The sequence below is a fragment of the Brassica napus genome, chromosome A6, assembly GCF_020379485.1.
Source record: "Brassica napus cultivar Da-Ae chromosome A6, Da-Ae, whole genome shotgun sequence".
In the NCBI taxonomy this organism is placed as follows: domain Eukaryota; kingdom Viridiplantae; phylum Streptophyta; class Magnoliopsida; order Brassicales; family Brassicaceae; genus Brassica; species Brassica napus.
In genome coordinates this window covers 3,376,388-3,482,668 of record NC_063439.1, presented here as the reverse complement: position 1 = coordinate 3,482,668, position 106,281 = coordinate 3,376,388, and the positions used below count along the sequence as shown (strand labels likewise).

The 106,281-nt window shown below is 37.3% G+C and overlaps 23 protein-coding genes, 3 long non-coding RNA genes and 1 other non-coding gene across 36 annotated transcripts; 11 read left to right on the top strand and 16 right to left on the bottom strand.

The window, feature by feature from the left end:
* Positions 1-3,804: 3,804 nt before the first annotated feature.
* On the top strand, positions 3,805-8,416 carry LOC106346294 (mannosylglycoprotein endo-beta-mannosidase). Of its 2 annotated transcripts, XM_048782077.1 has the most exons (12): positions 3,805-3,929; positions 3,965-4,218; positions 4,385-4,523; positions 4,943-5,170; positions 5,274-5,332; positions 5,417-5,465; positions 5,552-5,782; positions 5,867-6,036; positions 6,124-6,328; positions 6,418-7,062; positions 7,179-7,406; positions 7,536-8,416. In XM_048782077.1, the coding sequence occupies exons 2-12, from the start codon at positions 4,070-4,072 to the stop codon at positions 8,268-8,270; spliced, it is 2,838 nt and encodes a 945-aa protein (XP_048638034.1). In that variant the 5' UTR covers positions 3,805-3,929; positions 3,965-4,069; the 3' UTR covers positions 8,271-8,416. The 2 variants fall into 2 exon arrangements, with proteins under 2 accessions (XP_048638034.1, XP_013641029.2); XM_013785575.3 differs by lacking the exon at positions 3,805-3,929 and having other exon boundaries at positions 3,946-4,218.
* Positions 8,417-8,578: 162 nt separating this feature from the next.
* On the bottom strand, positions 8,579-12,751 carry LOC106346295 (mitogen-activated protein kinase kinase kinase ANP1). The gene is made up of 17 exons (XM_013785577.3): positions 12,384-12,751; positions 12,157-12,198; positions 12,008-12,073; positions 11,803-11,913; positions 11,640-11,720; positions 11,477-11,554; positions 11,320-11,402; positions 11,097-11,178; positions 10,927-11,027; positions 10,777-10,816; positions 10,634-10,693; positions 10,503-10,552; positions 10,192-10,411; positions 9,898-10,068; positions 9,431-9,786; positions 9,061-9,131; positions 8,579-8,693 (listed from the first exon to the last, which is right to left on the bottom strand). Exons 1-17 carry the CDS (start codon positions 12,678-12,680, stop codon positions 8,599-8,601), a joined length of 2,004 nt encoding a protein of 667 aa, XP_013641031.2. The 5' UTR covers positions 12,681-12,751; the 3' UTR covers positions 8,579-8,598.
* A 539-nt stretch (positions 12,752-13,290) lies between these two features.
* LOC106346297 (nuclear transcription factor Y subunit C-9) lies at positions 13,291-15,033 on the bottom strand. Of its 2 annotated transcripts, none has more exons than XM_013785579.3 (3): positions 14,791-15,033; positions 13,667-14,381; positions 13,291-13,503 (listed from the first exon to the last, which is right to left on the bottom strand). In XM_013785579.3, the coding sequence occupies exon 2, from the start codon at positions 14,373-14,375 to the stop codon at positions 13,683-13,685; it is 693 nt and encodes a 230-aa protein (XP_013641033.2). In that variant the 5' UTR covers positions 14,376-14,381; positions 14,791-15,033; the 3' UTR covers positions 13,291-13,503; positions 13,667-13,682. The 2 variants fall into 2 exon arrangements, with proteins under 2 accessions (XP_013641033.2, XP_013641032.2); XM_013785578.3 differs by having other exon boundaries at positions 13,667-14,378; positions 14,791-15,020.
* A 238-nt stretch (positions 15,034-15,271) lies between these two features.
* On the top strand, positions 15,272-17,140 carry LOC125610154. Its single transcript, XR_007340163.1, has 6 exons — positions 15,272-15,677; positions 15,766-15,835; positions 16,053-16,165; positions 16,281-16,351; positions 16,450-16,634; positions 16,724-17,140. It is a non-coding gene; the product is annotated as an uncharacterized LOC125610154 (long non-coding RNA).
* A 3,865-nt stretch (positions 17,141-21,005) lies between these two features.
* LOC106349557 (phosphoglycerate mutase-like protein AT74H) lies at positions 21,006-23,068 on the bottom strand. Its single transcript, XM_013785583.3, has 2 exons — positions 22,603-23,068; positions 21,006-21,471 (listed from the first exon to the last, which is right to left on the bottom strand). The coding sequence occupies exons 1-2, from the start codon at positions 23,057-23,059 to the stop codon at positions 21,086-21,088; spliced, it is 843 nt and encodes a 280-aa protein (XP_013641037.1). The 5' UTR covers positions 23,060-23,068; the 3' UTR covers positions 21,006-21,085.
* A 563-nt stretch (positions 23,069-23,631) lies between these two features.
* Positions 23,632-27,706, bottom strand: LOC106346300 (sugar transporter ERD6-like). Its single transcript, XM_013785584.3, has 18 exons — positions 27,327-27,706; positions 27,145-27,207; positions 26,960-27,049; positions 26,773-26,832; positions 26,601-26,666; positions 26,446-26,511; positions 25,866-25,941; positions 25,719-25,783; positions 25,512-25,604; positions 25,351-25,431; positions 25,143-25,227; positions 24,992-25,035; positions 24,840-24,902; positions 24,694-24,753; positions 24,497-24,550; positions 24,281-24,340; positions 24,062-24,176; positions 23,632-23,947 (listed from the first exon to the last, which is right to left on the bottom strand). The coding sequence occupies exons 1-18, from the start codon at positions 27,558-27,560 to the stop codon at positions 23,823-23,825; spliced, it is 1,500 nt and encodes a 499-aa protein (XP_013641038.2). The 5' UTR covers positions 27,561-27,706; the 3' UTR covers positions 23,632-23,822.
* Positions 27,707-34,026: 6,320 nt separating this feature from the next.
* On the bottom strand, positions 34,027-37,516 carry LOC106351188 (sugar transporter ESL1-like). Its single transcript, XM_048782073.1, has 19 exons — positions 37,110-37,516; positions 36,914-36,976; positions 36,708-36,797; positions 36,489-36,614; positions 36,327-36,392; positions 36,158-36,233; positions 36,009-36,073; positions 35,822-35,914; positions 35,657-35,737; positions 35,480-35,564; positions 35,354-35,397; positions 35,200-35,262; positions 35,060-35,119; positions 34,912-34,965; positions 34,732-34,791; positions 34,532-34,646; positions 34,306-34,452; positions 34,215-34,239; positions 34,027-34,175 (listed from the first exon to the last, which is right to left on the bottom strand). Exons 1-17 carry the CDS (start codon positions 37,254-37,256, stop codon positions 34,328-34,330), a joined length of 1,413 nt encoding a protein of 470 aa, XP_048638030.1. The 5' UTR covers positions 37,257-37,516; the 3' UTR covers positions 34,027-34,175; positions 34,215-34,239; positions 34,306-34,327.
* Positions 37,517-37,561: 45 nt separating this feature from the next.
* Positions 37,562-39,891, top strand: LOC125610153. Of its 2 annotated transcripts, XR_007340162.1 has the most exons (3): positions 37,562-37,578; positions 38,461-38,531; positions 39,065-39,891. It is a non-coding gene; the product is annotated as an uncharacterized LOC125610153 (long non-coding RNA). The 2 variants fall into 2 exon arrangements; XR_007340161.1 differs by lacking the exon at positions 37,562-37,578 and having other exon boundaries at positions 37,588-38,531.
* Positions 39,892-41,841: 1,950 nt separating this feature from the next.
* Positions 41,842-47,988, bottom strand: LOC106346301 (E4 SUMO-protein ligase PIAL1). The gene is made up of 16 exons (XM_013785585.3): positions 47,080-47,988; positions 46,865-46,927; positions 46,708-46,780; positions 46,504-46,569; positions 46,370-46,435; positions 46,190-46,278; positions 46,047-46,098; positions 45,891-45,965; positions 45,739-45,806; positions 44,557-44,605; positions 44,400-44,484; positions 44,227-44,316; positions 44,100-44,154; positions 43,967-44,018; positions 43,758-43,874; positions 41,842-43,676 (listed from the first exon to the last, which is right to left on the bottom strand). The coding sequence occupies exons 1-16, from the start codon at positions 47,097-47,099 to the stop codon at positions 42,666-42,668; spliced, it is 2,031 nt and encodes a 676-aa protein (XP_013641039.2). The 5' UTR covers positions 47,100-47,988; the 3' UTR covers positions 41,842-42,665.
* Positions 47,989-48,236: 248 nt separating this feature from the next.
* On the bottom strand, positions 48,237-52,751 carry LOC125610152 (sugar transporter ERD6-like 2). Of its 2 annotated transcripts, XM_048782074.1 has the most exons (17): positions 52,500-52,751; positions 52,316-52,378; positions 52,131-52,220; positions 51,985-52,044; positions 51,816-51,881; positions 51,657-51,722; positions 51,491-51,566; positions 51,348-51,412; positions 49,997-50,170; positions 49,830-49,914; positions 49,709-49,752; positions 49,549-49,611; positions 49,399-49,458; positions 49,254-49,307; positions 49,106-49,165; positions 48,903-49,017; positions 48,237-48,463 (listed from the first exon to the last, which is right to left on the bottom strand). In XM_048782074.1, exons 1-17 carry the CDS (start codon positions 52,620-52,622, stop codon positions 48,342-48,344), a joined length of 1,386 nt encoding a protein of 461 aa, XP_048638031.1. In that variant the 5' UTR covers positions 52,623-52,751; the 3' UTR covers positions 48,237-48,341. The 2 variants fall into 2 exon arrangements, with proteins under 2 accessions (XP_048638031.1, XP_048638032.1); XM_048782075.1 differs by lacking the exon at positions 52,500-52,751 and having other exon boundaries at positions 52,303-52,378.
* Positions 52,752-53,156: 405 nt separating this feature from the next.
* On the top strand, positions 53,157-53,875 carry LOC106346303 (probable histone H2AXa). Its single transcript, XM_013785589.3, has 2 exons — positions 53,157-53,447; positions 53,523-53,875. The coding sequence occupies exons 1-2, from the start codon at positions 53,241-53,243 to the stop codon at positions 53,742-53,744; spliced, it is 429 nt and encodes a 142-aa protein (XP_013641043.1). The 5' UTR covers positions 53,157-53,240; the 3' UTR covers positions 53,745-53,875.
* Positions 53,876-54,035: 160 nt separating this feature from the next.
* Positions 54,036-54,108, top strand: TRNAA-UGC. Its single transcript has one exon. It is a non-coding gene; the product is annotated as a tRNA-Ala (tRNA).
* Positions 54,109-54,326: 218 nt separating this feature from the next.
* Positions 54,327-56,068, bottom strand: LOC106351189. 3 transcript variants are annotated; one of them, XM_013791005.3, is made up of 4 exons: positions 55,903-56,028; positions 55,422-55,657; positions 55,071-55,189; positions 54,327-54,893 (listed from the first exon to the last, which is right to left on the bottom strand). In XM_013791005.3, exons 2-4 carry the CDS (start codon positions 55,450-55,452, stop codon positions 54,441-54,443), a joined length of 603 nt encoding a protein of 200 aa, XP_013646459.2. In that variant the 5' UTR covers positions 55,453-55,657; positions 55,903-56,028; the 3' UTR covers positions 54,327-54,440. The 3 variants fall into 3 exon arrangements, with proteins under 3 accessions (XP_013646459.2, XP_048638033.1, XP_013646460.2); XM_048782076.1 differs by having other exon boundaries at positions 55,422-55,751; positions 55,903-56,025; XM_013791006.3 differs by lacking the exon at positions 55,422-55,657 and having other exon boundaries at positions 55,903-56,068.
* A 244-nt stretch (positions 56,069-56,312) lies between these two features.
* LOC106346305 (superoxide dismutase [Cu-Zn] 1) lies at positions 56,313-58,560 on the bottom strand. Its single transcript, XM_013785590.3, has 8 exons — positions 58,324-58,560; positions 57,751-57,846; positions 57,570-57,671; positions 57,269-57,364; positions 57,149-57,180; positions 56,988-57,063; positions 56,795-56,848; positions 56,313-56,520 (listed from the first exon to the last, which is right to left on the bottom strand). Exons 2-8 carry the CDS (start codon positions 57,824-57,826, stop codon positions 56,498-56,500), a joined length of 459 nt encoding a protein of 152 aa, XP_013641044.2. The 5' UTR covers positions 57,827-57,846; positions 58,324-58,560; the 3' UTR covers positions 56,313-56,497.
* Positions 58,561-59,470: 910 nt separating this feature from the next.
* LOC106346306 (vesicle-associated protein 2-2-like) lies at positions 59,471-62,988 on the top strand. Of its 2 annotated transcripts, XM_022720596.2 has the most exons (10): positions 59,504-59,776; positions 59,886-60,043; positions 60,309-60,374; positions 60,699-60,769; positions 60,859-60,940; positions 61,331-61,446; positions 61,533-61,715; positions 61,901-62,323; positions 62,417-62,494; positions 62,584-62,988. In XM_022720596.2, the coding sequence occupies exons 3-10, from the start codon at positions 60,326-60,328 to the stop codon at positions 62,695-62,697; spliced, it is 1,116 nt and encodes a 371-aa protein (XP_022576317.1). In that variant the 5' UTR covers positions 59,504-59,776; positions 59,886-60,043; positions 60,309-60,325; the 3' UTR covers positions 62,698-62,988. The 2 variants fall into 2 exon arrangements, with proteins under 2 accessions (XP_013641045.1, XP_022576317.1); XM_013785591.3 differs by lacking the exon at positions 59,886-60,043 and having other exon boundaries at positions 59,471-59,776.
* Positions 62,989-63,504: 516 nt separating this feature from the next.
* Positions 63,505-64,789, top strand: LOC106351190 (transcription factor MYB60-like). The gene is made up of 3 exons (XM_013791007.3): positions 63,505-63,696; positions 63,788-63,917; positions 64,032-64,789. Exons 1-3 carry the CDS (start codon positions 63,564-63,566, stop codon positions 64,615-64,617), a joined length of 849 nt encoding a protein of 282 aa, XP_013646461.1. The 5' UTR covers positions 63,505-63,563; the 3' UTR covers positions 64,618-64,789.
* Positions 64,790-66,145: 1,356 nt separating this feature from the next.
* On the top strand, positions 66,146-70,189 carry LOC106346307 (myosin-binding protein 1). Of its 2 annotated transcripts, XM_048782071.1 has the most exons (5): positions 66,146-66,401; positions 66,779-68,244; positions 68,284-68,584; positions 68,660-69,808; positions 69,886-70,189. In XM_048782071.1, exons 2-4 carry the CDS (start codon positions 66,844-66,846, stop codon positions 69,769-69,771), a joined length of 2,814 nt encoding a protein of 937 aa, XP_048638028.1. In that variant the 5' UTR covers positions 66,146-66,401; positions 66,779-66,843; the 3' UTR covers positions 69,772-69,808; positions 69,886-70,189. The 2 variants fall into 2 exon arrangements, with proteins under 2 accessions (XP_048638028.1, XP_013641047.2); XM_013785593.3 differs by having other exon boundaries at positions 66,779-68,584.
* A 179-nt stretch (positions 70,190-70,368) lies between these two features.
* BNAA06G05110D lies at positions 70,369-71,932 on the bottom strand. The gene has a single exon (XM_048782072.1). The coding sequence runs from the start codon at positions 71,437-71,439 to the stop codon at positions 70,888-70,890; it is 552 nt and encodes a 183-aa protein (XP_048638029.1). The 5' UTR covers positions 71,440-71,932; the 3' UTR covers positions 70,369-70,887.
* A 596-nt stretch (positions 71,933-72,528) lies between these two features.
* On the top strand, positions 72,529-73,804 carry LOC106349732 (probable prefoldin subunit 4). The gene is made up of 3 exons (XM_022720595.2): positions 72,529-72,677; positions 72,752-72,868; positions 73,405-73,804. Exons 1-3 carry the CDS (start codon positions 72,666-72,668, stop codon positions 73,663-73,665), a joined length of 390 nt encoding a protein of 129 aa, XP_022576316.2. The 5' UTR covers positions 72,529-72,665; the 3' UTR covers positions 73,666-73,804.
* LOC106346309 (PRA1 family protein E-like) lies at positions 73,785-74,663 on the bottom strand. Its single transcript, XM_013785596.3, has one exon. It carries the CDS (start codon positions 74,661-74,663, stop codon positions 74,016-74,018), a length of 648 nt encoding a protein of 215 aa, XP_013641050.2. The 3' UTR covers positions 73,785-74,015.
* A 5-nt stretch (positions 74,664-74,668) lies between these two features.
* On the bottom strand, positions 74,669-77,937 carry LOC106346308. Its single transcript, XM_022720594.2, has 5 exons — positions 77,736-77,937; positions 76,591-77,705; positions 76,198-76,497; positions 75,801-75,892; positions 74,669-75,656 (listed from the first exon to the last, which is right to left on the bottom strand). Exons 2-5 carry the CDS (start codon positions 77,503-77,505, stop codon positions 74,780-74,782), a joined length of 2,184 nt encoding a protein of 727 aa, XP_022576315.2. The 5' UTR covers positions 77,506-77,705; positions 77,736-77,937; the 3' UTR covers positions 74,669-74,779.
* A 503-nt stretch (positions 77,938-78,440) lies between these two features.
* Positions 78,441-81,587, bottom strand: LOC106346310 (putative GPI-anchor transamidase). The gene is made up of 10 exons (XM_013785597.3): positions 81,213-81,587; positions 81,074-81,115; positions 80,855-80,999; positions 80,513-80,742; positions 80,336-80,393; positions 80,006-80,083; positions 79,826-79,914; positions 79,563-79,644; positions 79,096-79,284; positions 78,441-78,897 (listed from the first exon to the last, which is right to left on the bottom strand). The coding sequence occupies exons 1-10, from the start codon at positions 81,326-81,328 to the stop codon at positions 78,760-78,762; spliced, it is 1,167 nt and encodes a 388-aa protein (XP_013641051.2). The 5' UTR covers positions 81,329-81,587; the 3' UTR covers positions 78,441-78,759.
* Positions 81,588-82,488: 901 nt separating this feature from the next.
* On the bottom strand, positions 82,489-90,824 carry LOC106346311 (myosin-9). Its single transcript, XM_013785598.3, has 37 exons — positions 90,336-90,824; positions 90,116-90,244; positions 89,886-90,029; positions 89,652-89,797; positions 89,426-89,582; positions 89,287-89,345; positions 89,052-89,211; positions 88,683-88,969; positions 88,461-88,607; positions 88,273-88,374; positions 88,141-88,198; positions 87,962-88,063; positions 87,842-87,879; positions 87,626-87,752; positions 87,379-87,549; positions 87,165-87,296; positions 86,961-87,070; positions 86,823-86,883; positions 86,580-86,757; positions 86,254-86,459; positions 86,046-86,165; positions 85,873-85,971; positions 85,561-85,782; positions 85,345-85,484; positions 85,135-85,246; positions 84,998-85,045; positions 84,658-84,912; positions 84,420-84,575; positions 84,139-84,345; positions 83,925-84,068; positions 83,754-83,824; positions 83,566-83,665; positions 83,436-83,492; positions 83,289-83,345; positions 83,135-83,215; positions 82,966-83,048; positions 82,489-82,888 (listed from the first exon to the last, which is right to left on the bottom strand). The coding sequence occupies exons 1-37, from the start codon at positions 90,336-90,338 to the stop codon at positions 82,765-82,767; spliced, it is 4,593 nt and encodes a 1,530-aa protein (XP_013641052.2). The 5' UTR covers positions 90,339-90,824; the 3' UTR covers positions 82,489-82,764.
* Positions 90,825-91,013: 189 nt separating this feature from the next.
* Positions 91,014-92,510, bottom strand: LOC106346312 (F-box protein SKIP24). 2 transcript variants are annotated; one of them, XM_013785600.3, is made up of 5 exons: positions 92,219-92,510; positions 91,974-92,147; positions 91,678-91,840; positions 91,452-91,593; positions 91,014-91,277 (listed from the first exon to the last, which is right to left on the bottom strand). In XM_013785600.3, the coding sequence occupies exons 1-5, from the start codon at positions 92,443-92,445 to the stop codon at positions 91,213-91,215; spliced, it is 771 nt and encodes a 256-aa protein (XP_013641054.2). In that variant the 5' UTR covers positions 92,446-92,510; the 3' UTR covers positions 91,014-91,212. The 2 variants fall into 2 exon arrangements, with proteins under 2 accessions (XP_013641054.2, XP_013641053.2); XM_013785599.3 differs by having other exon boundaries at positions 91,014-91,280; positions 92,219-92,498.
* A 2,467-nt stretch (positions 92,511-94,977) lies between these two features.
* Positions 94,978-96,875, top strand: LOC106346314 (presenilin-like protein At1g08700). Its single transcript, XM_013785603.3, has 2 exons — positions 94,978-95,372; positions 95,706-96,875. Exons 1-2 carry the CDS (start codon positions 95,048-95,050, stop codon positions 96,698-96,700), a joined length of 1,320 nt encoding a protein of 439 aa, XP_013641057.2. The 5' UTR covers positions 94,978-95,047; the 3' UTR covers positions 96,701-96,875.
* Positions 96,876-96,941: 66 nt separating this feature from the next.
* Positions 96,942-101,536, bottom strand: LOC106346313 (probable ADP-ribosylation factor GTPase-activating protein AGD14). The gene is made up of 13 exons (XM_013785601.3): positions 101,203-101,536; positions 100,879-100,940; positions 100,695-100,782; positions 100,535-100,596; positions 100,359-100,455; positions 99,797-100,192; positions 99,112-99,717; positions 98,838-98,960; positions 98,660-98,755; positions 98,488-98,574; positions 97,979-98,114; positions 97,390-97,435; positions 96,942-97,196 (listed from the first exon to the last, which is right to left on the bottom strand). Exons 1-13 carry the CDS (start codon positions 101,296-101,298, stop codon positions 97,142-97,144), a joined length of 1,950 nt encoding a protein of 649 aa, XP_013641055.2. The 5' UTR covers positions 101,299-101,536; the 3' UTR covers positions 96,942-97,141.
* Positions 101,537-103,719: 2,183 nt separating this feature from the next.
* LOC106349733 lies at positions 103,720-105,505 on the top strand. The gene is made up of 3 exons (XR_007340160.1): positions 103,720-104,825; positions 104,905-104,987; positions 105,329-105,505. It is a non-coding gene; the product is annotated as an uncharacterized LOC106349733 (long non-coding RNA).
* Positions 105,506-106,281: the final 776 nt, after the last annotated feature.

The window sequence follows — 106,281 nt, the reverse complement described above, 5'->3', positions numbered from 1 at the left end:
AAATCAAACGTATTCAGGAATCCGTCCAAAAAAACAACTTCCCAAATATAAGGCAGCTGCTAACATCCGACACACAATAACACTACGTTTCAAGCTATTAATAACGGGTCTCCACTGTTTGTTCAAATCTGTGTGGTCAATGGACCAAAATGTTTTTACAACTGCTGACCACATCCACAGATTAATTGCTTTTAGACCAACCTTTATCAAAAAAACCTTTCCATGAATCAGTTCAACAAAACTACTTCCCAAATAAAAGGAAGCACCTCCAATCCGACAAACTATCAAACCACAAACACTAGGTTTCAAGCACTTAATAAGAAGTTCCAAAATAAATTGGCTTGATCCAACAACATTACATATCCAAATGAATCCCTCCTGCGACAACCTTAGATAGGCACACAGCAGTTAGTCCTGTTGTGTCCTTCCTCCCTGCACCTACCACATTTGTTCTTTGTAACTTTCTTCTTAGGCGCCTGCAGTGCCAATCACAAGTCAGTTACCTACCTTAATAGAGTAAATTAACAATAACTCGCCTAATAAGTTCTTAACATCTCACCCTTATCTCTCCGGTTGATGGTATGCGTGTCTTGCGACGTCTACCAGGTTGTCTCTTCGTATTAGGAGGGTAAACAACCTGACTGCTGACTTCTTCAGGTATATCAACATCTCTAGCAGCACCGTGGGGGTTGATAACGCCTGCGTACGTCTCCCTCCACACAGTCGTTTTGTACCAATGCCCACACAATGTGTCGTAAGGCACACCTACCCCGTCAGCTGCAAGCATAGCATGGCCACACGGGATTTTGATATTATCAAAATACTTACAACTACATTTCCTCTCTGCTAGCATCACTTTGTCTGATCTTCCAAACTTCCCCAATATTTGGCTGCTCCAGCTATTCACGGCATTTATCTTGCTCCCCTTCATAGTTGCCATGTTCTTAGTCATCTGTTTGTCCACTTCAACGCTTACCAATCCCCTGTGTTTCTCAGCCTTTTTCCTTCTCGCACAAAACCATCGGGTCATCATCCTCTGAATAAAAGTCAGCAACTCTACTATAGCAGCTCCCCTTCCTTCCAACAAAGCCTTGTTCAGTTGTTCAGCAATATTGCTCGTCATAATGTTATATCTATCACCAGGGAAATTGGCTCTTGACCAACGAGCAACACCAATTTGTCCCAGATAAATGCCACACTCGCTGTTAGCCGCCCTAATCTTCCCGTAATAATCTCTGAACTCCCCCACACTATGTGCCATCGCAGCGGCAGTAACCATCTTTGCAAGGTTCTTACTAGAGAATCTTGAATTCACATTCCTAGCAAGATGAACAATGCAAGCCCCATGCTTCGCCTGAGGGTAAATCTTACTCACTGCATTAGATATGCTCACAGCCCTGTCTGAAATAATCGCAAGAGATGGTGAATCACATAGAATCCTCTCTACTTTCTGAAGAAACCATGTCCAAGCATCCTCATCCTCACTGTCCACAACTGCAAATGCAAGTGGGAATATTTGAAAATTTGCATCCTGCCCACTTGCGGTTAACAGCACTCCTTTGTACTTGCCACTGAGATGTGTACCGTCAATAACCAAAACATGCCTCAGCTTCCTAAACCCACTAATTGACGCACCAAATGCTAGAAACAAATACAGAAAACGTTCGTCCCCGTCATCATCCACATCATTTTCCAAATCAGCAATAGTGCCGGGATTTGCTAGCTTCAACATATACAAATACTCCGGCAACTTCAAGTAAGAGTCTTCATCAGAACCACGCAATCCCAAAACGCCCTTCTCCTTCGCCCTATAACATTTCATGTAGGAGGCGTCCACACGCAGATCCTCTAAAATAAGTTTTTGCAAGTCCCTAGCCACCGGAAGCTTACCCGAGTCTCCAAATTTCGCCTTGTAAACTGCAGCTATAACACGCGATGTCGCCTTGCTCTTGTAGCCATTACGGAACTCAATTGGACAGCTATGATCAAGTTGTGCCTTCCTTATCTCATAATACCCACACCCCCTGACTTCGTGTGCTGTTACTCGCCAATCACATCTACTGTCAGGACACTCAACAACGAACGAATCTATCTTCGTCCTCGTCTGCGTGAACTTGAACTGCTTCTTTATGGCATAGATAGCTAGAGCTATCTGACAATCCTCTTTGCTTCCAAATACCTTGCCAACTTCAATCTTCCCGTCATGCTCATCCACGTCCATATCTGGTATTTCAGCGGCATCAAACTCTGTATCATCAAACAGCGGTGGTATATCAAACTCTTCATCATCGATGTCTGCAAGCCTTCGTTTTGGCTCATTGTTCCTGTTAACGCCACCACCTCCACTCCAAGGATTTGCCACCTCTGGCATCTCTTCTTTCGCTTTATCTTCTCCCCCGCTACCACCACCCACCTCCACATAATGGTCAAAGCAACTCTTTGTGTCACAGAAATAAGTACGAGGCCCTTTCTTCTTCGTTAGACCCTCAACAATCTCTTCCTCATTGTAAACAACATTAACAGCAGCAGAACCACCATAATCTCCAGCTAGTAATGGTGACCAGAACTCCTTATCGTAACCTCTAGGCCTCACTGAAATCTCGTCCACTTCAAAGTTCCCTTCTTCATCTGTTGCAAAGCTAAAACCACTCTCATCCTCCCCTAAGCTAGTCCCTCCTTTACCACCCTCACTCATGATTGTCTCCTCTAATTTCTCCACTTCCCTAACCAGTTCATCCTCATCTGAAATGTCGATTACTCTGCTCTTCTTGTAAGGGGATGTCACGTTACGCTTCTTTGACGAACCACTACCAAGATCCCCCATGCCTCCTAAACTAGCCGCCTTTTCTGAGACAAAATCAAACCTTGTGTCCGAGCCTCTGTGGATTACTCTGTTTTTCGACGCAGCTGATGAGACATAACCCTTCTTCGAGGAAGCAGATCCAAAATCCCTCTTCTCCACAAAACGCGCCGCTTCTGGTGACACAAAAGCCATTCCTGAGTCGTCCACAACCTCAGTGTCCACGCTATCTGTTTTCAGTTCAAACTTTGCAAACAGATTCATCCCCCCTTTTACTTTCTGATGGTCGCAGAAATACTTCACCGCACCATGGTTAGTTATCATAACCGGTGGGGTCCTAATCCCGGTCGCAAGTTCGAAGCTTGTGGGTGGCCAGTAACTTAAAGTCACACCGTATCGCTCCTCATCGAGTTTAAACTCACGCAGAACATTCCCCGCAAGCTCCTTGCACCCAATCCCATCGTAAATCTCAACCATACGACCCATCCTGTTTTTCTCGATAACAAAATCCCACGTCCCAACATCGCTACAAACCCAATCACCACTTAAAACCATGCAGTTTTCCTCCATCGTCAAAACCCTTCACCAATGAACCAAGCTGGCGGCGGAAAACCTCAAAACACAAGACTCTCAATCACCTTTGTGAACAAACGTAGTGCATATGGGGCTGATTCCGTAGAGAAAAAGACAAGATAACAATTCATTTATTACCCAAGCTGCTTTCCCTAGCTCAGCTCTCCATCGCCGTTAGATTTTCCTTCATCCAACGGCTTTTACTGCTACCTTTTCCCCATAAACCAAACTAAAACGCAGGGCTGTACGGTCGCTTTCCAGCTGGGGAGAAATAATAAAAAAAAATACTGACTCAACCTTGGTCTCAGTTAAGGAAGCGAGGGGCACAATGGTCCGATCTCAGCTCAGAAACTAGACAAAGTGTCCCTCCAGCAAGTTGTGCCTCATTGTGTCAAAAAAGACAAAAAAGTGTCCCAAACCGTTATCAACTCTTATGATTATGGAGGTGTGTCACTGTCGTATTTTTCCATTTCATTTGTGTGACACGTTCTCGCTCTCGATCTTTACCACACTGATACTACACGCTTTAGCTTACCCAAAAAATACTCCATACGTTTTCGAATTTTCTTTTCCCTAAAAGCTCGACTTTGAAGCGAGTGTTGTTCTCTCTCTCTCTAGTCCAGTTAAGTTTCTTCAACTTTGTAACGAAGCGACGACACGTAGCACCATCCCAGTAACCTTTGATCAGAAACAACAATGGCGCAGATCGGAAAGACGCTACTCGATTCCGGCTGGCTAGCTGCCAGATCAACAGAAGTTAACGACGACGGCGAGAAGCTCACCACCACAAATCCGCCGTCTCTCGGTCCCAAATCTCCGTGGATGGAAGCCGCCGTACCCGGAACGTAATCTCCACTTCCTAATTCTAAATCAATCAAACAATTAATCGTAATGATCAATCCGATCTAGTGAACTCAGTGAAAGTCAACCAATTAAACAAAGTCAAACCTTATCATTATTCCCCCACTTGATTAGTTGATGATTTGTTTGAATTGACTCTACTGTTCACAGTGTTTTGGGCACCTTGTTGAAGAACAAATCAATTCCAGATCCTTTCTATGGATTAGAAAACGAGACTATCACTGACATTGCCGATTCCGGAAGGGACTACTACACTTTCTGGTTCTCCACACAGTTCCATTGTAAACGGGTGAGAGCGCACGCAGCTGTTGAATCAATGTGATAACCATCCCGCTCACTCGGAACCCGGCTCACAGTTCTTCAGGACACCGACTCTAACCCTTCACTGTGGGAGGTTATTGGTGCGCTTGGCAAGTTACTCGAACCAAGACCTCGGCTTTTAACAACACTCCTCCAAACGATGAGTTGTCACCAATTGACCTGCATGTAGAAAAGTTGTTAGAGGATGAGGTTTTGGGTTCAAGGAACGACAAGCGCACCAACAACCTAATTATAAAGTCAGCAAGGATTCATAAGTGAGGGGTTGGATCGATGCCCTGTAAAGCTGTGAGCCGGGTTCCGGGACAGATCGTCACACAATATGTACACAAAATTGTTATTTATGTATACTTTTTCTTGTTTGTTTGACGTTTTTTTTTTTAATGGCAGTTGTTGAATCAATACGTGCATTTGAATTTTCGTGCCATCAACTACTCTGCTGAGGTGTATTTAAACGGCCACGAGATTGTGCTTCCCAAAGGAATGTTTCGCAGACATACACTTGACGTTACTGATATTCTGCGTCCTGATAGCGACAATCTACTTGCTGTTATCGTTCACCCCCCTGATCATCCTGGGACTATACCTCCCCAGGGAGGCCAAGGTGGTGATCACGAGGTACAAACCTGAAACCTCTCTTTCTCTCTCTGAGAAGCTCATGTTTGTTTTTTTCTCTTTGCTAGCAAACTCTATACCTCATGTGGCTGAATATTTATGGCAGATTGGGAAAGATGTAGCTGCACAGTACGTGGAAGGTTGGGATTGGATTTGTCCAATAAGGTAAATGTTTTTTTTTTGCTAGAATATTGAGCTTATCAGATTGTTAATGGCATTCTCTCTGATGTCGTTTTTCTTTTCTTGTAGGGATCGGAACACTGGCATATGGGATGAAGTGTCAATATCTGTTACCGGGGTTAGTTTAGTTGGTTTACATATGTGTTTACAACTACCTTCTTACTAAATGTGCTATTAGGAACTGATTTTTTTTTTTGGTTCCAGCCTGTAAGAATAATTGATCCCCATTTGGTCTCAACCTTCTATGACGATTACGAAAGGGCCTACTTGCATGTGACTGCTGAACTTGAAAACAAAAGCACTTGGAATGCTGAATGTTCTGTGAATATTCAAGTAACAGCCGAACTCGAGAACGGTGTTTGTTTAGTAGAGCATCTTCATACAGAGAATGTTCTGATCCCTGCTCGAGGAAATATTCACCACACATTTAAACCGGTGAGTTGTACATTTTTTCTGCACTTACAAAATGGCTTCTTATAGTTGTTTATTTTATAAGCTAATGAGTTTGTGACTTACCAGCTCTATCTATATAAACCTGAACTGTGGTGGCCCAATGGGATGGGAAAGCAAAACCTCTATGACGTCTTGATCACTGTCGCTGTGAAAGAATTCGGAGAATCTGATTCGTGGATGCAGCCATTTGGATTCCGTAAGATTGAGAGTGATATTGATAGTGTCACTGGTGGAAGGTAAGCTAAAACGTATTTAAGTTTCAGTTGGAAATGTGTTAGAGTGATTCTTTGGAGGCTCTGCATATTGGTTTTTAAAATTTCCAGGCTGTTCAAGATCAATGGAGAGCCAATATTCATCCGCGGTGGTAATTGGATACTATCAGATGGGTTGTTACGCCTCTCCAAAGAACGTTACAGAACGGACATAAAGTTCCACGCAGATATGAACATGAACATGATCCGTTGCTGGGGTGGTGGGTTGGCTGAAAGGCCGGAGTTCTATCACTTTTGTGATGTCTACGGTTTGTTGGTATGATTCTAGATTCTAAGACTTATAGTTTGTCTATCATTCTTCATAACTTTTTGCCATTTTTGAAGTTCATCTTACTTAAATCTCAGGTCTGGCAAGAGTTTTGGATCACTGGAGATGTTGATGGAAGAGGTGATCCAGTATCAAATCCAAACGGACCACTAGACCATGACTTATTCCTTCTATGTGCTCGTGATACCATCAAACTTCTGAGAAACCATCCAAGCCTTGCTCTTTGGGTTGGTGGAAACGAACAAGTTCCACCAGAAGACATAAACGAGGCTCTGAAGCAAGACCTGAGGCTTCACCCTTATTTCACAACGCAACTGTTACCAGACGAGGATTCAGATCCTAGTGTTTATCTTGACGGTACCAGAGTTTATATTCAAGGATCCATGTGGGACGGCTTTGCAGATGGAAAAGGAAACTTCACTGACGGACCTTATAAGATTCAATACCCTGAAGATTTCTTTAAAGACACATATTATGAGTATGGGTTCAATCCAGAGGTCGGTTCGGTTGGAATGCCAGTTGCAGATACTATAAGAGCGACAATGCCTCCGGAAGGTTGGGAGATTCCTTTGTTTAAGAAAGTTTCAGACGGGTTTGTGGAAGAAGTGCCGAATAGAATGTGGGACTACCACAAGTACATTCCATATTCTGAACCTGGAAAAGTTCATGACCAGATTCTGATGTACGGTACTCCAGAGAACCTCGATGACTTCTGCTTGAAGGTACATTTGGGATCTTGACCCTTTCACAACCCCATATTCTAGCTTTGCTTAACTGAATGTGATCTCTAAGTTCGGCTGAATAAAGTTCATGAGTTGATTTGTTTTCTCCATAACAGGCTCAACTGGTGAACTACATTCAGTACAGAGCTTTATTCGAAGGGTGGAGTTCGCAAATGTGGACAAAGTACACGGGTGTCTTAATCTGGAAGAACCAAAATCCATGGACTGGTCTCAGAGGTCAGTTCTACGATCATCTTCTTGACCAAACAGCCAGTTTCTATGGCTGCCGTTCCGCTGCAGAGCCAGTCCATGTCCAGTTGAACCTGGCAAGTAACTTCGTTGAGGTCAGTTTGATTCCCTGTAACTCTTTCCATCACAATCTCTGTGAACCGAACCAAGAGTGAATAATATTAAATTATATGTTATGTAAATAATCCAAATATATCATGTACTCTAACCAGTAACCCCCACAGGTTGTGAACACGACTCCTAAAGAGCTAGCAGATGTGGAGATAGAGGCATCGGTATGGGACCTAGACGGTAACTGCCCGTACTCCGAAGTGTTTAACAAAGTCTATGCGCCGCCAAAAACAGCTGTGAAAATATCAGAGTTCAAGTACCCGAAATCAGAAAATGCAAAGCCTGTGTATTTCCTTCTTCTCAAACTGTACCGTGCCTCAGACAAAACGGTTATATCCCGGAACTTCTACTGGCTACATCTGCCTGGGAAAGATTACACGCTCTTGGAGCCATACAGAAGGAAGCAAATACCTCTCAAGATCACTTGCAATGCAGTTAACGTCGGTCCAGAGTACGAGCTGGAGATCAACGTCCACAATACATCTAGAGCTGACTTAGCCGAAAACGCTCTTCAGGACGATGGAAAACACGGTGTGGGTTTGCTCCAGAAGCTCTTTAGTAGATTTGGTGGTACTGAAGATAGCAACCGCGGATTGAAAGTGGTGGAAATGAAGGGATCTGATCCAGGAGTTGCTTTCTTTCTTCGTTTTTCAGTCCACAATGCAGAGGCAGAGAAACAAGACACGAGGATTCTGCCTGTACACTATTCAGACAACTACTTCTCACTAGTTCCGGGTGAATCAATGTCTTTTAAGATCTCATTTTCAGCTCCTACAGGCATGAAGAAGCCTCCTCGTGTTATGCTTCGGGGATGGAACTACCCTGACGGGTTTACTGTTTTTGGTTAAGGCAAATTACTTTTCGTGTGCAAAGTCAAAACACTTTCACTAAATGGAACTTTTAACACATATTGTATTGGCAGCTCTCTATAATATGCACCCAACACTCTTTAGATTACACAGATTTGGTACATTCAAAGAGCATTTCAGAATCATATATTCAGACCAAACGTCAAGTCTACTTCTTGTCACCACAAAACAAGAGTCACATACATATATATATACTAATTGAGCAATGAAAATTGAAAGCCGAGGATCAAGACCATCTGGACCTGTTTCTGGCCCCGTCTTGCCCGTAAAAATATAGCACTGACAGACATGGAGCTTTTTGTACATGTCATTTTCCTGGAGATGCAAACCTCGATTTCTCTCTGTGTCGGCTCAAGCCTCTGTCTCTTGGGGATGATCCCATCCCTGCCTGGCGCATGATCTCTGCAACAACACATGCTACAAGTCAACGAGTTGGTTTACCAAGCTTTTTTTCACACTGATATAGCTATGTCATGCTGCTCAAGGTCTATGATGTCTGGGAAAAACTTTTCGGGGTTTACTGGTGCCTAGGGTTTTTAACAATGTGCAGCTTTATTTTAACACTTGGTCTAACAGATAATGTGAGAATCTATAACTTTCTTGCTCCATTAACGAGTGTGAATGCCGAAAATAACAGAGCAAGCTACCTCGTAAAACAATCTTGTTTATTGATCTAGAGAAAAACGTAGAACGCGTTGTCATGCAAGAGAAAACACCACAGACCGTGCAGTGTGCAATCATGAACACTCACAAAAGGGACAGGACATACCTTGTCGCTTTCTTTCCAGTTCTTGATCAAGCTCTTCCTTCCACTTCTTCTCTATCTCCGACAAAGCAACACTGCAATGCCAAAACCAGTCAATTTTAGCAAATAAAAGAAATGAGTCAAGAACCCTAGGTTAAGTACAAAATTGACATCGTTGCTTGCTAGACAATTAGAAGAAAGCGCGGCAGATGTTTTAGAATTCCTAAACTTCTCATGTTTGGGACGCATTCGTGATTACTATTCTCATATGGTTCTTAAATCAGCACTTTGAAAACCCAAAATGCAACGTTATAGCTTATGACATGCATGAATGGGACATAGTTCTCGCTTCATTATTCCTACTGAGTGCCGAAGAGGATCAAAGGAAACTAACCTCTGGCTCTTTGATTCCTGTTCAGCATCAACAATAAGACCCCTCCAGTCACTGACTCGGGCTGGTACACCATCCTGCGAAGCTTCATCACCTCCATCGTTCATATTCACTTCACGACTACTTCCACTTCCTGGGCTCTTAGTACAAGTAACTGTGTCTGTTGCTCTCGAGGGTGAACCACCAAGAGGACCCCGACTTGGTGACCTACTTTTTGGAGGCAATTTCAGGAAACCACGAGCAGTGTCCTCTCTTTTACTGCTACTTCCGTTAATCTCCATGCCACTGGGAGAGCATGTGATCAAATTGTTGTAGTATTCTTCATATAGAGGCGTCTGTAACTTCTTCAGGTCTGCAGCCTAAGATTATTATATTCACTCCCACTTTAGTGACTAACAGAATGTGATTTACGTATTAATGACAGTAAGAGTAAGGAGCATGATAAGTGCAGTATCATGTGCGTGAAGTACCTTTTCATCTAAGAAAGCTTTAATTCTTGATTCCGTCAGCTCCTCGTCATCTTCTGAGTATGAAGGTTGGTCAACTTCCATGCTCATTTTCGTCTCTTTCTCTCCATTACATGGACTTTCGTCAAATTTGGAATTCAAAGCATTGGACATATCACTTATGGCATCACAGCTCTGTCAAAATGAGATTTTATAAATGATGCTTACAGAACAAATTGAAATTCAATTCAAACAAGTGTTGAGACTTAAATCGGTCATTAGAACTCTAGATGAGAAATATGAATCATGTATGGTTACCTTCTTCAAATCACTATTATTTTCAAGGATAGGTCCTGTCTCTCCATTAAATGTCAAAAAATTGTCATCATCAATCAAACACATATCGTCTTCCTCGTCTCCATTATCATTTTGTTGCCTGAAATTGTTGTTCTGGATTGATTTCAAAGGAGATGCAAGTGAATAGTTCAGACTGCCCAAGTTACACATGTCTCCTACATCGTTGCATGTAGAATGTGGACTGAAAAAAGGAAGCAGACAACAAACAGTCAGAATCTTTCATAATCCCAAAAAAAAATCATTTTAAGATTTTGGTTTCAGCCAGAACTTACGAGCACTTAGTGTTAGTTAACTCTGACAATGTAGGAGTACCACCATTGTTCTGGAAAAAAAAAATGATCATATCAAGATGACTTCAAGAACAACGTATATGATATTCATAAGGTGGTCGATATGCACCCACCATGACAGAACCAAGATCAGTTGAAGCAGATTGCTTGTGTTCTCCCGTAACAAAAGGATGCTGCACACAGAACAAAATCAAGAACACGTATACTAAAAGAAATCAATTTCGATGGTGCAAAACTTAAACTGTTTATAGTTCACCTTTAGTAGCTCAGATGCTGTTGGCCGCATTTTTGGTTCCCTGCCAAGACAAATCAATGGTTCAGCAATATCCCAAAGACAAGACGCATTAGTAGTGACGAGATCTACTTTACAATCCTAATTTATTGTTTCCGAAGCGAAGTAGCTTACTCCTGTAGACACTTGAGCAGAAAGTCTTTTGCATCAGAGGAGAGAGTATCAGGTATTGGAGGATGGGATTTTGTTGTTCCAATGAAGAAGATAGCAGCAACCTGAAAACAAAGCATGTTCACCTGTAATGACGCAAAATTCTTTACAACCAGGAATAGAATATAAAATACCTCTTTATACTGCTGACTCCAAGGAGCCTTTCCAGTAACCATTTCAATAACTGTACAGCCCACGCTCCATATATCAGCCGAGCTGAAAATAATATCCGCAGTATTGTGAGAAATCAAAATTATGGAGCGTATGTCGCCATAACTAAAATTATAATCACAGGCGTATGAGATATCAGGTACGAAAATTTTAATTTCGTAGTTACAAGCACACATAAGAGCTTACAAGCTATGTCCAGTTTGAAGAATAACTTCCGGAGCCATCCAATAGGGTGTCCCTTTCATAGATTTTGCACCAGAAATCGTAGCCTAAAGATGAATACATGTATTATAAGCATAACTAAGAAATATAAGCTGAAGAAAACAAAAATGATTTGACTTACCAACTCAGCTACTTGTTTGGATGCACCGAAATCAGCAAGTTTAATGCATCCTTTGTTATCCACGAGGATATTAGCCCCCTGAGAAGAGAGGAACATAGAAAAAATATCATGGGCAAGGACTGGAGTATGCAAGGACTTTGAAAGTATGGGGAGAAAATGTTACCTTAATGTCTCTGTGCATAATTGCATGATTGTGAAGGTACTCCAACCCAACAAGCAGCTGTTTCGTGTATGTCCGTACAACCTGATTAAACCACTCTCAACACTTAAAGAAGGCTGAACAGTCTAGTAATATATCGGAAAAAATAAATTCAAGTATGACTAACTGATTCAGGAAAAGGTCCGAATTTCTCCAAGAGCGAAGATATAGATCCACCAGGAACAAACTCGAGAAGGATATTCAGAGTATCATCTTCCCTAACTGTTCCCAAATATCTCTAAAGGCCAAGAAACAAATAGCTAAGTTAGATAACACAAAGTAAGTGGTGAACCAATATGCATTGAGAAGAAGAGGATATAGCTACTACTTACAACTATATTAGGATGAGAGAGGTTTTTGAGAAGCTTAACTTCTTCTTCAAGCTCCTGAATATGAGCCTTCAAGATAGAAACCAAAGTCAATAAACAATAAACTCGATTCGATTGGAAAGGAGAGAGCATAAAGGGTTGTTTATAAGAACCTGAGTTTTTTCCTTGGAAGCATAATTGGATGCAATCAGAACCTGAGTAACAAACAATCAGATCACATCCATGAACAAAGGTAAAAATCAAAGCTTTCGACTTTCAGAATCGTTTAGTAACAGATCCGAGATTGGTAAGTAACAACAAACAACTAAAATTAGCAGCAAAAGGAACTTCCTTTATTTAATTAAGATCCAATTAGCTTCGAAACCCTAGGTGGGAGTACCTGTTTGACGGCGAGAAGCTCCCCGGAATCGAGATTCATCCCCATGTACACCGTACCGAACGCGCCGCGACCGATTAACTGACCTTTCCTCCACAAAATCGGAGGTGGAGTATCTGCGGCGGTTGGAGGCGGCGGGGGAGAGGAGGAGGGTTTGATGAGAGCCCTGGATTTGCGGATGCAGGAGGTGATCTTATCGGCGAGAGCGCCGGGGAACGGAGGCTGATTCTCCTGGTTGTCTTCATCGCCGGGAGGACGGAAGACGAGAGATCGGCGAACGGAGCCGAAGAAATCTTGCATCTGATCGATTTTGGGGGTTTTCACACTGTGACTAATGTTTCTTCGTTCGGCTAAAAGTATTAACGAGTGAGAGGGAAAAGGGCTTCGGTATCATACTTTTTGAAATTAAAAAAAAAAAACAAATTGATTTTAAAATAAGAAAGAAAAAAACAATTTTTTATTTTAAATTTTTTAAAACACATCAAGAAAAAAAAAACATTTATATTTCTTTTTCAATTTTTTTAATATTCAATTTCGGATGAAATCTTATATTTATTTGAATGTCATATGTGAAGAGAAAAAACACTAAAAAAATAAGATAATATTCTCTCTGTTTCATAATAAGTGTTATTTTAGTTTTTTTTTATTGTTACACAAAAAGTATCACTTTACAATTTCAAAACAAAAATTTCAGCTGAAAATTATTTGCAAACTGCATTGGTTTTATAAATAATTTTATTTATCTCAAATACTATTGGTCAGAAAAATGTAATTAATAACAATCTACATATATTTTCGTCCTTTTTTAGTCTTTGTGAAAAGTGTAAAAGTGACACTTATTTAAAAATGAAGAGAATAACATTTTTTGAGAATTTTTCTTTTTCTTGAGAATGATAAGATAACATTCAAATAAATAAAAAAGAACTTGTCAACCCACACTTCTTTCATCCTTACAAAGTTACAGTTTATACATTCTTCAGGTAATTCATCCCTAAATGTCTCCTTACAAGAAAGGATGGAATGAACATAATAAACAAACACTTAGAGTTTCTTCTACAATTTGAAATTATGATATGTTCTTCTCTAAACTCCTTTCTTCATTCAACTTGGCTTGACATGAACTCTGCAACAAAGAAACAACAAACATAATAATATATAACTATCAGACTGTATAGCTTTGTCTTTGAAAGCATGGAAGTCAAAACAAGTCCTCATCTATACCACCAACACAAACACCCACACACTAGATATTGATTATGCGTAAAAGAAGCTAGGGAAAAACTCACAGTTTCTATGCCAAAGCTAATTTTCCGGGTCAGGTTGGTCAGGTCCCTGTTGCTGCGGCCACATGGGCTGACCCATATACGGGTTAGGTGGGTATGCACCACCAGGGTTACCCATAACCATTCCCGGGTTCCCTATTGGCCCAGTCCCCGGAGGCAAGTATCCATAAGGGTAACCAGCAGCAGCAGCAGCCTCAGGGACAGTCCCTCTTCCCAAAACCTCATCCCTGAGATCCTCCCTAGGAACAATATCCACAAGAAAATCAAAAATATCAGTTCTAGTCACAGCAGCTGCTATATCATTCTTCTGAAGCGTCCTCCTCTTGTTCTCCTCCGTGTGGTTCCACGACCTTAGCGTCAGCTCCAAGATGAACATCTCGCAGGCCCTTGCAAACACAACGGGAGCCTCGGCGGAGATCATGCGGACGTCCTCGTCGGCTTTCATGATCTTCTTGATCCTCGCTAGGGGAAGGCTGTGGTTCTTGAAATCGGTTGTTTTCTCAATCTCTTTGAATTGGTTCTCCCAGAAGACTTGAAGCTGCTGAGTCAGCTGTTGTTGCTGCTGCTGTTGGTGGATCTGGTGGAACGCTAGCTGGCCTTGTGGTGCTGCTGGCCCCGCGCTTCCGGGTGCAGTGGTGGTCATGGGATTGGTTTGGTATGGGTTTGTGCCGTAGTTCATGGCTCCCGACTGTCCATGCTCTTGTTGATCCATTCTCTACTAGAAATAAAAGCTTTTCATCAAACATCTAAAGAGATAAGGTTGCAAACAATTAACAAGAATAGCTGGAACAAATTTGGATTATATATATGGTTTAATCAATATTCCTAAATTTACTTAGAAGATCTACTAAAGCAATAAGTATAAGCAGTGAGATTTATATAGTTAAAAAAGAAAGTGCATAAATCTAATTATTAGAAAAAAAGAACCCATAAATTTAGTTCCTTCAAAATAGTCAAACAGAGCAAAAGATATTAACCAAGTAGAAGCGTTTCAAACAACACACCATGTCTATTATTTTTATCAAGTGCATGAATTTCAGAAAACATATGCAAGAACAGGTCAGAACAAAAGAAAAAAAAACTAACAAAGGCAAAGTAAACAGAAAATATCTGGAAAGGAGAGTGACCTATGTATGAGTTGGATTTGCAAGGAGAATCTGAGGAAGAGGAAGAGTTGGACTGTGGGGAAGACACTAGTTGGATACTCTTTGAGTTTTAAGATCTGGTACTCCTTTTTCGACTTTAACAATGAAGGAAATAGAAGACAACAACAACAGAAACGGGTGTAATAAGTGTGGAAAGCTTTAAAAGGTGGGTGTCGTGTCAAGCGCTGGGCTTTTGTCAAGATTCTTGTGCTCCTGTCAGATGATGTTTCGTTGTTACTTTCTTTTACGGATATAAAATTATAAATCTTATACAATAAAGGAAAGTTGTCTCTCTACTCCTTCATCCACATCATCAGGAAGGTAGGGGCTTTTTGTGACACGTGGCACCTCATTAACCTTCTACGAAATCAACTTTTCGTACTCATTTTGTTCTTTTATTTGGGCTTTATTTCCCCTAGCCTAATTAACTGCTTATGTTTGTTTAGATATGTGGCCCATGTAAATCAGGGCAATAATCCCAGCACTCACATATCTCCTCTCTTCCGCCTTCGTCTCTGACGTCTCAACACGTCTTTCACAGTTTTGTAACCGACGAAATTAAAGCGAGACACCACTCCCAGACGTTTAATTTTTGATGTTCATGATCGTATTCAATCGTAGCATTCAAGGATTTCGAAATCCTTTCACCTCCCCCTGGCTTTGTAAATTATTTCAAACCCTATATATATGGAGCTTAAGGGAATGACGCTGCTCATATTTTCTTCTCGATCTCTATTATTATTATACAAAAGCATCTCTAAGAAAGTTAAGATAATTTTAAATCCTCAGATGCTTCTGTTTGAGTTAAAAGCTGGTCGAAGTAAAGAAACTGTAGCTTGGGGATCAGTATGATTCTGGTATATGAGCAGGTAATTTCGCTTTACTGAATCTGTTATAGGTAAAACTCCTTGTCACATGGTCTTTTTTTCCTTACTAATTGTGTTTGATGCATTGCAGTCTATGGTGATCCAGGGGCTATTAGCATCCACAGCTTGATTTAAGTGAAGTTAAATGATCCATGGAGCAGGTAACTTTAAAATTTAAAATTTAGCTTATTGTCAATGGCTTATTGGAATATATGGTAGTTAAATGAAGATTTTTAAAACAACCTATGGCCACTGTTACTGAGCTTAATGCCTATGTCCATAACACAGACCCACATGTGCAATCGTAACCTATTCTCATCATGTTTTACTGATTCATATCTTAATACTAAAATGATATATTAACTATTCTTACAACAGAATAGAGTTTCTCTGCGCTGGAGAAGTTGTTAGTATTGACACTACTTATGGGTGGTGCTACACTTCCTGCTCAAAATGTTATTCAAGAACGACAAGGCAGCTGGTGTTCTCAGGTATACTCAATCAACTAAATTTTTAGTCTTTCTTAACTAACGTTTAAAATTTTGGTTACAATATCTTACCACTACTAAACAATATAAAGTATGTAACTTATGGTACTGTGTCCAGCTCTGTGGGTCTGATGGGACATATACTTTGGGTTTGCTGCATTTGATGGACAGATGACTAAACTAACCAACGTATGTTCAGCAGAAGTCGCTCAACTTATCGTAAACCAGCGAATTATACAACTTATGATAACACCACTACAGAAAACCTCACCTGAATTTTCTAACAGGACCCGGGTTTGGAGGACCCCGATCAAAGACCCCTACCACAGTGCTTAAAGGACTTGGATGGTAGCACTTTCACTTTCCAGTTGAAGATTTCACTTTCACTTCTCCTCAAAGCATCAGTCCTTCACCATGTCAAGGATATTTGACCGTAATCAACGTCCACCAATCCAAACTTTGCTGGAAAAACGTAAGTTTAAGAGCCTTTCCAAACCTTTATAAACATGTTTTCAACTTAATCTTCTTAGGACTACGGTTTCTAATTTGGTTCATGCGCAGGGGATGATAATAACCCATGAGATGACATGCCTGGAGCTGAAGCAGTTAAAAACTAAGTCCTTGACTGATGTCGCCAAGGTGGTCCTTGCCAACCACACTGGACTGCAAGCTTGTGGAGTGATAGAGGAAGGATCAGGCATGAGTAGTGGAAGCCATGATCTGCTCCATCGTGGTGGAGTCAGAGCTGACAGTGCAGAACTTCTGGTTGATGTTGCACACCGTCGAGAAGGCCTGCAATGGTTAGCTTCGCATCACAAGGAGTGTTCAAGCCCAAGGCTCATTATGAATAAATAATTTAGGAAATACCTTCCTTTAAGAATCTTTTTGCGAGTTTAAAGAAAAAAAATTATTTGTTTAGCTTGGTCACTAAGAACCCTGTTCATTCCTATCAAAATCTATAAAAAACTTTTTAATGAAGGCTCATTATTCATTTTTAAAAGGCAAACATCCCCATACATGCTGACTTTGCCTACTTACTTGAGGAAGAGATAGGACCAACAATATTAGAACGACAATTTGATTACGATTCCTTGCAAGATCAAGAAATAACAATCCGGCCAAAGATTTAACCAGAATTGTTTCAAAAACATTAACATAATGCATTTGGTTAGGAATTTCTGATGACTACGTAGACATAACATTGAAATTCATATAACATGTTAGGCATACTTTCCAAAATCATTTGTTTGAAGAGGTAGGTTTCCGTATATGTGCTCCACCTGGTTAAGTAGATTCAAAGTAAGACTCACTCTGGTTTTCTCCACTTCTGATTTACATTAGCTTTAGTTAAGAAGATTGGCTTGCAACGACTAATCTGAGAAGAAACATGAAACTTCTTATCTGTAGGTGTCACCCATCATGCATCAAATGAACGCAGCTACATTTTCTGAGAAATCAGGATAATATATAATTACGTAATAGACAAGTTAAAAATGGATGCACTTTGTTTTTTAAGCATCTTCAACCTTGCAAATAAACCTCATCCTGGTCTAAAATCAAAAGCCCTGAAGTTCCAAACAAGAGAGATCAAATTACGAAAGGATTCATTTATAAACAATGATCAAATTAAGGATGATGACACATGACACTCTTTGATTTGATTCAATCCCCAATGTCACATTACAAGTATACAACGATGATGTTAGTTTACCTTTAAAAGTCTTAACAGACGAAGTACAAAACCTAAATTAAGAGAACAAATAAACAAATGAGTTCGATGGAAAAAACGTCTTATGCTTCCTCTTTCCAACAATCTTGCTTCTAAACAAGAATCAAGCCCAATAACTTGATTAGTGTTCCTTACATACTCATAATATATATATTAGACATATTTATGATAAATTACATCAAATATACGTTCGCATAAGCAGAAATATCAAACATACAATGATAATTTATATGATTGTTCCATGAAAATGTCCAAATTTTAAACCCAATTTATCTATCATTTGAGTTCCACTAATTGTGTTTTACATTCAAATAATACACAATTCAGATACTGTATTTTACAACAATCGTTATTTTCATTGCAATTTCTAAAATAGAAAATTAAAAACAATCCACATATTATAAATAATTAAATATAATAAAATTATTCTAAAATCAAACAAAAAAATCATATAAAATATCAGTATTCATGCATAAATCGTGTTTTAGCCTCTCAAGATTTGGAATATAACAAAAATAAAATAATCCATAAATTTGAGTAGGAGATTTACTCTTGGTGCACATATGAATACAGTTATTGTATGCATATAGAAGAGTAAAATAATATAATTTTTAATACTATCTTCTGTCAAATGGTATAAGTATAATATAATTCATATAATTTAGTCTCAATCCTAAATTATTATCTCGCTGAAATTGGAGTACATTAAATCATACATGTATGTTGTTGGAAAAAATGTTCTGTCAAATGAAGGAAAGAAAGTATTTTTCATATTTTAGTCTAGATTCTAATGAATTTTTGTTGATATTATAGCATTTTAAACTAAAACACCAAAAACAGTTTTAAAATTACTAAAACATATCACTGTACAAAAACCCGGCGCGTAGCGCCGGCAAACCTCTAGTTAACTATTATTTCTTCCTTTGCACAAAAAAAAAAAACTATTATTTCTTCCACTCAAAATTAGTAGTTACTTCTTTGTGATAAAGAAATTCAAAAAGTAAAAAAAAAACTCAGCAGTGGTCCAAATACTTCTGCAAATTGGAATCTAAAATTGAACTAAAATATTTTTAAACTAGGGCATTCCGAGAATTGAACTCGGGACCTCTCGCACCCTAAGAGCACCATTAACCTAACACCCCAAGTGGAGTGCTTATTATTTTATTTTTTTCAGTTTTTTGTCTGATTTTTTTTAAAAAAAGAAAAAAATTAAAAACGAGTCAATCGCGGACTGCCACGTGTTAGTTAAGCCCGTGAAACAGTACAAGACCCAACAAAACCCGACGCTTAATCTGACGTCTTTGGCGTCGCTGCTTCGTCTTTTGCTGTGGAGCCCACCCTCTAGCACTTCTCCAAGCGTCCCTGTTAATCCTGCCCTAAGCGAGAATCATACCACTAGACCAAATGCCCTTTTGCGTGTTTCCTTAAAATATGCCTTTGACAATAATCAACCTACATAAAACATATCTTGTTTACTTTGCAGTAACTATAATCGGTTCACCAATTGGTTTTGAAGAACTATTACATGTGTTTTCTTTAGAAAATACCACTTCATTTTTTTTATTATACGAAAATGTAATTTCAATACTACTAAACTTGATTTACAAGTGATGAAACCAAACAACAAATGAGATAATTAGGCCCTGTTTGTTTGCTCACCTAGGTGATCCATCTGGGTGAAGATGCAAATTGATGTTCGTTTAGTGCATTATAATGCTACATCCAGATGGATCACCCAGCTGAATTTTTAAAAACTCATCTCAAATTCTCACCCAAATGAAAGTGAGTCTTGATGGTGCATCTGGATGCAGATGCATCTAGTTCAGTCCAAAATAATAAATGACAAAAATGACCTTTTAAAATCAAAATATTATTTTCAAACCGTAAATTCTATTTTTTTTTTGCATATACATTTTTCCGCTATAACCAAAAAATGTATTTTCTCGCAAAACGGAAAAACACACTTTCCCGCCAAAACCGCAAGATGCCTTTTTCCGCAAAAAAAACATAAAACACACATTTTCATTAAAACACATTTTTCGGCTAAACCAGTAAAACCACACTTTTCGACCAAAACCCAAAAAACACATATTCCCGCCAAAACTCCAAAAGCATTTTCCGGCCAAAACCGCAAAAAAGCATTTTCCCGCCAAAACCGGAAACAACGCATTTTCTCGCCAAAACAAAAAAAAAACGCATTTTCTCGCCAAAACCGAAAAATACAATTTTCCCGCCAAAACTGGAAAACAGAAGTTTCCCGACAAAACCAGAAAACATAATTTTCCCACCGAAACCGGAAAAATGTATTTTCCCGCTAAAATCAGAAAACGTATTTTCCCGCCAAAACCAGAAAAATGTATTTTCCCGCCAAAACCGAAAAATGTATTTTCCCGCTAAAACCGGAAAAACGCATTTTTCTCCCAAAACTGGAAAAATGTATTTTACCGCCAAAACCGGAAAATGAAATTTTACCGCCAAAACCGGAAAAACGCATTTCCCGCCAAAACCGGAAAAACACATTTTCCCGCCAAAACCGGAAAATTGTATTTTTCTCGCCAAAACCGGAAAAACGCATTTTCTCGCCAAAACCGGAAAAGCGCATTTCCCGCCAAAACCGGAAAAATATATTTTTCCGCCAAAACCGGAAAAATGTATTTCTCGCCAAAACTGGAAAAATGTATTTTCCCGCCAAAATCGTGAAAAAAACTTTTCATGCAAAACACTTTTCCCGCCAAAACTTCAAAACACATTTTTTCCGTCCAAACCGCAAAAAATGTACTTTCCGCCAAACCCATAAAACGTATTTTTCCGCCAAAAACCATAAAAATGCACTTTTTTGCGAAAAACACATTTCCTCAAAAACCGCAAAAATATTTTCGGCCAAAACTGTAAAAATGCAATTTTTCCGCCGAAACGTAAAAAATTATATTTTAGTCATTTTATTAACAAGTCCACCTAGATGCAGATGAAAGTTAAAAAATGACAAGCAAACGAACATAGTTGCATTCAGATGATTCATTTGGATGCATGAACGAAATGAAGAAACGAACAACACCCAGATAGAGCATCTGGATAAGACATCTAGATGGACCATCTGGATGCATCTTCCAGATGTACAAACGAACAGGGCCTTACTAGTTTTTTTTTTCAAAAGCAAACACGTACAATAGCAATGTACATACAAATAATCAGCATCATTCTTCGTCGTCAGTCACATCTAACAAATCGAAATACTCATCGAGTTGCAATGTACAACAATCGTTCAACGTTTCACGAGAACCATTAACACGAACCATTTGATCATCAATCATATCTTTAGACATGCCCCAAGCCAACATCTCTTCTTCAGTGTGGTGTATCCCAAAGGTGTACTCTCCTCCTGCACCTAACTCCATCACTCTGAACTCGCAGTTCCCTAAATTGTTCAGCCGCTCGAACTCTTCCACCGTCCACTTGAACCATTTCATTAGAAACACACGAGAGGTCAGCCCATGGGACACAATCACTAGGTTTAGCTCACTCAATGGATCCACTTGATGCCTGTTCATGTCCACGTCTCTCCATAGAGACTCCAAGAAACCTTTCCAATGAGGTCAAACATAGAGATAGATGTTATGTAACGTAACATTTTAATCATTTTCAATATGGAAAACCAGTAACTAGGAGCGCTACACGTTTTCCGTCAACTGTAAAAGTAATTATCAAGAATCAAGATACGCGAAGGCGTTCCAGAAAAATAAACTTAGCATAATCAACAAACTCGAAGACCAATCAAAGTACGTCTTCTCTGTCTCAAGAGACAACGTCAAAAGTCTTGAAAGTAGAGCCGACCAAATTATATCAACTAATGCAAACTTTATAAAAAGATTTTAAATTACTTAAACCATCTGGTAATGACAATTACTGTAGTGATTTTATTATTTGAATTATCCTGACCTTATTTCATACCAGAAATATCCAACGCAACTTTTCTAAAAAAAAAAGATATTTCAAATATTAATATAGTTTTTTTTTTTTTTTGCTAAAATTTGGTGCGATTATATTAAATGTGGCAAAAGTTTGTTACAGACAATACTTTAGTAGAAGCATAAACCCCATGCTAGGAATCAGTTTGAACGATTGTGAGAAGCCCGAGTTTCATGATCCAAAAGGCCCACTGAAGAGTAGTAAGGATTCCTATGAAGCCAAGCCCATTTAACTGAAATATCAACTCAGCCTGAGATATGGCAGTCGTAGAATTTTGAGAAGACGAAGGTTGATTTGTCTTTTTAAAAAGGAGAAGGTGGCACTGATCAGTTTGTAGACAGCCATCTCTGCATGGTTTGGCTAGAGAAAACTCCATTGTCATCTCGGAAGGATGATATCCTGTTTTTGACAGTAGCGTTTATTGAAGATACAAGAGAGGAAGGAGACCTGAAAATATTCCGATGAAGTCTGTTGTTTCTCTCTTTCCATATTTCATAAATTGAAGCTTGCCAAGCCAAAATAATGAGATAACGGAGGGTAGAGTCTCCTGTGAAGTCGATTAGAGCCTGAAGCGAATCATTCCAGCTATTGGATTGAAGGCTGAAGTTAAGCCTTGTTGCCAAGGAGCCCCAAATAGCGTAAGAGTACTCACAATCGAAGAATAAGTTTTAGAATGAAAAACAATTATGTGGAGATATTAATATTAGCTATCTGAATTATCATCCTCTAGAGAGGCAGAACTTACTTGAAACACGATCATAGACGTCGGAAGCAGATTCACCCTCCGGGAAACGGTAAAAGAATCTTCCAAAACGTTCCCTCGTCTCCTTCACAACTCTCATCCTATCTTCCACTTGAAAATTCCCAAAATCTTGTTCTCTGATCCTACACTCTTCCCTCACTCCTATCACGCGCCGCCTCGAGAACGCTTTCCCTACTTCCCTCAGTGTTGTCCTCGTCCTCTCGTACGGGGACACGTAAAAGTATACGCGCCAATTCTCTCCGCACGTGCCGCCGCTTTGAGCTGAGATCAGGGCTCTCATCTTCCTACCGGCCTCACGTGCCTGCGCTCGTCCTTCTTCCGTCAGAGGGATCTTGTGGTCGGGCGTGGTTGCGTAAGCCCCTTGGTCGATGTTGCCGGCGGACTCGCCGTGGCGCATGAGTATGATGCGTTTTGGAAGTATCTTTTTGTCGGTCCCCATTTTATTCTCTCTACCTTTGTGGTGCTAGATTAATTATGTTTTGGTTTTATAGTGGAGAGATCGATTATTATTATGCCTCCTTGTCAAAATTGAGAGCCCACCATTTGAGACCACGATCTCAAGAAGACGACTACTATTATGTTTATGATCCCACTCCGTTTCCCATTGATTAAAACTTAGAAGGTTCTTTTGGGTGTAACTTAGCTCAAAGTTGACAATATGATTTTATTGTTGAACTGAACTCATTTGATTAGTTACTACTAATAGTTTTGGCTGGCAATACTAATTTGTAGGTTAAGTGGAGAATTTTTATAAATTATTTTGCAAAAGCAGAGTTGTATATAGTAGTCCAAGTGGAACGGGATGATGTCAATGTGTTACGGAAGACAACAACTACTCTTTTCACATTATTCTTGCATGATGCGTATGTAATGTAATTCACGTGTTCGTACGATAGCGTTTAAGACGCAACTTGGCTAGTTTTCGTGTTATCTTTACTTGTCTTTTCATTAATTATCAAACGAATTTATATTTAAGTCTATCCTTATTTCCTTAGTCATATTAAAAAGTCGTTTCTAAGTAATCAAACCATGCATTGTTTTCCAAACAATTACATATACAAATTATTGTTGTCATTTTCCCATACAAAACTCGACCCATACAAATATCTCATTAAAACTCACAAAAATCATAATAATCGATTTTTTCTCTCTTTAATTACAATAATCGATTAATATGATGATCATTTTACACAGAACAAAATTTATTGTACAGAGTCGGAAAACAATGCTTGTATTTCTTCAAGTGATCGGCCTTTGGTCTCTGGTACCAGAAAGTATACAAACACAATCGAAAAGGCTGAGACCATTGAGAAGATGAAGAACATCCCTTGAAAAATGAACAAAAAATACAATCAGTAACAACTTATTCATAATAGTAAATAACGGTAACTAATTGTTGTTGTTATGTGTTTATATGATTATATCTAATCTACTTATGTACCTGATGCATTCCATTCCAGCATGAAATTGAAAGTATAAGTGACAATCCAACCAAACAGCCAATTAGTCACGGTAACTAAGGTTCCAGCTGACACTTTCACATTCATGGGAAATATCTGCAAACGAAATAATTTTTTATTAATTGGATTCACAAAGCTAACTCCCAACACACATTCTCCGGATTCAAGCTAAGTCACATGAAATATAAATGTTGGAATACCTCAGCCATTATAATCCATGGTAGTCCTCCCATTCCCAACGCAAATGTCACAATGTGACCCTATACATTTCATAAATAAAACCAACAACGTTAACGACAACTAATCAGCAGCAATGAAAGGAGTTCATCCAAAGAATTAAGATACAACTAAAACATTGTCATCTGTTGTTTGTTTGTTATGGTAATTTTGTAAAAAGAATGTTTTAGGGTTCTTACCAATACGCCGATGCAAGTGACGATTGGAGTGAGATCTGAGAGAATTCCAAATGACTGCTCCATATGTATTTAACAAAAAATTTGAAGACAATAATTAGCTTAAAAGATTGCATATTAACTACATATACAATGCTGTCACAAAATATTATATTCAATTCATATACGTATTTATATGAATATGGCAGGCTTCAAACTACCTGGAAACCGTAGGAAACACTTAAGAGCAAAGCACTTAACCCCATCGCAGCACAAGAAGCCTGTAAATAGAGAAATATTTTATTTCTAGTGGGATGAAGAAAATTCATACTTGATATAACTTGATTGAATCTAAAGTAGATCTAACCATTAGGAGCGTTCTCCTCCCCAGTTTATCGACTATGATTGTTCCCAGCATTGCTTTGGGAACCTAAAAATGATACAAGAATAAATTCATATTTCATTTTGGAATTTTCCCTTGTACAATAAAGTAAAGAAACATATATCTTGAAAACTTACCATCATCGTGGCTATTACAGATGTGCCAACAGCACTTGGAAATCCTGTAAGTAAATTATATATGTTAATTTTGTAATTTGGAATGAGCTATTTACAAATTACACATGAAATGTTCATGTTGTCAAGTGTATATGTATGAAAACTAAGTTACCTCCTTTTTGGAAGAGGCTACTTGCATAATAGGTTACACCGGAGCTCCCGCTCAATTGTTGCAAAAACATTAAGCCAACTCCGATCTGTATACAAACATATGTCATGATTACATAATAAGTGATTCCAAATGAAACTATTATGTAAAAAAATTGAAAACAGTCGCATATCATTAGAAACTAGTTTTTTTTGTTAGGTCAAATACTTACAAATAGCGGATACGCATATCGTCTCTGAAACAATTCAGACATTCTAGTTTCACCATCGACTTCAGACATTTCTATGGTATCCTGCAAACGAAAAAATGTTGAATTTGAAAACCAATAGTGTTTAACCGTAGTTTTTTTTTTTTGTAATAGAAATTTCATACTCTGATTGTGTTTGCTTCGCGAGAAATGTCGACGTCAGGTCCTCTTAGACATTGCAAAGCAGTTCGGCAATCTTTATCACGGCCTTTTTTCGCCTGTCATATATATAACAAGTTTTAATTAATACTCTTCAAACAAATTTTCAAAACCAGTATTAAGTTAACGGAAACCAAAACCATGCATGCATATGCAAACATAAATAAACTTACTAGCCATCTGGGAGACTCGGGAATGAAAAATAAGCAAAAGACGTGGAGCACACATGGCACAAACCCTGGAAACGTAAAAAAGCACATTGTTAAAATTAAGCCCGTTTGAATTATATATATCATTCTCTTATAAGTTTAATATCGTACCGACTATTGCTAATAATCGCCATGGAACGAAATTGCCAATGATGAAGAAGAGCGCAATGCCGCAATTTTGCATCAGCTGTGCGTATTTTATCAACAAGAATGTATGTTATTTTTTCAAAATATAACGCTGGACCAAATTAGGTTGGACCGGTTTGATCAATTTGGTTATAACATAAACCGGACCAACAAATAAACTAAAGACGGTGTATTGAATCTTAAATTTGAAGTGATTTGATTTTAGTGAATTTTTAGATGATTTTAGGTGGATTTTAGAATTGGTGTGATTTTTGTTAAATAATTCTAAAATCTCATCTAAAAATATGAGATTTGGATTTTTATTTTTATAATTAAAAAATTTCACTAAAACACCCTAAAAATATTTAAAACATTCTAAAATCTTCAACTTAATTTTTGTTCAATAACAGTGGATTTCAAAATGTTTGTTAAAATGACAAGTTCAATAATACTGAATTTTAAAGTATTTTAAAAATTATATTTTGAATAACAGTGAATTTGTAATTTTAATACAAATTTTTTGAAACTCTTAGTTAAATACACTTCTTAAGGTAACGTAACGTACTTGATTGGCGAACACAAACGAACCACGGACATGTTTCGGTGCGATTTCGGCTATATAGACCGGGATCTACACTAACACAGAACTTTGTATCATTAACTCATCATTTAAGTAATTTTCATTTGTGGTGAAAATAAATTTAGAATGGTATAAATTACCACGTAGCTAAATAAACCAACGCCGATTCCAAGTAACAATCTTCCAGAGTCCAGCCACAATGCGTCCTTCATTTCAAAATATGATTATGAGAATAAATTTAGTTCTAATAAAACTCAGAAATAAAAAATAACGATAAACAAGACAAACAACAAGTAGACGAGAGAAACAAACCTTAGCCAATGCTACCGCGAGCCAGCCTGTGACGCAGAAGGCTTCGCAAAACAACATCGTCTGTTTATTATTCAGAAAATAGTAGAAAAAGGTACGTAAAGACCGGTTCGGTAGATGGGAACCGGTTCAACCAAACAACGAGAGTCGACAAAATAAATTAAAACATGTGTTGTAATCTATAACTTACCCGCTTTCTTCCAAGGACATCAGCGACTTTACCGCTGAATATTGCACCAATCAAACCTCCTAGTGTCAAAATCGACCCGAACATTGAGTACTGCATGATCAGTCAAGAGAGGTCAACTTAGAAGTCAAACTTAAAAATTATTTATATTAAAATTTCGAAAATAACATATTTTTATTATAGGTTACCTCAGCAACTGAGAGAGATAAATCTTTGGTAATCCCTGATTGAGCACCCGATGAAAAACCCGCCTACAGAAAAACAATACATCCAAATCAGTTAAGCTGGTTCAGAGCAGCAAATGAAACTCTGAAAGACAGTCAAAACCGGATGGATTATGGTTAAACCGGGTGTGAAATCGATGACTTACGCCACAACCGGAGCAGAAGGAGCCAGAGACGGCAACAAAGGTGCTGAGGAAAACAGAGGCAGTAACACGACATTCACCATCGTCGTCTTGACTTTTCTTGATAACATCTCTCGGGGATTTCCTCGATAATCCGGTTTCTAAGAAAATGTCTTCGTTAGGGAACTTACACTCTCGTTCTCGTATGCTTAAGCTCTTATTCAGTAACCCTTTCTCCATGCTTTTTTGTCGCTCCATTTCCAAAACAATCCTTCTTTGCTTCTTATGTTCGCTCTTTGTTAGGAGGATTTGGTATATAAAAAGAACAAGTAGAGTTGTTGCTTGTGAGAGGACTTGGAAGTTTCTTGAAAGGTTCGTATGCAAATTGAGGGTTGAATTCTTATCTACTAGACTAGTGGATATATCATTTTTTCTATAGTACGTCAGAAGCCATTTGAGAAGCCGGCTCAAAAGCACACTATTTTGAAACTTTTTGAGATATTATTTTTTGCTTTGTCTAGATTCATTCATCCAGACTGAACCTGAGTATTATTGGTTTGATTTCTACTTTCTATTTTGCTTGTACTTTTAAGCAATGTGTGTTGTACAGTGATAGCTTTAAATTTATCTCTATACCTAAGTTATAGGATTATACATGCATGTCAAAAATAAAAATTAGTGTCTATGTCTATTGTGATATATAGATTTTATATACTTTTGTCAATATGTAAATATACTTGATAAAAATGAAAAAAATTGATTTAAGGGAATTTAATTTTTATACAGAAAAGACAGTTTGTCAGAAAGGTAAAAATATCTTTGGTAGAATAACGGGAGTCAGTGTAGTGCACAAAGAGAGAAATATATATATATGTCGTTATCAATATATATATATATATATATATATATCACTTTTTAGTTTTATTTTCGTAGTCGACCACTTTTTTTAAAGAAAATTCAAACATTTGACTATTCTTTATATACATCCAAGGAACACAGCTTTGAAGTTGATCCATTTCAATTAGCCAGGGATCGTCAACAAACCTTAGCTATTCGTTGGATCCTTGAAGCAACTTTCAAACGTTTCATTAAGATTCTAGACAAATCTAACTGATTTATATACATAAACATCATAATTATCGACCAATTGATATTGCATAGTTGTTGACATGGGTCCCTTGTGATCTATTCGGCCATAAAGGCGTTAAACAAGAATGTACAAAAAAGCTTCATGTTGGGCTATATGAACTAATACACGTCCTTTTATCCCTTTTGATTAAAAGAAAGTGATCGGAAAACTAATAGAGAGTATCCCGTTCTACTCGAGGCATAACATAGTTCAATGTTCCAATTTACTTAGGGTCTGATTGGTGACCATTCGGGAAACAAAAGGAACAAATAAAAAATGAATGTTCGGAAATAAAATAGTATGAATAAAAAAGAATGGTTATTCCTTATCAATTTTAACAAGGAATACTTTTGTTCTTTAATTCTCTACAAAAAAAGAAATAAAAAAAAACGTTAAAGAATGCATTATTCCTCGTCATTCTCTGGTCACCGTTCATACCCTAAGTGTTCAACGGATTATTAAAGTATGTTGTGGCCAGTAATCTATGGCCCAATTATATTTCTTTCTTTTGCCCCATTTTCTTACCGAATATATTTTGTCTATATAATTGGGCTTTTAAGCTCACACATTTATAGGCCCATTTTAGTTTTTGTCCAGCCATTGAATAACAGAGCCTAATTCACTATTTTTACCGAGACTTTAACAAACTATGCAGTTTTACGTATACAGTACGCAACGCGATTATGGGAAGCAATCTACCAACTAGTTGACTAGTTTGTTCCTAACTGAGTATTTTTTAAATATATTTGCTTAACAATTTTACCAATAATTAAATATATTTGCTTAACAATTTTACCAGTAGTTAAATATATTTGCTTAACAATTTTACCAATAGTTCATCTTCAACTTTGGTTTATGTGGGGGTGACTTCAATCAAATTCTTCATAGCGCAGAGCATTCAGACTTCAATGCAAACTCAAGCCTTGCTAATATCTATGAATTCAGAGACTGTCTGTTCCAACTGGGCGCTTATGACCTCCGCTACCAAGGACCTACCCATACCTGGTCTAATAAGCAACTCCTGTCACCGGTAGCTAAGAAACTTGATAGATGTCTTATAAACAGCAATGTTTTGACGACATTCCCTCATGCTACTGCAACCTTCCTCCCACCTGAATTTTCGGACCATGCCCCCTGCCTGATAGACCTAGCCTTCCAACTACCTAAAGCCGGGACCAAACCCTACAGATTCCAAAACTACCTTACTAAACACCCGGGCTTCACTGAGGTGGTTCGAGATGCTTGGTTTGATGCCGGGAATGTGGCTGGTAACCTTGCGTCGTGGTGCTGGAAGTTGAAATGCATTAAGAGAAGTCTAAAACAATTAAATAGAGAGAATTACTCACAAATAGAGGAGAGAGTGAAAGAAACTCACCGTTTGTTACTAATTGCGCAGGTACATGCTTTTGAAGATCCGTCACCTGAGACTTTTGCTGAAGAGAAGAATCTGAACCTCAAATGGCAGTTTCTTAGACAAATTGAGGAATGCTACTTCAGACAGAAGCCGAGAATAAACTGGCTTAAGGAGGGAGATTTAAATACAACATACTTCTTTCGGGTTTGCTTGTCAAGGGCCAGTTATAATGCTGTTAGGTCCTTTCTACTCCAGAATGACGTCCTAATTACAGACCCTCTGCTCATGAGTGCTCATGCGGTCCAACATTTCAAGTCAGTGCTTGGGCCTGATCAACAACTTTTCTATCTGTCTTCACCTTCTGATTGGTTCCAAGGGCTAACCCCTTTCCAATGCAGCCTGTCACAGAAAGAAAAAATCTTGATCATGCCTTCTACAGCCGAGATTACTAAGCTTATGTTCTCTCAGAATCCTAACAAAACCCAGGACCAGATGGCCTTACCTCAGCGTTTTTCAAAGGAGCATGGAGTGTTGTGGGGACAGAGGTCATCAATGCAATCACTAATTTCTTCAATTCTGGATTCTTACCAAAGACCACCAACTCCACTATTCTCACTCTGGTACCAAAGTTCCCGGGAGCTGCGCTTATCACAGACTATCGTCCCATAGCCTGTCTTAACACAGTCTATAAAACAATCTCTCGTCTACTGGTCCATCGCCTCAAGCCAATCCTCAAGGAGCTGATAGTTCCGAACCAAACTGCCTTTGTTGAAGGGAGACTCCTGCTGGAAAATACAGTATTGGCCAGTGAGTTAGTCAATGGGTACCATAAGAACAAGGGCGCTAAGAGAATTACCATAAAGGTAGACATTGCGAAAGCTTTTGACACTCTTTCTTGGGACTTTCTCTTTGCTGCCCTTGAGAGTTTCGATCTACCGGCTCCCTTCCTTAAGCTTCTTAGAGCGTGTGTCTGTACTACAAGTTTCTCTGTTGGCTATAACGGGTCAGTGAATGGGTTCTTTAAAGGAAAGCGTGGTCTCCGTCAAGGTGACCCGTTATCGCCGTACCTATTTGTGATTGCGATAAACTGCCTCTCGTTGATGCTGAATCAGGAAGCGCGCTCCGGCCGTCTCTCCTACCATCACAGATGTGAAAAAACTAAGCTCACTCACCTATCGTTTGCAGATGATCTTCTAATATTTGTTGATGGGTCAATTGAGTCTGTGCAGACGGTTCTCCAGATACTTCATGATTTTGAGCTGCGCTCGGGTCTAGCAGTAAGTCTCCAAAAGTCAAGTTTCTTCTCCTCGGGTCTTTCTGTCGCTGAAATCTCTGCCATAGAAGTCTCTACTGGTATGCCTAATGCTTCCCTTCCAATGCGTTACTTGGGAGTTCCGATGGTTACTAGGAAGCTTACTCTCCTTAACTGTGAGCCACTTCTCCAACAAGTGAAAGCAAGGTTCTCTTCGTGGTCAGCGAAGGCTCTTTCTTTTGCTGGAAGACTCTTGCTCATCAAGACCGTCATCTCTGGGATTACTACTTTCTGGTGTTCCTCCTTCCTGTTACCTAAAGCTTGTATCAAACGTGTTAATTCCCTCTGTGGTATCTTCCTTTGGCATGGCACAGCAGAAGGGCCTCATTCTGCGAGAGTTTCATGGGAACAGGTTACACTAACGAAGGAGCAGGGAGGGCTAGGGGTGAAGGACTTGTTAACGTGGAACAGAGCATGCATTCTTAAACTCATCTGGCTACTTTTCTTCAGACCTGATTCTGTGTGGGTATGTTGGTTCAAGGAAGTGGTTCTCAAAGGATCCATCTCTAACTACTGGACGATCAAAGTAAGCCTATCAAACTCCTGGCTGGCAAACAAGCTGATTAAATCTCGGGATCTTGTTTTCCCTCTCATCAAACGTCGGCTCGGTAATGGACTTACTACCAACTTCTGGTTTGACAACTGGACTCCTTTCGGTAGTCTCACAAACTTTCTTGATGGTTCAACTAGACGACTTGGAATTCCAAAAACGGCAACAGTCGCTTCCCTGTTCGTTGGTGAGCATTGGCTTCTACCTCCTGCAAGGACAGACAATCAGTTAGCGCTTCAGATATATCTAACTACTGTCAACTTGTCTGCTCACGAAGACTCATATGATTGGGAGGTAAATGGCAAACCTAGTTTGAAATTTAAAACTTGCGAGATATACACTTATATTCTAGGCCCCCGTCCAACACTTCCTTGGTCTGCGGTTGTCTGGTGCTCTTATGGTATCCCTCGCCAAAGTTTCTTAACTTGGCTAGTAATGTTGGACCGCTGCCCAACGAAAGACAGACTTCTCCGATGGGGCCTCCAAGGTGTTGACCCTCTTTGTCTATTGTGTAACAATGAGCCTGAGACGAGGAATCATCTGTTCTTTGAATGCACATTCAGTCGTTCGGTCTGGTCTTCGATGGCGTTTAGATGTCAACTACAATCCTCGCTCCACTGGGATAGCTTGATTGATCAACTGATTTCACTAAGGATCAACAAGGATTTGAAACGTCTTACTATTCTCTGCTTTCAGGCTTCAATCTACTGGTTATGGAATGAGAGGAACACAAGACTACATCAGCACACTTTCCGGTCGGTAGATACTCTTCTCTCCTCCATCGACAGACAGATTCGGAATAGAATCCAGTCCTTCAGAGAGACCAACGCGCGAGCTTCCTCTGCGATGTCCCAACTTTGGTTTCTCCGTGAGTAACACAAACATCAACTCCTTCACTTTTGGCTTCATGGGCCTCTCAACCATCAGCTGCCCAACTAAGTTCCTTAATATGTGTTTCTTTTAATTGCACTGGGCTTTGCCCGAATGATACCTTAAAACCTTTTTGGTTTGTAAGATTTTATTTCTTTTTGTCTTTAAATATGAAAGCCCAGTTACAAAAAAAAAAAAAAAAAAAAAACTTTGGTTTATGTTGGACATTAGAAGAAACAAAAATTATGCAATTAAGGTTTTACTTTGAAAAGAGGCATTTGACTAGTCAGTGATTAAGTGACTGGACTATACTGTGACTGTCTATTATAGCGATTTCTAGAACATCTTTCTAATTAAAAAACAACAACCAAGTTTACAAAAAAAAAAAAACCAAATCGACGAGATCATAGAAACAGAAGAAAAGGTGATTCATGAGATCATTCCCACGTGCTCGCTTTGTTCCTTTCTGAATTATTAATATATAATTATATATACATATCTTTCTAAAGTGATTCTGCTTAATCATGCTGAAGAGTGAAGACGTCCAAGTTGCCAACCACGACAGTTTTAATAGTAACAGTATATAATAAGATACCACTTGTGAGAAATAATTACGTAAGATTTGAAATCCAATAGTTTTGCAACAGACAAAAAGAAAGACAAGATTATTAAAATGTCAGTAGAGTAGTTAAACTTTCAAAGGACTGATCCTTATGGTGTATGCAAATTAGATGCACTCAGCCTGTCACGGGTGTGTGGTTGGCACATCGATAGCTAACAAATCAAAAAAGAAACTTTCAAAGTTTTTAATTCTAAGAAGAAATACCTTACTATATAATAAAATTACATGGCAAATGTGCAAGAGTGTTGACTCGCCAGATTTGCTCGCTACTATATCACTGCTGCGTCTCCATTACATTATGCCGTCTCAAGCATCGACGGTTCTTCACATAGTCGGCTTTATGGTCCCCATCCCTTTCTTTGTCGAAATAACTATTATGCAAGAGTGTGGACTCGTCACTATTACGTCAACATTATGTTTCCATCACATTACGCCGTCTCAATCATCAACTGTTCTTCACAGAATTGTTTATGCGACCCTTTCACCGAAGCTGTTACCTTCTACGGAGGTTCCCGGACTTCTTGCTCTCAAAATTCATTGGTTGGGTTCTTCAACGTTGATTTTGACTTTTTTGCGTTCGTTCGAACGCATGATTTAGGATTACAAGTGAAGCTTTTTATGGGTTTCTTCTCTCCTTAGCCATATTTATCATTCGTTATGTTTTAATTATTTTCGTTTATCGGTTTACTGTCGAGGATTTCTCCCATTGTAACCTACTTAGTCCATTGGACCTCTGATTTTAATATAAGCATTTGTGTTCAAAAATTTTTTTACATGAATAATGCCAGAAATATGGAACAACTTAACAAAACAATTGAATGTTATTGGGAAGTTTACAACCGGCCCTAATTTATTGTATATATTGTATTGTGAAAACTACAAAAATATAAAGTAACTGGAAATAATTTTATTAATTTTTTTTTGTTATAAGTGAGAGAATAATACTATACATAAATGGGAGTAGCTGAGTAACATAGAGATCTTGGGTTTTTTCCCGAGTGATCTTTGCTCTCTATTGTACAAAATGAGGAAACAACTATAACAAGCTCTCTATTGTACAAAATGAGGAAACAACTATAACAAAAACTACTATAAACCTCCTCCTCTCCCCCCCCCCCCCCCCCCCCCCCCCCCCCCAGAGTAAAAAAAAAGAAAAGAAAAATAACAATGAACATGTGAATCTGAAACTCATTGTACAAAATCTGTAAGAGAAGCTTGTATGTCTTCAAGTGTTCTTCCTTTTGTTTCGGGTACCATCGCATAAATAAAAGCTATACCCGCAGCGCATATACTAAAGAAGATCAAGAACGTTCCTGAAAAATAGTAAGCCTCAAAAATTAAAAATGATCTAATAAGTGTAAACATTAGCTTTAATTGACCATATAATTATACCTGATGCGTTCCATTCTATCATGAAGTTGTAGGCGAAAGCTACAATCCAACTAAAGGACCAGTTGGCTAAGGTCACAAGAGTCCCCGCTGAAACTTTAACATTCATTGGGAAAATCTGCAAAATTTAAAATGTTTTATATGTTTAGAGCTTATTGACTTTGAGGAGAAGTTTCTTGAAAGAAGTGAATGGTGATTTATACCTCAGACATGATGATCCATGGTAAGCCTCCCATGCCTATGGCAAATGAAGAGAGGAAACCCTGTTTAAAAAAAAAAAAAAAAAAAAAAGACACATCATGTAAAAATCAGATCAATTTTATACAGAGAGCATAGTGTTTTTTAGTTGCTTGTTTTATGTCGACAAATGATTTTATACGTACCACAACACCGATGCATGTGAAGATAGGAGTTAGCTCATCTAGCATGCCATATGACTGTCCAAGAAGAAAATATAGATATGATAAATATAACAGAGTAGATTGAAAGTTTGTATGTCATGTTTTGGTAAAAAAAAGTTGTTAATTGTACCCGAAAGCTGAAGGAAAATGCAAGGAACAAGCTGAAAATGCACATTCCAGTAGTAGATGCCTGTAATCAAAACATTATGTTAAAAAAATGACTCTTTTGCTTCATTTCACATTTGATCTGAAAATATAGCAAAAGTTTACCAGTAGAAGCGGCCTTCGTCCCATTTTCTCGACCAAAATCACACCCAGTATAGATTTTGGTATCTACAAACAAGAACACATGATGCCTAGTTAAGTGTAGTCCTTGGAAGGTTTATTTAAGAATATAATGAAACTACTATGTGTAAAGACATACCATGATCACTGCAAGAATCATTGAGCCGATGCTTTTTGGAAATCCTGTCAAGCATAAAAAAGATTTGTTACTCACAAATTAAGATTGTTACATGCAAAACAGAGTTTGTCTTTTATTTCTTTTTACCTCCTTTATCAAATACGCTACCAACATAGAACATAAGCCCTGAGCTTCCAGAGAGCTGTTGGAGAAGCATTAGCCCCACACCAATCTATGAAGAAAAACGTCATAAACTTTCAGTAAACGGCAATGGAGAAAAAAAAAAACGTTATCTTCACCACAAAACGTTTTAGATAAACTTACAACAAGAGATGGAGCATATCTCCTCTGGAACAAATCCATAATCCTAGATTTTGGTCCTTGATCAAACAACGCCATGGTTTCCTGACGTGGGATTTAATTATTAGTCACTTATTGAGTTGAAACAAGAAGTATTTGAAAACCGAGATGTACTGTAGTAAGTAATACTTTGATAGTGTTGGCTTCTTCAGAAACATCAGCATCATCACCACGGAGAAGCTGCAATGAAGCTCTACATTCTTTTTCACGTCCCCATTTTCCCTACACACCACCAAATTGTAATCATCACTTCACATGTTTTCCTAAAAAGATAAAAGACTTTTTAAAAAGGGTTCATTAAGCTCTAAACACGTACCAGTAATCTAGGGGACTCTGGAATGAAGAACAAAGTCACAACTTGCAAAATACATGGAATCAGACCTGAGAAAAGAAACCGATAAATCATTCTTCTTCTCCCATCACATAAACTGCTAGAAAGAAGGGTTTGAATGCAATTAAGCTTACCGATCAAGGCTAAATTACGCCAATGAATAAAGTTTCCAATGACATAGAATAATGAACACCCACAACTTTGCATCAGCTGTAAGAAACGTTTAAAGAAATTTTAAGATCATTAGTATAAACATATTTTTCTGGCTAAATTTTCATTGCCCCCTGATTGTTTTGAATTTACCTGATTAGCAAATACAAATGCTCCTCGAACATGTTTTGGTGTTATTTCTGCGATATAAACTGGTATCTGATTGCAACAGAGTTCAACCAGTGTCAGTTTAAACTTATAATTAAAAAAACTAAACTTTCATATAAAGAAACAAGATAGTAAAAGAATAATTACCACGTAGCTGAATAAGCCAACTGCAAATCCTGTGGAAAATCTTCCAGCGTCTAGCCAAATCGTGTTCTGTGCAAATGCTATTGCAAGCCAACCGGCGATGCAGAAAACTTGACCAGACCACATTGTCTGTTTTTGTTTTTAAAGAACAAAGAAAATAAAGTTTAAATTTACTGATAGTAATAAAATTACTGAGAGTCGAGATGGTAAGTTTAAAATTACCCCTTTTCTACCGATGAGATCTGCCACTTTCCCACTGAATATGGCACCAAACATCCCTCCGAAAGTCATGCTAGATCCAAACATCGAGTACTGAAGTAAAAAAAAAAAAAAAAAAGTAAAGAAGAGACAAATGTAAGCAAAAACGTAAAGGTATATAAGCTATACTATGAGCGAAGAAGAATCATGAAATGGTTTTGCTTTCTTACTTGTGCAACAGAGAGGCCTAAATCATTTATGATCCCAGTTTGAGCCATTGATGAATAACCCGCCTGTAATATTCAACGTTCTTAGTTAAATCTATATATAAAAATTATAATAAGCATAATCACATATTTTTTTGGATATGAACTATTTGTTCTTACTGTTTTGAACCCAGACAAAATAAAAAGGAATGTGACTAACCGCACAACCAAAGCAGAAAGAGCCACAAACAGCAACGAAAGTACTGAAGAGTACAGCCACAGTGATACGACACTCGTTGATGTCGTTTCGGTTCTTGTTCAGTAACAACCCAGCTTCAAGATTTCTTTGGTTCTCCGACATAGTCATCTTGATCAGTTTCTCTCCCTCAGGAATGTTTTGCTAAAAGGTGTTTTTTGAGTATTTGCGGAAAAAGATATGCTTTGTTGCTTCGATTTGAAGAAGACAGAGCCGAAAGAAAAGCTTATTTATATTGCTTGAATAATGGAGGAAGGAAAGGCAGAGGTCAGCTTCCATCTTTTCTTTTGTGTCACGTTTCTATTCGTATTTTTTATCAATTGTATATATGTTTCTTTTATATTTGAACTCTTTAATTTACTATTGGGTCTTTTTCATTTGACTTTTTTATGGCTTTCTGGCTCTGTCGTATGATTTTTTAAACTTTAAAGAGGTGTGTCACTAATTATCTTTATCAATTTTATTTTTCACTTAGTGGTTGTTAATTATCCTTTCTTTACTGGGCAACAGATTGAAAATTTGTGATGCACTATTTATATACGATAATGTCTAGATACATTTATAAATACGTGTTGCATAAACTAACTACGGTAGCTACTATTGTTATATATATTGTTATATATTTAGTATAATTGTATAACCATCTAGACCGTTTACACAAACTTTCTGTAATTCAATATATAGTCGTTTAAAGATAAGAAAACTCATTTCAAAATTTTCCTCTTAAAATATCAATGTACGGTTTTGTCTAAAAAACACAATTTAACCCATTGACCAAAGAAAATATACATGTTTTCCATGGTGGATATTAAGGAAATATATAAGCTTAAATACAAAATAATTGCAAGAATCATTTAGTGTAGAGGTACTATATATTAATATATTATACCTAACTGGTTTCTTAATCACCGTTAACAAAAAAGTCAAGTGTCTCAGACATCACTTGTCGTATATAAAACTCTGGAGAAGAGTAAAATATTTTTGTTGACAAAAAAAAGAGTACATGTAATTTTACCTTACGTGTATATAATCAATATATCACGAATAGAACTGACTTGGCACATGGAGTAGTTGCATGCAAAATAGTAAACGCGTTCATAGAGGTTTGAAGTTTATATAGAAAAAGGCGTGCACGTTATCTGTTGCGTTAGAGTAATTAATGACCCAATTCAAGATTACTTGTAAGCAAATCTAGAAACTACATATCCATATTTATTCAGATCGTCTTATGCTCACCGGCTTCTCCTCGCATTTCAAAACTATGACAAATTGTCATATCTGATTTGATACCGACAGACTTTGATTGCTTGTTTAGTTATTTCGGTAATAAGGCATCAGGAAATCATCAACAACCTTTGAATTTTCAAGTTTCTCCGCCAAACAAAGGTATTTTATTGTCCTATCTCAGTCTCTATTTTTAAAAAATAGCAGATTAAAGGTAATTTAAAGCTTTTAGTAAAATAAGAAATTTAGGAAATTGGCTTAAAAGGGTAGAGAATGATGTTCATTTTGTGGTCTTGTAAAAATTATGTGGCTCCGACTCGATGGAACAAGTCGGAAATCACACAATCAACGTTATTTGTCAGTGTCACTATCACGTTTTCTGTAGTCGCAGGTTGGACTCATCATTTTAGAAAATGCGTTGGAACTTTGTGCGCTCCTGCATGAATGGATATGATGTTTTGTTTTATGAACATTTTGTGAAAGATAGACACTGACAAATCACCATCTTGAGCTGCTCGGCCTTACCATTTCTTAAGGGGCACATATACACTAATATTTTTTATTTACAGTCATTTACGTAGATAAGCATACAACGACTCATTCATAGGAGTAGTAGCATGCATAATCATATTGCATGTGAGACTAATAATAGAGTAAATGAAAATGTTTTTTCTTTGTTTTTTTTCTCTTGAGAGACGATGAGTTGTTCTTGGCACATGAATTGAGAAAAGTCAAAGACCGAGCTAGTAACAAGCTTGTAAGTGAGTTGTGATACTAACTTGATATGCGGTAGCAGACTAGCAGTAAAGGTTTGCACAAATTGAGTGGTATGTCTTATCGCAGACGGCGTTGTCAGACGCAAACGATGATGAATAGCATCCGAATGTACCTTTAACCGTCGACTTATAATATATACTTTTGACTTAATTATTTCGGAAAAATGGGTTCACATTTACATTACTTTTGATTAATATATTGAACTTCTTATCAAGCTCCGGTTTTAGCATGAGATAAATATTTCGTTCATCAGGTTGATAATCAAATATTAACACACGCTTAGAGATGCACTGACTAATATTTTATTTCTCTGTAAACTGTTTTTTTTTATTGTCGGCCCTCTTTGAACTTAAAATATTAAAAAGAAAAAGGCGCAGTAGCAACAAACACTAAAATATAAGAGAAAGGTGTCTCTTCCTCAGTGATGATCATAATGTGACAACAAAAAAGATAGTGACCGACTCGTATCTTCAAAAATCTTAATGTTGGGATTCTATTGTGTTTGGCTTGGCTTCCTTTTACTGACTCATTTAAGATCTACAATGTCCATTTTACATGTGACGAAGAAAGTGGGTACTCCAATAACAACAAATCATGACCTAAAAGAATTCATTAATAATACCAAGGTGGTTTCATAAGAACTTTTTTTGATAGGGCCGGTGGATCGAGAAGAATATTTATTTACTAGAGACAAAATTTAAATTATTGTTAGTAATTAAATTACAACGTTATGAAAGCTTTTATCCTGGATTTGAAAACCTATTGTACTTTTGTTACTGGCTCAAGACACTTAAACACAGTAATATAATCATAGGCAAAGCAGACAAAAACAAGTACCAGAGGGAAGATCCAGATTAAAAAGAAAAGTTGAAAAAACTGTCAAGACTCAAGATCATGAAGAGAGGAAATAAAAGAAAAACCATAAAACATACAATAATCAATAAAAACGTTAAAAGTTAAAACAGATAAACATGAAATCAATGTGGGAAAGAAACAACTATTTTATGCCCAAAAAAGTCCAGTATCAATAAATAGAAAATTGACAGCACAATGGGGAGAAAGAATATGTAGAGTGAAAAAAAAAAGAGTAAATTAAGCAGGACGTCGTACTCCTTAAACCGCAGTTAACCGCAGGGGATAACAATGTCAAATATGAAGCACATAGCCATAGTAGTAATGGTAAATTAGAAGATATAATAAAGAAGTATATATGAGGTTTATTGAAGAGACAAAGGAACATGAGAGAATCATACTTATTTGGAAAGAATCTAGTACTATACCGTCACATTTGCTGGCTCCGGATCCCCATATACTGTTTTGAATGTTACAAAATATATGGAAAAAATTTACAGGCATGGGAATTTTGTACAGTTGCAACAGATTGGTGGTGTAACAGACAAGTGGAGTTCCAGATAGAAAATATAATACTTGTAAATTTGGTTAAAAGATATAAAGTGTGTATATTATTCATTTGTTTAATTAATTTGAATAATTTCGTGGTACATAGGATCCATTATCTCTCTCCTTCAGATGTCCAATTAATATTCGGTAGATTATATAAAGTTTATAAGCACGAGGTTGGCTATTATACATTCATATCGTCCTCTCCTGTCGTCTTTCGTATATTGATTTCGCCCTCAAATAATTGTCCTTTTGATTATAAATATTACAACTCAGAGGATAAAATAACAGATGCGCTTTCATGTTTAAAAAAGAATATTACTAATAAATTCGTATTATTAATTTGAATAGTTCACGTTTTTAGTATGATGAACAGAGTACCTACCTATGCCACCAGTCAGGGGCGGAGGTAGTGAAGGAGGTGTGGGGTCAACTGACCCCACTACTTTTTTTAAAAATATTTCTTTTTTATTTAAGAAAATCTGTACTGACCCCATAAAAAAAGAAAATTTGACCCCACTAAAAATATAACTTCACAAAAATAATCACAAAACATTAAAGATTGAAAATAATTTTAAACTATATAAATAATATGTTTATTTTATTTGTTAAACATTTGATTTATATTAATTTTAGCTTAAATTTCAATAAACATGTTTTTATATTAAATGTTAGTTACATATTTCAATAAAACCCAAATTGTATTAGGTCCAATAATTTTTTTTTTTTTGAAATTAATGAGTGAATTTGAAAAAAAGTGATTTGTGCTTCTTTTTTCTTTTTTGGACAAACGCAAAAAGAAAGAACTCTCATGTTACCCAAAGTTTTCTATTTTTTTTTTGTTATACACTCTCCTCTTTATTTTACCAAACTAGAAATGATTATGATTAACTAATTCAATAAAAATGTTTAAGGTTTATATTCATGATCTGAGTATTTTTTAAAACTAATTTTGTTTTTACAAGTAGATTAATCTTTAAAATTTACCAGTTAACTAATGGATCAGTTTCTGAATCGGCGAAAAAATATCAGCAAGTGAAAATTGTCAAAAAATAGTATTACAATATCGCAGTAGTAATGAGTACCTAAAATTGCTCTGATTTGTTTTATCGAAAATATTTTAAATTGTAGTAAATAATTATGATAAACAAGTTTTAAAATATGAATGATCATAGAATATATTTATAGTTTTTTGTGGTTATAAATTATGTATTTAGAAGAAAAAAAATTTGACCCCGTTACAAAAAATTTCTGGCTCCGCCACTGCCACCAGTTCAATCTATCTACTTATTTATGTTAGATTATTATTATTATTATTGTTTTAAGGTGGTTGATTTTTATTATTTTTGATATGTTTTAATACTTTTGATAAGTAAAAAGGTGGTAGATACTTGATCCCATAATGTTGGTGGTAACTGGTGTAGTGAAATATCCTTTTTAATTTCTAACGGCTAATGATTTAACTAAAGCCATGAAACCGAGAGCCTAAACTTATTTAACATTCAAGTTACAAGAAAAAGAGATTAACTGAGATTTTAATAGCATTATGGGATAAGAACAGAAGTTGAGTGGTTAGACGTACTTTTAGACTTCAATTTTACAAAAAATAGACACTTAGTCAACTTTTACAAACTCTTACCATTTTAACTTTTAATTTGATTTTGATTGCATGATATTGAGATTTTTGATAAACATGATAGGATAACAACTGCGACCTCATATGAATATTGAGATATGGACTTCCTTGGCCCACTGCATTAGACAAACTCCATCATTATGTCTAGTCTTTTTAAGTTATGCTTAAATTAGCTGTATATCAGCCCAAACGAACACCTTCCTGTAAACGTACCTGAACACAAACCGGATTATGTTTTTAGGAATCTAATACAAGAAAAAAGATCAAACAAATACCCTAGTGTTTTCACATTGCGTGAGTCTCAAGAATACCCTAGACCGAAAAAAACAACTTTCCCCCTGTACATACCGGAAACCTAAACCGGTTTGTACCAAAAAATACCAGACTCATACGCTACTTATAATTACTGTTACTGACTGTGTTTTGTGGATTCATGCTATTGCTACCAACGATGTGTTGCATATCTTAGCCATCAGACTTCATCATGTCTCACGAGGCACTGACCAAAACGACCCGAGTGGCGCAACATCTTCCTCCAAGGGCAATAAACTGCTCCCAGCTTGCGTTTCATTAGTACCAACAGGATAGCTTGGGTTCGCCAAAAACGTTTGAGCTTGTGACTGAACCGGGACGTGACTGTAAGCTGTTGGCTGAGGTGGAGGAAGTGTTTGAGCTTGTGATTGTGACTGTACCGGCCGCTGGGTAGGTCGAATGATCAGGTGGTCATACCTTGTGGAACCGGGAGTTATGCTGCCTCGCATCATCCGGATCTGTTGTGGCCTATTCGCAGAGTTATCAGGAGTCATGTTCATGAACTCACGTGATGACAACTGTTCCCCAGCCCCACCAGGATTATGTCTTTGCATGTGTCTCTGGTCGGAGGTCCCTCCATAGTTGAAAGCTAAAGTTTGAGGAGACGTAAAGGAAGATGGGATTGGTCTTTCCTGCACAGGTGACAAGCTCCTTGTGGGAAGATGAAACTGAGTTTGAGGTATGCAGTTTCCATAGTTGTGGTGGTTCCACCTCTCCATCAAATCAGAGTCTCTTCCAAGAGAAAGTCCAAGGGAAGAAACATGTAACCCTTGATATTGAGAAGAGTGAGCACCAGGCATAGGTATGTGAGGGCCTCCTGTATTTGCAGCTACTCTATCTTGCGGCAATGAGGTTGGTAAGAATGGCATGTGTATGACTTCTCTTGCCGATGACACTGGAAACTGTTGCTGCCCATCATTATTAACATTCAAAGTTTGTGGCAGTGCCTCCACTGAATCAGAAGACTGGTTAACCATAGGAATCAGACTGTTTCCGGATGTTTCCATTTCATTATCATCTCTTGTAAGATCCAAAACAGTTGGACTCAAGTTCTGGGAACTGCTGGTGTCTCCGTGATGATTAGTAGCTTCCACATTCTCATCGTTCTCCGTTACAACCTTCCATGATCCATCAGGAGAAATAACCACGTCTGTCACATTACTTCCCACCTCTTCTAGAATCTGTGCATATATTAGACAAGGTTATATATACATCCAGTGTAAGATGTACCACTAAGAAACAGTAGTAAGTGAGCTACTTGCCTTTATCATGGTTTGATCTAAACGGATGTCAGTATAGCAGACAAACTGATAGCAATGTGGGCAGCACCAGAATGGTACCCTCGTATTTATTTTGATATAGTTCCAGTAATCAAAACACTACAAAACATAAAAAGCAAACATAATAACTACAACGAATGATAACTATCCTTGATTCCTTTCATATACTGAAATAGAAAAATGGCGTCAACCTGAAGATGCTTGCAGGCATGACCCTTCACAGGAAGTTTGATACGCTTGCGGCTGTTAACAATGTGTTATCACACAAAGGTTTAAGGTAACTTTGAAAATCAACAAAGCTATTAGATATACATCCAAGGATACCTTATAGGACAGCTGAGAGATATTCTTGATGGGCCCTCCTTAGGTATGTCACAAGCTTACATACAGCACAAAAACAATAAACTCTCAGAAAAAGCAAATGTATAGTGACTAAAAACTCGTGAATCACCTGAATCTGATTCATTGACATAATCTTTCAGGGAGGGGTAGACAGGGGGTGGTATGTCATGGAGCAAGGCAATAACAATGAAGTAACTACCTGTAGCAAATGTGTATCTAATCTGTTCATTATCGTTTGAAAAATGAGGAGAACGAAATAAAGAAATGATATTGAGTAGAAACCTCCAAAACTGCCTAACGTTTGCAGAAGATTTGCCCCGTCTACGAGCATGTTATAAAGATTTGTTGGACGCTGCGGCCTTGAATCCTGAAAACAATTTACTTGTAAGTAAGAACTTACAAAAAAACATTATCAGTAAGAACTTCGAAACACACAAACCATTGAGCTGATATGTCTCTTGTCAACGCCTCTTCCATTCAATGAGAAGCTGTAGTTTCTCAAAATAAAAGCCAATGTGGTTAGTTAGCGTACAGAAACTACTTTCCCTAACAGTTAGGCGGTGGTATTGGATCTAGGAATTTAATAGAATTTGATTGAATTCATAAATATATTTTTTACAGTAGTTTAAACGATTTGATGAGACTTTAATGCATTTATAATTTTCTTTTGTTTACTTTTTCTTATGGATTTTAATGGAATGTACATAAATTTGATAGAATATCAATTTCTCTAAAATCTATGAAACTTTTGAATCTTTTTTGTATATTGAAAAGAAAAAGAACATTATTTTATAGAGATATGGGATTTTTTGATATAGGGTTGCTTAGAATATATAGAAGAGGGTCTAACAAAAACTCATTCAAAAAATGATAGGTACCATTTTATTAAGATTTTATGATATATTATTTTTTAAAATATATTATCAACGACAATTTGAAATTTTGTAATTAGTATTTTTGATAAGGTACTATTTTGTAGGGATTTCAAATACAGGTATATTATTTGTAGACGTTGCATAATTAAAATTCACAATACGATGGGAAACATTTGTGTTACTACAACGACCGTAAAGACGCACGAGATACAACTCTGTGAAGGAGGTCCAAACTGATCGTCGCCATTCTTTTCCACACTCTTGAAACAAATGAAAAGCATAGAAATAGAGATGATGTAGTTGTTGCGTTTTCTTACGATAGTGTGATAAGATACAAATATGGTGGGATAATGATCAACAAAAACTCCTGGAACAAGTGGAGGTCCAGACTGATCGTCAACTACTTCATGTCCAACAATATGTTGTGTTTTCTTACGATGATTACAAATCTCATCATAAGAGTAGGGAATTGGTTCTTCACATTTTTACTATATATTTTCCATTAAATTCTTTTGAAATGCTATTACTACAAAATCTATCAAATATTGAATAACACTAGAATTTAAAGTAATTAGAAATTTGATTACAAATCTTTAAACCAATAACACAAGAATTTGAAAGAATTGATGAAATCCATAATTGAATAACAGTAGAATTTAATGGAAACTATAATTCCTCTAAATTCCATCAAACTTCTAAATCCAATACCCCCACCTTAATGTTAAAAGAGAGTAATCCAACCATACCTGACTTCTTGAGGATGTATAATACAACTAGAGTTGCTTATGTCATCTGTCCGGAAAACAAATAGTCCCTGAAGAGCAAGCACAACAGATTCTTGTAATTAGAAACCATTAAAAGCATAAACAAAGATTAACATAAAATTTTCAGTACATACTGGTCTAGGTCTAGGAGAATGTTCCACAATGTTCTTTGAAATATGGAAAGGCTTCACCAAAGCGAATGATTCTGCCTGCCATAAGAGAAAAAAAAAAACTTAATCACACATTTAAAAAGGTGCTTAGAACTCAATAAATAAATAAATAGAAGTTACATCTGCTTCAGAAGAAACAAGAATATGCCCCAGCTTCAAAAATGGATAGAACCTACAGACATTAAAGAAAAGGAGGAGATTAAGTAAGATGAGTGAATGAACACACAAGACGAACATTTATAAGAAAAGACGTTGCAGGCTACCTCTCCATGACCTGAGGAATTAGACTGAAGGAACCGTTAGGAGTTGGACTAGAGGGGACGTTTTCAGAATCGGTGAAAGTCGTCAACATCTGTATAAGAAGAAAAGCATCGCCTACTTAAAAGAATCATGGCTAGTCTCTAATGTAAAAAAAAAAAATCGTATGGAACTACTACACATACGGAGTATACAAGAACCAACAGTTGTTGAGATTCTCTCTGAGGGAACCATCCTAGCTCACAAGCACTCTGCGCAAAGAAACATAAAAGACATTATATGTACAGGACCAAAACATATACTCCTGTTCTTATGTTACCTTAACTGACATCAACAGCGTCATGATCACTGCCTTCGTTTGATCACTACATTTACATTGACCCACCTGCACCATATAACACGGAAACAACAGTAAAAGATGACTATACTATTACTAACCCAAAGGAAGAAGAATCACATTGAAAGATTGAAACCTTATGAGAAAAAAAGAACACATAACAAAGAAGAAAAAGATCAAACAAACTTGATTGAGGGTTGAAGCAAGCTCTTGAGTGTTCCCTGGAACTTCATTATTCCAAATAGCTGCGTCGATTCGTCTGCACATGAACAATATAAAGTTCAAACCTTTTGAGATTCCACAAGAAATGCAGATTTAGATTAAAATGTCAGTGAGAATTTACGTAGCCAGAGACAAGAGGTAAGCGTGAAACTCGTTGCTGTTGACGTCTGTGTGATCGCTCAACCTAAACGTATAACAAAAGATTAAAGAATGTTTGTAAAGTCTTAATTTTTTTTATTAAACAAGTAACTGGTATAATTAACAACAACTAAAAAGAAAATCAGAAGTCAAAATGACAGATAAAAAAGATCAGACTACTTGTGAGAAAGAATATACCTAGAACTCTGAGGATTCATCGTTGATGAATTTTTTTTTTTTGTGTAATCCTTGATAAACCTTGAACGACTCTTCCTCTTCTTCTTCACTCTTTTCCGACAAGTTTCAGTGTCCGAGAATGGGCAGTGACTTAATATAGCATTTAATAGTTTGCAGTTTACACTCTCTCTGTTTTTAATTTTTCTTATGGTTGCTCTTAAACTTATGATAGTTATTACTACTATTTAATCTCCTTCTAGTTAGTGTCTTCCTCCCAATTTCTGTGAACACTTTGTTACCTTTGTGTAACTAATCAAAATAATATATTAGTGAATTAGTAATATCATGTTTTTGGTATAAATCATGTTATTTCCTTCAAACATAATCAATTAAATTTGATGTTTTCGCTTAATGATTTAATATTAATATTTTTGACTAAGTGGATGGTTTAAACTCTTGTTTACTAAAATGTTAATTTTTTTATTTTTGTTGACCAAATCTTTTAAATTTCATCGTTAATCAATTATGTTTGGTGACTAATTAAAAAATTTAAACGTATCAACAAAAGATATTATCACTAGTTTAGAATATTACTAGGATATTATCCGCGTTAAAGTGCGAAATATATTTTTAATTTTGAAAATTGATATATTGCAAATGCTAGAGTTTGTATGTTGATAATTTGGATTTCAGCTCCACATTTATTTTTGACAATATCTGTTATGTTAATAATCTGAGTTTAATATAATACTTTGTTTTTATTGTGACATGTTCTGCTTACTAAATAATTTGTTACGCATAATAAACCAACATATTTTAACTATTTTTAATTCCTTTTAAAAATGCTTTTGGATATCTACAAGAAAATAAAATACAAACCATTTTTATATGGTTTAATAGCTAAAATAATTAAAAAAAATACTTTTTAACAATTTTAAATTTCAAAAACAGATTTAGGAGAATATATTTCCGAATATCATTTTTAATTTAGTAGGTTAAATCTTTGAATGATTAAAATAAAATATTAAATAAGACGTATTAATAATTTAATAATTGGTCCAACATAACATATATTCTTGTTTAGTAGATAAAATTAAGACTCTAAATTAATAGAATAGATTAAATATAAACTTTTGATTTTATAAAGTGGATAAAATAAAATGAAGGTGAAGATATTATAAAAGACTAGTCACATTTTATTAAAAACTTAACTGATATTAAAATGTTGAGAACTTTGTAACATGTTGAACAGAAACGTTTGTAACAGTGTATCATACTTCGATTTATGAAAATCGGACTAGTGATGCTTGAATCTCTTCCAGTGTTCGACCTTTTGTCTCAGGCACCAAAATCCATATGAATACAATCGTCACCAAAGAAACTCCAGAAAATGTAAAATATGTTCCTGAGAGTTTGATTAATGAAAAAAAGATCATTTTAAATTTGTATGATATATTTAACATAGTATGTGTGGACATTGCAGAACATATTTTACATATGCTCTTTCATGACTGCTATAGATAAACTTTGCTACTTTATAATATACTATATGGATTTTTTTTTTTTTTTGGTAAAAAGGCTATGGATTTTTAAATTTTCTTTTATTGATCTTTCTTGTTTTACAAATACTAGTCGTCGTAAATAATTATCAAGAAATGAAGAAATTGAGAATATGATTACTTCTTGGGATATTTTGGATCGATATGCAAATTAATCTTTGAGACAAGTGAAAACACACTTAATTTTATCTTAAATACTGACCAACCATAATTGAATGGCTATAAGTTATAACTAGGGCAAATAACTAACTTTATGGGGGTGTGTTGGTACAGAGTTAAATTTACCTGAAGCGCTCCATTGCATCATGAAATTGAAACTATAAATGATGACCCAACTGAAAAACCAGCTTGACACCGTAACAAGGCTACCGGCAGTAATTTTCACATTAACCGGGAATATCTGGCATTGATTAACAAATCAATAATAAAATGTCATTAACAAAGATAAACTAAATTAATTAAAATCTAGTGGATAATTAAACAAATACCTCTGACATTATTACCCATGGTAATCCACCTAGACCAATGCAAAAGAATGAGACATGACCCTAGTATATAATTCGGTTGATTAGTGTTATGGTTTCATCAAGTTATTTATGAATAATTAACTGCAGAGTAGATTTGGCATTTACGTACTATTATACCGACGATTAACAAAACGGAACAAATCGTCTGAACTTCACCAGGCTTCTACTCAGGGCAGAAATTTGAATTTAAGTCCATAAGTAATGAAAATCATGTTTAGTTAGATTGGCCACTGGAATAGTTAAAAATACTAAACCTGAAGATAGTAAGATAGGCCGATTAAAAATGAACATATGCACACTCCAGTAGAAGACAACTGCAAACAAAAAAAAAATCAAATGGGTAAAACAATTTTGTCCAAAACATCAGTTAGATGTAGTTTATTCAATAATCATGAAGTACTAACCAGAAGAAGTGGTCGGCGTCCCCATCGATCAACGGTTAATATGACAACTATAGACTGTGGTACCTTTAAAAGAATAAATTGTATTGAATAAATAAAGATGAAATAGTCAGAGATATGAAAAATAAAGAGTGAATGATGTTTTCTAAAAATAATGTTATACCAGAACAGCTGCGAGGATTGTTGTTCCAATGTTGATTGGGAAACCTGATAACATGATGTTAAAGATGTTGATGCAATATAAAACCAGTGACCTGAACGGCAATCTTTTTATTTTGGTTTACCAGCTTTGTCAAAAATACTAGCAGCGTATGCACTTATCGCCGCACTCCCACTAAATTGTTGCATAAGCATTAGTCCCAATCCTATCTAGCAGTTTTCAAAAAGCCACAACAAGTTGATTATATATTACACATTTTAAAATAAATGACTGGTCTTAGACGAGACTTACTATCAACGGTTGTGCGTTTCTCACGTGAAACAAATCTTTTATTCCACTTTGAGACTCTCTTCGGGAGATTTCCACTGTTTCTCTGATTTCTTCTGCTTCTTCGAGAACATCAAAATTTTCTCCCCTTAGTCTCGTCAAGGTAACTTCAAGCTCTTGATCTCGACCATACATAGCCTTAGAGGAACATTAATATGTAGACATGCTTTAGTTGTGCACAAGAACTAATACTAACTAGATTTTGACCCGCACGCCCGTGCGGGTCTATTTTTTTTTAAAAAAATATGATGATATTTGCTTCTTATGTCACTATTTAAGGTTGAGTAAAAAACTTGAATTCGAAGATTCAAACCGATCTTAATCCGAATAAGTAGTACTAAATCCGAACCAGAATTGATTAAATATCTGAATTATTCAAAATTTTGGTATTTGAATAATTGAAACCTAATCCGATCCGAACCGAATTATTTTGGGTATCCAAAATAGATTTATATACTTATATATATGATACTTTTAAGTTCGCATAAATGCTTGAAAATATATACAAATAATTAAACGTAAATATCTTAAATAGTTAAAAAAATACTCAAAACTCTAAAAATACTTAAATAATTATTAATTCTCTATCCAAATATTTAAACCAAACCTATTTAAATTGGTTATCCAAATCAGAACCAAATCTTCAAAGATCTGAACTGAACACGAAATCCCAAAAAGACCCGAAAACGAATCCGAACGTCCACCCATAATCACTATTATATATATCCTATATGTGTTATCATAGGTTACAAAAATATGTGTTATCATATAACTAATCGTATTTTATACGTACCATCAAATAAGTTTTCTTATAATTAATAATATTTTATACGTACAATCATATAAATAATCACATATTATATTTTAAAACTTAATGTGAAATATAAAACCATAATTTAAGTTGGTGTTTGAAATTGGATTTTGTATTGTATTTTTATCATATATATTTTAAAAAATTATAATAGTTATTGGAAAATATGTTAGTAAAAATCAAATTTTGAATATATGTATATTTTTGAATGAATTTTTGATATAAATTAATTTTAAATTATTATTTTGATTTGAATATATATATCAAGTAACATAGATCCATTACTTTTTAATATATGGACTTTCAATTTTTTTTAGTAGCATAAGCCCATTATTGTTTTTTCTAATTTATTGCTATCCATGTTTCCAAACAGTACTATTTTTTAACTACTATTCATATTGCCAAACAATCCCAATGTGTACTTCAACTTTAATAATATAGATAAACCTAAATAATACACATCTCAAATATTATTGAAAAACATCTGAAAGTTTTTTAGTATACCAGCCATCTTGGAGATTCAGGGATGAAAAATAAACCTATCAGCTGCACAGCGCATGGAATTGCACCTAGTCATTCAAGAGAGAGTTTAGTAATATTACTTGATTGTAAAATTCATTTATTGTGATTTTTTTGGGGATACTTACTTAAAAGAGCTAATGTTCGCCAACGGAAAAAGTTCCCAGTGAAGAACATCAGCGAAATCCCAAGACATTGTAGAAGCTGTAAGTTTCAAATCCAAATGACAAAAACATTGGTTATATATTGTAATTTAAAAATTACAAGTTATTTTTGAATTATATAATTGTTCACCTGATTAGTAAAACTGAATCCACCACGAAATGTTTTGGGTGTAATCTCTGCTATATACACAGGAACCTGAATATCATGATCAATTAATCAAACAAAATGCTGCAATATGACTCCATTAACTACTCTGAAAGTAAATATTAAAATCTTTAAGTGAATTACCACATAACTAATGAGACCAACTCCGAAACCCAAGAAGAGTCGTCCAATATTTAGCAGCATAACGTCCTTTAAATAATAACAACAAATCAAATATTAATTGTTTTTTAGCTATAAGTGGAAGTATATTCACATAATATAAGATAAAATTATATGTGGAGGGGAAACAAACATGTGCAAACGCTACAGCGAGCCAGCCAAAGAGGCAGCAAACATCTGAGATCCACATTGTCTGAAGATGATCAATAGATGAACACATTAAACGCATATGTATATAACTAAGACGTCAATATAATGTATCAAGAGGAAATTAATTACTCGTCGACGACCAATGAGCGCAGCGATTTTTCCGCTAACCGCGGCCGTAATCATTCCTCCCAATGTCATTAGCGAAGTGAAAAACGAATACTGACCAAAACGAAAATAAAGAACCGGGTTAAATGATACTCAACCCATGGTTTAAGTGAACCGGTTTTTTAGAACTGCGTACACATTGGACTCACATCAGCCACAGAAAGTCCCAGTTCTTCCATGATTTTGGATTGAGCAGGCGATGTATACGACATCTTCAAAATTAAGGCCAAAAATAGTAATTATTAAGTTGAAATCACACATGACATATTGAGATCGAAATCACCGGAAGAGCTAAGAAAAGTAAGAAAAAAAAGAGAGAGAATGAAGTCTCACGGCACAGCCATAACAGAAGGATCCAGCGACAGCAACGGAAGTACTGAGAAGAACACCATGAGTGAAGGAAGAAGGAGTTGTTCTTGCTTCTTCTTGCTTATCCAGCAGACTTGCAGATTCCATCTTCTTTCCTCTTTTATCCTATCTACTTTTTTTTGGTTGCTCTAGTAAATTGTTTTACAAGTTTGAATAGTCTTCATACGTTTATTATATGTGGTCCGCTTTGTCTCATTGCTTTGTTGTTGCATGTGGACAACGATTATCATATGTTATGAAATGATGAAATATATTGACTCACTAGTCAGTAGTCACTACCACAACTTGAATTTTTTTTTTTTTAATTTCCATCTCTAGTTGCATCATCGAGTAATTTGTAAATTATATTTTGCTAATTCGACTTGCAAGATTTGATTAGTAAACCATGTTTTAAATGGTTGGTAGTACATTTGGAACAAGGGCCTTTTTATGGCCTTTGGGCCTTTCAAATGTCTGTTTCATCTGGGCCCTTTAAAAGCCGTAACGATCCTTAAAATTGGAATTACAGGTGTAAAGACGGTAACAAATCACACAATTTAAAGGCCCAGATCTAGTGCCAGGCTGGCGATCCGTGTGATGCCATGTTTAACCAATCAGAGTCAATAGTCAAGCCTTTATATAATAGACAAGGACATAACCCTAAAGCACACAACATCTTCCTCTGTACTCAAGAAGACTTCACCAACTTTTCTTCTTCAATCGACGATGAGCACCGGCGCAGGAAGCGGCACGACCAAAGGCGGTAGAGGAAAGCCAAAGGCCACCAAGTCCGTCTCTCGTTCTTCAAAGGCCGGTCTTCAGTTCCCCGTCGGAAGAATCGCTAGATTCCTCAAGGCAGGCAAATACGCCGAGCGTGTCGGCGCCGGAGCTCCGGTCTATCTCTCCGCCGTTCTCGAGTACCTCGCCGCTGAGGTATAACTTCGAATCGATTCGCGTCTTGTCTTTATTAAAATCTCTCGTACTGATGATTGGATTGGATTCGGACAGGTGTTGGAGCTTGCTGGAAACGCGGCGAGGGATAACAAGAAGACGCGTATTGTGCCGAGGCACATTCAGCTCGCGGTGAGGAACGATGAGGAGCTGAGTAAGCTTCTGGGAGCTGTGACGATTGCTAACGGTGGTGTTTTGCCCAACATTCATTCCAACCTTTTGCCTTCCAAGGTTGGGAAGAACAAGGGAGACATTGGATCTGCTTCTCAAGAGTTCTGAGTTTCATCTTGGTCTCTCTTTTGTTGTCGGATTCCCTTGTAAAATATCAACTTTGTTTTGAAGCTAATGGGGCTTTTGTAACAAATGTTTCGATGATATAATATTACCTAATGGATCTTAGGTTTGATTCATTTTTTTTCCAATTGCATGTTCGATGTTGCAGTTAAATACAATTCAGACCATATTTGCGGAACATAAACCCAGTTTCAATTTCAGTGTATCTCCTTCAGTTGTATTACCATTTCACTTTGTTCTGAAATGATTAAATGTACGAAACATAATGAACATCATGGGGATGTAGCTCAAATGGTAGAGCGCTCGCTTTGCATGCGAGAGGCACGGGGTTCGATCCCCCGCATCTCCAATCTTTTTAATTTCCATTAGTTAACTTTTTTTTTGTTTTCAGACCTGTGTATTCTCACTTACTGTCTGAACGAACGTGAGATATCTACAGTTAATATACGCTAATTAGGTGTGTATTTCTGACTCGTGATTAAGCATTTGATTTTTTGAACTAATTTGATGCATTAACTTAAATGTAACCCATATTGGGTTTTAAGGCCATAGAGTTTGTTACACAAGTGATTAAGCATTTCTTCTCATATATCTTGTTGAATTCACGAAACAGATTTAATAGCAAGTACACTTCGAAGTCAAACCTTAAATTTTTAAACACAGAACCAAACCTTTGCGTATCTAATCCAGGTAAATTTTGACATCGATTCCATTGTCAATAAGGGACTGAACAACAGCTCTGATCTTCCCTTCAAACTTGTCTTGGTCTCGAGGCGTATAAGAAGCCGTGTACACATCAGCCTCTTTCGCTCGTTCGGACAAGATCCTCCCTATGGACATACACGCTGGGATATCGCATCTTGACCTCAACACCGCTTTTACGTCTTTTGAGTTTGTCCCCGCAACCGCGACTTGCTTGCACGTGACACGGTGCGTGATAGATGCGGATACAAAACGTTTTGAGATGAAGACGTCGAGTGTGAATGGCTCCATGTACGCCACTGTCCGTTGCTTGAAGGAGACGTGTTTGTCTGGATTCTTCGATTTTTTCTCCTTTTGGTATGTGTATGGTCGGCTTGTATCATCGTCCACGTAGTCTTCTACGCCAAAGAAGCTTCTCGGAGCAAGTACAGTCTGTCAAGAAAACAATTTGAAAAACGCTTCGAAGTAGATCAAGTAACGAGATCTCAACCAAACAGGGACAAGGCTGTACACACATGACTCGAACGAATACACTAGTTCTTCTACTAATCCTCGTACAAAATCAAACTACACACTCAAGTGATCAAAGTGGAAAGGATGGTGGCTTACCTGCCCATTGTGAAATCCACAATTGGTTTGGAACAAGAAAGGTCTAAGATATGCTCTGTTACTTCCATAAATTGCTTTACCTATCGAGTACTTGCCAACCACTTGCTTCAACATTATACCTAAAGAAATTACATGAGTGGAAATTTCAGACACACATATGCTTTCGTTCTCGTGTTCAGAACATGCTCCATGACCGACATCCTAACACACTGAACATGCTCTACTACTGAATTAGGCAAACTTGAATTCCCTCAATTAACATTACAAAAACATAAATCCATTACATATAACAAGTAACTAGACTATGTCATTTCTAATTTACGGAAAGTTCTCAAATTTACCGCTGGTTACCTATGTAAAATGCAAAGGATGAAACAATCATATGAGACGTATATCATTTGAGGATCAAAGCCACGACATAATAATCATAACACTTTATCACATAGTATCGGCTCGTATGCAACGCGAATGCCTTGCTGTTCGTTTGGTTGACGCAGTTATCTGCGGCTGCGTCGGCGTCAATTTTTTTAATAAACTCTTGTTCGTTTCATTGACGCCGGTACTACGTCTGCGTCTGCATCTAAACGCTGCGTAATCGAAGCCGAAAAAATTAAAACGTCGGCATCGACGAAACCAACAACAATTATTTTCATTGAAGCTGACGCCGGCCGACGCCGAAAACTGCGGCAACCAAACGAACATGACTATAGTAGTATCTGTAAGCTCAATATAGTGAAGACAGTATACTCTAACGCACAGAGGACTATTATAATTGAATTAATCAGTTACCAGCTTAGCTTAACTGTTAAAAAAACTGAGGGCAGAAAGAAACCTGAAATGGTAGAAAAGAAGTCGCGAATCGGGAAGTAACCGGCGACCTGAAGTTCGATGGCGAGGGCACGACGGTTTGATTTCGCAGAGGAGACACTCAGAGAAGGAAGGAAGAGAGGGGAGAATCTCAATGAAACCTAAAAAGTCGGTTCCAATTAAGTAAATTTAATTTGAACCAGACCGAATCAGCTGGTTAAACCGGAATGGTTTCGGTTAACGCTGAATTTCGCTTTCTACTTCTCTGTTTCCGGTTAGTCTATGGATTTAATATATCAAGTTGTGAACATTTTTTTCATGTAGATTTTGCTACTTCTACGCACTGTTGTTTTAAGTTTCAGACTATCCATCCCAAAATGCATAACGCTTCACATTGCATCAATGCAACTTCAGGCAAAGTTGATACGGTCGAAGTTTTAATTTCACATCTGCTCTTATTCATGAAATAGTAAAAGTCCTGAATTTTTTTTGGTCTTAAATAAAATGTATTGAGCCACAAAGGAGAGATTATAGCCACACACACAGATACACACACAAACTAGCCAGGTCTAGAGGTATATGACCTCCTTATTGCATCACTCTCTTCCTCGATAAGTGCTTTAGCCCTGAAGACCAATAATGCCTGCAAAAAGGATAATTCAGTTAGTTGATCCTTTCTGAGTCTATTAGATCGATTGAGAAGTCATCACAAGTGAGGTTGAATTCCCACAGACTGATAGTTAATCTGTCGCCACTTCTTAAACATATAAAAACTATGATACATTTGATGACGGACATGATGTTATCTATTTTCAGCCTTAACCCAAAATGCAATATGAATATACAAGACCAAGATGAGCGTTGAGCTGCCACAGAAAATGAGAGAAAATTGTGGTTTATTTCTACTTAGTACTTACCACAAGCAACACGCCCGCCTGCGTTTCCGGTGGCCAAGCTGAGTTCATGGCCTCCTGAAAGTGTAATAACCAATGGTTTAGAGTCTTCTTAGGATCAGATGCTGAGAGCAGTACATGTCCTCATATGGACAATGTAACATAGGGATATTAAAAAAAAAAACAATAGGATCTTTAAACAGCCAGATGTCATTACCCTTTCCGAGGTCATCAGGGTCTGCGTGGACAACAACAGCCCTTCCTACAATAGAGTTTGGTCCACTAAGAGGAATCTGTAAAACGAACACAAAACATTGGTTCACTAAAGCAGTCCCGTAAAAGGAAAAAAGAGCATAAACTAGGTACAAAGCTGAGAACCTGGCAGTCAGTGATTGTGAAGGTGGCAGTTCCTGGTATAGCCAAAAAAAAAGGGGATAGCAAACAATATGCACAGAACCTTGAGATCAGAAAGATACAAATGCTGAGAGAAAAAAATACCATCATCTCCAACAATGATGTTTCCTAGATCTCCAGCATGTCGATTGGCATCCTCAGGGGCACCGTGTTGTTTGCCTTCAGGGTTGAAATGTGGGCCTGGAATACGAGATTTGACAAAAGGATTATTAATGGTTTCAATTACTTTAACGATCATTAGAGTTCTGGATTCAAAACATGATTATAACCCCCTCGAACAACAAAAATGCAAAGTCAAATAATCCAAAACAATGCAGGCAAACACCATCAATTCCATACAAAATATCCAGAAAGGTGTCTCTTTACAGAGGTAAAAGAATAGTACCGGTGGACATGCAACCGTTAGTGGTGTCACCAAGAGCATGGACATGGAAACCATGTAGACCAGGTTTAAGTCCAGAAACTGTTCCAGTCACAGTGGTCACACCTAACACAAGAATCCAATCATTTCATAAAAAAGTAAGAATGGCTTCAAGTATCTTAAAAGGCACAATAAGAAAAAGTACCGTCTCCTTCCTGGGTGAAGAAGATAGTCCCCTTAACACCCTCACTGCTGTTCAAGACTGCAACTCCCTTGCCCATTGTTTGTTATCCTTTGTGATCTGTATAATCAAAAGCAAGTAAAACCATTTATCTCAACATATATACAAAAAAAAAAACATGTAAACATCCAGAAACTAAAGAATAGGTTCAAACATCACACCTATTTAGAATTATAACCAATCTCTCATATTGTCTTAATTCAAGCTTGATGCGAAAAATAGATCTTGATTAAACCCATTAGAGATATTTATCAATTAGACACAACCGGATATGAGATCATCAATTCATCATCATCAGGATGTTCTAGTTCACCACCATCTAAATTCATAACAAGCTCGTACAAGTTTTTAAATGAAGCTGTCAACAGATCTACTAATCATAAAACTGAAAACCCAGCTCCATAAAGATCTAAGGTTAGATTCAGACTTAGAGTCAGAAGAGAGCAAACATGTCAATGATCGATCTAAAGAAGCCATGAGAAGAATCGATCTAAGCTAAAATCCATAGTGAAAATGAAACCAGAATCAAACTCGAACCTCAGGGTACCCCTTTGGGAAGGAATAAAGAAGCTATGAAATGTCTGAATCTTCTCTCGATGAGCTTTGTGTGTTTTGCTTTGGTTTGTCTACTTTGTTAGTTGTATATAAGACACGCACGAGGTCAGAATGTGGGTAGGTGATGGCTTGTTTATTTATTTTTGGTGTTTAGTCTTATAAAAACCACACAGATCATGTGATTATCGGAGGCTAGATAGATTCTTTTCAAACTTTGAACCGCATTTGTTATTCTTTTTAAATGACGATGCATGTATCTGAGCGTATGGGCCCTCTATTTTAAATTAGTGGGCTCTCTGAGATTCTGAGCTTGTGGGCTCCCAATTCAATAAAATTGGTGGCCATTTATGTTATGATACATACTTGGCTAATGAAATAAATATGCACAACAAACCCAAACACACGAAATAAAGACGTTGATAATCATCAATTGCTTTACATTAATTTGTTATTTGGGATGAAAACAAAATAGGCACATCAATAATAGTTTATTGCTTTATACACCTATAACAAAACAATGAATACACAAACATTTAGAAAGGGAGATAAACAACTTAAAAAGCTGATAAATGTAAGAGGTTTTTCGAAGCAGATGAGATTGAAACTCTGTAACCAGACTTTCATTAACTTGTTAATGACATTTACATTTTTAGCAAAAAAAAAAGAAAAGAAATGTAAGATGGTTTAATCCTAATTAAAAACAAAAATCCCAATTCAGACACTTGACACTACATTTTCAGAGCTTTATCAACTAATAATACTACATGCACCTACTACATGTAATAAGATCATAAAAAACATATAAAAAAACATAAAATTGTATTCTTATTTTTTTTGCCAATTTTAAATACTTCTATTTGCTCATCTCTTTTATTTCGTTAACATATTTCGGAATATTTGCATTATACGCATTTAAATCTCTTCTTCGTGTTAAAGAAAAATAAATGGGAAAGCACTTAAAAAGGGTGTTGATGATCGGAATCGAATCACAATCACGCGTGTAATCCCCCTCTTTAATAAAAAAAAAAGCATTCATTTCACAATCACATAATACTCTTGTCATATAACTCCGCATCTACCAAATTGCAATCTCACTTAATTTTTTGGTTTTTTCTCAAAACCTCACTTTAAATTTGTTGTTTTCTACCGACTATAATATTACAAAAAAAAAAAAAATGTTTTTGGTCGTACCAAATTTGGTTTAGTAATTGCCGTCAGGTGCAACAAATTTTCACCATCTCCATCTCCAACAAATTGCCGTCATATACTTTTTTTGGTGTTTAGAGCACATCACCCATACTTGCACTTCTTCTTCTTCTTCTTCTTCTACCCACCCCTTCCCATCAGATTACGGTTCTCGAGAAATCTCATCGCTCTCTCTCTCTCTCTATTTCCACATCGCTGCTTGTCTCGTCATCAAGGAGAGAGAGAGACTGTAAGTTTTTCTTCTGTTTATGTATTTTTCTGTTTAGAATTTGAAATCGAAATCTCTAGGGATCCGGAAGATCCATTCCGATCTGAGTTTTTTTTTACTAATTCACTAGCATCGGATCCCCGAGGAGTCAAAGTCTGCTATGAGTTGAGCACACACTATGAGGCCGTTAGAGACGTAATCAGATCGTCGTCGATCGAACTTGCACGCTTAGGCTTCGATTTTCCCCGGCTACTCTAGAGCGCCGTCGCCGACAGATCGCTGAATATAGTACGAAACGCTTTAACGTAAAACTAATCGCGTTTTGAGTCTTCGCGGTGGTTTAGGGTTTTTGGTGACGGAGGAAGACGATAACGGCGAACTCGATTAGATTTTAGCTCTTAATGCTTTTGATTAGAGTTCGTGATGTTCGAATCATAGAGAGAGAGCTAGCTTTATGATTGATCTGATTTTCCCGCCCTTTTACGAGTATTAAAAGTCTCTAATCAAGTGATTCTGAGCTGATCTTAGTGTGTGTGTTTCCCTCTTAAACCAGATTTTGTCACAGCAACCATGAACATGCCGCTATTGGATATTCAACCACGAACGTTGAAGTTTGTAGGTAAGATATCATTATCAAGGGGGCTGATTCTTAATCACTTGCCTAATGATCATTTTTTTTAGTTTAGTTATGGTCCTTGTTCTCTGAATTGTCAGCTATTTTCTTTTAATTAGAGTTTTGTGATAGTGGTGGTGCTTATGGTTTATGGATCGTGTAACTAAGATGAGTTGGTGTAATGTTGAGGTGTTTGTTGTGCTAAGGAGCTTTTGAACTACTTCCTGCTGCTGAATTTGAGCGTGGTGTGATTCTGTGTAGATTGAAGTCGCTTGCTTTTCAAATCATCTGTTATCCTTTTTATGACTAACTGGTTTGCCTCTTTTGTAGTTGATCTGAAGAAGCAGAGTACCTGCGTCGTACAGCTTACCAATACAACCAATCTTTTTGTTGCATTTAAGGTCTAAACACACGTACTCTTCTCTTTTTATGGCTAAATAGTTCTCTGGATAAGACGCATAAATTAGCTGTGGTTTTGGTTTATTGACAGGTCAAAACTACATCACCGAAGAAGTACTGTGTTCGTCCAAATGTTGGCGTTGTTGCACCAAAATCATCCTGTGAATTCTCTGGTATGATGCCAACTTCTTACTTCCTGTCGAACAATGCTTTAATTTCTTGCACCTACCTTTGTTCAGTCGGTGGTATGAGTTTGTTGCATGATGTCTGGTGGCCTGGGAAATGAACCGAAAATGTTTATATTTTCTTAGATATGTCATTTGTCTTTGGAGTTGAACAGAGTCTGGACAGTGTTTTAGGATCCTAGGCTTTCAGAGTTCACATCATAGTTGTCTAAAGGGAACATGGACCTGTACCAGATGGAGTTGCTAAGTTCAAAGTCTTTGTTGTTGGAAAACTCAGAATTTGTTTGTGTATTCGAAGTTTAAGTTGGATGATGAATAGGTCCTTCACGTTAGAATTTAGTCAATGCTTTGGGTTAATCGAGTAGTATGTTATTGCAGTCATTATGCAAGCTTTCAAAGAACCACCTCCGGATATGGTTTGCAAAGACAAATTCTTAATCCAGAGTACTGCTGTGCCTGAGGAAACAACTGATGAAGACATCACAGCTAGCATGGTAACCCCTTTGATCCTCTCTATCCCGAAATTCTGCTATCTGGTCTGTCAAGTATATATGTATATTCATTTATTCATTCATGGCAGTTCTCCAAAGCGGAAGGGAAACACGTAGAGGAAAACAAACTCAGAGTCACTCTCGTGTTACCCTCTAACTCACCTGAACTATCTCCAGTTAAAGGGACTCTGAAACAGGAAGCAGTATTTGAAGATTCCATCCTCAAGGATCGAGTATATGGTCAGTCAGAGACCCTTCGTCCTCCACAATATGTAAGAAGAGTATTTAGCCTTGTTCACAACCAAGTTATTTGAGATTTTAGTAATATATGAAGATTAATCACTATGCAGCGTGTGTAAATCTTTCCCAGCAAGTCCAGTTTAGTTCATCACATTTATTGGGTGCGATATGCAGCGTCTTATCCTTGTTTGTTTATTCTTAACCTTTATTTTTCCAGGAGAGTGAGATTGTCAAGGAGCCTAGGATGGTTGGACATGATGAGTTAAAGGCACCCTATGATGCAAAGGAGGCTAATGACTTGAAGGCAACTAAAGGCGGCTACGCTACATCGAACTTGGAAAAAGAAGCTGAATTTGATCCTATTAGGTATGCAGATGATGGAAGGGGGATAAAGTCAACACATAATTTGGATACTCCCACAAAAATGGCCATGGATCTGGATCAAGGGTTTGCTAATGGAAAAGCTTCGGCCAACAGTGTGTCTTATTCTGATGAACCAAAGATACCTAGGAACAGAGACGTTGTCCAGATGCAGCAAACTGACGCTCAGAATATCAAAGCATTGGAGGAGTCAAAGTTGGTTAAAGACATTGAGGGGATGAAGCTAAAAGTCAATGCTCTTGAATCCAAGCTAAAGCAGGTATGGTATCAAATTTAGAAGTCCATAACTTGGTGCAATCTTCTGATCACTGTTAAATGTGCTAAAGAGTTTTTTTTTTTAAATATGGTGCAGGCTGATTCAACCATTTCGAAGCTAATGGAGGAGCGGTCTACAAGCTTCCAACATAGAGAAAGCTTGCAACAAGAGCTGGTGAGAGTAGCTAGTAGTAACTGGCTACATAGCTGTTTCTTTTATAACCCAGTGATAACAAAGCTTGTATTTATGATGATATGATGCAGGCGGAACTGAGGACGAAGAAGATAGTGAAAGAAGTGCACATTGGATTCCCTCTGCTATATGTATGCGTGGTGGCATTCATTAGCATTGTTATCGGGTATTGTCCGCGCACTTGACTGCTCGGCCTTTCTCTCTCGATCACACATATCTTTTATATCTCTTAGCAAGTGTGCAGTCAGAAAATATAGACAAAGGAAGTGAAATTAAGGAGTTGTCTCGTTTTGGTACTCTTTTGTGGGAGAGAGTATGATAATGGTTCTCTCCAGATACTTTTAAGATGGATTATTATATAGACTGTATAGAGTTGGGTGTTAGTTGATGATACAAAGGGACATATGGTTTGTTGATGGTATGCTTGGTTTCTTCTTTGCTCTTTTACTAGCTAATTGAAGCAGCTTGTTTGGTTTCGTTTTCTTTCTTTAGTGTTCCGGTTATCTCGTTGGTTTATTATTTTAATCCTTCGATTTATAGAGTTTAAATTTGACTGGTTCGCTAATGTTCATTTTCGTACCCACCATTACAACTACTATCACAAAAATAGTGTCAGATAGCTTGCGAGTCTTCTTAGGTTATGAATTGATTATCTCGTTAAATTATCAACCACGCACGAATCCTCCATCAACGAGCAATTTATTTTTACCGATACACACTGTATTCACCTGCAATGTGTTAAAGAGTTCATTTATGGCAATATTCGATGATAAATTAATATGGAGTTCAAACTATACTCGTTGACAAAACTACCGAAAATAGTTAACGGAAAAGGCAGAGTGACTCGTGAGCTTGCTAGATCCAAAAGAGGCTGTCAAGAAAAGCAGGCATAGAAAGTTCTTCCCTCGTTTTTAAGTCACCCAATTAATTTCACACGTATATATATACACATATACATAATGCATTAACTTCATTTATGTATATATACATATTCACACATCTATAAAGAGCAGCATAATTAAACTCTAGAGATCTAGAGAGAGAGAGAGAGATGGGGAGGCCTCCATGTTGTGAAAAGATAGGGATCAAGAAAGGACCATGGACTCCTGAAGAAGACATCATTCTTGTTTCTTACATTCAAGAACATGGTCCCGGAAACTGGAGATCAGTTCCCACCAACACTGGTGATCATTATGTTAACATATTTTCTTCTAGTGCTTTTTCTCTTCGTTTGCTTATGTGTGTTGATGTTTTGTATCTTTTGGCTTTTAAAAGGGTTACCTAGATGCAGCAAAAGCTGTAGACTGAGATGGACAAATTATCTGAGACCCGGAATCAAACGCGGAAACTTTACTCCTCATGAGGAAGGAATGATCATTCACTTGCAAACCTTATTGGGTAACAAGTAATCTCACAACACAACATCTCTTCATCTTTTGAATGTTTTTTGTTATAATCTTGATGATATGAACCCTAACTCAGCTTATTTGCTACTTATGGGCGTGGGTTGAATCTTAAGATGGGCATCCATAGCTTCGTATCTACCACAAAGAACAGATAATGATATCAAGAACTATTGGAACACCCATCTGAAGAAGAAGCTCAACAAGTCCGAGAGTGAAGAGAGAAGCTTTTCAGAAAACATGGCGTTGCAAACTTCAGCCACTAGAAACACCACTAATCATAAATCTACATATGCTTCAAGCACCGAAAACATTTCTTGCCTTCTTGAAGGTTGGATGAGAGCTTCACCAGAGAGTAACACGGTTAATTTCTTGGAAGAAAAACTGCAAAACCAAACGACCAATCTCATGAATGATCATCACAATCAGTTTCCATGCGAGCATGTACAAGGTTCTTGGGAAGAGGGTCACAGCCAAACATTCAATGGGGATGATGATCAGGTAATCAATGTTCATCCAAAGGAATCAGAGAAAAACGTTAAAAGTGATCGTGATGTCCAAGAAGATGGTGATGGTGTTGATGATGATCATAATAATGCTAGTCCACCACTGACATTTATTGAGAAATGGCTTTTGGAGGAGACAAGTACTGGGGTTCAAATGGAGGAGATGAGCTTGATGGAACCCTCTAACATGCTGTAATTTAGCTGTCACTTTTCCTGTGAATCTTATTAATGAGACTACTAATTTTATAGACTTAAATAAAGAAACCAGAAGGCATGCTATAATATATTCCTACCGTTTCTAAAAGATACAAGAAAAAAAAATTGTTTAAAACAATTTATTTTTTATATTTCCAATGCATTTTTGTCAACTAATAATAAAAAATAATATGAATTTTAAAAATATTAATTGTATTTTTTGAAGTTTTATTGGTTTAAAAATATAGGAAATATGAAATTACAAAAAAAAAACTATACATTAATAAATAAGTTTTAATATGTTTTATTATTAAGTGTGAAAATTCTAAAACATGTATTATTTTTAAACATATGGAGTATGTTTTATTTTGGCTATTATATATATATATATATGTAGTTAATGCTCACTGCATAAGTTGTAACTAACCTGAAGTAGTCTGTCTATTCATTAATCAATAAGCATTCTTATATTTAGAGGAAACATTACTTGCATCTTGTATTTTTTCTTTAGTTTACCCAAATGATAGGAGGTGAAAGTGAAACATATTCAGCTTTTGCTCTCAAATCACATCAATTTATTTCTACATATAGTGAGTAAAGTTTGAGCAACGTTTAATGGAATGCCATAATATATTGGGAGCTCTCATATTACATTTTAGTCCATAATCATAAAATGGATGACAGGTGTAATTAAAAGCTTTTCTATCATACACGAAAACGTGTGATCTTTGTATTTGAAGAAATTAGACATAATAATGAATCGAGAAAAATGTAGGACCTCCATAGTAAAGGTGGTTAATGGTATATTAAAGAGAAGAACCCACACGTAATTATCTCTGAGCATCCTCTAACAATGACCATCTTTCTTTTCACAAACAATTTATTAAAGACAAGTTTTTTTTCCTTCTTCTATTATGCAAACCTATTATCTTATTCATCCGTGCTATTTTGAGACAGGCGGACCCAGCCCTGACCACAAGTTGGTTAACCTTGGGCTTGGGCTTGGGCCTGGGCCGGAGCTATGATCAGAGAAGCTTCATTGATTAATAGAGAGAGTTTAGTCTAGTACAAGATGCAAGCAAAACCTACTATCTTATTCACCCGTTGCTATTTTGAGACAGAACCAGCCCTGACCACATGTTGGTTAAACTTGGGCTTGGGCCGGAGCTTTGATCAGTATATTTTGAGCCGATGATACATAATTGCCAACAAGATTAAATTTGCGAAAATCATTTTTGGTAATGAAAAGGAAAGAAATGTTTCTTTCTTTCTCGAATGGGAACTTTCGGCAGCCATTTTTCTAATCAGTAGCCGACTTTCCCGTCCCTCTCCGTCTCCACGTTCACTTTTCATTCTTTTCCCACCCATTTAATTATTATTCATTTGATTATTACCAACAAATTATTAAGAGAAAAAAAGTGAACATTAATTAACAATGTAATTTGTGTAATCTATTTCAACTTTTTTCCCCCTTGGTGTATGGTTTGGTCAATAAAATAGAGATATCATTCAATGTTTTAAGAAAGGAATAATTTTTTTCTGTTTATTTTAAATAATAAATTGTGAAGAAGACGACTACGTGCAGTCCTTGCTGGGTCTACTATGTATGGGGTTCACCTTTTCCCGAGTTAAAAAAAAAAAAGAGTAATATAAATGGTAATCAATGTTTTCTGGGGCAAGTCTCTCTCTCGGAAAACAGAGTAGAATTTGGATTTAATTACACTTTCGAAACTCTGTCATCAAAACCTTCGATCCCTTCCAATGATCCTACCTCATGATCAAAAGGTAGATTTTTATATTTTAAGAGAAAGACAGGCTTATATACATGTTTTTTTGTTCTGTATTCATATAAAGCTGTTTGGTCTCTTTAGATGCTAAGATTGATCTTCTGTAGTATCTTTTATGAGAACGTCTATTCTAATTTTGATCCCAAAAAAAATTGTAAGTTGAGCTGTCAATTAGATCTCTTTTCTTTTTGTGGCAAAACACTTGATTTAGATTTAATAGTTCAATTATATATATAAAAAAAATTAGTTTGTTTGAAAAGAAATTGATCACATCTCCATGTATGTTTTGGTTTCGTGTTTGGTCAACTTTCTCTGATATTCTTTTAAGCAATCTGCAAATATTTGTAGTCTAATTAAAATTGTTTTCATTTGCAGATTTGAATAAACCTGCCCTTGATTGATTGATTGATTCTTTATATGTTTGTACCATTACCAACAAGATGGCTATCTCTCCATCAAAACCCCAGACACGGAGTTTCACTAGAGCTTTGTCATTAGCCTTCAACGAGTGGCTACTCATCCTCATGCTCTTCATCAACTCCATCTTCTCCTACCTGATCACAAAGTTCGCAGACTACTCCGACCTCCAATCTCCATGTCTCATGTGCTCAAGTCTTGATCACATCCTCGGAAGGACGACAAAACATCTGAAGAAATCTCATTGGGACATGGTCTGCTCCAAACACAAAACAGAAATCTCCTCGTTGGTTTACTGTCACGCTCATGGCAAGCTCGTTGACGTCAGGGGAATGTGCGAGGCTTGTCTCTTCTCCTTTGCTACGACCAATAAGTCAAACGCTGAGACTTACAGATTGTTGGTTGGGAAGTTGGGTGAAGACTTTTCTTCCTTTGGAGGAGGATCCAAGAGTGATCCGAGAAGATACTGCACTTGTTGTAATCAGCTGTGGATGATGCCGCAACAAACCGGTTTTAATGATCAGGAGGTGGTGTTGGCTAAACCGGTGACGCTACCAAAGATTCGTGTGGTTGGTAACCTGAGAACAGGGAAACAATCTAATACACCAAAGAAAAGTGTCAGTTTCAATCATTTGCCTGATGTTGGATACACCGAGCTCAAGGTTCATTCAGATACTGAATCAGAAGCTGTGTTTTCAGAAGATGAAGGTGTAGTAGCGTTTAAGGAAAAGAATGATCATAAGTTTCAAAACGTGGATTTGGAGACTCCTCGAGTTATCACCTTGCCTTATGATATGGCTACCGATAAGCTGCTAGACCTTGACTTCCCTTCGCAAGAGATCGGTTTGAGAAGTTATGATTCCTTTTTTCCTGAAACGTCAGAGAAGGTGTTGAAGGAGAAAGAGATGAGTTCATTAGATAGTCTTTTCTTTTCTGATTCTGCAGCTGTTTTGAAGGAGAAAGAAGATTTGATTCACTTCCAAGATGTTTCTTTAACACCAGATGCTTCAATGGAGGAGACAGAGCTTGTTCCGGTTAATGTTGTGCCTGAAGAAACATCAAAGAAGGCGTTAAAGGAAGAAGAGGTCCCTTCATTAGATAGTATTTTCTTTTCATTACGCTCCACGGAGCCTTTTGCAGCTGTTTCCAAGGAGACAGAGTTTGTTAGCCTCAGAGATATTATTTCAACATCATCAGCTGCAGCTGAAGCTCTCTTAATGAGAGAGGCTGAGGGAGATTTGGTTCAACTCCTAGATATGTCATTAACACAAGATTCTAAGGAAAGACCTGCAGATGCCTCAGTGGAGGAGGCTGGGCTTATTTGCCTCAATGATGCTACTTCAACAACATCATCAGATGCTGCTGAAACTCCTGAAGATGATGTCTTAATGGGAGAGACTGTTTTAAAGGAGAAAGAAGAGCTGGTTCACCCACAAGACGTTTGTTTAGGTGAAGATTTTGAGGTAAATCCTGCAGATGCATTGATGGAGAAGACTCAGCTTGTTTGCCTCAATGATCTTACTTCAACATCATCAGATGCATCTGAAACTCCTGAAGATATCTTAAAGGGAAGTGAACAAATGCCTCTCCATGATACATCTCAACACGAGGTTCCTGAATCATTCACTACAAATGAAACCCCTGTCGAAACGTCAAAGGAGAGAGACACAAGCCAAGATGATATAGCCTCTCTGGAACCTGAGTATGTAGTTGTATCACCTTCAAAATCTGCACAATCCATGCCTGAAGATTCAACAGAAGACTGTAAGTTTTCTCTATCTTTAATGGGAATGTAATAATTCTTGGTCTCTGATGAAGTACAATGCATTTTCGTATCAGGTGTATCAGAAGACAAGGAAACAAAAGAGACCATGGCTTCTCAGACAGAAGCTGCTCCTGAGTCAGAATCTGCATCTTTCAACTCAATGTCGGTGGCAGCAGATACAAACCTTGGTTCAGGTGAGTTGCTGGATCTTGCTGATACATACAACTCCATCCCACACAACGAGGATAGCAATGAAGAAGCACACATAGAGCAATGGATGAAGAAAGATACCTCTAGAGTTAGCGAAGACCTTAAAACACTACTCACTCATATCTCAGCTTCTCGTGGGATAGAGCTTCTGTCTCCTAGAGGTATAAGCCCCAAGATATCTACCGATCAGGAGACAAAGGACTTAGATCTAGACATGCAGTTGCTAATCCAAAAGAGAATGCTGGAGAGGAACGAGAGCAACTTATCGTTAGAAGAAGTTTCCGTGAGTGAGATAGAAGGAGAAAGCGAGAGTGATCGGTTGAAAAGACAAGTTGATTACGACAGGAAGCTTCTGACTGGTTTGTATAAAGAGCTGGAGGAAGAGAGAAGCGCTTCAGCTGTTGCTACAAACCAAGCGATGGCTATGATCACGAGGCTGCAGGAAGAGAAGGCGTTGTTTCAGATGGAGGCCTTGCAGAACCTTAGGATGATGGAAGAGCAAGCTGAGTACGATATGGAGGCGATACAGAAACTGAACGATTTGCTTGTTGATAAAGAAAAGCTTATTCAAGATTTAGAAGCTGAGATTGAGTACTTCAGAGACCAGACCCCACAGAAGAGGAAGGTAGATGCTGCAGAGAATAGTGAGACAGTGAGCAACAAGATACAGAACTGTTTAACTGGGTTCAACGAAGAGAGACTATACATCACAAGTTGTTTGGAGGATCTTGAGAACAGGGTGGTTAAAAGAGATGTAAACGGTGAGGCTCGTGGTGATGATTTAGAAACACAAGAATCTGTTTCTGAGCTAGGTGAGAGAGTAGAGAAGCTGAAGGGGGACTTGTATTTTCTGGAACATGTTGTGAATTCTCTGGGGCATGGGGATGAAGGCGTGCAGTTTGTCAAGGAGATAGCTTCTCATTTGCAAACTCTGCGGAGTCTCAGCATGAAAAGACGTAATGATGCAGAGAGTTGATGCTACTGTCTACCTCTAAAACAAAACCTTCACAAAGGTATGTCTCTCTCTACTTCTCTGATTGCTGTGTTGTTTCAAGTTTCTTCATGTGTGGTTTTGTTTTATTTATGTCAGATAACTTGGTGGAGAAGATATTGCAGAGAAATACTAAAAGAAGATAAAGAGTGGTGAAAAAAGCTTAAGGAATCTGTACAGCATCTTCAAGATGGCCTTTTCTTCTTTCCTACACAATAACAATCTCAGTATTTTGCAATTTTTACAGGAATCATTCATATTTTTGGGGGTTGTTCATAATTTTCTTTTTGGATTTGTTTTGCATTTTCTATTGTTTTTCTTGTGCTGAAGTTCTCATTTAAACATTCTTTAAATAGATTGATAATTTTGTTTATAATGTCAAAAGTCATGCAACTTTGCTGCATTTTCCGCATATAGAAATATGGTTAAAACTCATATTCCTTTTGTTTGTAGTGTTTTAAAAATCGGTGTAGGCCGCGCTTAGTTGGCAAATCGAATCTAAAAATCAGTTTAGGTGTTCAAGAAATTGGTTTAGGTATCCGCCTAAACATAATCTTCTACAATACCTATATCTCCTACTGTGTTTTGAATATTGGTTTGTATGACTAAAAAGCTAAATAAAGAACTTCAAGATTGTAAAATAATAAGATATTATCATCTTTTCTGGATTAAAACTCTTATTTCTCGCCTAAAATAAGGAAGCACATTTGTATTTGACATTAGAAAAGAAGTTTGATAGAGGACAAATTTACTAAAGATAAATTAAAAAAGAAAAGAGTGAAGATGGAAAAGGAAGATAAACAAAAACCTAATATCTTTCTATGCTGAAAATAAAAGTTGGAGAATAATAACATGCATCTTTCTCATTTCTTCTTTTAGTTTGAAACTTCAATAAATGTACCCTTCTCTGTCACACCACTTCCTTTGCCTCAACCAAATTTTGCATAGTCTCATTCATGTCCCATTCTGTAAAAATCCATCTCTAAATGTCTGCTTAATTATGTTGTATCACAGAACATGCCACAGCTTGTGCCCAATGCCTCAGCCTTGTTTTAACCTGCTGGGGATTATCTCCTGAAAATTTACTTTTATAAATTAATATCATTCATTCCAACACTTGTTTAGAAAGTATAAAAAAACATGGGAAAAATAGTTACCTGGAGATAAAAGTTTCAATCCATCTGATGAGTCGCTTATAGGACTACCAAAAGAGGAGGAAGGGTCTCCAAGAGAAGTAAGTCGAGAGGACGAAGATCCACTGCTTCCTGGTGTTGATACCGGCGATATCTGACGTGTCACAGCGAAGTAAAGGTCTAACGCAGGCAACGTGGTCGTAAGCTGTTGACCTTGCTCCTCGTTAAAACCAAACCCTAACTCAATGGAACCTTTGAGCTCACTCAAGTCCTCGTCCGTTAAGTCAATATCACCTCCTTCGTTTATTTGTTTCCTCTGGAGGTGATGGAGCATCTGGCGACGGTGACGCTCCCATGCTATGTCTCTTTTGGTCTCCAGCATCGAGAGTTGCTTCGAGAGACGTTTCTTGGGCTTCTTCGGTGGTTCTAGTGGCATCTTTTGAAGCTCTTCGACTTCACTATCGTAGAGAGATGAACACGATGAGGTTGATACACTCAATGCTTCACCAACCCTCACCATTTTCTCGCTCTTTTTGTTATGATCTCTAACGTTTTGGTTAATTATGGCGCTGATACAAAATATCAATCTATAGAATGATTGATTTCAAAGGATTTTTGAAAATTAACCTCAGATATCTTTCTTCCTTATATATGCCTGGGGAGAAGATTTTCTTGTGAAAATTATATGGTAGAATAGTAGAAAGCAGAGGGTAATAAAAAGAGGTTTTGGTTGGAGTTTCTACCGCATGTTTTTTAATTAATTTGTTTTTTAAAAGTTGTGTTTCTGTTAAAATGCCTGGGCAGACACTGGAACAGTTTTGTTCTTGTGATGATTCAGTAACAAACTTGCATGGTTTTTGTTGGAATAACCAACCCTTTCTTGATTTAGGTTTGCACACTTCATTTTAAACGTTATGCTCTCTATATACACTTTATTGTTAGCCTACAAAAGAGTTAATATTTATGTATATTAATTGCTTTTATGTTTGATAAATATATATTACCATTTCATTTCTTAAAGAGTGTTATTCGACCATTTTAATTTTGTTTCACAAAAAGTATAGCTTTACATTTTCAATACAAATTTGTAAACAATATTTGAATTTTAACTTCACTACTCTAATGTATTAGTCGGAGACAAAAAATTTTGTTAATGCATTAATGATAAATAAAAATGATTTTCTCAAATAAATTCCTTAATTTATGCAAAAAAGTCAAAATGACCTTTCGTAATATATGCTTTACTAACTAAAACCTACACGTTTGGCATTTTTTATTTGCAAAATCAACGTGCTTAAATCTATTTTTTTGCAATAGGGTGGATTCTTTAAACAGTATAGATTTCATTTCAACTGATAAAAATGTTATCTTACCTATTATTCCACGCAATTCTCTATATATCATCAAACACGTACGAGAAAAATAAGAAGAAACTCACAAATCACAATTATAAAAAAAATGTAGTATAGAATAGAGTAATCTTTGACAAAAAAAAAATATATTACAAGAAATAGAGAATAGGAAAATTAGGAAGAATGGACTATCTGGGCTCAACTAATTGGGCTTAGTACTTGGGCTTCAAATTCACTCTGTATTGGGCTTGTTGCCCTTTATTACAACGACAAAAGAACACACACACTGCGGTCGCTTGAGGTTGCCCTTGTCAATTTTGTGAATCCCACAACCAAAATAGAGGAAAAAAAATTAAAAAAAAAAAACTTCAATCGTCGAGAGAAACGAAGGAAAATGCAGCATCAAGTAAAGAAACTCTCAAATTTTTAAGTTAAAAATTTTCTGATTCTCAATTGCTGTGTGTGAATGATAATGTGCAGGGAAAGAGTAGTGGATCTGAGATGGAGGTGACGTGGCAGGACCAGCAGAACATTAATACCTTCAGCCGCTTCAATAATCGATTCCATGAGCTCGAAGACGAAATCAAATTCGCCAAGGTACTCACTCCCTCCCTATCATCTAATCCTCCAAAACGTTTTGATTTCGATTTCATTTCTAGGTGTTTTCAACTTAGAGATTATGTCAAATCCATCTGTAATTAGGATTCAAATCTTTACAATCCAATACAAGTTAGTTTAGTTAGCTATTGTAATTGTGTTGACATATCAGAAACTCAGTTATGTCCTTTCATAGAACTCTGGTAGTTAAGATTCAGTGTCTGAAATTGCTTTCTTCCCTGTCTTTGGGTTGCGATGCGTTTTGTTAGACCATCTTCAATGGCACACTAAAATTTACTCTATATTTCACTTTAAAATAGAAAAATAGAGTAATTCTATTATAGAGTTGAATTTGCTCCAACAGTTCACTCTATGATAGACTTACTCTATTTTAGAGTGAAATATAGAATAAAATTATAGTGTTACTTTATTTTAATGTCAAATATAGAGAAAATTATAGTGTTCCATTGGAGATGCCCTTATATACAAACAGCGTTGTTTTCTGCATCTAGCTTGATCCCTTATGATATACGCAGGAAAAGTGTGATAATCTAGAAGATGCGGGGAACGAGCTGATCCTTGCTGATGAGGAGATGGTGCGGTTTCAAATAGGAGAAGTCTTTGCTCATCTGCCCAAGGACGAGGTGGAAACGAGGATTGAAGAGATGAAAGAGGCCACCTGCAAAACCCTTGAGAAGCTCGAGCAAGAGAAGCAATCACTCGTCTCACAAATGGCTGAGCTTAAGAAGGTGTTGTATGCTAAGTTCAAGGATTCTATCAACCTTGAAGAAGATTGAAAGGGGCTTTCAACCAACTTGCGTTTCTTTCTCCAATACTCTCTGTGTTACCGAGTGTCGAAACATATTGGTTTTTGTACAACGATATACATTTTCATTTGCATTATTAAATCTATCAATCACCAGAAATTTATTGAAATTTCATTCGACTTTTAGCCAAGAGTTTGCAATTCACCAATACAAAAGCCATTTTCAAATTCTATAACACCAAAATTTCCCAGAAGTCTTACACAAGTTCAAACCATATATAAAAAACACACACAAATACAAATACAAAGGAATCTTGGGGGATTTCAAAAACAAAGCCCAGCTTTCAAGCGAACCGCTAGAAATGTAACTAAACCGGTAACTCAAATTGGGGTATAACTTCCCGGTCCCCGGTTAACCGAACCGGCAGAGACTAATCCACCCTCGCGAGCAGATTCTTCATCAAGAAACAAATCACCGGTATTACGAACCGCGGCGTGAGCTCCGACGAAGAGCAAACCAACGATCAGCGAAACCAGCACGTTCTCGCCTACATCTGTATAAACCAACGCCAAAACCGTCACCACGCTAAGTAGCCCCAGCACGATCCGGTCATCGACTTCTCTCCCGGATACCACAATCGGATCGTTGCCGTCGCGGGAGAAGTAGAAGAGGATCCACCCGATGAAGACGACGATAAACGCCACCATAGAGATCGGGTGGTAAACGAGGCCGAGGAAAACGACGCCGAGGACGGCGAGCGCGTAGTTCGCACGGAAGTAAGAGAGGTTGTGCCTCAGGTTCGCCATGGCTTCGTTGTAACTGTGAGGGAGAGAGAGCGCGGACAGATCCAGAAGCATTCGCCATGGACGAAGCGTGGCGATCACTGATTGCGTCGTTTGTTTGGCGCGTGCACTCAACGTCCCGATTGTTGTGTTGGAAGAGGAGGAGGAAGAAGGTCCTCCGCCGTAACCGTACGGCGGAGGAGGAGGAGGCTTTTGATTCATTGGAGAGATCTGTTTGAGAGTCATCAACAAATGAACACGGACTTGCTATTTTAAAGTTATTGAATTTTCTTTTAGGACCTTGTAAGTTTAATTAATTACAAAAATAGCATTAAACAAATCGGAGTATAACATTTAAACCATCATCTCTTTGATTTGGTTTCGATTGGTTTGGGTCTAGGAGAAGAGACACCACCACCATTACCACTACCACCAAGTGCTGCAGCTGCTGACTCCACATGTGTGAGAAGATACTCGTATATCTTCTTCCGTAATCTATCAATCGTTTCCTTTGACACTTCTTGCAGCCCTTCGTCATCTTCTTTCGAACCAATCTCGTCTAACCAATCATTCACACTCTTCAGCTGAGACAGCATCCCAGCTATCTGTCCGTTATCAGACAGGTTCGAAGATGTCTCCACGACATCTGCGTCCAAGAACCTCTCTACGAATCCCAAGAACCAATCTTGAGATACCGTTTGCAGCTTCTCCGCTAGATCGTTTGCCTCGTTCAGACCATTCCCTTTCACCCAGTTTAGCGGTGGAGACTCTGAGCCTGCTGCTGCTAACGTGTTGGCCTTTTGGCTGCTACTGTTCTCCCTGTGTTTACGTATCATGCCTTGCGCCACGAGTTTGGAACCAATCGTTGGCCGGGTTTGGACGTTTCCACGGGGTTTATTGGTCGAGTTACTGCCGGGAGTCTCGAGTATGATCACGGGTTTGCTCTTGGATGCAGAAGATTTGGTTGGTTTGGTGGAGTAGACAGAGAAGGGTGATAAGTTAGTGACTAACGCAGCTTGGACCCAAGAGGCTGCTAGTTTCTGCTTTTCTGAAGCCATTTTTATAGCTTCCTCAGATTTGTTTTCTTCATTTTCTGGGGAAGAAGTTGAAGAAATTAATTTAGACAGTGATTCGGTTGTTATTTGAACGTTCTTCAGACCGGAATGAAGCTTCAAGAACTGCTCAACGACTGGCAATGGATCATCTTCCTTCGCCGCTGACATAAGATCATTGTACATACTACAAAATGAAGAAACAGAACACAGTTAGGAGACAATTAAGGCAGTGAAAACTAAGTTCAGAGATAAAAAACATATATGGATATTGTCCCTCAAACATCCAACGCTCGAATTAATGAATATCTTTTGTTAGAGATTTACGTACATGAGGCATTGAAGTAAGCTCTCGGAAGCAGAGGCTTCTTGCATGGCCTCTATTGCAACAACTTGAGCAGCATCTCTATGCCTCAAGACTTCCTGAAAATATTGATACCATTATCAGCAATGAGCTAATTAATAAGCTTGTCTACGATGCTAAAGACTACGATATAAGATACATATGGTATACTGAAAGGTTCTATAGGTTCAAGTAAAAGATAAACCATACAACAGCTAAAAAATATTTAGATCCTCTACAGTCCATATTTTACTTACAGAACTGGAATTTGGATGAAATAATGTATAAACTGGTCGATTTAAATAAGAAATTGTCCTAACTACTAGGAATGCTTTAAAGGCAAAGCACATATGATATGAGGATCCAAGAACATTTAAGCTCATACCTGTCCTAGCCTTGAAAGAGATGAAGGGAGTGCACCCCACTGGACAGTGGCAGATGCTAATCTTTTACTATTAACAGGGACTTTAACCAAATTCCCAGGCAACCCATTCTCTGTAGTAGATTTCTTGCCAACGGATGTAGATTTAGGCTTACTCGTTTTCTCTTTGGTATCAACTACTCCTGCTGTCTCGACTTTCTTGGTTGACTGAGTCTTACTCTGCTCCTTGGATGATTTTGCAAATACATTAGCCCTCTCCTGTTTGCTTGGCAACTTCTCACTAGATGTGCTCTTCCGTGGACCCTAGAAACCAAGATAACACAAACTAATATTCAGAAAACAGAAAATGGAGTAAATAACTAATAACATTTCATTAAGTTGCAGATAAAATCTTACAGTTAAGCTCCTAGAATCAGGGGTTGAGTCACGTTTAGCAAGCTTCAATCTCTCCCTATCAGAACTCCTAATATCCAAATTCCCTTCCCAGCTCTTCCTCAACGCCTTAGCTCCAAACTCAATCCCCTGCACGAAGTTCTTGATCATCGGAAGCTTCTTCCCAACGCTCGGACTCTCCACTCTAAGCGGAGACCTCCCTCTCTCCGACAACACCGTCTTCTTCACATGCTGCTGCTGATGCTGCTTAACACCATTCGCAAACTTCGCAAACGAAGTAGGCAGCGAGTAACAGCTCGTGGGAGAAGAAGGTATCGACTTCGAACCAGACGAAGAAGAAGTCTTCACCTTCACCTTCCCCAACGCTTCCTTCTTCACATCCAAAACCAAACTCGTCTTCGCAGACTTGGCTCGTACCAAAGCCTTCTTACTCTTCTCAGAAGCTTCATCCTTAGAAACACTAACACTCACTCTATTTCTCTCAACCTCACTAGTAACCGCCTTAGCCTTAGCCTTAGCATTCTTGTTATCATCACTAAGGAAGCCTAAGGCATCGGCAGCTACGATATCCTCGGGAGTGCCGAGACAAGGATGCCTACCGGGAACGGGCCTAACGCCGCGGAGGATCGGGACGGGGGAAGAGGATTCGACTCTGTCCACGTGGATGAACTGACCTAATTGGAGCTTATCGGAGAGAATCAAATCGTCGTGCTCGTCGGGGAGGGAGACGTAGGTGGCGTGTGAGGAGTCGGAGACTTTGAGGTAGAAGCCCTGGTTCGGGAACAGCTCGCCTCCGGCTAGAGCCGGGACGATGCTGATTACTTGTAAGAGGGAGGACCTGTGTTCTCCGGCGATTTTGACGTCGGTGTTCATGTGCTGGAGGAGCTTGAGGAGGACGCCGGGGACTAGATTCGCCATCACCGACGACGGATCTAGAGATTCCAGAAGGAGTCAGATCTCAGAGCGAGAGTCCCCAGGTGATTTACAATTTGCAAAGCTCTAAGAGACAAACTAATTAATATTAATGGTGAGAGGGGAGAAGGTATACAACAAAGCTCAAGAAATTAAATATTAAAAAATTAAAGAAACATATGAGTGAGTGAGTGAGAGAGAGAGAGAGAGAGAGAGAGAGAGAGAGAGAGAGAGAGGGAGAGAGTACAGGTAGGTTTTGAGAAGCAAGAGGAATGTGAAAATAATGTTGAGACGGTTGTCTTGTTGTTGTGTGCCCATTCTCTTTGGTTTTTAAGAATGAGAGTAATTAAAAGAAGCAAGTAGAGAGTCAGACTCAGATTCAGGAGATAGATAGGAGAAAAAGATGGATAGGTGTGAGATTCATTTTGTTGCCTTCTTGCTTATGTGGATCTTCTTATATATCCTCTTTTTTTTAAAGTCAATACACACTTTTATTTAACCATAAATTCGTTATTACATATTTCCCCAAGTTTATGGAATTCATAATCATAAATGTTTGTATCATGTTTCTATCATTACTCTCTCTAATGATATACACGGTCAAAATAAATTCAGCTTAGTAAATGTTAAAAATCCAATAATTGAAGTAGTTAAGTGGAAATATCTGCAGGTTAAGACCATCTCCAATGGTTCACTCTATTTTTTACTCTAAAATAGAGTGACTCTATAATAGAGTTGTGATATATTTCAATGGTACTCTATTTTAGAGTGAAAAATAGAGTGATGAACAAACAAAAAACAACTTACTCTATATATAGAGTAAACCCATTTTTTACTCTATTATAGAGTGGAAAATAGAGTACCATTGGAGCATTTTTACTCTAAACTCTATTTTAGAGTGAAAAATAGAGTGGGGTTGGAGATGCCCTAACATCAGTTAATGACTAATGTAAACGTGGTTCTTTAATTAACAATAATATAAAATGATGAAATTTTAAGAATTACAACTGCGTAAATAATTATATTCTTGTAAACTCTGTCAAAAAGTCAACTAATCTGCAGCAGATGTGGCTAACATTTGTAATGGTAACGAACCTCTGCATCAAGAGTTAACAACAACAACAGAAGTTAAAAATTTGATGTCAGCATGTGCGGTTATTTGCTATCGAGGAAATTTGAAGTAGTACAATGATGTCAAACTGCAACTGTTACGATCATACAGGGGAGATTAACTGAAGTAGGAGATGATGATGTTGATAATCATAACAAAGATGATGACACCATTACAACGAGTATCATCACCGCTATGCTGAGGTTAACCATTGTATCCACATTTTCAATCTTCTTCAGTTTCTCGTGGAGGTCTGCTCGCATTTCTGAGTATGGGCATTTTTGCTTCTGCAACAACAAAAATAACATGTGGATCTCAAGCCAGTAAGCGAATATGTCAATCATGCTCAACAGCCTAGCCCAGCTCAAACTCATGATTTGGTTATAAGAAGATTTCCTTTATGTAAGAAATTACTCCAAAGTTTGGATATTTTGCACAGCTCTACTTGTGATAAAATCAGAGAAGGGAGGAGTATAGACAATAACCTCAGTTTTCAACTCATCGTTTTGGTTGTGTGTATTCCGAAGATCTTCTTTAACATCTTGCTCGGAAAGCTGATTAAATGGCGTATCGGATTTGATCTTGCTATTGGAGATTCTATTCGAGAAGGCATGGTAAGCTGAATCAGTATGAACCGTCTCCATAACTGAACCGAAGAAATTCGTGACCGGTACCTAAATCCCATAATAAGTGAACTTGAAGAATGAGTAAATTAATCATCTCAACACATATGTAGTTCATCAAAACGAAAACTGAAAATCTATCCAGAAGGTGCAAGTTCTACATCTGAACATGTTATGATGAGCTTATGGACAAACCTACACTGTTCAGCCCCTATAGAACAAGCACCTTAAACTGAGGTTACTTAAGTCTTTATTGGTCACAAGAGAAGATAGTAATTTAAGCTTCCTCTTCAAAATTAAAACGAGACATTGTGAAATCGTTTCCTCACCTCTGACAGATGTGGCTGGTAAAGATCAGTTCGGTAGTAGGCAGTAGACATTAGCTGTCTCGGATCATAAGACCTAAACAAACTGCACAACAGGAGGTGAACGGATACTGTAGATCAGAGGGTTCAGCTTACAAAGGCGTATCAATTTTAAGAGGTAAGACATACAGAGAGAACCATTCTCGTTAAAATATTACAACTCATGCACAAGAAATGTTAGAAGAATGTTTGGTGACAAAAGTTACATAGTCATTGACTTATCGTACCTGTTGAGTGATGCATTGTCATAGATATTGAGCCTCTCAAAGAACGCAAGAGTGTAATAAGTAAACCGGTCCACGACCGATACACCAATCTGAAGCAAAAACAATATTACAAGTAGAGATCAATACAGTGATAAAAAGAGAAAATATACTTTCCCTTCATAAATAGTAAGAGGCACTTACATCCGAGTCTAGGTGATGAGAGTATGAGTTCTCTCCTTTAAGACTGCTACCAATGGCCAAAACACCAGGAGATTGAAGCTAAGAATGTTTAACAACGTAAGAGAAAAATCCAAATGATAGTTTAGATGTCGTCAATTTTCGTACACTATGAAACATAAGCCGGAGTAACTGCTAAGAACAAGCTCCCCGGATAAGCCGTAAAGATACGATGGATTACGGATATCAAAATCTCAACTCCAAAAGCAGAGCAAAACTAAACAAACTGTTGGTTTACGAGAAGGTTCTTTCTTCGAAACATAAAGACGAAACTAAAGTGAGACTAAGATGTACCTGGTTAAAGAGGGTGGCAGCTTGGCAAGTATCAACCATTATCAAAAGCTCCTTGAATCTGAAGTAGCCGAATAACGTCATACACCAGAAGTAAGATGAGACAACAATGACTAATAATTGTTCCACAAAGATAATATGGCCCATGGAAAAGCCACATTAAGAACACATGAAACATACCTACGCTTCTCTTTCATTTGTTTGACAGCATCAGCTAAATCGTGACTCTGAAGCTCTTCAGCATCTTGAAACTTGAGAAACTCATCACCACCATGGCCAGTCATGTAGAGTAGAATATGGCTACCTTCATCACTAAGAAGACGCTTCGACCTAGGAACAGCATTCTCATGACGCCCAGTCAAAACCCTCAAGAAATTCTCAACCGTCACCTCATAGCCACGATAATCCACCTGATTTAAAAAACGATATAGCAGTTCAATGATAATGTGCAGCTAACACACAACACCTACTACTACTCAAGAGAAAGAACATTCACTACCCTTTTGCAGCCAGCAAAGTTACCTCAACGTTATCACCGTAGAGGTTAATCTGGTGATTCTCATTGTTGAAGACTTGAGCAGGGTATTGATTTCTAGAGTTACATGCCATGTCATCAGCGAGCATTAGGATGATTCTCTCATCAGGTATGCCAAGTCTCTTTACAGTCCTGTAAACACCCAAGTAAATAGAAGAAATAGAATGTGTGAAAGAGTTAAAAAAAAAAGACTTGAGCTATCTCACCTGTAGAGGGAGAGTGTGTTTGCCATGTGGCGGTAGTTAAACCTGAGCAAGATAGCAAATCACAGCAACAGATCAGAGTTAGTTATAGTATTGTGAGAAGAATATTAATTAAATCCAATTTTGTGAGAGAGAATTTGACCAGAATCGAGAAGTGCAGACCAAGACGGCCCAATTGTTAGTGTGAATCGTCGTATCTCCGGAGGAGGAGGCGAACGAGTAGCATAGAAGCATTACGACGAGTGTAAGATTCTTCATTTTTTTTTTCTAAATAAGATCTGAAAACGGAATTGGGAATCGATAGTGAGTTTTTTTCGAATCTGACTCTCAGATGGCGAGGATCTGTCGAAAGAGAGAAGTCGGCGATGAAACCCCGGTCAGAAGCTCAGTTTCGCCGGCGGTGGTGACAGTGACGCGTGGACGGGAACGGAAAAGAAGACGATGGGGAAATTTAAAAGAAAAAAAAAAATTTAAATGATTTAGTCATGTGCTGTGTTATTGGATCATTATAATTTTCAAACTAATTTTCTTATTAATGATCAATACATTGCTAAGATCTTGTGTTATTTAATAATTTATAGTTGAACATCATATTTCTAATTTTTATTGTTAGCTAAGATTTACATAACTAGTTTTAAAATTCAGTGGTTTGATTTGAAATTGTTTTCCACTGTAGTGAACTAGATATTTTATACTTTTAGATTTTATTTGCCGAATAACAAAAAAGAAATGAAAAATTAAATTTTGAGAAAAAAAAATAGAGAGAGATAGGCTTACGGATCGGGTATCTGGATAATTTAAGGTATCTGGATCCTTATTTGGAGGATCCATAATTTTATCATCTTTATCCGGATCCGAAGTTTTTAGATATCCGGGTGCCGGATATCTTTCTAAAAATTGTAATATCCGGATCCAGATTTAGATCCTTAAAATAAATAAAAAATAATATTAATATATATATATATATATATATATAATATTAAAAATAATTTAAAAATAAAAATATATACAATGTTTTTAATTATTTCTATGTATAATATTACAAAATTTACATAAAATTTATATATACTATTATAAAAATGAAAATATATCAAATAAAATTAATTTTTATATATAGATATTACTATTTTTGAAATAGTTAGTAATAAAACTTACGGATCCGAATATCCAGACTAAAAATTAAGATATCCGGATCCGGATTCGGCTCCACCGGATATTCGGATCGAATCCAGATCTCGGATAAATGTCCCAGATCTAGAAAGAGATAGTAAAAGAGAGAGGGGAGTTTTAGTTAGTTTGTGTATTTTTGTTGTATATAGGGTGCAGTTTCCCTTTTTTTTTTTTTCCTATTATGAATTTTTTTTTCATATCTATTATGAAAAAGTTATCTGCATAAAGAACTCAATTTCCGTCACCAATGGAATGAAATTTGTAATTTCTATTGGACGAAGAACAAGAGTTGGTTGCGTAACATTCAACCTTCAGAGAGGAATAATTCAAAACGAACATTAAGACATAAGTCACATGACCAATGTGGATGTAGACTTGTAGTACTGAACAGAAGAATGTATAATCTCCTTGAGAATTAATAAAGTTAATATTACTTGAGTCACAAGCGATCTAACTTTGGTAAAGGAGGAAGACACTAGAGCTAACTTTGGTTCTCGTTGGGTGTGTAAAGGTAGAGGCAAGGATCAATCAGTGACGGGAAATAAAAAGCTAAATCCAGAATTCTCCCGGATTAAAGGTGGAGGTTCGATATCAGCAATGTCAAATCTCTCCATCGACTTTGATAAATCATCAACCGAGAAAGGAATGCTGCAAGAAAAATCATTTACCATTTTAGTTTCCAAAACGAAATTTGTTGGCTTATTTAGTACAAACCAAGTAGTAACCTTGAGTCATCATCCAAAAGGAAAGAGTTGCTAACAGCATTGTTCGAGTCTTCTGTCATCAGCACCCTCATATTTGCTATAACCTATTCATTCATATACACAGAGAGAGAGAGCGATAGGTATATAATAAGCTAATCACACATATCATGAGTTTCTTGAGGTGACTTACGTCTGAAGAGACACTGTGTGTGCCGTATTTGTCGTCCCAGTACATCGTACTGATCCTGTATAGCTGTTGTATGCTCAGTACCTGCCCCCACATTTTCAATTTATCAGCAAATTCAACGTTTCTTTAGCATTTGCGCGAGGAAGGATCATCTTACCGGGCAAAGATCATGACTGATCTCATCGAGAGTTTTCTTTGGTTTTTGGTGTATTACCTGCATTTTTTTGGAGCAAGAATTAATGATAGTTGTTAACTTTACCCTCATCCTTAAAGATTTAGATAGAAGATGACGAAAGGGGTTTACCAGAAACCCAATGGCTTGTCTTATATGCTTTAACTCTTCCCACGAAGTACCCGCATACTGCAATTGTTTTTCAGTTAATTTAGAAGTTTTTGCTTGAGTAATAAATAATAGCAGAGTGAAAGAAAGATACCTCATCTGTTGCCTTAAAACACCAGTTTTCCAATTCACACAAGCCAGCTCTGACATACTCGCCATTACTAAATGAACAACACTCACGTCTCAACAGAAGACTGTTGAAGGGACAACAAAAAGAAACCCAGTTGATTAAGTAGAAGATAGTAAAGACTAAGCGATTATGGGATTTTTAGATGCTAAAACCTGTTAAACAGTTGAACATTGACGAATGAGAATATCTGTGTAAACACCTTACACACCAAGAACGAAGGAACCTAAAACCCCATAAAAATAGAAAGGTTCAAAACTCAGAACTGTCCACAACTTGTTTTCTATTTAGAGGAAACTGTGTATAATAGCAGCAAAGAAGCTCACATTGTTTGATTTTAAAGTATCGAGGAAGTTAGTAAGACTCTTCACAATTCCTTGCCAGTGAGCGATCAGAGCTTCATGAGCTGGCGTGTTGGCAACGGAACGAGATGCTCCTTTCACTAAACTTGCCCTAGATGTTCTTGGCGCCTATTTGAAGGTCAAGACAGACACGTAAAAACTAGGGAGTGGTTGTGAATATGGTGGCTGATGTGATTACCTGAATGCACAATCCAAGGAGTGGAGAAATCTCCTTCTTCAAGTTGTCCCGAATCATTCCGTATATCTTTTCAACATAAGCTGTGAGCTGCTGCTTAAACAGCAGAGCCGGGTACTTTGCTTCAACTTGTCTTAACGTATCCGCTCCACCTCCCGCACCACCGTTTATCATTGCAAGATTCACACCTTGTGGTGTTCCGCGGAAGCTCTGATTAACAGAAACACATATTAAGAAAGCTTTTGCTACATTGTGCTGATGGATTTCAAACCATATATACATACCTGAGTCATCCTTCCAAATAGAGTGGCAGAAGATGAACGGCGCCGCTGTGGAGCCATCCCAGCTGCACCACTAGCTTTAAGCGTGCGTTGGAGAAGTAAAAGGAGCGTCGAGGCATTTGATAACCAATAAGCCAATGTATTGTTGTTATCTTGACTCTGAGATAATCAATTTTCGCAAAAAAAAAATAGTTACAATTCCAAACACCACTTGCAATCATAACTGAATACCTAAGCCAACCTCAATAGCATGGCCTATAGTCTGAATAATGCGATCAAAGACACTGGTCCGTTCAACTTCAAACGACCTCCATTGCAGTAGGCATTTGTATATGATACATGCTGTGATAGGTCGGTTCCCTTTGAAACCCAAAGGTTGAACGATGCAGCGGATTAGCAGCTCATGATTCTCTTGCTGCTTCTCGTTTAATGTTTTCTGTGGTTTATCGTCAACTTCTAAGGGATCCCTGTTGTTCATTGAGTTGCTATGAAGATCCTGATTCAGATTAAAAGCACATTGGTACATCATTAAGCTTAATTTAAGACGTAAACTGTATTGGTTAATTCACTCATGTTTTTACCAAGTTTGACCTTGTATCCACTGCTAGATGACCACTCTCTGAACCTCTCTGTTATTATTAAACAGATTTTCAACTTCAGACATTTAGACAAAAAACATACTTGCGGTCTCATGTTTTAATTTAATGTCATAATTTACCTGCAAAATGGACCTTGAGCGTCCAGAGAGAAACTTATTTGGTGCCATGGACACAGCTTGTTGCCTTAAGACTTTATTCTCCGATTCCAAGTTGGTGCACTTTTCTTCCATCCTGATCACATTAACTTCAAGCTTCAGCTCATTTAAAAATGAAATTTACCAGAAAAATACATAGATTTACATATATGATGCTTGATGATACATTCTTACCTTGTCAGAGATTCTTGGAGTTGCTGACCTTTCTTCTCTGTCTCTTCCAGTTTCTTCATATTGTCATCGAGGGACTCTTGAGCCTCTTCAAACTTCCTCACTGCATCATCTGCCCTCTGTTTCTCGTTTTCTAGAGTAGCCTGTTGGAAGGAGATGCCATATGTAATTGATTTTGATATAACTGATTGAACATTGATAGCCACAGACAGAAAGTACCTTTACACTCTCCAGTTCCTCAGTCATCAACTCAATCTTCTTTGTATCTTCAACTAAAACTTGTGTTTCTTGTATAACAGGAGGAGCTTCTTCAGCTGCTTTCTTTGCAGCTTCGCGTTCCTTCACAAGCAGTGCATTTGTTTCATCCACTTTCTTCCGCATTTCCTCCAACGAATTCTGGAGTTTTGTTATCTCCTGAGTCTTTGCTTCTTCTAAATCACCCTGCAAAATTTTATTCAGCACTATACATTATTATATATCTACTTCAAGAAAAAAAATGATCAGTCAAAATAATGTTGCTATGGCAGATACCCTCAGACGTTTCTCCAACTGGGCACGGTATGTGAGTTCCTCAACTTTCTTCTCAAGCATATCCTTTGCCTCTTTAAGTGCTCCTGTTTCCCTTGAAGCCTGAAGATTAAAAAGTGTTTGAGTATGTTTGAGATAGTAAACCAATTTAGCAAGTGCGAATAAAGCAGTTGTACCATTTTGAGCTTCCTAAGTTCTCTCTTAGCAAGTCTGCCTCTCCATCTTGTCTGAGATATGATCACTCCATTTTTAAGCTTCTTGTAGTAAGTTTTTGCTCTGTGACAACGCCACTGAGCCTGCCATGAGTTACAGGATATTCTATGTGTTAGTGATCATGAGAAAAGTAAGATGATTTTGGCGAATAATTGGCGCAAGAACATGAACCTGAACAATTGTGGCAGCCTTTGTTTGCTTCCTGAATCTGAACTGCTTATGAGCAGCCATTGCTCTTAAACCAGTCTGTACGGAAAGAGCAGACACATAGAGCTTTTTGTACGATTTTCTGGAGTAATATCTCCGACCATTCTTCTGAATCTTCACAGCAGCAGCTTCTCGTCTCAAATTTTCAAATAGTTTGCCGGAAAGTCTTCCTATGATATTTGAAAATGAGAGAAAATTACACAAATGGTTTCATATTTCATAAAATTAGTCAAATAGTGTGACAAAGTCAATGTACTTCCAACTATTGATGTACAAATCAGTTGACTCGCCTCTACATAGCGCTTGGAGAGATATTGTGGCCTTTCTCAGAACAATAAACCGTTTCTGAGCCTGATGAGTTCGTGTTCGTCTCTGTATTTTTTTCGCAGCACCACTAAGCACCTCTGTTCTCCTAGCGTCGAGTTCAGCCATCTGACCAGCCCTCAAAAAGACCTTTGTTTTACCAATCTGTATTACCAAAAGATATGAGTTTGCACTTGGTTACAATCAAAAGATACTTGAGGAATAGTTACCTGGTATCCTTTAAGTCCCATGCTGTCCAAGATCTTTTTACATGCGACTTTCTCTTCATAGCTGTTCAGTGAAAAATTTAGAATCAATATTTTCAACTCTCACTAGGAGGTACACTTTGAAATTTTTTGTTTAATTACCTCCCTTGTAAAGCCTGAGGACATAAAAGTCCAAAACGATTTATGAACTCAAAGAAAGGTTTACGTGTTGGATACCCTGCGCAACTAATCCTAATAGCTTCTAACACACCCTATAAAGACAACACAAAGGTTAAGAGTTGATAACATAAAAAAGGCTTAGCGGAACCATGCTCATAACCCTTTATTACTCTTATTTATACTTACACCACAACGCAGCTGCTGCATGATGTTCACATTCTCAAATATGGCAGGCTTTAAGAGATTGTTAGGCTTCACACATCTGATGTAATGAGGCTCCGTAGAATTTAGTGTTTCCATCAGTTGCTGGAGTTGCAGCTGAATCAATCAGATGAAAATATTAGCAACACACTCTTTCTTAAAACAACATGAACATCATTCAATAGAATAAGATTCTTACCTTGAAACGAGAACCAATGGATGAAAACTTTGAAGACTTAGATGTTTCTTCAGGGAGTGGAGGGAAAAGACCAACGACAAAAGGACATTTGGAAGCTCCCAACAAATCTTGGTGTTCAGGGATCACATAGTCCTTGTTTTTATCTAGAAATAGATCAGACTGATAGAGAACCTGAAAAGAAAATTTCAAAAGAACATGAGAAACTTGTGATAACATTCCCTTGTGTCATTTTGAATATAGAACGTACTTCTCCAGCATAATGGGCAACGGTAAAATCGGTTCGGGAGAGTTTTGGTTTGATGAACCTCTTGTGAGCCTTAAAAGTCTGATATAGCTTGTTTGCAAATGTTTCGTGTGTTGATTTTGGAAACATACTGAAAAAATCACGTCTCATTAGTTCAGAAAATAGCATAATCACCAAAAAAAGAACTATGGAACTAGTTTGATCTTTAATTAATATTACCAAGCTTCATCGAGGAGAGCAACAATGCCACCAGGCTTCTGCAGATGGAAAGGAAAAGGAAAAAAAAGTGAGTTAAAGATCCATTTTGATAACATTGTCTTTTCTTGATTAAACAATGACCTTTTCTATAAGATCAAGAACATCTTGATTGTCCACAAACTCAATGTAGCTCCAATCTATTGCTTCTTTTGTGTATTCTTCCTGTTCCATCTTGAAAACATGCTGAAAATAGCAAAAGAAACTAATAAATTTAAAACCAACTCTGGAACCAAAGCTGAAAACTACAATCAAGAACCTACCTGATTGAAATGTTGCTGCAACTTCTCATTAGTGAAATTAATACAGAACTGTTCAAAACTGCAGCAGAAAGGTATTAGCAGAGAATTGCCGACTACATATCTGTGAGCCTTGATCATGTAAAGGTTCATTACCTGTTAGTTTTGAAGCTCTCAAATCCGTAAATGTCCAGAACTCCAATTAGAGATCTAGAATTTGCATCTTGTCCAATCGACTTATTAATCTTGTCTACCAACCTGCACACAACTAGAGATATTCACTTTAGCATCAAAAATATTTAAAATGATAACATTACTGTTGACTCCTAAAACCAGCCACTTACCAATCAAACAATCGAGAGTAGACTGTCTTAGCGAAACCGTCACGGCTAGTAACAGCACTCTGTGGATCAAGACTTCTCTTAATAACTTCCTCAGGAGTGACCATAACACGTTTACATAATGCATCTTCAAGAGCCTTTAAATCACACCTGTAAACAAGACTTCCAAGTTAGCTTTCATGAACTGATAAGACGTCTTTTCAGATGGAAAATGTTTTTACTTACATGAGAAGTTCCGCTGCTGTCTTAAGATGAAACTTCGACTTATCATCCTTCGGAACTGATGAGTCCACTTCCTTTCCCTTAGTGAAATCGATGTTTCCAATATGAAGAATTGCAGCAACCACCCTGAAAATTGCTTCCTGTTCCTTTTCGCTAATTCCGACAATATCCATAGCTCTCCTTGTCGCAAGATAATCATGAGCATCGCTTATACCAACAAGCTCGTAGCATTTGGATTGGTTCAGATAATGAAAGGTCTTTGGATGACCCAACTTGTACTTTTCAATCTCCTGCTTAGTTCTATTAAGTTATGGAACAAGTTGTTCAAGAATAAGATATATATATTCCAAAAGAGCGGCAGGGTGAAGTTACCTCTTGTGGTGCAGCACAAAGAAGATAGAAGCAGTGATAATTGCGCTCCGGATCAGAGATTTGACACACACGAGACCTCTCTAGAAGATAGGTCCTTACAGCAGCTCCAGATATTCTTCCTTGCTTATCGAATTGGATTTCAACAAATTTGCCAAAGCGACTGAGCCAAAGCATATTAAAACAATCAGCTGAGTTCTCAACACATGCACTCTATTATGTGAAGATTTTGGTTCACCTTGAGTTGTTATTCCTCACAGTTTTTGCATTACCAAAGGCTTCAAGGACAGGATTTGACTGGACGCACATATAAACAAGTTAGTGGATTAAGCTCATATAGATAAGAAGATCACAGAGATAGAATGGTCATTTATTACTTCAAGAACTTGTTGTTCAACAGTCCTTCCTTCTGTAACTGCACGACCTCCCAAGTATGCAAGGTACCTCATAAGCATCTTAGTGGTTTCAGTTTTTCCTGCTCCACTCTCGCCACTTACAAGAATCGAATTGCTTTTCCCCTCACTAATCATATCCCTGAGTGTACATAGATAAAAGGTCATCTTATATTCTCAACATATATATAAATAAAAATATTGAAGTCACCTGTATGCAACATCAGCAACAGCAAAAACGTGTGGACTTAGTTCTCCAAATGGTGCTCCTTTGTATTGTTGCATCATATGAGCATCATAGATGTGAGGCAATCGTTGAAATGGATTAATAGCGATGAGGATGTTTCCTGTGTATGTCTGTCAATGAACAAATAGATTCCAAGTCAAGACAGTAAAATAGTCAAAAAGGTCTTCACATTATGTTAACTAAGAAACAGGTACTAACATAGATCTCATTAAGCTCATATCTGATCTTTAAGTTCTGAAGGACACCAGGTTCATGCAAGTAAGACAGCTTTGTCATGTCATCAACACCGGCTGCAGGAGCTTCCTCATCCTTTGGGTATATCTTTGACAGCTTTGCAGTGACCTATAATACATGGATACAAATCAGTTTTGGGACTATACAGTAGGTCTCAAGTTGAAATGTCACAAAATTTTGGTGAGGTGAGTAACCTTCTTTCCAGTTGTGGCTTGGATCACAACTTCTTCTCCATTGATCTTTTCAACCTCCCCATCAATCCAAGCCACGTCTGAGTCTTCAACCCAAACATGAGAACCTACAATGATATTTACTGGAGTCCCCTGCAGTTTACAGAAGCATCATCATAGTGTGTTGTTGATATGCTTTAAATAGCCAAAAGGATATCTAAAGGAAAGTAAGACGTTCACGTACCATTGTTCAATATTGGTCAGTCTTTTCTTCTTCACAATGATTACAAGTCAATAAAATTAAATCTCTGGGACATTTTTCCTGTAGTATAATAGCTTCTTACGCAAGAAATCTATAAAATCTGTAGATTCCGAGACACAAACAGACCACCAATGATTACAGTTTCTGAGAAAAAAAACAAAATCAAATCACCAATCTCAAGACGTCCTAAAGAATAATGGTGTCATCACCCAAAAAAAAAAAGATAACGATGAGATCACCAGAAACGAGTAGAGATCAACAGGTGGGAGATAGAGAGAGGAAGAAAAGAGGTGAAAGAGAGATTATAGGGATGAGTAAACAAAAAAAAAACAAGAGATAGAAAGAGAGTGACATTGCTGTGCGTCAGAGGAATCCTTCTACTTCGGTGGGTTTTTTTTTTCATTCTCATCCCCATGGAATTCGCGCCAATTTGTGGATCCTAATCACTCACTGTCCCTTGCACACCACGTACACTCTCTCCTTAAACAGTTTTTATTTACACTAGCAGCCCCCCAAATCTCCTGAGATATCATTTTCCTCCCAAAACCACTAAAGATGCTATACGTTCTTCTGTTAAATAATACCATCGAACCGTCACTGAACCGGATTGTATTATTGGAACGATTATTGCAGAGTATTAGATCAACCAAAGTACCAATATTTCATTTTCAACAAATGCATTTTATTCATTATACTGCAGTATTGGATTACAGACAAGACCAAACATTCACTTCTGTAACAAGATTCCAATGTTCTTGCTAAAAAATTTAACTGGAAAAGAAACAACAAGCAGTAATAATACAACAACAACTCACAGCGCTCTCTATCTGTCTCTCTGTGGAATGGTTCAAGCCGACCATCATTCTGATTCTAAGTGTAACAGCTTCTTCTTGTTACTGGGTCTTGCTGGGTTTTTATCCGGAACTGCTATTGCCAAATCCAGTGAAGAGTTCATAAGTAAGATCATAAAAGATTAACAAGTAAAATCAATAAGCTCAAACATTAAACATCATACATTTGTTTTAACTACCCATTTAGGTTGCAACAATATTGATCCTAAATGAAGAAAAAAATGAGGAAACGTTTCATAAAACTTACAGTTAATGCTCGTTTTCAACTTCTTCCTCTTGGCATTACTTGCTTGGTCTCCACTACGTATAGACTTATAATCTCGTAAAGGATGATACTTCATGGATTCTAGCTCTTTCCTAGCCACGTCAAATCGTTGTTTCACCTCCCTCTGCAATTTAAAGAGAAAACATTCTAAGAGACGGTTTAAAAAAGCCAAACTAGTGGAAGTGAAAACGCTAGCGGATATACTCACACGTGCCCTGTTCACGCCGGTGATTTGCTGTTTGCATAACTTAATCTCCATCTCAAGCGCACGCAACCGTCCCTCGACAGGAACAGCGTTTTGCTCAACCATTTGCTTTTGTCTGCCGCGAACAACCTCAGGCTGCCAAACGTTCAAAGCTACTGATGCTTGCCTGAGAGAGAGCCCAAAAATAGATCATTTGATCAACAAAGAATCATCTTTTCAAACTGTAAATCATTCTCATTCATCAAAACAACAATAAAAGAACAAACTTTATAGAATCTGACGATTGGATTAGGCACTACCTGACTCTCTGCAAATTCGAAAACTCAACAGAAGCAGCCTGCAACCTCTCTGCCTCCTCTGATAACCTCCTCTCCAATTCACGAATCCTCCTCCCCCACTCCAAAATCTCACTCTCCTTCCTCAGCAGAGCTCTTCTATGCGCAGATAGTCTCCTCTCCTTCTCCCTCTCAAACCTATCCCTCCCATCACCAAAATTAGAATACTTCTCCATGATGCTTGCTGGTGATTTTTATATATCAATTACCTTGTCCTGTAGACAAACTTGGTCGGAGATTCAGAAGTAGAGTCGATGTGGGTGGGGAAATCAATGACGAGCAGAAAGCGCCAGAGGCAATCTTCGGAGGATAATCGGCAGAGACGGCGAGAGGAGATGGAGATGCAGCAGAGGTCTTTGTAGGAGAAAGTCGATGACTTTACGCCAATCTCTAGTACCTTCCTCCATAGCTCGTCCGGTATCTCCTCCGCAGACATTCTCTTGCTCCGCTCCTCCTGGATGTGCACAAAAAGCAAACCGATAAAAATCTTGTCTTTGTTTTATCCCGAGGCTAATTTAAAAACATTTTTAAATACAAGGATCTATTTGCAATTTTATCTATTTATAAGTGGTTTGCAAAAAAACGATAAAAAAAACTTGTCATTCCTGATTTGTAAATACAAGGATCTGTTTGAAATTTACTTATTTATGTGCACGAAAGCAAAACGTTGAAAATCTTGTCTTTCCTTTATTTTTATTTTTTTTGAAAGAATGTTAAATTAATTCAACCAAAAAAACTGTTTTACACTTTGTGTTATATTGGTATATAATTTTTCAGAAAAACAGTCTTAAAACTCCATGAGTTATCTCGTTCCAAACCAAAGAGATAAACCTCCTGTGTGCGCCCTATCACGAATGGAAGAGAGCCTGTTGCGAACGTTCTTGTCTACCATTTTGATTACTTGTCCTGGTGTCATCGGTTCTTCCCCATGCTTACGTTGATTGCGTTCCCTCCATATAGCATACATAGTTGCTTGGAACACATATCTCACAATGAAGAGTTTTGTTTTGTCTATGTTTTGATCAAGCAGCAGTGGTATAACTTGGTCCCATTGGCAGGTATAGCGCATATCTAACAGCTTCTGGGTTAAACCTTTCCACACCTCCTCTGAAAATTTGCATACAAAGAAAAGATGATCTCTTGACTCCATTGGATCATTGCAGAACACACAAGAGCTGGTGTGTTGAGTGTTCCATTGTCGAATCCTGTCTCCTGTTGCAAGTCTGTTGAGGATTGCAAGCCAAGCCATGAAAGAGTATTTAGGTGTATTAAAAGCAAACCAGATCCCATGGCTCCAATTCACCTTCACGCGAGACACTCTTGTCAGTTTTCAAGTTTCCTTAGAACTGAAAGTTGATTTATATTTGTCTCCTCGCCTCCACAACTTAATATCGTCCCGTTCAAACAGTCCTCTCTCCTTTAGTCGTTCTATGTGATCCTCAATCTCATTAAAGATCTCCACTCGGTGCCTCCTTCTTCGATGCGTTCGGATGACCACATCAACTGTTGCTTCCAGTCGTATACCCATATCTATACAGCCTCCTCTCCCTGTGATATCAATCAGTCTTCCAGCTGGTGTCCAGACATCAAACCAGAAAGATGTTGTTGCACCATTTTTTACCTCTGATTTCGAAAAACCCTTTGCTATGTCCCTGTATTTTAAAAGTTTCTTCCATATCCATGAGTCCAGCGTGGAGTTCTCTTTAACCGTCCAGATAGAACCCTTTTTAATCAAGTATCTAGTGGCCCATTGGACCCATAGAGATGATGGGGATGAGGTTAGCTTCCAGAAGAGTTTCAGACTCGCTACCTTGTTTGCTTCGGCGATGGATTTCAATCCCAAACCACCTTCATCTTTCGGTAAAATACAGTCTTTCCATGCAACTTTCGCTTTCTTTGGGTTAAGCTCTGGGCCGGACCACAAAAAAGCAGCACAAAGGCTATCTATTTCGTGAATACACTTCCTTGGCAATCGAAACGCCGAAATCCAGAAATTTGTCAAACTGTGTATTACAGAGCTTATCAATTGGAGTCTGCCTGCAAAATATAAAAATCTGGCGTTCCAGGATGTTATTCTCTTTCGAATCTTCTCGATAAGTGGAGCATAATCTTTCCTTTATACCGTGGCTGATTTGTAAAACATTGATAACTACAAGGTTCTGTTTGCAATTTACTTATGTATAAGAGTATGATTATAGCTAAATGGGTTTTAGAGTTTCTTAAATTTTTTTGTTTTTTTTGTCCAAAAAAAATAAAAATAAATAAATAGTAACCACTCGGGCCGTCACGTGTCAGTGGGGTCAGCAAACAGTACATAAAACTGATCTTTATTTGATCACTTTTGTCACCGGTTTTATGGTGATATGTGGGGCTCACCACTAATTTTTTCTGTAAACTCCCTATTAGAAATTACCGATAAAGATGGCTTAAAGGGTGTGTGCAAAGGCAAAAAGTAGACATGGGCATTTCGGATATCGCTTCGGGTATTTCGGATAGTTCAGGTAGGGTGTTAGAGGATCCATTTACTACTTAACTTACTTTCCGTTCGGCTCGGTTCGGATAGTAAAACTAGGAACCATAAAATATCCGGAAAAAAATTGGTTCTCATTTGGATTCGGTTCGGATAGTTCGGGTAGTTCTGATAATTTGAGTAAAATATCAGTTATTTTGGGTAAAATATCAAATAATTAGGATGATCTAGATAAAAATTTGGATATTTCGAATTAGTTCGGTTCGGTTATTTCAGATATAGAAATGTAGGAACCATTCGGGTATTTGAGAGTATTGATCCAATTTCAGTTTCGAGTATTTCGGTTTGGTTCCGGCTCGGTTTTTCGGTTCTGGTTATTTTGCCCACACAAGGATAAAAAATTCACTTTTCATTATTCCGAGGCTGATTTATAACACATGATAAATAAAAGGGTCTGTTTGAAATTTACCTATTTATAAGTGGCTGTGATGAAACTATCCGGTTAACCGTGTAAAACGAGCTGGTTGGAAGACGACTAACTCTCTCCTCTCTTCTCATCGGAATCCCAATGGAGTCAAGTAGCATTCTCGATTCCCTCGGAGTCGAGATAATCGGCGTGATGGCTCCCGTCTCCATCTGCATGTTCCTCGTCGTCCTCCTCACCTACTCCCTCTCCGTCACCTCCGACCCCCAGATCCGCACCGCCGCCAACCTCATCTACATCGAGAACCCCTCCGACTCCGCCACCGTCAAGCTCGAAGGCAGCTTGGAGAACGCGATCGTCTTCGTAGTCCTCGTCGCCGCCGTCACCTTCGTCCTCGTCCTCCTCTTCTACTTCAACTTCACCAATTTCCTCAAACACTACATGCGCTTCTCCGCCTTCTTTGTCTTAGGTTAAACCTAACAACTTTTAATCGCAGTGCACCGCTGTTAACAGTGCACCGCTGTTAACAGTAACAAAAATCTCAACATATATTCATCGGAGTTTTAGTGTTTGTTAGGATTTGCTTTTGCTCATTGTTGGTTGTTGCGTGGCTGTTAATATAATAACAAAAATCTCTACATATACTCGTCGGAGCTTTAGTGTTTGTTAGGATTTGCTTTTGCTTATTGTTGATTGTTGTGTGGCTGTTAATAGTAACAAAAATCTTTACATATACTCGGAGCCTTGGTGTTTGTTAGGGTTTGCTTTTGTTCATTGTTGATTTGTTGTGTGGCTTTGTTAGGTACCATGGGAGGCGCAATTTTCTTGTCGATTATTCAGCATTTCTCGATCCCTGTTGATTCGATCACGTGCTTTATACTGCTGTTCAATTTCACGATCTTGGGGACGTTGTCTGTGTTTTCGGAAGGGATGCCGATTGTGGTGAGGCAGTGTTATATGGTTGTGATGGGGATTGTTGTTGCTGCTTGGTTTACTAAGTTGCCTGAGTGGACTACTTGGTTTATACTCGTGGCGTTGGCTTTGTATGATTTGGTTGCTGTTTTGGCTCCGGGTGGACCTCTTAAGCTCTTGGTTGAGCTTGCTTCGACGCGCGACGAGGAGCTTCCCGCCATGGTTTATGAAGCTAGGCCTACTGTTTCGAGGAGTCACCGAGGGGGGAGTGGTGGTGGTGGTGGCACGAGTTTGAGGGTTTTGGTTGGTGGCGGTGGCGGTGGTGGGGTTTCAGATTCTGGATCAGTAGAGCTGCAAGCAGTTGGGGATGGTGCTACTCATAACCTGGATTATAATGCTGTTGCAGTGATGGATATAGACAGTGTAGATGGTGTTGGGAGGTCAAGGGAAGGACACTCTGCTTCTTCTGTATCTTCAGAGCACTCAAGGGAGTTAGGAAGTATCGGGAACAGAGAAAGTGTTGCGGAGGAAGAAATGTCACCTCTGGTTGAGTTGATGGGGTGGGGAGATAACAGGGAAGAACCAAGAGGTTTGGTGGAGGAGTCGGATAACATCGATAGAGGGATCAAACTTGGTCTTGGAGACTTTATTTTCTACAGTGTTCTCGTTGGTAGAGCAGCAATGTATGATCTGATGACTGTGTATGCGTGTTACCTTGCGATTATCTCGGGGCTTGGGTGCACTCTTATTTTGTTGTCCGTCTACAACAAAGCTCTTCCGGCTCTTCCCATTTCCATCATGCTTGGCGTTGTCTTTTACTTCTTGACGAGATTGTTGATGGAGCCGTTTGTTGTGGGGGTGTCAACAAACTTGATGATGTTCTGAGTTAACCAAGATTCTAGTGGAACCAAGTAAATGATATCCTGATTATGCTGCTTCAATCCATGTTTTGCACCTTAGTGTTTGAGTAATGTTTGTATGGGGGAAAAAAACTGCTAATGTAAACCCATCAGGTAAAGCTGATTTGGGTATTTAAGTGGATAGTCTCTGATTTAGTAGATATGTGAAAGTGTTCTACAAGCCAGTGTTGGACCGACAAAGAAGTATAATTTCTTGGAAGAGAAGATTAGTTCGAATTGCTTCTTGGTTTACTCGATTTATTCGTGGCATTCAAGTCCCACTTGCAAATACACTCAAAACTCAAAACGTACATACAGCTGAAGTTGGTTTTGAACTAAGAAAATTAACACAATGCTTTGACAAGAGTGGTTTCTTTTAAAAATAAAATAAATAGAAGCATTGAAGATGAAGCAGATCGTGGAGTCTCTAAGCAAATGGATTTCCTCCAGTAGATGCAACATGGCCTTGTGCTGCTGGATTCCTACATCCATGTTAGGCAACAAGACAAACTATAAGCAGCTCCACATAATCAAAATGTAAAAGTTCCAATCGAAGTATCATCCATCACATTAGCGAACAAAAAAAGGCACTTCTTCTTCGATTATTCACTCAAAGCATAGGAGTCATACCAATAACATGATTAAATATTAATAATATCACACAGCAGAACTTACTGTAGTTGGGATGTTGATGCTTGCTCTGCCATCCATGATAAGCCACCTGCATCAGGTTCTCAAGGAATTAGACAACCTAAGAGTGTAAGGAACTTAGGATTTTCTCAGTCCTATGTCGCTGCTGGTCACCCCCGTTGGTTGGACCATTGTTACAGCAATGGAAGAGGAACATCTAAGGCTTAAAAGATGTTGTGGGATTATTTTTTGGTGCTCTAGATGGGTGATTGGGTATAAGTAAAAGAGCTTGTCTAATTGATTTTTTGGTATCGCTCTTGTATTGAGCAGTAGCGAGTATTGTAATCTTGGACTATTAAAGTCCTTTGGAATATATATTATCTCAATTTGGGAAAAAAAAAAAAAAAAAAAGAGGTCTATGTAGTCTGTACAATCATAAATGTTTTCATTTTCCCCATCAGTGGAATATTTTCAACCCAAACTTAAATCTGATGGAAGCAATTTCCTTCCAAGGGAGTGAACATGGAGGATACTCGCTTACTAATATCTCAGGCAACATGGTGTGATGATATTTTTTTCTTGTAGGGATCTAAAGAGATAGGAGTATAGTTTTATAGCATGTAAGTAATATCACCTTGTGCGCCTGCTGGAGCAGGTAGGTACGAGGGTACAGAATCTGGAGCGAGCCATGGTTGTGATACATCATTAAAGAAGTTTGGTGGGGTCTGGATGTCGGGCAGCGCCCCATGTAAAGAACTCATGTCCAAGAACTGGCATTAAACACAACCACAACAAAGTCGTCAATGGCGGAGCGTGATAGATTCATAAACTACACACGGGAAATGTATGCCACCTTGCCTACTCTATCTTTGCTAAGATGACCTTCGGATTAACTATGTTAAGAGGTTATTTCTAAAAATGAAGCGGAGTTCTCACATTCAAGAAAATTTTACACTACATAGATCAGGTAAACTGCAGAATTGGAAATAGAATGAGAAAATAGTTGTTGTATCAGACAAGAATATGATACTCCCTCGGAACTTATGCAACTTAGATTCCCTAGATTTAAACAACATTACACCATTGCATATGGTGTGAAATCTGATTCTCTTATGAGGTAAGTGTGGGCAGGGCTGTACATACCATGTCATTTGATTCATACTCGGAATCATAAGGAAGATCAAAGGGATTAGCTGACTTTTGATCATTTACAGGCTGCCAAGATTCTTCCTGCAAATGAAGATTTTAAATCGATCAAAAACAAAATGACTGATAGGCAAGGGTGATTGATAAGCCTCTAAGAGAAAAGTGGAACCATGTAAGGGGAGTAGGCTGGTGCCATGACAATGTTCCCTGGAAAGCCAAAACCAGAAGAGTCAGCACCTGTCTGGGTACCATCATTACTTAACCCCTGTGACATGACATCATAAGAGAACTATTAATGGAGAGATTCATCTAGAATACACCTGCATGATAAGGGAAAATACAACAACCTCAACTTGTGGCAAATGGTGTTGATCACTGTTAGATTGCGAAATACTTGGTCCATGATGGTGGAAATGGTTAGCGTTATCCATAGAACTGGCCTCCACAGAGTCGGGAAAGGCATTCCAGGGCTGCTCAAAATAGGGCAACTAGGGGTTAGTTCATCACATACCTTGTAGAATGCTAATAATCATTGACTGTAAAATCATGCCGTTATTTCAGACACAACTCTGCAACCTAACTGAATTAACTTAAAAGAGAGGATAAAGAGTAAAGACTAACCGGGTTATGGGCAACATTCTTTACAACCTTTGAGTGATCATCCTGCCACGGACTCGATACCGACAAAGTATGCTGTTCCAGGATTGCTGATAAAGGTGGCCATTGCGTGCTTGTGCTGGGCTGCGGGATGCCTTCATTTTTCACTTCCATCTCGGGAACTCCAGCGGAGGTGGTAATGTTTGTAGATTTTGCAGCAGGTATTGGGTTCTCAAAAGAAGCCCATCCATCGTTCTTAGACGCAGACAAGTCAGGTGGTCCTGAAGTGGGTTTCTGACCCAAGTGTCCAGGAGCAAACAAATCTGTTGGAGTGGATGAGTGCGTCTGTGGAGGTTGATGAAAATTCACAGGTGGGGATGGAGCTCCTACTGAAGGTTGAAATGTACTGACTGATTGAGCCATTGGCGCTCCTGGTAACTGAAACAAATCAATAGGAGCCTTTGTAGACTCTGTTACTGGAGGAACTGGAGTAGATGTTTTATCTTGCTGCTGGCTTCCTATATTTTGAGCAATTTCAGATACGCCTTCCCCTAAACCGCTCGAAGTATATGACTTGATAGACATGGAATTACTGTCAACTGATCTGACACTCCCAAGAGACGTAGTTCTCTGAATGAGGAAATTGAAAAGAAAGATTGAGAAGCCAGATACAAAAAAAGCCTTTTAGAGGAGGTGGGTTAAACTTTACCTGATGTTGCTTGGCTGGAAACAAGTTTTCACTTGGAGGGGCATTTGAATGCTGAGACTGGGGACTACGAAAGCCACCTTCTTGCTGGAAATTTGGGGACTGTATTTCAGACCTAAAAGTTTCTCCTCCACTTGAGGCAGAAAAATCTGAAGCCCTTGGAGCAGACCTCTCATTTGCGAATTGGTCTTCAAGCGTATGGTCACTAAAACGTCCAGGGCTGTATACAAAACTAGAAGCTTTAGAATGAAGACCTTTTACTGAAGCAGACTTGCCGGTAAGTCCCAAGGGTATCTTTCCGTAACGCCGCTCTTCATACTGATAGTCGTAAGGAGGGCTTTGTGAGTAAGAATGATACGAGTTGGCCCGTCGAGTCATATCTTCAGAACTTCCATGGCTCTGTCAATTGCATTACAGGAAAAGGAAAATAAATAAACGTTTGATGCATGCATGATCATGGTTGAATCTATAGAGCAACTCAAAAGAAGATTTCAAAATCCACATAGATTACTCTACTTTCCAAGTGAAAATCTTTTATTAGTACTAGCAACAGGGAAACACTTGCCTGATTATCATTAGGAGGCTTGTCCGCAGCATTTGCTCCTGCATACTTCTTTTGGACATACACGTTTTTAATAAATTCGCGAACTCTCTCAGCATTACTGCCAAAGAAACAACAAAAACATGATACCGTGGAGATAGTAAACATGATACCGTGGAGGTAAAAGTGGTGATTTAAACCTGTTGTCCGGAAGTCTCTGCCGTTGATGGTCCCAGTTTTTCAAATATATTTCTCGGGCTCGCTGAAAACAGGAAACTCTCATAAGCTACAAAGACAAACATCTATCTCCAGAAAGAAAAAAAAAAAAAAAAACTAGAAAGCTAGAATCAAATATGTTACCTGATTACCACCATTTTGAAGCACTTCAACCTCTTGAGAAGTAAACTTTGACATTGATACAGACTTGACACGATGAGTGAATTCACGACTGATCAAAACAAAATTATGAGGGGGCGAGAAAAGGTAGTAAGTAACATATTCACTACATCATATATCAGAGAGATGAGGAAGGTGGCACACTCACTGAATCCCGCTACAAGGCATGCAAACAAATGTCCAGAAAGTGGTGCAAACATATTGAGGACCCTGCACACCAATACCCCCAACTCTTACAATATAGCCAAAATAAAAACCAAATCCAAATGAACGAAAGTTGAAAACTTTAGCTAGTCCAAGCTTGTCTCTTCACTTATATAATCATCAAAAATGATAAACCCCAGAAGACTAACAGCGAAACCAATCAGCTCGAAACTCAATAAAGAGATTTAAAAAAAAAAAAAAAAAAAGAGACTCCTTTTTTCTAATCAAAAAAGGAAACAGAACAAAGAAATAGGCTTTGAGGAATTACAAGGGAATTGCAGTTGATACAACGACGATTGGGAGGAAGCTTCATAAGCCCACGAATAATCTTCTCCTTCTTTTCTTCTTCTCTTTTGCTTCCCATTTCCTCAATAATCTTCTCCTCAATCAATCAATCTATCAAACAAACAAACGAGGTGGCGATTTCGTGAAATCGAGGGGAAAGCTTGGGCTTTTAAGTCGCTGCTAATCAATCGATTTTTGGCAGCTCTCTGGGGATTTTCAAAAGCTCCAATTTGAATTTCACCAGCAACGAAGAAGAACGCCTTTTTTTTGTTTTATCCCTCTTTGAATCAATCAATCAATCAATCAATAGAGAGAAAATAAATGTTGTTTTATTTTAACGCCTCGGTCTTCATCTTTTCTCTTGTGGGTAGAGGTGGGCTTTTAGTCTTTAAGAGCCTCATAGAGACCCACACCCATTATGATTTAATAAACGACATTTAATTTAGTATTAAGTCAGTATATAAAACGGTTGATCATTAAATATGTACTCATGTAGTGTGTGTGTGATTTACAACAAATTAAGTTTTCATTGATATCATTTACTATTATGAAGAGTAAGTGTTTCAATATGTAGATTTATATCATTTTAGTCTGGAGACTTTAAATATGATTATTGTTGTATTTAAATTTTTTAATGAAACCTCTGCTCTGTAAAAAAAATATTTAGCTTAATGACAATGTTACTATATATGCATGATTCACAATTTCAAATCCAAAACAATAGTTTTTTTAATTTAAGAAACTTTGTTTATATGATAATTAACATTTGTTTATGTTGATCTAAAGTATTGATATATGTGATTTTTATATATGTTTTACTGAATTGAACTTCACACTATTGCATATTGAAATTCATATAATTTTATAATACCTAAAATAATTATTATATGTTGATTAGATGAAATCGGGGTGTAGACTGGACAAACATTGTGCACAATTAAAAATCTTGCAGTAGCTTGTTTCCAACTCTATCTCGAATCTTTCTTCATGAATTGCATTTCTAAACATTTGAGAAGAGATGTTTTTATTTCTTGACATAATCTTGTTTCTTTCCAAAATAACATCTCGCAATTGAAGTTCTTTTAGATTATCAATCAATCTAGGAGGGATTTATTCATATGTTTTTTGTAGATTTGTTTGATTTCATATTAATTATTGAGAATGACATCTAGTATGGTCTTATATCTTTTGATTTGTGGAGTAATATCAAGAAGTACACCATAAAATCTTTCCGTATCACATTCGAGAATATATAAAAGGCTTTAATGCACGTAGTAAACTTCCGACAACCGGTGGGAGCTGAATTACTTGGTTGCAATGAAATGTAGAGACCATCTATGAAAAAAAAAACATCTACAAGAGTCCGTTGCACCAAAAGTCTCACATCGTGTTATCATGCGGTGATTATTGTAGCTGTGAAAAAACACGATGGCAAATGGGTAGTTGTGTGTAAGCTGAGCAACGGTACTCATATTGGTGATCATGGATACCTCTATGTATCTCTTATGGTCCAGTACATGCTCGTTTGATCTCATTTGTGGCGGAAATTTATGAAGAATAACATCTAGTAGTATGGTCTTATATTTTCGATTCTTATGTCATGATTATCGTGGATTAATAATTGTTGATGTAAGAAGATACAAAGGGAACTGGTTGATGTATGCAAATTAAGTAATAGATGACATGTGGGTGACTATGGATATCTTTTAACTTTTTCTTCAGATTATTGTTTGCGATTTTAAATGCTGGTAAATTATATTTTGATTTGGTTCAATTTTTTTGATTATATGTTCATTGCAGAGAATTAAGACACAAATATAATATTAGTAAACTTTTATTGAATTGGACCATATGAAAATAACCAAAACTAATTGAATTGGACCATATGAAAGTAACCAAAACTAATGTTGTTTCCTTCAATGTTTTTATCTTCTTCATATTTCTTTGTGTATGGACTTTTAGACGATAAAACCTAATAGAGATTCACACTCGATAGCTAATCTTAGTATAAACAAGCATATAAACGTTTGCTCTTAAAGAATACAGACAAGTTCTTTTATTAATAATGACTTGCTACGATGTAGTCAGTCATACAGAAACAAGTGTTTTTTTCTATTGAGAAGATATAGAAACTAGTGGATTTTATCATTTTAGTTTCGAATTTTATGTATTGTTTATATTGTTAATACTTTTAATGACACCTCTGCTTTATCAAAATAGTCAGGTTAAGTACACACTGCTACTATATAAACAACTAGATCTCGATCCGCGCAACCGCGCGGATATTTGTTTTCATTTTTTTTTGTATAAACATTTTATTTACAATTCTAAATTGGAATATATTATAATATATATATATAAAGTGTGTTTATCACTTTAAAAAACAAATAATTTTACCATATATGTTTTTTATTAAATAAATTGTTTCAAACTGTCACATACGTCAAGTTTTTTTATTATGTTTTTTGGATTGTTATTTTATTATTTAACTCGTAGTTATATATAAAGATTGATAAATATTTTTTTATTGTTACCTCGAAAATATTGTAATATTTCAAAGTATGATTCTTAGCATCGTTATTTATAGATGGTTAAATAGTTAGGGTATTGTAGAGAGTATATTCTTTGAAACCTATAACTAATAGACATTAAATAGTACGATATTATGTATTAGTTGTTATGGAAAATATAGTAGATTTGTTGAGTAGATAACGACAACAACAATTAGTGAAATCTAACAAATATGTTTGATATATATCGTTAGAATATTAGAAGTTGCAAGTCCAAGCAAAAAATCTAGAAAAATCGTACCTATTGAGATATTTTGCTTCTATATACTTGCTTTTCAAGTTAAAAAATATTACAACTAAATTGATTTTATGATTATACTTGCTTTTTGAGAAAAATATATTTTTGACTTTAGTCACAAATTTTGTCGCTGTTTCAAAACTACCGATTGGTATAGGTTTATTTAGAAGGAAAAAAAATGAATTTTATCACAAAACTTTTAGATGGTTTTAAATCTAGTATGGGTAAAGATTAATATGTGTATAATGTTGGTTTAACTGGTTAACCGGCAGTATAGTCACATCAAAACCAAAAGAAAAAAAAAAGATAATTTGAATCAAACTTACGATTGATATGGATTTATAATGAAGAAAATATTAATTTTGAATTAGATCACACAACTTGTAAGTGGTTTGAAAATTAGAATGGGTAAAGATTAAGATATGTTTAATGTTGGTATAACTGGTTAACACACCAAAACAAAAATATGAAAATAATTCTAATCAAACCATATTGATGATTTACAACAACAAATCCAAAACGGAATGATTGAATTCGTTAAATTTGTGATTGAATAAGACTCGTTTTGCTATCATTTGAAAGACAACTGGCTTCTATTATTCTATGGTCGCGTGAGAAGGTCACGCAATATTTTCGTTTGCGCTTTTGCTTTGTTCCTTGCGCTCATTGATGGTTGAATAAGGAGAATGAGATCTCACCAAGGTGGTCGTAAACTGACGGTTCTTCAACTTCTATGCGCCGTTGCAGTTTTCTCCATCCTCCTCTTCGTCACCATCCAATCTTCCTTATTCGCAACAGGTCATCGTCCTTCTCTCCATTGATAACACTTCCTTCCTCGCTTAACTTTTTTTTTTTTGAATTCTTCTTCATCACGCAGATAATAGCAATCGCAAGCTATTCTTTCATCCGGAAGATATTAAGATCTTGTCAGTGTTTCAATCCAGCGTTCAACAGTGTGTGGTTTGTCTCTTCTCTTCACCTCTCTTTGATTGATTAGCTCATTATCACTTATATCTTTAGTCCCAAGTTTCGTTACGGTATCGTATAACGACGTTCATAGCTAATCTATTGTAATGTACGCTTACACTTCTGAGTCTGTGTACAATTAGCATTTCAATTCTGGAGAAGTTGAACATTGTGGAAGCTAACAACGACAGTGATCTGTTAGCTAACATGCTAAAATGTGCGATAGAATTATGTTTTGACGAGTTAAATATCTCAATTTGCTATATTCTGATTCTTCCTTATTATCTCGTTATTGTTTAGTTTGGAAGCTCGCATGATATAGTGTGTTTATGCAGGGGGACAGAGGTCTTGGACTATCTGCTCATAGTATCGATCACTGCAACTTGATCCTCAAGTTCCCTCAAGGCACTAACAACACTTGGGTATGTTTAACTGCTTTTTTTTTTTTGAAATTTCATTGGTTTTGAAGAGATCAAGCTTTCACACTTGTTTAGTATCTTTCAATGACAGTACAATAAACAGTTCAAGATTTTTGAGCCACTGGAGTTCAAGTATAATGTTTGTGAGGCACTTCTCCTATGGGAGCAGACGGACGAAAATAATATACGGCCAAATATAACATTGGCTCTTTAGCAATAATTAACTCGAACCTATTGGTCCTATCGATTTGATATTAGGAAACGAACCTATTGGCTAAAGAAACATCTGGGAAAATACATATTGGCTCTTTAGAAAAACGCAAACGAGTACAATAGACCAAATGTAATCATATTATAATAAAGTTTTATATGTAATATAGAAAATATAGATATCGATGTAGATATATATTTCTGAAAGCAACGTTTTAATCAAACAACACATACATTTAAAAACGGAAAAGGGTATTAGCCCTATTGATTAATAGTGTAAGTTTATTCAGCATAATATATACATTGAGAGTTTTTTTTTTGGTAAAATGTTAAATATTATACCAAGTTTTCAAATTTGTGACAGCAATTACAGAGATAACTAGTAGCAGAATGCAAGAAATTAAACTAAACAACAAATGGAATGCGACAACAACTGAAACCAACAGCAGTAGAGGTCAGACTAGAAACCAGCTAAGCAACGAAACAAGCTGAGACCAAAGCGAGCCGGAAAGGTCAGAGAAAAGGAGCCGGTTACCACGAGCTACCGAGAGATAGGCGACCTCAAACCTAGAAGCTACGGTTCCTACAGCTTCCAACAACCCAACCCAACACAAACTGACCCGAAGAATCCAAGCACGGACCTACCACAAGACCAGACA

Coding starts and splice junctions, on each gene's coding strand:
- LOC106346294 (XM_048782077.1), top strand. CDS start 4,070: ATGGCGCAGATCGGAAAGACGCTACTCGATTCCGGCTGGCTAGCTGCC. Junction 7,063..7,178: donor TCGATGACTTCTGCTTGAAG/GTACATTTGGGA, acceptor TCTCCATAACAG/GCTCAACTGGTGAACTACAT. Junction 7,407..7,535: donor TGGCAAGTAACTTCGTTGAG/GTCAGTTTGATT, acceptor TAACCCCCACAG/GTTGTGAACACGACTCCTAA.
- LOC106346295 (XM_013785577.3), bottom strand. CDS start 12,680: ATGCAAGATTTCTTCGGCTCCGTTCGCCGATCTCTCGTCTTCCGTCCT. Junction 11,555..11,639: donor TTATGCACAGAGACATTAAG/GTAACATTTTCT, acceptor CTCTCTTCTCAG/GGGGCTAATATCCTCGTGGA. Junction 10,553..10,633: donor CTGATCTTGGTTCTGTCATG/GTGGGTGCATAT, acceptor TTTTTTTTCCAG/AACAATGGTGGTACTCCTAC.
- LOC106346297 (XM_013785579.3), bottom strand. CDS start 14,375: ATGGATCAACAAGAGCATGGACAGTCGGGAGCCATGAACTACGGCACA.
- LOC106349557 (XM_013785583.3), bottom strand. CDS start 23,059: ATGGGGACCGACAAAAAGATACTTCCAAAACGCATCATACTCATGCGC. Junction 21,472..22,602: donor CGTCTATGATCGTGTTTCAA/GTAAGTTCTGCC, acceptor CTCATTGGAAAG/GTTTCTTGGAGTCTCTATGG.
- LOC106346300 (XM_013785584.3), bottom strand. CDS start 27,560: ATGGAGCGACAAAAAAGCATGGAGAAAGGGTTACTGAATAAGAGCTTA. Junction 25,432..25,511: donor GCGAAGCAAACACAATCAGA/GTATGAAATTTC, acceptor TTTCGTTTGCAG/GATACCATAGAAATGTCTGA. Junction 24,754..24,839: donor GGAGGAGAACGCTCCTAATG/GTTAGATCTACT, acceptor CTCTATTTACAG/GCTTCTTGTGCTGCGATGGG.
- LOC106351188 (XM_048782073.1), bottom strand. CDS start 37,256: ATGACTATGTCGGAGAACCAAAGAAATCTTGAAGCTGGGTTGTTACTG. Junction 35,398..35,479: donor TAGCGTATTTGATAAAGGAG/GTAAAAAGAAAT, acceptor TATGCTTGACAG/GATTTCCAAAAAGCATCGGC. Junction 34,792..34,911: donor TCACATGCATCGGTGTTGTG/GTACGTATAAAA, acceptor TTTTTTAAACAG/GGTTTCCTCTCTTCATTTGC.
- LOC106346301 (XM_013785585.3), bottom strand. CDS start 47,099: ATGAATCCTCAGAGTTCTAG. Junction 46,570..46,707: donor TTGCTTCAACCCTCAATCAA/GTTTGTTTGATC, acceptor TATATGGTGCAG/GTGGGTCAATGTAAATGTAG. Junction 45,966..46,046: donor TTGTTTCTTCTGAAGCAGAT/GTAACTTCTATT, acceptor CTCTTATGGCAG/GCAGAATCATTCGCTTTGGT.
- LOC125610152 (XM_048782074.1), bottom strand. CDS start 52,622: ATGGAATCTGCAAGTCTGCTGGATAAGCAAGAAGAAGCAAGAACAACT. Junction 50,171..51,347: donor CTGAATCTCCAAGATGGCTG/GTATACTAAAAA, acceptor TGTTCCTCTAAG/GCTATGTATGGTCGAGATCA. Junction 49,915..49,996: donor GAAACGCACAACCGTTGATA/GTAAGTCTCGTC, acceptor GAAAACTGCTAG/ATAGGATTGGGACTAATGCT.
- LOC106346303 (XM_013785589.3), top strand. CDS start 53,241: ATGAGCACCGGCGCAGGAAGCGGCACGACCAAAGGCGGTAGAGGAAAG. Junction 53,448..53,522: donor TCGAGTACCTCGCCGCTGAG/GTATAACTTCGA, acceptor GGATTCGGACAG/GTGTTGGAGCTTGCTGGAAA.
- LOC106351189 (XM_013791005.3), bottom strand. CDS start 55,452: ATGATTGTTTCATCCTTTGCATTTTACATAG. Junction 55,190..55,421: donor ATCCTTTGCATTTTACATAG/GTAACCAGCGGT, acceptor TAATTTCTTTAG/GTATAATGTTGAAGCAAGTG. Junction 54,894..55,070: donor GTGGATTTCACAATGGGCAG/GTAAGCCACCAT, acceptor TTTTCTTGACAG/ACTGTACTTGCTCCGAGAAG.
- LOC106346305 (XM_013785590.3), bottom strand. CDS start 57,826: ATGGGCAAGGGAGTTGCAGTCTTGAACAGCAGTGAGGGTGTTAAGGGG. Junction 57,365..57,569: donor TAACGGTTGCATGTCCACCG/GTACTATTCTTT, acceptor CTCGTATTCCAG/GCCCACATTTCAACCCTGAA. Junction 57,181..57,268: donor CATCATTGTTGGAGATGATG/GTATTTTTTTCT, acceptor TGGCTATACCAG/GAACTGCCACCTTCACAATC.
- LOC106346306 (XM_013785591.3), top strand. CDS start 60,326: ATGAACATGCCGCTATTGGATATTCAACCACGAACGTTGAAGTTTGTA. Junction 60,375..60,698: donor ACGAACGTTGAAGTTTGTAG/GTAAGATATCAT, acceptor CCTCTTTTGTAG/TTGATCTGAAGAAGCAGAGT. Junction 61,716..61,900: donor CCCTTCGTCCTCCACAATAT/GTAAGAAGAGTA, acceptor TTATTTTTCCAG/GAGAGTGAGATTGTCAAGGA.
- LOC106351190 (XM_013791007.3), top strand. CDS start 63,564: ATGGGGAGGCCTCCATGTTGTGAAAAGATAGGGATCAAGAAAGGACCA. Junction 63,697..63,787: donor ATCAGTTCCCACCAACACTG/GTGATCATTATG, acceptor GGCTTTTAAAAG/GGTTACCTAGATGCAGCAAA. Junction 63,918..64,031: donor CAAACCTTATTGGGTAACAA/GTAATCTCACAA, acceptor TTGAATCTTAAG/ATGGGCATCCATAGCTTCGT.
- LOC106346307 (XM_013785593.3), top strand. CDS start 66,844: ATGGCTATCTCTCCATCAAAACCCCAGACACGGAGTTTCACTAGAGCT. Junction 68,585..68,659: donor TGAAGATTCAACAGAAGACT/GTAAGTTTTCTC, acceptor TTTTCGTATCAG/GTGTATCAGAAGACAAGGAA.
- BNAA06G05110D (XM_048782072.1), bottom strand. CDS start 71,439: ATGGTGAGGGTTGGTGAAGCATTGAGTGTATCAACCTCATCGTGTTCA.
- LOC106349732 (XM_022720595.2), top strand. Junction 72,869..73,404: donor ACGAAATCAAATTCGCCAAG/GTACTCACTCCC, acceptor TGATATACGCAG/GAAAAGTGTGATAATCTAGA.
- LOC106346309 (XM_013785596.3), bottom strand. CDS start 74,663: ATGACTCTCAAACAGATCTCTCCAATGAATCAAAAGCCTCCTCCTCCT.
- LOC106346308 (XM_022720594.2), bottom strand. CDS start 77,505: ATGGCGAATCTAGTCCCCGGCGTCCTCCTCAAGCTCCTCCAGCACATG. Junction 76,498..76,590: donor CTGATTCTAGGAGCTTAACT/GTAAGATTTTAT, acceptor CTTGGTTTCTAG/GGTCCACGGAAGAGCACATC. Junction 75,657..75,800: donor AGCTTACTTCAATGCCTCAT/GTACGTAAATCT, acceptor TTCATTTTGTAG/TATGTACAATGATCTTATGT.
- LOC106346310 (XM_013785597.3), bottom strand. CDS start 81,328: ATGAAGAATCTTACACTCGTCGTAATGCTTCTATGCTACTCGTTCGCC. Junction 81,000..81,073: donor AACACACTCTCCCTCTACAG/GTGAGATAGCTC, acceptor GGGTGTTTACAG/GACTGTAAAGAGACTTGGCA. Junction 80,394..80,512: donor CAAATGAAAGAGAAGCGTAG/GTATGTTTCATG, acceptor CGGCTACTTCAG/ATTCAAGGAGCTTTTGATAA.
- LOC106346311 (XM_013785598.3), bottom strand. Junction 89,346..89,425: donor TTGAACAACAAGTTCTTGAA/GTAATAAATGAC, acceptor ATGTGCGTCCAG/TCAAATCCTGTCCTTGAAGC. Junction 88,064..88,140: donor TGCAGCAACATTTCAATCAG/GTAGGTTCTTGA, acceptor TGCTATTTTCAG/CATGTTTTCAAGATGGAACA.
- LOC106346312 (XM_013785599.3), bottom strand. CDS start 92,445: ATGTCTGCGGAGGAGATACCGGACGAGCTATGGAGGAAGGTACTAGAG. Junction 91,594..91,677: donor CCGGCGTGAACAGGGCACGT/GTGAGTATATCC, acceptor TTTAAATTGCAG/AGGGAGGTGAAACAACGATT. Junction 91,281..91,451: donor GTTGAAAACGAGCATTAACT/GTAAGTTTTATG, acceptor ATTTGGCAATAG/CAGTTCCGGATAAAAACCCA.
- LOC106346314 (XM_013785603.3), top strand. CDS start 95,048: ATGGAGTCAAGTAGCATTCTCGATTCCCTCGGAGTCGAGATAATCGGC. Junction 95,373..95,705: donor CTCCGCCTTCTTTGTCTTAG/GTTAAACCTAAC, acceptor TGGCTTTGTTAG/GTACCATGGGAGGCGCAATT.
- LOC106346313 (XM_013785601.3), bottom strand. CDS start 101,298: ATGGGAAGCAAAAGAGAAGAAGAAAAGAAGGAGAAGATTATTCGTGGG. Junction 98,961..99,111: donor AGAATGTTGCCCATAACCCG/GTTAGTCTTTAC, acceptor TATTTTGAGCAG/CCCTGGAATGCCTTTCCCGA. Junction 98,575..98,659: donor CAGCCTACTCCCCTTACATG/GTTCCACTTTTC, acceptor CTTCATTTGCAG/GAAGAATCTTGGCAGCCTGT.